The sequence below is a fragment of the Anabrus simplex genome, chromosome 1 (genome assembly GCF_040414725.1).
Source record: "Anabrus simplex isolate iqAnaSimp1 chromosome 1, ASM4041472v1, whole genome shotgun sequence".
NCBI lineage: Eukaryota > Metazoa > Arthropoda > Insecta > Orthoptera > Tettigoniidae > Anabrus > Anabrus simplex.
Genome location: NC_090265.1, coordinates 1764384881 through 1764512739, shown reverse-complemented (window position 1 = coordinate 1764512739; position 127859 = coordinate 1764384881). Strand labels below are relative to the sequence as shown.

Here is a 127859-nt window from a genome sequence, read left to right as displayed (position 1 = left end):
GATTTTCAAATACCTCGCGATCAATCATCTGCATAGATCTTGTAATTCTTCGCGTATTCATTTAAGATGCAGTCTGTAATTTCTTTTTCTTCTGACCTTCTTTCAACTATTCATGTTATTCATCATATTTATTTGTCCGTTGACGCATATTCATCCCATGCACTATCAGCTTCCTCGTCATTCCATATGACGTTGATTTCCTCTTCATTGACAATGGGATTATGACCTAAGCTATCTGCCAATATATTAGTTTTACCAGGACAATTTCGATTTGCAGGTTGAATTGCTGCGCATATAAAGCCCATCGTGATACTCTCTCACTCGATAACGTTGTCTTTAGTACGAATATTAATGTTTGTGGTCGGTTCTAGTGACTACTGGATACCCATATATCATTATTCTCCACTGCTGTAACGCCTAAATGATCGCTAATATTTCAAGTTCGGTAGTAGTATACTTAAGCTCATGAGATCGTCATTTCCTGCTTACAAACGCTAGATAAGTTCTATCATTCTCTACATGCTCATTCTCCTGATATAGAACAGCTCCAATTCCAACTGATGAAGCATCAGACTGGATTGCGAATGCGAGATCGATGTTTGGATATCCTAATTTAATATTGTTAGGCAGCAGCTTTTTCGCATTAGTGAAAAGCCTGGTAGTGGCAATCATTCCAACGCCATAGATTAACAGTATTTAGCAGATCTTGTAGAGGAGCTACCACCTCCGTATGCTTTGGAAAATGATTAGCAAAAAACTGTATCATACCCAGGAACTGCCGAACGTGCTTATTTTTTCTTGGCCTTGGGAAACTACATATAGGCTGCATTTTAATGGGATTGGGTCTTCTACCAGTTCCGTCAATTACATGCCCAACAAACAAAATCTCTGGTTGGCCGAATTTTGATTTAGATCGATTCATTTTGAAACCAGCTTAATCTAAATTGGCTAACACCTGCTCTAACTTAATCATATGCTCCTCAAAAGTGACTGTTGCTAGTACTATGTTGTCAACGTAAATTTTTACAAATTCCTTAAAGTTCCTATCCAGGGCTCGAATAAACGCGGCACTTGAGTTGCAAATTTCAAATGTAAGTCTCCCAAAACGTATGTTTAATTGTCAAGCAAGAAACAGGTGAATAGTTTGGATTTACTTTCTAAGATTATGTGGTAATATGAAGAAGTCAGATCCAATATCGTAAAAAGGTTTATGTTCTTGAATCTCCTGATGAACTCTTTTATCTCTGGTGCTTTATCATGTTCAGGGATTAGTTTAGCGTTCAACTGCCGTGCATCTAAACATACGCGGATTGAGCCGTTACTTTTCTTCACTGCCACCAACGGGCTAGTGTAGAACGAATGCGCCATTATGCCATTATCGATCATTTCTTGTATCACCTTCCTAGCCTCAGGCATAAACTTGTTCGGTATTGGGTATGGCTTTATTTTAAATGGTCTCCTATCTGTTACCAGCAGTTTGTATTCAAAATTCTTCACCGCTCCATGTTGATTTTTAAAAGTATTATCATACTTCTTCAACAGATTCTCAATCATTTCTTGTTGCTCAAGACTACATCCTATTCCCTTATCAACGGTACGTTCACCCATAGCATCTTCCGGATCGTATTTTCCAATTATCACTTCGGCACGCTACGCTACCTCATCTACCGAAATGTTCATTGTTTTGTGCAATTAGTTTTTTCCTTTATTTTCTACCTTCGCTGTGACATCTTTCGTCTCCTCGCGTCTGATTCTGGTTTCCTCCTCATTTAAGTCAATATCAATTATTTTCTCTGATGGAATCAGATCCAATAATTAAATTACATTGGATTTTATCCATTACCACAAATGGATGTTTTATCGTAATCTTTCCAATTTCAATAGGTAGGTACGTCTGTATCTTACATTTCGTGATTTTATCTGGGATTATGACTTTAATTTTCATATCGGCCACTGGAATTATGAGTTGTGGGCCTTTTCCTGCAATTCCGAAAATAGCACTTTAGAAACGATACTAATGCTTGCACCAGTGTGTAACATTGACAGTATAATAATCTCGTGTGACTTTTTCTAGCCGAGTGCAGCTCTTGTAAGGCAGACCCTCCGATGAGGGTGGGCGGCATCTGCCATGTGTAGGTAACTGCGTTTTAATGTGGTGGAGGATAGTGTTATGTGTGGTGTGTGAGTTGCAGGGATGTTGCGGACAGCACAAACTCCCAGCCCCGGGTCATTGGAATTAACCAATCAAGGTTAAAATCCCCGACCCGGCTGGGAATCGAACCCGGGAACCTCTGAACCGAACGCCAGTACGCTTACCATTCAGCCAACGAGTCGGACACAACGACAGTACTCGCGTGCCAAATATTGTTACCGAGATGATAGGTAATCCTCTCGTTAATTTCATTCCACCAGGTTGACAAACTTCACACAACAAATCGGTAAAACTTTACATCCCGCAGCCCAATGTTTATAACATTATAGGGAAGTGAAAATAATGTAAATCTTACTTGGAATTCCTTTTAGAGGAGAGATGTTTTCATTGACATGCCTAGGAACCCACCAGCCCGCCCCGAGAAGTATATTTACTTTTATAACCTAATAAAGAGCAGTAGCCGCCATCGTCCATGGCTCAAGTAGTTTCTTGCATTCTCATTGGTCATGGTGAACGGAATGTGACGTCATTGCCATCAATGCTGATAAATACATTGCGTTACCAACCCCGGCTGAATAAAAGCACAAACAAAAAACCATGTAAAATTACAATGCGGCTTTAACCGTCCGGACCAATGGTCTTGTCCAGGTCTTATCCTAACCGTCCGCACGGCAAGAACCAGTCCAGACCAAGCGTGTTTCCACATGAAACTAGAGGCGTAGGGCCGCTTCGCGGCTTCTTACCGTCCAGACCAATGGTCTTGTCCACGGCAAGAATCCTAACCGTCCAGACCAATCGTATTGTCGACGGCAAGAATCCTAACCGTCCAGACCAATCGTGTTTTCACATGAAACTAGGGGCCTAAGACCGCTTCGCGGCTTCTAACCGTCCAGACCAATGGTCTTGTCCACGGCAAGAATCCTAACTGTCCAGACCAATCGTCTTGTCCACGGCAAGAATCCTAACCGTCCAGACTAATCGTCTTGCCACCAGCTATCGAAGAACTTCACTCATTAGTTCCTCCGTACAGAGGTTGGCAGCTCTGAGCATAGCTTCACAACATCCTTTCCGAGAAGGCCGCGAGCGTGTAAACAAACGACAGTCGTTCCGCGCGCAGCTGAATGTAGCGAGTGCTGGGCTGCGAGAAGTTAAGCATTGATAACAAATCCTTGGGTTCAAATTCCCAGGACTATAGTCGTGAACCCTGGCAGGCACATCGACGACGAAACGATCTGCAATTTCGTTCTTTGGCGTTTTGTCGTATCACCATCGGCTACACCCTAGGCTGCGTTATAAACTTAGATTAGGCTGATATTAAAATAGTGTTTCCACATATTCCTTCCGTTTCCCCTTACATTAACGGCGGCTAGAATAATGAAAGTTGGTCTACGTATGGACAATGGACATGGCAAGCTTCCTATTGAATGTTATGATTCCATCCGTCTTATAAGCGTTTAATGTAGTGAAATAACATATGGAAAAGAAATAAATTTTGACACAAAATCGGAAAATTAAGTATAATCTAAGGTGGAAGGATTCGGGATACGATAAAAAGTCGTAAGACCAAAGTTGTTGATCTCTTCATTTTAAGACGCTTTAGTGTTATCCCATTTCTGATAGAAATTACCGTTTAGCTACGAAATATCTCGAAACGAAGGTCTGCACCGTCGTTAAATTTTCCTCAGAATATCGATATTTTTCGGGATTAAATGTGAAATACTTGGAAATATTTGAATTTCTCCGTCGGATTCAGACTAAGAGTATAACTGTGCCAAATTTTAATTTTCTATCGCACTGCAACATAGTGTCCGCCATTTTGTTTTGGTGGGCGGGCGGCGAAAATTATAAATTTGTACTTTTTGGAACTTTTCCTTAGCTTACATGCTAACAGCTATAACTTTGATAAATCCCAATTTTCTACCTCACATGGAAGTGGTCAATCTTTTATATCAGACGGTGAGTCAGCCATTTGGCTTTATATAACAGAGATATGGATTGGAGATGTGCACGTTTGTAAGTGCAGACCTTCATTTGGAAATTTACTGTGGCGGAACATTGCCTCGTATCGATAAACGAATTATGGGTTCAGACGACTTCTTTTAGTGGTCTACATTTTTAGTGATAAGACATTTTGTCGTATCTCGGCTATTTGTACCATAGATAGGTGTGAGCATTTCTATCACGTCACATTTTGTATGCTTCTCACAAGATGAAAAATTAATTTGCCAATTTAGCAGATATCAACAGTCTTGAAACTTAGCAGGTATATCGACCACGAAACGATGTGAAATTTGGTTCTTTGGCGTTTTGTCGTATCACCCTGGACTGTTTTAGAAGCTGAAATTTGAGTAGTGTTGCCACATATTCCTTCCGTTTTCTCATACATTCATGGCATCCAGAATAATGAAATTTGGTGGCAACGGGTCTGTTTAATTTCATGATTATACCCGTCTTATAAGCGTTTTAAGCTTTGAAATAATTTATAGAAAAGAAATAAAACTGACCGGAAATCGGAAAATGAATTGCGATCTAAGGTAGAATGATTCGAGATACGATATAAAGTCATAGGACCGAAGTTGTAGATCTATCCGCGTCGGGGGAATGGGGAGTTCATCCATGCAGGTACACGTGTCGTAAGATTTAGATTAGTTTTATTTACCTGTTTGTTTTTGTGTTTAAAAAATATATTTTCTCCAAGGCCTGCCCCAACTGGGAGAATTCTGTATGGATGAGGAGAAAATAAAGGTAATACTACTACTAAGAAGTTGTAGATACCTTCATTTTAAGACGCTTAAATGCTATCCCATTTATGATAGGAATAAATAGCCGTTTAGCCACAAAATATCTCGAAACGTTGGGCTGCACCGTCATTTAATTTTCGTCAGAATCTTGATATTTTTCTGAGGTTAGTGTGAAATATTCGGAAATATTTGAATTTTTCCGTCGGTTTCGGACTAAGAGCTATAACAGAGCCAAATTTTAATTTTCTATCGCACTGCAACATAGCGTCCGCCATTTTGTTTTGGGGGTTGGGGGTTAAATTAAAATTTTTTTACCTTATGGAATCCTTCTGTAGCTTACATGCTAATGATATAACTTTGCCAAATTTCAATTTTCTACCTCACCTGGAAGTGGTCAATAATTTATATAAGTTAAAGAGGCAACCGTACGGCTTTATATGAAGAGATATGTATTGGAGATGTGCACGTTTGTACGTACGAACCGTCATTTGGAAATTTACTGTGGCGAAAGTGCTCCTCATATCGACAAAACTGATTGCGGCGGACGACACTTTTAGTAGTCTATATTTTTGGTTCTAAGATATTTTGTCGTATCTCGGCTATTTATACCGTGGATAGAGGTGAATATGTCGATCCATGTCAAATTTCGTACGCTTCTCACAAGTTGGAAAAATTAATTTGCCAATTTAGCAGACAACTAAAGTCTTGAAACTTGGCAGGTTTATCTACCACGAAGCGATCTGCAATTTGCTTCTTTGGCGTTTCGTTATAACACCATCGGCTAAACCCTAGACAGCTTTAGATGCTTAGATTAGGCTAAAATTTGAAGTGTTTCCATATATTCCTTCCGTTTTCCCTTACATTGACGGCAGCAAGAATATTGAAGGTATTCGTATTGTACCCGATGCATTTACTGGACGTATTCCAAAATGGCGCCTACGGAAGGTAGAGACCAGCCAAGGCAAAGGAATGTGTAGCAGAGTATCGATATTTATGTATGTTAGAAGGCCATGACTGATTTAAATCTACCACTATGAAGGCAATGTACAACAGAGTAGAATCGACTGAATTGTTTTTTAAAAAATAAGAAGGATCGAACGGATTATTATAAAAACTTACTTAAAAATTGACTTCATAACGACAAGACGTGCTGAACATCGCTCTGAAGAATTAAGCAAGATTGATAGTTTCTAACGAGAATATTAAGTTGAGGCAACGGTAATATTGAAGGAAACAAAGTGCTAAACCCTGAAATACAGTAAGGTGGATATAAACCCCAGAAATTTGGAAAAGTTCGTTCGGATACTTATACGCTAATCGTCTTGAAGCAAAGGATTGACCGAGACGCAAAAGCTGGAGATTGAACTACAACAGGAGAAACTAATAGCAACGATATAGTAAATAAAGAGGCGATCATTGAAAAATTATACTTCACAAAGGAAAATAAGCTAACTTTGAATATACGATTAGACGAAGCAAATAATCGTCTACTGGCCTCAAGGAATAAGAAAATATTTCTACAGGGGAAGGCTAGCAAATATATATACATTTATCAACGATAAATACTAAAACTTATCAGAACCATGATGAATACATATGTTTCAGAATTGATGTATATAATCGACTGTATTCCTGAGGAAATGATGGCTTGCTAAATCGGCATAGACCAACCTGAAGAGAGATGTCGTCCTGGCAGTTAAAACCACCCGACCCGAGAGGAGGAGATCACTCAGCCTGAGCTACCAGAGATGAAGGATCCGTCCAGTTGTCGATCCATGGCCTGTGACCAGACCGTGGAGCAGTTGACGAAGAGCAACTAAGGCCCGAGATATTGAATGGCGAGCTAAGTAATAGTAATAAGTAGTATAATTTCTTATGTAGAGTATTACCAGTATATGCAATAGAACTGAATAGCCTAAGCGTGAAATAATTGAGTGTGCAATTAATATAAGGAAGTGCAGTGTGAAATATTTAAGATGGTATTAACATACATTAAGTCAGTGTGAACTTAAGACGATATATCGTGACATAATGGTTACGTATTTACTATATTACTATATTATGAACCAGAGGAATGAGAATACGATTTTAAAAGTGACATAGTGTAACAGATATTTGCAAAGAATCCCGGTTAGCTAAGAGGGTCCATGAATGATATAGTACCATCCGAACCCAGATTACGTCATAAAGGGACGCATGTTTTGAATTGTTTAATTTAAGTTACCATACTCTTTGCTGAATGATTATATTGGAAGAGTAGATACCGTATTTGGGGTTATGTGTTGAATTGTACGATAAATCGTGTTGTAAGAAATGAATTCTGCGCTAAAAGAATGTCACGTCTCGTTATATTTAGTGAATATTGGAGGTTAAACGCGTTAATTGTAGATGTTGAATAAGTTAAATATAGGTTGAAATGAAGGTTATAGATGAAATAATGGAAGTGTATATGGTGTTTTAAGTGAAATATTGCGCAGAATAATAAGAAATGAGACATATATGATATAAATAATGTGCGATATGAGCACAAGTAAAGCAACTACGGAAAGGAAATATGCCCCAGGGAAGAACTATAGCAAGGTATGGATAGTAAAATTATATATATTTAGATGAAGTTTGAGAGTGGTTTGACAGTAGTAACAACTGGTGATGGGTAGATTTATGCATGATTACGTCGTATTCTGAGTGAATGTTGATTGCATGGAAGACGAAACTAGTATGTAACCAGTATGATAATATAATATTGAGATATCGTAATGAAGGCACTTGCATATATATATATATATATATATATATACATGATAAATGCTTATTGGCTAGGTGCATATTGAGCTGGAATACGTTTCATAAGAAATTATCTAGCTAGAGTAGGGAAATAATATGAGATTTACATAGGATATCATCGATGTTTTTAATTTGAAATACTATAAGAGTGAAGCCGTATTTTAAATGGCAATCGGACCAAGAAACTTAGTACGTCATTCGATTTCTCATTTTCTTCACTTTATTCAGCACCAACGAACTCAGATAATTTTTAATTTGATTCAGGTCACTGATATTAGAATTCAGGACACTTTATTGAAATTCAGATCATTCCTACAATAATATGAATACCTACTGTAATGGTAACATTTTTGATGATGGTGAATAGTTAACACCGTAAGTGATAGAATTATTTATTGAAATACTGAACATTGACTGTGGTCAGAAGATTATGATATATTTGTGTACATAAACGACCAGACTTAAGTTTTGATAGGAAGATGAAACAGAATGTGAATTCATTTCAGGAATACTCAACCCAGAATGTTGTGATATGCAAACTTAGATTAGAAATAAACCAGAGCTGACTTAAAATAATTGATTCAGAAGTTAAAATATTTGTTTTATTAGGTTAATGACTGAAAGTTCACGAACTTATTTTGACATCTAACCATTCCTTTCGCGATTCTCAGTAATTTAATAAATATGTTTCTTGATTATGTTTTATATAATTGAATGAGTTCTCATTTGTAGTGATAGACTGTAGCTGTATTTAGTGAATAAGGTACCTGATAAGCGGATATGTATTAGGAAATGTTGATTGAAGTATACGTATGCGGAGTTCACAATTGAGCGTTGAATTACGGAATTTTGAACTGCGTAGGGTGTCACTATTTCTCTTTGGACGCACGTTAAACGAAATTATAGAAAAATTAACCAATTTTCTAAAAATATGGATACCCTGAGACGTTTATCTGACTAGTTGGGAAAATAACTGTGGTCACCCTGACCCGAAGGGTGCAGTATGGTCAATGGACGTGGCGAGGATTATTTTGAATTTAATGATTCTAACTGTGTTATAAGCGTTTCAAACAGTGAAATAGTATATGGAAAAGAAACAAATTTTGACCCAATATCTGAAATGAAGTTTAATCTAAGGTAGAAGGAGTCAAGATACGCCAAAAAGTCATAGGACCAAAGTTGTAGATCTTTTCATTTTAAGACACTTGAGTACTATCCGATTTCTGATAGGAGGTATTGTTCAGCCACAAAATATCTCGAAGCGAATGTCTGCACCGTCGTTATATTCTCCTCAGACTTTCGATATTTTTGTCTTCATTATCTGTTCACCATCCAGGGTTGGTTTTTCCCTCGGACTCAGCGAGGGATCCCACCTCTACCGCCTCAAGGGCGGAGATTCAGACTCTGGGTCGGGGGTACAACTGGGGAGGATGACCAGTAACTCGTCCAGGCGGACTCACCTGTTATGCTGAACAGCGCCTTGCGGGGGATGGGAAGATTGGAAGGGACAGACAATGAAGAGGGAAGAAAGCGGCCGTCGCCTTAAGTTATGTATCATCCCGGCATTTGCCTGGAGGAGAAGTGGGAAACCACGGAAAACCACTTTCAGGATGGCTGAGGTGGGAATCGAACCCACTTCTACTCAGTTGACCTCCAGAGGCTGAGTGGACACCGTTCCAGCCCTCGTACCGCTTTGAAATTTCGTGGCAGGGCCGGGAATCGAACCCGGACCTCCGGTGGTGGCAGCTAATCACACCAACTTCTACACCATAGAGGCGGACTTATTTTCCGGAGGTAAAATGTGAAATATTTTGAAATCTTTGAAGTACTTCTTCGGTTTGAGGCTAAGAGTTACAACTGTGCCAAATTTTAATTCTCTATCGCACTGCAACAAGCGTCCGCCATTTTGTTTTGGGGGCAGGGGGTAAAAGTTATTAATTTGTACTTTTTGGAACTTTTCTGTAGCTTACATTCTTATAGCTACAACTCCGCCAAGTTTCAAGTTTCTACCTCGTCTGGAAGAAGTCAGTCATTTATGTCAGTCAGTGAGTCGGCCGTACGGCTTTATATAATAGAGATAAATGGGGTGATCACCTTCTTCTTCAGTCTATAGTGCAGATCTACCAGTACAGCAAGCAGCAGAATTCATCAAGAAGGAATTTCGGTACAGATTTGAGCAAGACAACTACCTATAGCTAAATTCAACTCAAAACTCCAGCTACCAAATGGATCTCAACAGACCATGTGAGTGTTGGCCAGCCTTCATACCCTGATGATGCTAGGAATTTAGATGTAGCACCAATGAATGAAACCTACCAGGAGATGCCAAGAGTATCTGCTATTATCTACAGTATAATGATAGAACTTCTGCTTTAGAGTTTAGTTGAAAATCGGATTTGTGTGGAAAGTTCCAGCTCCCACTCTTAACTTCACTATGGTGCATGAAATTCAGCAATGCTCGAAAATAACTTTGCTACCATAGTATGAGAGTAGGAGGACTATAGCTAGGGTCAGTTCTCCCAGTAAATGATGTTGAGAAACTTAATCTTGGTAAGTTTCTTCATGCAGGAAAATTCCAGTTGACACATGTGAGGTAATCATGCCACTGGAAGATGAGCAATATTCTTGTTATTATAGTCCGCGAAACTTTCAGTGATACTTGGTTTTACGGGGGTGAGGGGTAAGGAGGGAGATACCCCGGTTCCGGTAATACTGCTAACTGAATGGAAATGAAATCTGAATTGAATCGATAGTATGATCGATCGATATGAATTTTCTATACCGTCGTTTCCGTGTAGGTGTTGTAGGTTGTTCCTGTGATGTAATTTTCCTCACTCATGTTAAAGCTTAACCTATATTTTGACTTTGCTGTGTAAATAACAACGGTATTTAAAGTGTTGCAATTATACCAGCAAATGTCTCACGGTTATGCATAATGTTTTCATAGTTTTTGTGTCAGAGGTTGCCAATAGGAACCACAGAGGCGGACCCGGGTATACTCTCAGGACGAAATTTTGTGAGAGACGATTTTTTATTGCTGGCATGTGAGGAGTCGCGCTGCGACGCCCGAGTGGGCGATTTCTGTTTACCCTCTATAGGCTAACAGAACGATGGGGTCGTCACTCCCAAAGTGATTTATTAATGACTGATAGATGCTATAAGTCCGCCTCTGTGGTGTAGTGGTTAGCGTGATTAGCTGCCACCCCCGGAGGTCCGGGTTCGATTCCCGGCTCTGTCACGAAAATTTGAAAAGTGGTATGTGAGCTGGAACGGGGTCCACTCAGCCTCGGGAGGTCAACTGAGTAGAGGTGGGTTCGATTACCTCCTCAGCCATCCTGGAAGTGGTTTTCCATGGTTTCCCACTTCTTCTCCAGGCTAATGCCGTGATGGTACCTAACTTAAAGCCACGGCCGCTGCCTTCCCTCTTCCTGGTCTATCCTTTCCAAACTACCCCACCCCCCACAAGGTTCCTATTCAGCATGGCATGTGAGGCCGCCTGGGCGAGGTACTGGTTATTCTCCCCAGTTGTATCCCCTGACTCAGAGTCTGGCGTTCCAAGACACTGCCCTTCAGGCGGTAGAGGTGGGATCCCTCCCTGAGTCCGAGGGAAAAACCGGCCCTGGAGTGTAAAGAGATGAAGGAGAAGAAGAAGTATTGTCGTTAACACTTGTCCTTTAAATACCTCTAATACTGGGACAGCAAGCAAACGAACGGCCCACATTGGGATTACTCGTATGTTCGCTGAGTTAGGCCGGGGAAGTAGGGGCCAATATCAGTGACTCCGAGGCGCAACGGTAGCGCGTCTGACTCCACATCAGGACGTTGCATGTTCAAATCACGTCGGAGTCAAATAATTTTATTACGTGTTCATTGTTGTATCATTTTCATCGGCATAGATATCTGCAAGTAGATACAAGTTAAAGGAGGGGAGAGAATTCTATGAGATCGCTATGGTCCTGTTCTACAGTCACAAATGAGGTATTCTTGCGAGTAGATGTTGGGTTCTTTCCTCTAAAGATCAAAATAAAAAATAAAAGTCTCTTTATTTGCAAATGAGGTGTCTACCTCGGTGGCAAATAGTACACTAAAATACATTATTGTCAAGCACTAAATTTTAAATTAACAAGAGAAGAAAATTTTTCTAGAATACAATAATGTACAATTTATGCTAACAATTTTTTCTATTAAACAAACAGATCATCCTTAATAAATTTATATTGTTTACAAATATCTACTATACTTACAATCATAGTCAACTCATATGCAGTGTGTGGAATTACTTCAAATAATACTATGCAGCTGGTATAAGATTAAAATTTACATTGGATTTATTTACTTTATTTTACCAAATTTGGAACCTAAGTAGCATAACGACCTGCTGCGTCTTAACCAGAGCCCCTTTTGCCACCACTTTTCAGAGCTCCTGAAGGGCCTTCACAGCTACCGTAGCGGTCCCAGGGCCCACGAAGTCCCCACTGTACTTCCCCCTTACAGCCAGTCCCCTACTTTGGCTGTCCTACCTCCATGGATCAGGAAATGGAATTAATTTTTTCACACACAAATTTTTATTTACAGTAGCCTGCACTGGTCGAATGCCCTCTAACATTTAATTTATTTTCCCTGTTGCTGTTTATTCTCTTCTTGAATATCTGTACAGATTTTGGAAAAGGATCAAACACTACCCCTGGTAAAATGTTCCACTCCTTCACGCCCTTTCCAATGAATGAAAATTTACCCCAATCGCTTCTGCTAAAATTCCTTCTAATTTTATACTTGTGATCAGTTCTGCCGATATAATTATTTTCCAACTGTAGCCTCTCACGGATTTCTCCCCATGCTTCTTCTCCCGTATAGGCTCTATATAATCCTACAAGTCTAGTTTTCTCCCTTCTCTTACTTAAAGATTCCCACCCAAGTTCCTCTAACATTTCCGATACACTACTTTTTCTCCTGAATTCCCCTGTTACAAATATTGCTGCTTTCCTCTGCACACTATTTCTTTTAGTAGGTATTCTTGGTGAGATTCCAAACACTGTTTGCATATTCCAATAATGGACGAACCATGCTAAAGTAACTTTTTTCTTTTAATTCTTTGTTGCACCCTTTAAGTACCTTCATTATGACATATAGGGATCTGTATGCTTTCCCAACAATGTCATCAACATGACCCTTCCAGTGCAAATTACCTTCAAATCTCACACCTAAGTATTTGCACTTGCCATCTCTTGGGATAACTACCTCATCCGAAGTATATTCAAATTCAGTTTTAAAGCTCCTGTTTGAAAATGTTGTAAGAGTTGGTTTGCCTCCACTAACCTTCATATTATTTTCTTCAACCCATTGTTGGATACTCTCAAGGTCCCTTTGTAATTCTGAACAATCTTCAATGTTATTTATTTCCTTATAAACAATTATATCATGTGCATACAATCTTAATTTTGATGTTATATTGTTCCCTAAATGATTTGTGTATATTAAGAAAAGTAACGGACCGATTACACTACCCTGTTCAATTCCCTTCCAAACTTTCTGTTCCTGTGATATATTATTTCCTACTTTGACTTTCTGAACCCTTGAATTTAGAAATTTAATTATCCAACATATAACCCGTTTCTCCAATCCTATTCCCTCCAATTCCTTTAATAATATTCCATGTTCCACTCTATCAAAGGCTTTGGAAAGATCTATGGCTATGCAATCTAACTGGCCTCCTGAATCCAACTGATCTGATATGACCTCCTGGAATCCCACCAGTTGTGCCACACAAGAAAATTTCTTTCTAAATCCATACTGGCTCCTCATGAACCAATTTTTATTATCACATATCCCTCTGATGTACTTTGCTATTAAACTCTCCAGTATTTTACAAACTATACTGGTCAGGCTGATTGGTCTGTAGTTCTCTGGTTTCCTTTTATCACCCCTTCCTTTATAAATTGGTATTATTATAGATTCCTTCCATTCTGTCGATATTACACTATTACTTTGACATAGTCAAAGAGAAATTTTAAATAAGGCACTATGTACCACCCCATTGTCTTTAACACCTCCCCAGTAATTTGATCACATCCTGCTGCTTTTCCTTGCTGAAGCAGTTGGATTTCTCTGAAAATATCTTCATTTGTGAATGTGAAGCTTCTTGTTTCCCTATGTGTCTCTCCCTCTTTATCTTCTGTTAATTTTTCCAACTCCTGACAATCTTCTACTGAATCTCCGAATTCCCAATTAAATAGATTTGCTTTCTCAGCATCTGTTAAATATTGCTCACCCCCTTCTCCTACCATTGTAGGAATTTGGATTCCTTTTCCTTTTTGATCCCTAATATATGAACACAGCTTTTTTCCATTTCCCTTTGTCGTTTTACCCTCTTGAAGTATGCCATTCATATATTTCTCTTTTGCTTCCTTTTTCACTCTATTCAGTTCCCTCATTAGCTTTTTTCTAGTTTCTCTATTCTCTCTACCCTCTTCAATTTTCCTGCTTACTATTCTACATTTTCTTTTTAATTTTCTTATTTCCCTTGTGTAATAAACAGGGTCTGAAGTCATTTTACCCTTCTTAACAGGTGCAAATCTCTTCTCTCTTTCCCAAACGATTCCTTTAAATTTATCCCAAAGTGTATCCACATTACTCCCTTCACTTATCCAACAACTGAATTGTGATTTAAGGTATGTCTCAAATTCATCAACATTAGTTTTTCTGTACAATTTCTTGTCTTGTGTGACCCTCTTACTAAGCCTCTTTAGTACCAGTCCTACATCCATTATTGCAGCCTTATGGTCACCTATTCTTTCAATTACCTCAGTTTTATCAACAATTTCCCATGGTTTAACCAAGAATACATCTAGCTAGTTATTGAGACGAGTCGGTTCTTGTACTACTTGTGTAAATCCTCCCTCCCAAATTAACATTTGCCAGTTTGTGTTCATGGGCTTCACTTGCAGCTCCATTCCATTTCAACTTCAGGCAAGTTTAGATCTCCCCCAATTATTACCATATCATTATTATTGTTTTTATGAGTATAATCTATTTTCTCAAATATTTCCATGTGTCTTTTCTCTCGTCCAGGCCTATATCTTCCTATAATTCCCACCTCCTTCATATTATCACAAACTAATGTTATCCCTAATATTTCATCCCTTTCATCGGTAAACCATTCATGTGAACAATAAGTTTCCTTCATCAGAATAAACATCCCACCCCCTCCCTTTTTATCTCCTCAGTCTCTACGATAGACTGTATACCCCTCTGGAAATACTTCTCTATTATCAACCCCTTCCCTCAACCACGATTCCATTCCTATCACCACATCAGTCTCATAAGATTCCATCAATGTACCGAGTTTTAATTGTTTATTTACTACACTCTGACAGTTTACCAAGAGCAATCTCAAATCCCATCCTCCCTAAAACTTGACTGTTGTAATTGGGTAACATTTGACTCATGAGTTGAGAACGTCCCTGGAACCCAGATCTTTGTACATAGATCTTGATTTAACGATCTGGGTTTTCTGGCAAGTTTCCCTGTATATGCCAGTTTAGTGGTATGGGTTTTCTTAAGTGCATATTAATTTGCAAATCTCTGTTGATGATTGTAGCAATTTGTCTACAGAGAGTTGCTTTTCCATTACCATTCAGATGTAACCCACGCCTGGTGAACATTTTGGCTGCCAATACCTAAAGTATCTACTACATATACATTTTTAAGACTCTTATATAATCTCTTGATTTTCATATTTACATCATGTACAGCTTTGTTCACACACGAGTCCTCTAAAAGGTCATACCTGGTTGGTACATTAACTACAATTACTTTTGAGTCAGGTAGTTAGGTAATCTTACCTCTGAGGGTCGTAATTAGTTCCTAACCTTCATTTGCAGCAATGCCATTTGTACCACTGAATATTACCACATAATTGTCCTTCTCTAACACAGGATCACAACTTGAAAGGACGTCTTCAGTTTTCGCACCTGGTTTTATTAGTCCTATGTAGCTGGATTATGTAGCTGATCCTTGATGCCTTCTGCCATACTCCACCCTTGACTGTCTGCGTAGAGATAAATTTTTGGCGATCTTGACTTTCAGTTGGTTTTCTTCTTCTGTAGGTTACCTCCATTTGATTTAAAATTATTCGGAAAACTTGATGTGTCTTCTTCTGGAACTTGTTGCAATGACTGAAATCTATTTTGGCACTGCAAAGAGTTTTTTTACCGGTTTTAAGTTGTACGTAGTTTCTCCTATATGTTTCACATTAGGCCTAAAATGGCTCCGCGTCACTTCCGTCCACGGTGATCTTTCTTCTCCAATGTCTTCTTTATCTTACAGTTTCTTTATTCTGTCCTTTAAGCTTTCATTTTCAAGTTTCAGTGCACATCGGTCTTCTTGTAGCACTCCTAACATCTTAAGCATAGATTCGTAAGTCACTCTTTCTTGTTGTTCTGCCTCACTATCAGTTTGTTTACACTCGGGACACAGCCACACACTTTCTTCAATATCAGTCCTATTTACAATATTTGCACAATGAAAATGGCACCATTCATCACACTTACGACACAGAATCCCATTTTAACTCCTATTCTGCATTTGCCACATTATTTACTGCATCTTACACCATTATCCACCACGGATATCACAGACTCACACACAGTAGTCGCCATCTTGTCACCCAAGATCTAGATGTATGGGGTAACAGATCTGCGACATAGTTAGAAAAACAACTTAGGCACATTTGGAGGATAATATATGTACTAGCGTATCTAGTGAGTATAGTGTTATATGGCGGATTGCAAAAGGAGATTTTGTTGCTCAGAACCTTCGGGGGAACAGTGTGTGTTCCCCTACGTTTACCCGTCTACTGTAATCATGTCAACAGTGTGTGCGAGATTCTGTTAACGCAATACATCTGGGAAATAAAGTAGAGGTTGTATTTCCAGTCCCATATTAATATGGAAGTGTAGAGTTTAGCTATTTAAGAAACAAAATTATACGTTTTCAAGAGGGGGATTCGAACCCACGCCCCCAGGGAGGACCAGAATTCTGGAGACCTGCTTCGAACAGGCAAGTTGTTCCCTTGAGTCTAGCGCCATCCTGACACGCTTAACCTCTGATGTTCGACGGGGTCTTCGAATCCAATCATGCCAAAAGATTCTTTCCTTTCCTGGTAGTGTAGTCGTAGTAATAATTGTATTTCTTGGTGAAAATACTCCACTTATAATCTTAACAGAACGTGCAATGAATACAAAGCGGAATTTTTACTCCTTAATTAACACGTGTAGCGTGATTAGCTGCCACCCCGGAGGCCCGGGTTCGATTCCCGGCTCTGCCACGAAATTTGAAAAGTGGTACGAGGGCTGGAACGGGGTCCACTCAGCCTCGGGAGGTCAACTGAGCAGAGGTGGGTTCGATTCCCACCTCAGCCATCCTGGAAGTGGTTTTCCGTGGTTTCCCACTTCTTCTCCAGGCGAATGCCGGGATGGTACCTAACTTAAGGCCACGGCCGCTTCCTTCCCTCTTCCTTGCCTATCCCTTCCAATCTTCCCATCCCTCCACAAGGCCCCTGTTCAGCATAGCAGGTGAGGCCGCCTGGGCGAGGTACTGGTCATACTCCCCAGTTGTATCCCCCGCCCAAGAGTCTGAAGCTCCAGGACACTGCCCTTGAGGCGGTAGAGGTGGGATCCCTCGCTAAGTCCGCGGGAAAAACCGAACCTGGAGGGTAAACAGATGATGATGATGATGATGAATTAACACGTGAATTTCTACAGTATAATTATACACAAATCGATTTGTGGTAGTGACCGTTCTGTGTTTGATGAAGACCTGAAATTTGGTTTTGATGTTGCATAATAACACGAAGTAAAGAAATTGTTCCACTCATGCATGTTCCGCCACACTGATTTGGATTTGTCATTCCCCGTAATAAGTCACTGATAATAAACACAGGTCTTTCGAGTTTTTTTCTATGATACAGAAGACAGTCTAATACACACAGTCGCGAAGCTTCTCCTGTTGACAACCGGAACGACGCCAGCGCTCGCAGCGGCCAACAAGCCAGTACTGTTCTCTGCCCAGCAGCTGATTGTACCTTTCAACGTAACTTGTAAATATTGCAGGGACTTGAACAACTATATTAATAGTAAATTTTACAAAACACGTTGATAGACTAGACAATTTTTGCTACAGTATGGAAAGCCTTGTTAAGGTTAGCCATTTTCAAAAACCTTTCATTGAACTGAACTTGGTTTAGATCTTAGCAACCCAAATGACTGAATTTCAGGTACTTTGTGCTTTTTCTATGGCACTGGAAACTTTCATTGCAAAATTTGACAATGTAAATATAATGTTAGTTTTACAAATACTTTCAATAACAGCGGCTTACAATCAATCAATCAATCAATCAATCAATCAATCAATCAATCAATCAATCAATCAATCAATCAATCAATCAATCAATCAATCAATCAATCAATCAATCAATCAATCAATCAATCAATCAATCAATCAATCAATCAATCAATCAATCAATCAATCAATCAATCAATCAATCAATCAATCAATCAATCAATCAATCAATCAATCAATACTGATCTGCATTTAGGGCAGTCGCCCAGGTGGAAGATTCCCTATCTGTTGCCTTCCTAGCTTTTTCCTAAATGATTTCAAAGAAATTGGAAATTTATTGAACATCTCCCTTGTACGTTATTCCAATCCCTAACCCCCTTTCCTATAAATGAATATTTGGCCCAATTTGTCCTCTTGAATTCCAACTTTATCTTCATATTGTGATCTTTCCTACTTTTATAGACGCCATTCAAACGTATTCGTCTACTAATGTCATTCCACGCCATCTCTCCGCTGACAGCTCGGAACATACCACTTAGTCGAGCAGCTCTTCTTCTTCTTCTTTCTCTCAATTCTTCCCAACCCAAAAATTGCAACATTTTTGTAACGCTACTCTTTTGTCGGAAATCACCCAGAACAAATCGAGCTGCTCTTCTTTGGATTTTTCCAATTCTTGAATCACGTAATCCTGGTGAGGGTCCCATACACTGGAACCATACTCTAGTTGGGGTCTTACCAGAGACTTATATGCCCTCTCCTTTACATCCTTACTACAACCCCTAAACACCCTCATAACCATGTGCAGAGATCTGTACCCTTTATTTACAATCCCATTTATGTGATTACCCCAATGAAGATCTTTCCTTATATTAACACCTAGATACTTACAATGATCCCCAAAAGGAACTTTCAACCCATCAACGCAGTATTTAAAACTGAGAGGACTTCTACTATTTGTGAAACTCACAACCTGACTTTTAACCCCGTTTATCAACATACCATTGCCAGCTGTCCATCTCACAACATTTTCGAGGTCACGATGCAGTTGTTCACAATCTTGTAACTTATTTATCACTCTATAGAGAATAACATCATCCGCAAAAAGCCTTACCTCCGATTCCACTCCTTTACTCATATCATTTATATATATATAAGAAAACATAAAGGTCTGATAATTACTACCTTGAGGAATTACCCTCTTAATTATTACAGGGTCAGATAAAGCTTCACGTACCCTAATTCTCTGAGATCTATTTTCTAGAAATATAGCAACCCATTCAGTCACTCTTTTGTCTAGTCCAATTGCACTCATTTTTGCCAGTAGTCTCCCATGATCCACCCTACCAAATGCTTTAGACAGGTCAATCGCGATAGTCCATTTGACCTCCAGAATCCAAGATATCTGCTATATCTTGCTGGAATCCTACAAGTTGAGCTTCAGTGGAATAACCTTTCCTAAAACCGAATTGCCTTCTATCGAACCAGTTATTAATTTCACAAACATGTCTAATATAATCAGAAAGAATGCCTTCCCAAAGCTTACATACAATGCATGTCAAACTTACTGGCCTGTAATTTTCAGCTTTATGTCTATCACCCTTTCCTTTATACACAGGGGCTACTTTAGCAACTCTCCATTCATCTGGTATAGCTCCTCCGATCAAACAATAATCATATAAGTACTTCAGATATGGTACTATATCCCAACCCATTGTCTTTAGTATACCCCCAGAAATCTGATCAATTCCAGCCGCTTTTCTAGTTTTCAACTTTTGTATCTTATTGTAAATGTCATTGTTATCATATGCAAATTTTATTACTTCTTTGGCCTTAGTCTCCTCCTCTATCTCGACATTATCCTTGCAACCAGCAATCTTTACATACTGCCGACTGAATACTTCTGCCTTTTGAAGACCCTCACATACACACTCCCCTTGTTCATTAATTAATCCTGGAATGTCCTTCTTGGAACCTGTTTCTGCTTTAAATTCCTATACATACCCTTCCATTTTTCACTAAAATTCGTATTACTGCCAATTATTCTTGCCATCATGTTATCCTTAGCTACCTTTTGTGCTAGATTCAATTTTCTAGTAAGTTCCTTCGATTTCTCCTTACTTCCACAGCCATTTCTAACTCTATTTCTTTCCAGTCTGCACCTCCTTATTGGTCTCTTTATTTCTCTATTATAATAAGGTGGGTCTTTATCATTCCTTACCACCCTTAATGGTACAAACCTTTTATCGCATTCCTCAACAATTTCTTTAAACCCATCCCAGAGTCTGTTTATATTTTTATTTACCGTTTTCCACCGATCATAATAACTTTTTAGAAACTGCCTCATGCCTGCTTTATCAGCCATATGGTACTGCCTAACAGTCCTAATTTTAAGACCTTCCTTTCTATCACATTTATTTTTAACTACCACAAAAACAGCTTCATGGTCACTAATACCATCTATTACTTCAGTTTCCCTATAGAGCTCATCTGGTTTTATCAGCACGACATCCAGGATATTTTTCCCTCTGGTTGGTTCCATCACTTTCTGAATCACCTGTCCATCCCATATTAACTTATTTGCCATTTGTTGGTCATGTTTCCTGTCGTTCGCATTTCCTTCCCAATTGACATCTGGCAAATTCAGATATTCCGCTACAATCACATTTCTTCCATGTCGTTTCCCACATAGCTGGCTATCCTATCAAATAATTCCGAATCCGCGTCAGTGCTACCCTTTCCCGATCTGTACACTCCAAATATATCAAGTTGCCTATTATCTTTAGAAATGAGCCTTACACCTAGCATTTCATGTCTCTCATCTTTAACTTTTTCGTTGATTACAAATTCTTCTTTCACCAGAATGAACACTCCCCCTCCTACCCTTCCTATCCTGTCTCTACGATACACACTCCAGTGCCGTGAGAAAATTTCTGCATCCATTATATCATTTCTCAGCCATGATTCAACTCCTATTACAATATCTGGTAAATATATATCTATTAAATTACTTAATTCTATTCCTTTCCTTACAATACTTCTACAGTTCAACACTAACAATTTTATGTCATCCCTACTTGATTTCCAGTTCCCCGTTCCCTTATCACCGCTCCCTAGGCCATCCCGTTTCTCTGAATGTACCTCCCTATTACCCTTCCCAACAAATTTCCTAACTTATACGTACCACTGCGGTTTAAATGAAGGCCATCCGAGCTCAGATCCCTATCTCCTACCCACCCATTAGGATCTAGAAATTTCACTCCCAGTTTCCCACATACCCACTCCATAGTCTCATTTAAATCCCCAATCACCCTCCAGTCAGTATCCCTTCTACACAGTATTCCACTAATAACAATCTCCGCTTTCTTAAACTTCACCCTGCTGCATTTACCAGATCCCATACATCTCCAACTATGTTGGTACTTATATCAGCTTGCCTTACATTGTTGGTACCAACGTGAAACACTACCACCTTCTCCTCCCTCTCTTCTACTTTCCTCAACATCTGACTCAACCTAATTCCTGGATAACACTCTACCCTGGTACCCTTTCCTCCACACACTTTCCCCACGTGTCTAACGATGGAATCCCCCATGACCAGAGCCTCAACCCTACCCACCTCATTTGATCCCCACCCTTTCTGGTCAGCCCTATCTTTCCTGATAGCTGCAGAAGCTACTTCCTCTTCCCTTTTCTCCTTCCCATGAACCTGTTCCACCTGTCTTTTCCTATCCTCTACTCTACATTTTCCTTTCCTGCCTTTTCCCTTCCTCCTACTTCCACACATCTCAGCAACAGTTCCCTGTCCCTCATCTTCCCTCTGTTGTTCTACCTGGAGCGACTCGTACCGATTTCGCACAGACACCTGTCCTGAATTCTGATCCTGAATAGAGCCCTTAGCCTGCAATCTCCTTCCCCTTAGAACATTAGACCACCTGTCTTCTACAACTCCTCCCTTTCCTTCCCCTCCCTCTTGTACACCTACTGTAACCTGTATATTTTTTGAGGGAGTCCTATCTTCCTTCCTGTCTTCTGTGCGAATCCTAATTATCTCCCTCAAGCTCTCCAACTCCTCCCTCATACCCCTCAATGCCTCGCCACACCCACAGTAAGTACACTCGCGCTCCTTAGCCATTCCTTACGGGGGAAAAATGAAATTAAAAATAAAATAACTTATTTGCAAAAAATAAATGAACGGAGGGATATATTGTCTGGGATAGTACACAACAATAACAATACCTTCACAGCATTCCTGTGGAAAATTAGGTATTTCCATTAGGGAATTAACGAACAGTGTACCATACAGAAGCTTGTGAGCATTCTCCTCAAACCTTCTCTAGAAACAAATATAACACATTGTTACTTATAGTCAGGCCAACAAAAGCGCTATTATGTCCATAATTTTTGAAATAAGAATAAATCTTAACGTTATCATTTAGACGATCTATCTTATCTTCTAGAAACTGTCTGCATGATTTAAAATTGTGAACTGAGAGGAACTGTTTTAACAAGTAACCAAACATATATCGCTCATTAAATACAACAACGCCATAACTAAAACACACCGTGTTTTGAGTTATGCATACCAGTGTAGATGTAATCACATGCACTTTTAACTGGCAGAACTTCATAATCTGAAGTTCAATGTCGCGGTCAGGGAGAGCAGTAGTGTTGTTATTTCCCCTTCTTGTTTTGGTCCTAGAGCGTGCAACAATAACGTACCATTTGAGTTGCGACCTTGGCCCTGGGCGGAAGGCATGCGCTTGTGGTTGTGCAAGAGTGACATATTTGGAGTTGTGACACCCTTGCCGTGATGAAGGTTAGTATATTACGTTATATAATTTCCCATGCATAAGGTATTATTTTCACTGAATGCAGTATGCACTGCAAATCAACCCAGGTTATGTGTGTATTATAAGGAAATATGACCAACTTGCTCCGAGAAATAGTTATTTTATTTGTACTATTTCACCTTGTGTCATTATTGCTACAAATCAAAGACATAATTTCGGGTAGAAATAAAGGTACTAAATGCTATTACCGAGCTCGATAGCTGCAGTCGCTTAAGTGCGGCCAGTATCCAATAATCGGGAGATAGTGGGTTCGAGCCCCGCTGTCGGTAGGCCTGAAGATGGTTTTCCGTGGTTTCCCATTTTCACACCAGGCAAATGCCGGGGCTGTACCTTAATTAAGGCCACGGCTGCTTCCTTCCTAGGCCTTTCCTATCCCATCGCCGCCATGAGACATATCTGTGTCGGTGCGACGTAAAACAAATAGCAAAAAAAAAAGCTATTATGTCGTTCTTGCTATGAAACGACATCCGATTATTTTCAGTTATACCATTATTGTTAGAATAAGTTTTAACCAGTGCTCAGCTAGGTCAATGTTATTCTTTATAATCTCCACTGAAGCACTCCTTTTTCCATCTCTGCAGACTATGACTTCTCGCGGTAAAGTGCTCGTTGAGCTAGCCCTCGCTGATATGCAATGTACTGAAACAAAGGAGGCAATTGCAATGGGATAGGATGGGGCAAAGCAGTGTTTAATGTATAAAGAGCCTGTCGTTCCGACGTACTCAGTAGAACCAAGTATACATTACTCTTAATATGCATAATATTCGTAGTTATAATGCAGTGTTCATATTTTGTAGAGTTATTAATTAGTAAACTTTTAAGGTAATTAGTAGTGTAGTTATTTCTTTCTCCGTTTTGATCCAGGAACTGCGAGTTGCCCGATTCCTGCATCTGAAGCTTCTGAAATTCTCTAGTTATGTATACCATCCCCAGTAGTCGAAAGTAGCACCGCAACGGTCCATCCATTTGAGTTCTAAGCAGAACTTCTTATTTTCTTAATATTAGGAAATACAATGTAATTACTTCACTCCCTGTTGGTTCATAACAAGGCTTATATAAATGATCAATAAGACAAGCTTATATAAATTGTCAATAAGATAAGAGGCTAGTTTCAATAACAACTAACCCTAACATATTACAGTATATTTCTTAACTGTGTCACAATGTATCCTTGAGCGCAACTCATGAGTAACTTGTTATTGTAATCTCCCAGTAAATATACAATGTACGTCACCTTTGTCATAACATATTTAGTAAGATGTTGACACGTAAATCCAGAGATGAATATACTATATAAAATAGCGCAATCAAGCTATAATTAAGTAGTCGCCAACCACGATTCGTTCACACAACATCTCTGGGCTTCACGTCTCTCCATCAGAGATATTGGACTCTAACATATCAACCGATATGTAGTTCAGACACTGTATTACTTGGACGGCTGTTAATAATATTAAAACTAACTAACATCATCTGGACTTCTCTTTATTTTGATTGAATGCCACGCAGCGCGATACTGAACTTTCGGAACCTTGATAGCTTCAGTATACGGAATAAAAATATAAATTCTGTTAAGCTACCAAAAACTTAACTCTCGTACCACATCTTCAACTTCCTGTATTTCGTCATCAAATACATCATCAAGTAGCACATCTTCTGAAGACTGCGATGACGTGTTTAATGACAAAACGAATTCTCGCAAGGATGATGGTGGACATGATAGTGAGGACAGTTCTAATACTACTATTTCTGGTGTGCCTGAAATATCTGGAAATCCCAGCTGAAATATCTCCCGTAACAAACACTACGTCCTCTTCCACTGGCATTGACAGTGGTTCAATAGCCAGCGTGCAGGTAACATCGACCACCATATTGGCGAGTCCTTCAAAGAAAGGTGTGAAACGGCAGTGAAATGTAGGGAACTGGAAGAGAAACCTTTTGAAGGAAGCAATAAATACTGGACAGCCATATGAAACCCACACACAACATAAAAACATACGATCCAAGAGGCAGATGAAGGCAGGGTGTAAGGAAAATTGCAAGCTTCAATCCTCATTTAAGTTCAGTAATGAGCGTCGACTGCAACTGTTTTCGGTCTACTGGTCATTAGGTGATGTTGATCTCCAGCGCCAATTCTATTTGCTTTACGTCGCACCGACATAGATATGTCTTATGGCGACGATGGGATAGGAAAGGCCTAGGAATGGGAAGGAAGCGGCCGTGGCCTTAATTACGGTACAGCCCCAGCATTTGCTTGATGTGAAAATGGGAAACCACGGAAAAACCTCTTCAGGGCTACCGACAGTGTGGTTCGAACCCACTATCCTCCTATTACTGGATAGCGACTGCAGCTATCTAGCTCGGTCAGCGGCAATTCATTGCCAGTTCAATGAAGCCTATTGTTCCTAGGCATCGCTATACTCGTGTTGGAGGCAACAGACTTCCATAGTAACATAAATATGCATTTTATTTTTGCCTGAAGAAGTTCGTGTTTGTAAAACATTTTTAATGGTATTAATGGTCGGCCAATCATAACAGTTCTGGAGAAAGGTAATAAGGTCCCGGAGACTCTACTTGTGGCAGATAAAAGAGGAAAACATGGCAAACAGGGAACACTGGATCCATGTATACATGGTGGTATCCAGCAGCATATTGAAGGTATACCTAAAATTGAAAGCCATTACACCCGGGCGAACACTTAACGGCAATTTATAGATGGAAGCAGGTCACATGCTGATATTCACAGAGATTATGTTGCCGTCTACGAAACAAAAAATGAACCTCGTGCAAACTATGCAGGATTTCGGCGTGGACGGTCTTGTACCGAGCAGATCTTCAACCTAAAAGCCATTCTCCAACTAAAACAAGTAAGGACTATGAACATCGCTGGTTTTCGTCGACTTTAAAAAAGCTAATGATTCCATCGACAGCCAGACACTCTTCTCCGTACTGCAAGAACGAGGTGTTGATTACAACACACGCACCCTCAACCAACAGACTCTTACGGATACAACATCTAAGGTGAAGTTCAGGGGAGAACTATGTCAGAGTTCAAGATAAAAACTGGAGTACGACAGGGTGATGGCCTCTCACACATTCTGTTTAATCTAGTGCTTGATAAAGTCATCAAGAACTGTGAATGTACACTGAGGAGTCTAGAAATCAAACCAAATGCCATTGGAGCCGGGACCCGAAAGATTGAGTTCAGATGCCTAGCATTCGCAGATGACATTGCAATCCTAACCAACAACTCTAATGGTGCTGTCATTGCTATTGAAACTCTGCACGAGATAGCGGTGAAGGCAGGATTACACATATCGTACGACAAAACTAAGTACTTTGAGACTCGGCATACCGGAAACCCCCCTTTGACGACCATACATGGAACGATTGGGAGAGTCAGTCGCTTCCGCTATCTTGGTGAATGGGTCCACCCCAATGGTAGAGACGGCACATCCATCCTAGAAAGGTGTAACAAACTCAATGCAGCGTACCAACTATCCCACAACCATTATAATAAGAGGTGCATTTAGAAAAATGCTAAGATCTGTCATTACAAAACTGTTGACAGACCACAGTTTTTGTACGCCTCAGTGACCCTTCTGATGAGCAAAAAAGGCACCATGGATGATCTAGAGAAAGCCGAAAGACGTATCCACAGGAAAATTCATGGACCGAGATTCCTCCCAGATGGAACCTACATACTTAAATCGAACTCTGAGCTGTATCGACAGTTAGAATGAGCCAATAACAGCATGCGACGTAGGAGGCATTAGTTCTACGGACACCTACAACGAATGGATAGCAACAGGCTTACCAAGAAGATCTTCTCTTTGGTTAAAAGCTACAAGACTGGAAGCTTGTGGCTTAATCAAGTAGAGAAAGACTTGGATTCGGCCGGGATTTCAGACATTGATATAGAAGATCGTTCAAAATTTTGTGCTATGGTACAGTCTTGGACCCCACCACCTAAAGTCCCTAGCAGTCGGAAGCCCCTTTCAAAGGAGAGAAAGGAGAAATTATCAGCAGGGCTCAAGAGATATTGGGAACAAAGAGGAGCATCGAGGAAGAACTAGTCATCAGCGCTCCTTAGTGGGCTTAAATGAATAATAATAAATAATGCAGTGCTTCATCGTGTGCTCACGCAAGAGTACAATTTATCTTCTTTTATGCCTCACAAGGATTTATGTGTAACATGCGTTGCCTACGAAAACTCTGATGATCACGAAAAAGGACACCTGGAAGCGAAGTATGATGAACATTCGGTTGAGAATAATTTCTCCAGTTCAGAAAATAAATATGTCAAAGACAGCAACGTCGACGGTATAGCAACAGTGTATGACCTTCAGTTGCCAAAGGGTGATGTTTCTACATTTTATTATAAATCAGAACTGAATGTCTTAAACTTTATTGTATATGAACTCAAGACAAATTCATGTGATTGCTATGTGTCTGATGAATCAAACGGTAATCGGGGAGTGAATGAATTAGGTTCATGCGTGTTAATGTACACTGACTGACAGAGCAAATGCAACACCAAGAAGGAGTGGTCAGAACTTTATGCCAATTGCAGGGTAGACTGACGTCACTGAGGTATGCTCATGATGTGAAATGCGCCGCTGTGCTGCGTACGTAGCGAACGATAAATGGGACACGGCGTTGGCGAATGGTCCACTTCGTACCGTGATTTCTCAGCCGACAGTCATTGTAGAACGTGTTGTCGTGTGCCACAGGACACGTGTATAGCTAAGAATGCCAGGCCGCCGTCAACGGAGGCTTTTCCAGCAGACAGACGACTTTACGAGGGGTATGGTGATCGGGCTGAGAAGGGCAGGTTGGTCGCTTCGTCAAATCGCAGCCGATACCCATAGGGATGTGTCCACGGTGCAGCGCCTGTGGCGAAGATGGTTGGCGCAGGGACATGTGGCACGTGCGAGGGGTCCAGGCGCAGCCCGAGTGACGTCAGCACGCGAGGATCGGCGCATCCGCCGCCAAGCGGTGGCAGCCCCGCACGCCACGTCAACCGCCATTCTTCAGCATGTGCAAGACACCCTGGCTGTTCCAATATCGACCAGAACAATTTCCCATCGATTGGTTGAAGGAGGCCTGCACTCCCGGCGTCCGCTCAGAAGACTACCATTGACTCCACAGCATAGACGTGCACGCCTGGCATGGTGCCGTGCTAGAGCGACTTGGATGAGGGAATGGCGGAACGTCGTGTTCTCCGATGAGTCACGCTTCTGTTCTGTCAGTGATAGTCACCGCAGACGAGTGTGGCGTCGGCGTGGAGAAAGGTCAAATCCGGCAGTAAATGTGGAGCGCCCTACCGCTAGACAACGCGGCATCATGGTTTGGAGCGCTATTGCGTATGATTCCACGTCACCTCTAGTGCGTATTCAAGGCACGTTAAATGCCCACCGCTACGTGCAGCATGTGCTGCGGCCGGTGGCACTCCCGTACCTTCAGGGGCTGCCCAGTGCTCTGTTTAAGCAGGATAATGCCCGCCCACACACTGCTCGCATCTTCCAACAGGCTCTACGAGGTGTACAGATGCTTCCGTGGCCAGCGTACTCTCCGGATCTCTCACCAATCGAACACATGTGGGATCTCTTTGGACGCCGTTTGCAAACTCTGCCCCAGCCTCGTACGGACGACCAACTGTGGCAAATGGTTGACAGAGAATGGAGAACCATCCCTCAGGACACCATCCGCACTCTTATTGACTCTGTACCTCGACGTGTTTCTGCGTGCATCGCCGCTCGCGGTGGTCCTACATCCTACTGAGTCGATGCCGTGCGCATTGTGTAACCTGCATATCGGTTTGAAATAAACATCAATTATTCATCCGTGCCGTCTCTGTTTTTCCCCAACTTTCATCCCTTTCGAACCACTCCTTCTTGGTGTTGCATTTGCTCTGTCAGTCAGTGTATTTAAAGCGGAAAGCTAACTCAACTGATGATACGATCACTTTGCCGGTCAGCAAAAAAATTATGTTGGGCCTGTATGTTTATGCTGTTTATTCTCTTTGAATAAATTTCATAACCCACAAATATCTCATAAAAGGACACACTCGGAATGAAGGAGAGTCGGCTCATTCTCGGATTGAGAGACAGATCAAACGCCAATTGAAGGGTGGACCTATATATACCACTGAACGGTTCATAGCTGCTATTCGAGCTGCAAAGAAACAGGGGGAACCTCTTCATGTGCACCAATTATGCCATGGAGATTTTTCTGTTGTAAAAAAGCATTGCTTCTATGGTCGGCCTTCTTTAATCTGACCGCAGTGAAACTGACAAAAGCACTGACATAATCTTCATTTCACTTCTGATGACCCTCAGCAGACGCCTATGTTTCGTTGTACTGCATGATACTATTTCAGTATGTTAAGAGACATGGACGTCGGTGACATAACTATCGCCAACATGATACCAATTTTGTAGAAATATAGCAAGCCATTCAGTGTGCTCAACTATTCTGAGTCTCGAATGGTTGCTAGCATTGTTGAGGGTCTTGCACCAAATTATCGATCTGTCACCACGACCCGCTACGTTCGCACAGTTGGAAGCTATCACTGTTTTTGCTAAAGGCATTAGGTATGCCGACCAGTTAGGCGTTGCGTGAGCTCCTCCTCCTATGAGCCAGTGGCGGCTCGTGGCTGTAAAGTATGGTGAAGAGCTATTACCCATTCGGTTTCGAGTGACAGGTTTAGGGACTTCTTTCCTTCTTTCTTAATCTGCTTACCCTCCAGGGTTGGTTTTTCGCTCGGACTCAGCGGGGGATTCCACCTCTACCGCGTCAAGGACAGTGTCCTGGGGGCTTCAGACTCTGGGTCGGGGGATACAACTGGGGAGAAGTGACCAGTACCTCGCCCAGGCGGCCTCACCTGCTATGCTGAACAGGGGCCTTGGTGGGGGATGGGAAGGTTGGAAGGGATAGACAAGGAAGAGGGATGGAAACGGCCGTGGCTTTAAGTTAGTTACATCCCGGCATTTGCCCGGAGAAGAAGTGGGAAACGACGGAAAACCACTTCGAGGATGGCTGAGGTGGGAATCGAACCCACCTCTACTCAGTTGATTTCCCGAGGCTGAATGGACCCCGTTTCAGCCCACGTACCACTTTTCAAATTTCGTGGCAGAGCCGGGAATCGAACCTGGACCTTCGGGGTGGCAGATAATCACACTAACCACTACACCACAGAGGAGGACAAGATTTAGGAACTACGTGTTGTTTTTTGTTGTTTTGTACCCGTACCTCGTACCTGTGACTGGCGGAGGGTCTAGCATTTGACCACGATTTGTTGAATTTAATGTTTCGTCATGACTACGAAAAGCTAGTTCTTGCTTACTTTAATAGAGCACTGCATCACTTACCAACTTTTCACTGAACTGTACAATTACAATGCACAGTCTGGCATTTTCCTTCAGGACATCAGAGATCGTATTTTGGTTTGTTTCCAATGTCTTGAAATCTAGCTGCCGTATTTTATGTTCTGCAGAGTCTGAGTGCTTATGTAAAGAACGTGTTATATTCAAAAGGGCTGAAAATCCTTCTTTATTCCAAACGTTATTTTTTGATAAAAGGCAAGCAGGCCCAACAAAACAACTTCTGTAGAGCTGGAGAGGAGCACAACCATGGAAATTCATTAAACCACGAACGTTTGAAACTAAGATTGTAAGATTTTCACTTCTTTTATAGCACAAATTTACAGTGATTCAGTAGGGTGATCAAAACGTAGAACTTCATTCTGATCTTCGTTTCTCCAACGTGAAAGTGGTGTATTATAAACATAAAATGCACACTATGTCATAAATAGGTTACATATTTAAATAAAACAGCACAGCACTACGAATAAACCACGATGCGTAAGTACTCGTACTTCACACAGGAGGACGCCGGGAAGACGAAACATTCTGCTCTTCCGACAACTTCACTAGCACATTCCGCTATGTGGAAAGTACGCGGGTGACGTCACGGTTATCATGGCAACCGCCAAGGCCAAGTGCTAGGAGGGAGCACTTGGGAGGTAGAGGCAGCTGTGGAATCTCTCGTCTTCACACAGTCTCACGCGCCATACTGTGGTCGACAGCCGGCGCTTTCGTGAGTTCCCCTCGTTCTCATCAGGTGATGAGGTGCTCCAAACGCCGTACAATAACACATTTTCTTTCCGTAAAACAAACAGATGTCATAAAAAATAAATTTAATTCATTATGGTAAAAATAAGTGGTGAGGTGGCACTTCACCTACTTCACCTGAAAAGCCACCCCTGCTATGAGCATGTCTTCTCAGGTCACTAGTACCGTTTTTACTTCTTCCAAGCCACGCAATTCGCGTGCATGCTATAGTTGTGGTTCTACTGATCATTTCCAAAGGAATTGTTCTAAGATTGAGCCCTTAGGCAATTTAAATCCTAATGAGAGTAGAATTTCTCCCTCCACTAATTCTTGCAGATTCTGTGGGTCAAATAGACACCTTTCTAGACAGTGACCTCGCAATTCTTCCTGTTCTGGGCGTTCTAGTAATGGCAATTCCAGATGACTAACCACCGATTCTTGTGCCAAACCTTGTAGTGTTCCTTCATGTTTCGTCTGTTATCGCTGTCAATTAGATGATGATTTACCCGATCCTGTAATTGATTATAAGGCTCAGTCTGACCCTTGTATCAATTTTCCAAAATCTTGTGGTATTTCTGCTATTCCTCCGTGTAAATTACCTTACATATGCACAGAAGTGAACAATGAACCTGTTTGTGCTTTAGTCGATTCTGAAAGTAGCCTCACCTTGATGAGTGAAAATTTGTATAACTCTGTAAAATCTGTTTGTAAGTTCCCTGCCTTAAAACATGTGTCTTTAAACTGCTATACGGCTAATTCTAATACCTTGAATTTGATTGGAAGTCTGAATCTCAAAATTAGAATACGTAATTTCACATGGAAAATGCCTGTGTTAGTGGCGAAAGATTTACCTTGTCCTTTCATTCTGGGTGCAAATTTTATTGCCAAAACTGGTATGGTTTTGGATCTTCAATACAATGAATTCCATTAGGATCTTTAAATTGTGTAACCGTTCTACTATCCTTCCTTATCATGTCAGTGCTGTCTCTGAGGACACAAGTGAACCAAAAGCTTTCGACTTTAATCATTTGCCTGATGACCAGGCCAACCAGCTTAGGAATCTTTGTGATAAATTTCCTGATGTGTTCACAGACAAGTTAGGTGTGACCAATGTTTTCGAATATAAAATTGAAGTAACTGACAATGTACCTGTTCGTTCTCCTCCGTATCGGTTGTCGCCTCCTAAGATGAAAGCTCTTAAGGCTATCATCGACCAAATGCTTGCTGATGGTGTAATACGTCCTACTAAATCTGCGTACTCTTCTCCCATATTCCCAGTCCCTAAACCACAGGGTGGTTTTCGGCCTGTAATAGACTATAGGATGTTAAATAAGAGAGTTGTGCTTCAATGCGTTCCTCTTCCTGACTTACACTCTTGTTTCTCTTGGTTTGCTAATGCCAAAATTTTTACCACTTTTGATTTGAATCAGGCGTATTATCAGATACCTCTTGCTGAGGAATCCAAGCATCTCACGGCTTTTGCCACTGACTGGAACCTCTATTAATTTGAGCGCGTACCGTTCGGGCTGGCGATGGGAGCCGCTATTCTCACTCGGCTGCTGGATAACGTGTTGTCAGACATTAAATTCAAATTTGTTTACAATTATCTGGATGATCTAGTAATATTTAGCGAAACTTTTGAAGAACACCTTGTCATCTCAATGAAGTCCTTGAAAGACTCCGTTAAGCAGGACTAACCCTTAAGGCTAGCAAAGTTACTTTCGCACAGCCTCAGATGTCCTTCCTAGGCCATATCGTGTCCGAGAAAGGCGTTTCTGTTGACCAATCTCGTACTGCAGCTATCCAAAATTTTCCAACTCCTAAAGATGTCAAAGCTGTCCTAGGTTCGTTGGCATGGTTAATTTCTTCCGTAAATTCATCCCCAATTTCGCTGAAAGAGTCGCCCCATTAAATGCATTGAGGAAAAAACCTGCCAAATTTGAGTGGGGCGATGCTCAACTTGAAGCCTTCTATGATCTGAAATCTGCTTTATGTAACGCTCCTGTGCTGGCGATGCCAGATTTTTCTAAACGTTTCATTCTCCAAACCGATGCCTCATCTACAGGTATATCGGGTGTTCTCCTTCAGGAATTTGAAGATGGACGTCGTCTTATCTCTTATGCTCCCCGTAGTCTACATCCTGCTTAACGCAACTATTCTATATATGAATTGGAAGCCTTAGCTGTTGTTCTCTATTTGGAGAAATTTAGAATGTATCTTGAACATCTACCTTTTGATCTTGAAACGGACAATCAGGCGTTGAGTTGGGTACTGGCCAAGCCAAGAAGAACAGGTCGTCTTGCGCGTTTGGCAGTACGCATCTCAGCTTTTCAATTTGAAGCTCGTCACATTCGTTGAACTCAAAATGTTGTTGCTGACAGTCTCAGTAGGATGTTCTACCCTGGCAGTTCTGATCCTCAATCAGAGCCCGCTGATCCCTCTCCTGAACAAGTTTAGGCCTTTGGTAATGTGGTTTTGACTAATTCCCCTGTCCTTTTCAAAGATATTTCTAAACATCAGGAAGACGATCCTGAGTTGAAGGGTATTATTGACAAGATTAAGTCTGGTGAACATGTCAAACCATATGTCATCAAAAATGGTGTTCTGTGTTGCCCTACTCGTGGTCGCAGAGACCCCAAAATTGTTGTGCAGCTAATTTAGTTCCTGCTCTGTTCAAATATTTTCATGAATTCCCTGTTGGCGGACAGCTTGGTGTATTAAAAACCAGAGAGAGAATTCGTAAGCATTTCATTTGAAAATCTATGGATGGTGAAATCCACACCATGGTCAAATCTTGTAAAACCTGTAACATTAGCAAACCTGCTCCTAATACCCGCCTTGGTCTGTTGTCATCTGACCAAGTTTCTCGCCCGATGGAAAGACTATTTATAGACTATATCGGACCAATCCCGCAATCACGGACCGGCCATCGTTTCATACTTGTGTGTGTTGATGCGTTCTCGCGTTTTACATTGCTGTTTCCTACTCGCATGGCTAATGCTAGTACGACTATTTCTTGCTTAAAACAGATCTTTGCTTCATTTGGACCCTGTCAATTTTTGGTGAGTGATAATGCTAGAGCTTTTACATCTGTGCAATTCCGTAATTTCTGTTTTGACCTATCCATTCCTCATGTGACTGAAAATGAAAACCTACAACCTGTTTTCCAGTCATTGACCGGGTCGGGGTGGAATGAATGAAGCAGACATAGGCTATTAGTACGATGGGGTCGCCACTCCCAAAGTGATTTATTAATGAATGATAGATGCTATGAAATGAGAATGGAGAGTGTTGCTGGAATGAAAGATGACAGGGAAAACCGGAGTACCCGGAGAAAAACCTGTCCCGCCTCCGCTTTGTCCAGCACAAATCTCACATGGAGTGACCGGGATTTGAACCACGGTATCCAGCGGTGAGAGGCCGACGCGCTGCCGTCTGAGCCACGGAGGCTCTTCTCATGTGACTACCACGCCTTATTATCCCAAGCCTAATTATGCGGAAAGAGTCAATCGAAACCTAAGATCTGCTCTTATTGCATACCATTCTTTTGACCACTCCCAGTGGGATTCTTCACTTAACTGGCTATCATTTGCTTTCAATACTGCTGTTCATGAAAGTCACAAGCAAACTCCAGCTTCATTGATGCTAGCGTTCACTCCTAAGTCTTCACTTTCTAATCTGTGGTCCATTAACGATCTTCTGCCTGATGTCGCTAACTCAGAAACGATCCGTGCTGCTTGGCACCGTGCGCGTAAAAATTTGTAGGTTTATTACGCTAAAGTTCAACGCAACTATAATCACGGGCGAAGACCGCACAATCTATCTGTTGGTAACCAGGTCTATGTAAAGACTCATCCCATTAGCAGTGCGGCGGACCATGTAATTAGTAAGTTATCCCCCGGATTTCGAGGTCCCTGCACGATTTTGTAATTTTTAACCCCTGTGTCATTGTTGGTCAGTGATCCTGAAAGAAAGAGGATCAGCCGTGTGCATTTATCTCAGATAAAGATTCCCTAGTTATGAGATAATACTTTACAAACTATGTTTGTTTTGGGGTAGTTATAAGGAATTAGTGGTAAGCAAATTTTCGTTAATTGCTGCGCAGCATTTTTCGGATTCTGTAGTTAATAATGTAGTTAAGCGTTACCTTAGTTGTAATGGGAAGGGTCATTTATGATCATGTTAGGTGTATTTTAGTATGTATTTGGTGGTAGAATTAAGATCTTCATAGCTAGGGATTGTAGAACAATTTTTGGAATCAGGGTAAACTCTGGTAGAGTTTTTGAATTTTTTAAAAACACTTTTTTTAAATTTTATCTTAAAGTTTTCCATAGTGCTTGCCGAAAAGGGGGGCTAATATAGTCACAAACCTGTGGGGGAACCTCCCAAATGAAGGTCGTGGAGACACCAGTTGGGTGCCTCCAAGCTCTTGTCCACCTAGGGTGGCACTGGATTTAAAATTCTTTGTCTGGTGCGGAAAAATTTGTGTTGCAGTGGGTGGAGGGGGATGCTATCCCCATTTCTTCTGACGTACCGTATGTCCTGGGCTCTGCCGTCTTGCTGCGCAAACCGGTGACCTGATATTCTGGTGAACTACAGTTCCTGCCTAACAAATTCAGCCTGACAACTGGACGTGCCCAGTTAAAGGGGCATCTTCTGCATTATGGTAACCACCGTCCCATGCCAAAGGTCCTCGTGACCACATATTTACCAGACATACACTAACGTGTCCATTGGTGGCATATAATCACATCTATTCTTGGACATTTCAATCAACAGCGCTGTAACCTGATATTTTAATCAAATCAAATCAAAATCTCTTTATTTGCAAATGAGGTGTCTACCTCGGTGGCAAATGGTACACTAAAATACATTATTGTCAAGCACTAAATTTTAAATTAACAGGAGACGAAGAAAATTTTCCTAGAATACAATATTATACAATTTACGCTAAAAATTTTTTTTATTAAACACACACATCATCCTTAATAAATTTATATTGTTTACAAAATTCTACTTATAATATCTTACAAACATAGTCAACTCATATACAGTACGGTGTGTGAAATTACTTCTAATAATACTATACAACTGGTATAAGATTAAAATTAACATTGAATTTATTTACATATTTATATTTTACCCATTTTGGAACCTAAGTAGCATAACGACCTGCTGCGTCTTAACCAGAGCCCCTTTTGCCACCACTTTTCAGAGTTCCTGAAGGGCCTTCACAGCTACCGTAGCGGTCCCAGGGCCCTCAAAGTCCCCACTGTACTTCACCGCTACAGGCAGTCCCCTACTTGGGCTGTCCAAACTCCTTAGACTAGGGGATGGAATTAATTTAATCACACACATATTTTATTTACAATATCCTGCACTGGTCGAATGCCCTCTAACATTTAATTTATTATCTCTGTTGTTGTTTATTCTCTTCTTGAATATCTGTACAGATTTTGGAAAAGGATCAAACACTACCCCTGGTAAACTGTTCCACTCCTTCACGCCCTTCCCAATGAAAGAAAATTTACCCCAATCGCTTCTGCTAAAATTCCTTCTAATTTTGTACTTGTGGTCAGTTCTACCAATATAATTATTTTCCAACTGAAGCCTCTCACGGATATCTCTCCATGCTTCTTCTCCTGTATAGGCGCTATATAATCCTAAAAGTCTAGTTTCCTCCCTTCTCTTACTTAAAGTTTCCCACCCAAGTTCCTTTAACATTTCTGATACACTACTTTTTCTCCTGAAATCCCCTGTTACAAACCTTGCTGCTTTCCTCTGCACACCATCTAGTTCTTTTATTAGGTATTCTTGGTGAGGATCCCAAACACTGTTTGCATATTCCAATAATGGAGGAACCATACTCAAGTAACTTTTTTCTTTTAATTCTCTGTTGCATCCTTTAAGTAGCCTCATTATGACATGTAACGATCTGTATGCTTTCCCAACAATGTCATCAACATGACCCTTCCAGTGCAAATTACTTTCAAATCTCACACCTAAGTATTTGCACTTGCCATCTTTTGGGATAACTACCTCATCCAAAGTATATTCAAATTCAGTTTTAAAGCTCCTGTTTGTAAATGTTGTAACAGTCTATTAATGACGCCAGTCGTGCTAGACTGTGCTCAGTTACCCAGTTTTAACCGTAATGTGGAGGCTGAAGACATCGGCCGAGTCATCAGTCACATAAGCAGCAAGAACTCGTGGTCCTAGAGTGTAAATAAAGGAACAAACTCAAGAACTGAATCCAGAAGATGTCTTTCTTCTTTTGTGTCCAGATTTTTTTATTTCCAGGGAACGTTTAAGTCTTCTTTAAAAAAGAAAATAATTCAGTGTTGGTGTTTGACGGACATGAGAGGAACAGTAAATTTTTTTTATCTCTAGTGTATATTTTATGTGCGTTCTCTTTCAGTGAACATTATTTTATGTGCTTTCTCTTTCAGTGACTTTTTAAGTAGTTAGTTGTTTTTAAAAATCATGCAGAATTTGGACTGCTAAACAAAGTAAATCTAATTTTTTTGAGCTGTGCTCCAAATTAAAGGGGGAGTGCATGTAGTTATTACTTGGACTTGGAAGACGGCGAGGAATTGTATATGTTTATGGTTAATTTGGTATGTAATGTATTTATTCATTCATTTTTGTCTCTCCTCGGTATGTGAATTTGGAATTGTTTGATTTTCGTATGGCTTCAAGATTGTTTCTTTATCGTGGGAAAAGTGAAGTAAAATGTAATATTTTGGGACATACTGTAGTGTACACGCGCCAGATCGGCAGGGGATATTTCCGGTTTCATCATGTTGCATCAATTTCGTAACTTCTCGATGCTTCTCAGTGTTCTTTATCAGTACTAATTTCTGGGCCCTAACTGAAGAAAATAAACGTAAATGTGATTGGTAAGTGAAGGAAAAGATCGGACGCTCATTGGTTGTTGTAAGGTTTCCTAATTTCCGGAGAGAAGCGTTTCGCTAGAGCCTTGCTCTTCCTAGGCGTCTTTTCTGTTTGACCAGTGAAGGGAAAGGATGCCTTCTACAAGGTAACGGGTCTTCTTGGCCCCTCCACCAGGTAAGCACTTAATTGTTTTCTTTTTTCAGGTATTTATTTATAAATGTAGTGTTTCATTTAATTTCTCTCGTCGGAGCTTACCCGTGTTTTCCTTCAGCTTCCAAATTTTATTAAAATGACAGCCTTTTCGGTAAGTCGCGTCACATTTGTAAAGAGACAGTGCCCATTTTGTTGTTTTCGTAAATTGTGTGTTCAACGCCTTTCGATGTAATTATAATATATTAATTTCCCCTTGGGGCTGTCTCTCAGTTCTGCGTCATCCTAGATGTATTCACTTTAAGCACAGGCACCTACCTCAGAAGTGTTTTTGAGGAGGCTGCCTAATAAAGGTGCGCTGCACTAGGATAATTATCTTAAATGTTGTACATACATACATACATACATACATACATACATACATTATCATTATAGAGTGTTATGCCTTTCAGCGTTCAGTCTGCAAGCCTCTGAGAATTTACTAAACGTCGCCACAACCCTCGATTTGCAACTAGTGTTGTAGCCTCATTTAGTTCTATACCTCTTATCTTTAAATCGTTAGAAACAGAGTCTAACCATCGTCGTCTTCGTCTCCCTCTACTTCTCTACCCTCCATAACAGAGTCCATTATTCTCCTAGGTAACCTATCCTCCTCCATTCGCCTCACATGACCCCACCACCGAAGCCGGTTTATGCGTACAGCTTCATCCATCGAGTTTATTCCTAAATTAGCCTTTATCTCCTCATTCCGAGTTCCCTCCTGCCATTGTTCCCACCTGTTTGTACCAGCAATCATTCTTGCTACTTTCATGTCTGTTACTTCTAACTTATGAATAAGATATCCTGAGTCCACCCAGCTTTCGCTCCCATAAAGCAAAGTTGGTCTGAAAACAGACCGATGTAAAGATAGTTTCGTCTGGGAGCTGACTTCCTTCTTACAGAATACTGCTGATCGCAACTGCGAGCCCACTGCATTAGCTTTACTACACCTTGATTCAATCTCACTTACTATATTACCATCCTGGGAAAACACACAACCTAAATACTTGAAATTATCGCCCTGTTCTAGCTTTGTATCACCAATCTGACATTCAATTCTGTTGGATTTCTTACCTACTGACATCAATTTAGTCTTCGAGAGGCTAATTTTCATACCATACTCATTGCACCTATTTTCAAGTTCCAAGATGTTAGACTGCAGGCTTTCGGCACAGTCTGCCATTAAGACCAAGTCGTCAGCATAGGCCAGGCTGCTTACTACATTTCCACCTAACTGAATCCCTCCCTGCCATTTTATACCTTTCAGCATATGATCCATGTAAACTACAAACAGCAAAGGTGAAAGATTACAGCCTTGTCTAACTCCTGTAAGTACCCTGAACCAAGAACTCATTCTACCATCAATTCTCACTGAAGCCCAATTGTCAACATAAATGCCTTTGATTGATTTTAATAATCTACATTTAATTCCATAGTCCCCCAGTATAGCGAACATCTTTTCCCTCGGTACCCTGTCATATGCTTTCTCTAGATCTACGAAACATAAACACAACTGCCTATTCCTCTCGTAGCATTTTTCAATTACCTGGCGCATACTGAAAATCTGATCCTGACAGCCTCTCTGTGGTCTGAAACCACACTGGTTTTCATCCAACTTCCTCTCAACGACTGATCGCACCCTCCCTTCCAAGATGCCTGTGAATACTTTGCCTGGTATACTAATCAATGAGATACCTCGATAGTTGTTGCAATCCTTCCTGTTCCCTTGCTTATAGATAGGTGCAATTACTGCTTTTGTCCAATCTGAAGGTACCTTACCAACACTCCACGCTAATTTGACTACTCTATGAAGCCATTTCATCCCTACCTTCCCACTATACTTCACCATTTCAGGTCTAATTTCATCTATTCCTGCTGCTTTATGATAATGGAGTTTATTTACTATCCTTTCCACTTCCTCAAGCATAATTTCACCAACATCATTTTCCTCCTCCCCATGAGCTTGACTGTTTGCAACACCACCATGATGATTTCCTTTTACATTGAAAAGATGTTCAAAATATTCCCTCCACCTCTCCAGTGATTCCCTGGGATCTGTTATGAGTTCACTTGAATTACTCAAAACACAGTTCATTTCCTTTTTCCCTCCCTTCCTAAGATTCTTTATTACTGTCCAGAAAGGTTTCCCTGCTGCTTGACCTAGCCTTTCCAGGTTATTACCAAAATCTTCCCATGACTTCTTTTTGGATTCAACAACTATTTGTTTCGCTCTGTTTCTTTCATCTACGTACAAATCCCTGTCTGCCTCAGCCCTTGTTTGGAGCCATTTCTGATAAGCCTTCTTTTTACGTTTACAGGCTGCTCTCACTTCATCATTCCACCAAGATGTTCGCCTTTTCCCATCTTTACACACAGTTGTTCCTAGGCATTCCCTTGCTGTTTCTACTACAGCATCCCTGTATGCCACCCATTCACTTTCTATATCCTGAACCTGCTTACTGTCTACTGTTAGAAACTTCTCACTAATCATATCCATGTACTTCTGTCTAATTTCCTCGTCCTGTAGATTTTCTACCCTTATTCGTTTGCAGACAGATTTCACTTTCTCTACCCTAGGCCTAGAGATACTTAGTTCACTACAGATCAGATAATGGTCTGTATCATCGAAAAATCCCCGAAAAACTCGTACATTCCTAAAAGATTTCCTGAATTCAAAGTCTGTTAAGATATAGTCTATTATGGATCTGGTACCCCTAGCCTCCCATGTGTAGCGGTGAATAGCCTTATGCTTGAAGAATGTATTCGTAACAGCTAAACCCATACTAGCACAGAAGTCCAGCAAACGCTTCCCATTCCCATTAGCTTCCACATCTTCCCCACATTTACCAATCACCCTTTCGTATCCTTCAGTTCTATTCCCAACTCTCGCATTGAAATCGCCCATTAGCACTATTCTATCCTTGCTGTTGACCCTGACCACGATGTCACTCAATGCTTCATAAAACTTGTCAACTTCATCCTCATCTGCACCCTCACATGGTGAATACACGGACACAATTCTTGTCCTAATTCCTCCCACTGACAAATCTACCCACATCATTCGCTCACTTACGTGCCTAACAGAAACTATGTTGCGTGCAATGGTATTCCTGATAAAGAGCCCTACCCCAGACTCTGCCCTTCCCTTTCTAACACCCGTCAAGTACACTTTATAATCTGCTATCTCTTCCTCCTTATCTCCCCTTACCCGAATATCACTTACTCCTAGCACATCCAGATGCATCCTCTTTGCTGACTCAGCAAGTTCTACCTTCTTTCTTCCATAAGCCCCATTAATATTGATAGCTCCCCATCGAATTCCATTTCGTTCGCCAAGTTGTTTCCAAGGAGTCCCTCGCCTGTCGAATGGGAGTGGGACTCCATTACTCCCATAGGTCCGAGGCTTGCTTAAAGTGTTCTGAGCTCGGTAAATTCATGAAGCAGGATGCTGCCCTACTTGCACATAGTCCAAGTGAGGATCTCTCCTCTAACGGGTTATGGACCACCGGTGAATTGTGTAGTCCTAGCCGCCTGAGCACAAGGCGGGCCACGACTCAGAATATGTCCGAGATGCCCACTCCCATTCCATAGCAACTGGTATCCCGACTCTCAGGACCACTTACTAGGCCACTCAGCCGTTGCCCATGGTTCACGAACTAGGACGTGACTACAGTAACCCACAAACATGAACCATTTAAATGTTGTATTTTCCTTATTTTCTATTTCTAACGGTATTATGTTACCTAAATTGTATTCCTTCTGACAGTTCTCTGTAATTTAAACGTTACGCCATGTGTGAAATGTTCCGACCTAAAGTTGTATGAAGTAGAATCACTGAATTGGAGCCTTCTGGCTAATCATTGTAATTATTGTTTGGTTTATTTCCGTTTTTAAAAGGTGTAATTCTGTGGATCATTTGAGCTTTCATTTCAATTTAATTTTAAGTAAACTGTATATTAATTTTGAATCTTCACTGACTTCGCTTCTTCAGCAATGCCAATGCCTTCCACCGCCTGGATATGGTTCCCAGCCACCTTCCACACTAACCTTTCTTAGCCGTCATGTTTGTTATGATTTTAATTTCGTGCAATTTATTATCATTTCTCCTTGCGTCAAAATGTGTTTCTGAGTAAAGATGTGTTCGCGCAGTGGTAGCAAATATTATTAACATTATTGTTATTATAAACTATTACTTGTAACCTTACTTGTTCGGAGATTACAAAAACGACTAAAAGGGTAGAGAACTACACTTGGGTTGTATACAATCCAACCGACTTGAAATCAACCTGCTGGTTTCCATTATACCGGGCGATTTGTCCGTGCGGTTAGGGGCGCGCAGCTGTGAGCGTGCATCCGGGAGATAGTGGTTCGAACCCCACTGTCGGCAGCCCTGAAAATGGTTTTCCGTGGTTGCCCTTTTTCACACCAAGCAAATCCTGGGGCTGTACCTTAATTAAGGCCACGGCTGCTTTCTTCCACTCATAGACCTTTCCTATCCCATCGTCGCCATAAGACCTATATGTGTCGGTGCGACGTAAAGCAACTAGAAAAAAGTCTCTATTATAATACACGCACACGTAAGTGTATCATCAGTGCACACTAGTATCTTATAAACAAGCATACGGTCAACCAATCTCCGGTAAAATTTTAAACCGAGATAATATCCGTTATCCGAGATAATGTTGTTGGTGAATACAAACTTAACTGTTATCTCTGTTTACGTAGCATTGAACTAAGATAAAATCTTTTGCTCTCGTTCGTGAATACAAGCCTTAAAGCAGAGAACACACGAATAGTGCTATAATAAAGTTTGAACCACGGTTATTTTTCTATGAATACAGGACTTATGTATTCAACATAATTGCCCCCTCTTTTTGTCTTTTCTTCTTTTCCTTCTTGTATCAATTCCCCGTTCATTGTGATCTGGAGGCCCACCGGAACTCGGGGCCCTCGCGACTGCGGTTGCGACTTGGGCGATTCCATAAATCCGCCCCTGCCTACTCGTCTCCCGCACCTTTATTCTGATGTGATTTAATATAACTGTTATTTCATTCCTGATCGAAATGAAGGTTTTTTGAGAAAAAAGTTGCACCGTCTCGTGCGTCAAGGATTTAATTTGAAATAATTTTGTGTGCTTACTTCTAGCCGCAACACATATTCTAAGGCAGCCCCTCCGATGAGGGTGGGCGGCATCTGCTATGTGTAGGTAACTGCGTGTTATTTTGGTGGAGGATAGTGTTGTGTGTGGTGTGTGAGTTGCAGTGATGTTGGAGACAGAACAAACACCCAGTCCCCGAGCCAAGGGATCCAGCCGGGAATCGAACGCGGGATCCTCTGGATCAAAAACCAGCACGCTAACCATTTAACCATGGAGCCGGGCAAGGAAATGGTGAAGGCAACAAGGGCGCCCATACCCGGGGTGTAGGGGGGGGGGGGGGGACACGGCCAGCCCTAGCTCTCAGGGAAAGGAAAAAATCTAATGTAGTCAGGTGTGTTTCTTTCAAGAAAATGATTTAAAAGTCGGTATTACGTAGAAGTGGTACGGGATACCGTAGGCGGTATTATACCGTGCAGTACAAGTCGCCATTCATCTTCCAAAATATTAAAATTACTACATACCCCAAGGTCTAGGAACCCCTCCCCCCCCCCCACTACAAACTATCATATCGGCGCCCTTGGCAAGGCAATTGAGTTATTCGACACGTATAGTAATTCTGAAACCAATCGCGAAAATATGAAATGCACAAATGCAGATATGTGTCATAAAAGAGTATACCGGTACACTAAGGAAATAGTTGTCTTCGGGTAAAACCGAGTGAAGATCTCCAGGAATGTCAGACAGTTGCGTTCTTATCGCTGCAGCTCACAGCACGAAAGATAACATAAAACCTGTGGGGCTCCGCGAGCAAACTTCGGCCGACCGACAAAGGATAGTTGGCGCTGTGCGATTGGTTTTCATATCCCCACCCACCGCAGCCCACCATTCGGAGAGCCAGCAAATTATGCTGAGTCATTGTGAGCCGCGGTAGGTTATACGAGGGGCAGCGGAAATATAATTCGGTTAGTTCAGTTAAGTTTTACGTGTGTCACATTCATTTGTTTTGCTTAAGGTGAGTTTATACTTGACAAATTATGTTGCTCATTGGCATTTTATAATAATCTAGTTCACAATATCACGACTTAAGCTCCATTGATGAAGAATTCAAAACTGAAAATTAATGACAGTACCGTACTTTGGGAAGGTGGTGACAATCGAATTACATCCAAAGGAAGACGATGTATTCGCCAACTTTAAGTGCTGTATAAGTTTGTCAGGAGAAGATACCGAAACGTTGATAGTTGAGAGGATTACCAAAAGAACAGGCCGCCCACACCCATTTATTCTACTGCCGGTACAACTATTTTTACAAAAGCTGGACGTTTTCATTTCCTTGTTAGTTGTAATGTTGGCTCATACTGTAAATCGTTTCTTTGTATTCTTCGAATCCCGGGCAATGCATGTGAGATTTTTGAAATGAAAAATCATGTTCTTGTGGTTGGCGTTCAACCAGGGGCGTAACGAATGTGGCACGGGCCCCCTCAAATGAAATGTAAAACCTGTGAATAACTAATATAAATTCGGGCCCCCTCAAATAAAATGTAAAACCTATGAATAACTAATATAAATTCGGGCCTCCTCAAATAAAATGTAAATCCTATGAATAACATATAAATTCGTGCCCCCTTAAATAAAATGTAAAATCTATGAATAACTAAAAGAAATCTGGGCCCCCTCAAATAAAATGTAAATCCTATGAATAACTAATATAAATTCGGGCCCCTCAAATAAAATGTAAAACCTATGAGTAACTAATATAAATTCGGGCTCCCTCAAATAAAATGTAAAACCTATGAATAACTAATAACTTCTATTTTTCATTTCCCTCCCTGAAGGGGAGGTGCGGGCCACCCTGAAGGTAACGCCTTCACTCTGGCCAGGAGTTTCGGCAGGTTGGAGAAGGAGTGATGGTATGGGGAGGAGGGTAGTTTGATGTATGGAGTTAGGAGGTGTGTGCGGACGGTATTTAATTATCGGGGATGTGTGCAAGGATTAAAAATAATGGGAAAGGAAGGTGGGTAAAGGAAGGGATTTTTTTTGTTGTGGGGGAGGGTATATAAATTTTATTTTAATTTTTTTTTTTGAGGGGGTGGGCGTATATATTTTTTTGTTTTCTTGTACATTAATATTTAAATACGGTTTACAGTTGGACAGTACTTGAGATATTAACAGAAATTAATGAGTTTTATCTTTACAGTCATGTATGAAGTTCCAAAGTTTAACACAGTGCTGATTAGAAATTTTCCGTTGATTCCTTCGCCATGATGATCTCTTCTGAAGATAGAGGGGCCAATAAGTGAAGAGTAACATTAATTTCGTGATGCACTCACAAGACGACATTTACCAGGATGTACGTGTATTCAGTGATTAAAAATATTGGGGAGGATGCGATGCTAGGATGTGGCTGCAGGAGCTGAGGGGCTGGGGATGTGTTCAGACAAGGGTTTCTAACGGAGTAAAGTGGAAGTGCGAATTTTGGCCGGAATAGGTGGCAAGAAAATGAAGATTAAATGTTTGGTTTGCTGCGGCTTGTAAGTGAGTGAGGACTAAGGGACGGTTGTAGGGATGGATATTTAGTACTGAAATGGTGACAAAACGAATTAGATCCTGTACTGTAGGTATTTGGAAAAGGGAACGGCTAGGTGACGTAGATGGATCAATGGTTCTGATAGGGGCCATGAGTTCTGGTTGATTTCGAGGTGGTGCAGGGCGGCGACGGCAGCGGCGAGAATACACTGGGTGATTACCTCTACAGGTATGGCATTGCGGGGGTTGATGCGTGTTGGGGTACCTGGGTGTAGAGTGATCTTGATTGCAATGTCCACATTTAGGAGTCTTGGCGATACACTGAATAGTGGTATGATTATTGTAGATGAGACAGCGCTCACACCGGATGGCTTGTGATGGTGGGGCACGAGATGGTTCCACTTTATGGTGGTGCCTATGTATAGAGACCCCGCTGGCCAAAATACGGTCGACATCTTCGGGCGATGGCAGAAGAATTCTCACCATATAGGTGGGACCCGTGAAGTTCTTGATTCTGAATGCCTTCTTGACTGGGATGCCTTCCGCGTGAAGTTCGGAGATTATTGTTTCTTCCGTAATTGAGGGGTCAACACCTCGTATTACACAGTTGAGAAGGTGGTAGCGTGGTGGGGTCGGGGGAGTTTTGATGGGTTGAGGAGAGAGGAGTTGAAAAGGGGTACTTGATCCAAGTTGCTGAGCTCCTATTGCAGTGGTGAGAATAACTAATGTAAATTTAATCACAACAGGTAAAGATACTTTAATGTCAAATTATATGATTACGGTATTCGTTATTGTGAAATTATTAAAAATATCGTTTAGTAGGTTTTATTTGACTGCCTCCTTTCTAGCCGCTGAACTGCCAACTATACACCATTTTCAATTACTCTTCTACGTACAAATTATAAAACAAACTATTTCGACTGATTCTACAAAACCGGGCAAAGCTGTAGAGGCTACCGCAATGTTAGTAACACGAGGCGCCACTAGGTGGCGCCCGCGAGTTGACTGTCATTTGTGTAATACTTAGTTTATCCACTAGTAGCGCTGAGGGGGAGCGACAATGCTGCCAACTGTTTCTTCTTGAAATCTTTGTTCCCTTTGCTGTTGGTGTTTATCATTTTTTTTTTTTTGCGATAGCTGTATCTTGTTCGTTGGCAATGGCTGTATGTGGTGGTTGTGACATTAAGGTGAACAAGTTTTCAAGCGATTTTAAGGAGAACCAGGCTAATTTCATTATGTTCCTTGAAGGACATAATTTAATTACTACGACCGGGAATTACGTTAAGTGCGGTCACAGTGTCAAATTGTGTACTGTTAAAGGCAAAATAATTGTTTTTAGGTGCCGTCGTCGCGTTCAAGGCGGGAAGGAGTGCGTGTGGTATGAATGTGGGAGAAATAACACATTCTTCGGTGACTCCAGACTTACCATACCATAATATCTTGGATTCTGGAGGTCAAATGGACTGTATCGCGATTGACATGTCTAAAGCATTTGATAGGGTGGATCATGGGAGACAACTGGCAAAAATGAGTGCAATTGGACTAGACAAAAGAGTGACTGAATGGGTTGCTATATTTCTAGAAAATAGATCTCAGAGAGTTAGAGTAGGTGAAGCTTTGTCTGACCCTGTAATAGTTGAGAGGGGAGTTCCTCAGGGCAGTGTAATCGGACCTTTATGTTTTCTTATATACACTGACTGACAGAGCAAATGCAACACCAAGAAGGAGTGGTTCGAAAGGGATGAAAGTTGGGGAAAAAAACAGAGACGGCACGGACGAATAATTGATGTTTATTTCAAACCGATATGCAGGTTACACAATGCGCACGGCATCGACTCAGTAGGATGTAGGACCACCGCGAGCGGCGATGCACGCAGAAACACGTCGAGGTACAGAGTCAATAAGAGTGCGGATGGTGTCCTGAGGGAAGGTTCTCCATTCTCTGTCAACCATTTGCCACAGTTGGTCGTCCGTACGAGGCTGGGACAGAGTTTGCAAACGGCGTCCAATGAGATCCCACACGTGTTCGATTGGTGAGAGATCCGGAGAGTACGCTGGCAACGGAAGCATCTGTACACCTCGTAGAGCCTGTTGGGAGATGCGAGCAGTGTGTGGGCGGGCATTATCCTGCTGAAACAGAGCATTGGGCAGCCCCTGAAGGTACGGGAGTGCCACCGGCCGCAGCACATGCTGCACGTAGTGGTGGGCATTTAACGTGCCTTGAATACGCACTAGAGGTGGCGTGGAATCATACGCAATAGCGCCCCAAACCATGATGCCGCGTTGTCTAGCGGTAGGGCGCTCCACAGTTACTGCCGGATTTGACCTTTCTCCACGCCGACGCCACACTCGTCTGCGGTGACTATCACTGACAGAACAGAAGCGTGACTCATCGGAGAACACGACGTTCCGCCATTCCCTCATCCAAGTCGCTCTAGCCCGGCACCATGCCAGGCGTGCACGTCTATGCTGTGGAGTCAATGGTAGTCTTCTGAGCGGACGCCGGGAGTGCAGGCCTCCTTCAACCAATCGACGGGAAATTGTTCTGGTCGATATTGGAACAGCCAGGGTGTCTTGCACATGTTGAAGAATGGCGGTTGACGTGGCGTGCGGGGCTGCCACCGCTTGGCGGCGGATGCGCCGATCCTCGCGTGCTGACGTCACTCGGGCTGCGCCTGGACCCCTCGTACGTGCCACATGTCCCTGCGCCAACCATCTTCGCCACAGGCGCTGCACCGTGGACACATCCCTATGGGTATTGGCTGCGATTGGACGAAGCGACCAACCTGCCCTTCTCAGCCCGATCACCATACCCCTCGTTAAGTCGTCTGTCTGCTGGAAATGCCTCCGTTGACGGCGGCCTGGCATTCTTAGCTATACACGTGTCCTGTGGCACACGACAACACGTTCTACAATGACTGTCGGCTGAGAAATCACGGTACGAAGTGGGCCATTCGCCAACGCCGTGTCCCATTTATCGTTCGCTACGTGCGCAGCACAGCGGCGCATTTCACATCATGAGCATACCTCAGTGACGTCAGTCTACCCTGCAATTGGCATAAAGTTCTGACCACTCCTTCTTGGTGTTGCATTTGCTCTGTCAGTCAGTGTACATAAATGATATGAGTAAAGGAGTGGAATCGGAGGTAAGGCTTTTTGCGGATGATGTTATTCTCTATAGAGTGATAAATAAGTTACAAGATTGTGAGCAACTGCAACGTGACCTCGAAAATGTTGTGAGATGGACAGCAGGCAATGGTATGTTGATAAACGGGGCTAAAAGTCAGGTTGTGAGTTTCACAAATAGCAAAAGTTCTCTCAGTTTTAATTACTGCGTTGTGGGGTGAAAGTTCCTTTTGGGGATCATTGTAAGTATCTAGGTGTTAATATAAGGAAAGATCTTCACTGGGGTAATCACATAAATGGGGTTGTAAATAAAGGGTACCGATCTCTGCACATGGTTATGACGGCGTTTAGGGGTTGTAGTAAGGATGTAAAGGAGAGTGCATATAAGTCTCTGGTAAGACCCCAACTAGAGTATGGTTCCAGTGTATGGGACCCTCACCAGGATTACCTGATTCAAGAACTGGAAAAAATCCAAAGAAAAGCAGCTCGATTTGTTCTGGGTGATTTCCGACAAAAGAGTAGCGTTACAAAAATGTTGCAATGTTTGGTTTGGGAAGAATTGAGGGAAAGAAGAAGAGCTGCTCGACTAAGTGGTATGTTCCGAGCTGTCAGCAGAGAGATGGCGTGGAATGACATTAGTAGACGGATAGGTTTGAATGGCGTTTATAAAAGTAGGAAAGATCACAATATGAAGATAAAGTTGGAATTCAAGAGGACGAACTGGGGCAAATATTCATTTATAGGAAGGGGAGTTAGGGATTGGAATAACTTACTAAGGGAGATGTTCAATAAATTTCCAATTTCTTTGAAATTATTTCGGAAAAGGCTAGGAAAGCAACAGATAGGGAATCTGCCACCTGGGCGACTGCCCTAAATGCAGATCAGTATTGATTGATTGATTGACATATCACTATATTCTGTCCTTTGGTGCAATCTGCCCAAGCCTATCACTCCTTTCATCAAGCAAGAATTACGTTTTGCTTCCAGGACTATAGGTGTAGTTTTTGTCGCGAGGTGCGCATTGCTTGGGCACACACCAATAAACAGAACATTAGTGGTCCCGGCGTTTTCATCGAAATCTACGAAAGTAAGTTCGGGAAATCCAAACACCACAGAAGACGACATACTGAGGGAGTACCGCATAAGCAATGGACTACGGCGTCTGAAACAGTATTTTTGGTTATAAAAGTAAGATTACTTCTAGGGATGGGCGGGTTGGTTCCTGGCAAGCATATTGAACACATTTCTCTTCCACAATCATATTATGTAATAATCCTTGCAGAGTAGCCTCTACATTTCTACCCCAAACCGCCCTGACTATTTCCGTGCAGAGTGACGTTAACCCCATGGCACTACAGCCCTTGAAGGGCCTTGATTACCAAGCGACCGCTGATCAGCCCGAAGGCCTGCAAATTACGAGGTGTCGTGTGGTCAGCACTACGAATCCTCTCGGCCGTTATTCTTGGCTTTCTAGACCGGGGTCGCTATCGTACCGTGAGAGAGCTTCTGAAATCTAATCACGTAGGCTGAGTGGACATCGAACCGGCCCTCAAGTCCCGGTAAAAATCTCTGACCTGGCCGGGAATCGAACTCGGTGCTTCCGGGTAAGAGGCAAGCACGCTACCCCTACACCACAGGGCCGGCGGAGTGACATTAGGCTACATTTATTTATTTACTAGCTGATGTACCCGTGCTTCGCTACGGAATTCTAGTGTACATGTTGTGAGCAAGATTGTATTAAATTGCATAGCTCTTAACGTTACCCTAGAAACGCGACGGGGAAGTCACCAAACATCTTTTCTCATATGAATGAATGAATGAATACACTTCTCTCCCAGTCACGGATGACCACGGATGATCATTTCGGAAAAGGCTAGGAAAGCAACAGATAGGGAATCTGCCACCTGGGCGACTGCCCTAAATGCAGATCAGTATTGATTGATTGATTGATTGACCACCAACTGGGGAGAGCGTATTCGTTCATTGTAATCTAAAACATTACATGTAGTTAAATTTGAACGTATTCCAAGCCAACAAACCAATAACCGAATACTGGAATACTATGAAGAACCATTGTGTTACGTACCAGCTGTATCAGAAAATGTATGAACCAGAGGAATGGCATGCTAAAGAAGAAACTTTTCTAACTCCCCGGCTATTTCTCGCCAATATTCAGTCAGACTATTATACTCGGTACGCAGCAGTAATCCCATCTATCGGAGGGCATAAGAGACAAATAACATCACAACAAACAGTGGTCAATGTAATGTTATTGTTGATCAATGTTATGCGCTTTGGGTTGGGAAGACTTGAGAGAAAGAAGAAGAGCTGCTCGACTAAGTGGTATGCTCCGAGCTGTCAGCGGAGAGATGGCGTGGAATGACATTAGTAGACGAATAAGTTTGAATGGCGTTTATAAAAGTAGGAAAGATCACAATATGAAGATAAAGTTGGAATTCAAGAGGACAAACTCTGGCAAATATTCATTTATAGGAAGGGGAGTTAGGGATTGGAATAACTTACCAAGGGAGATGTTCAATAAATTTCCAATTTCTTTGAAATCATTTCGGAAAAGGCTAGGAAAGCAACAGATAGGGAATCTGCCACCTGGGCGACTGCCCTAAATGCAGATCAGTATTGATTGATTTTGATATTGTAGCCCTTCACATTTAGTTTTCTTCCGAATCTGGAATACTACTCGTCATAATCGGTACGGTAAATCTGAATAAAATATAAATGATCGGAAATTGTATTTTCTGTAAATTTTGTTATGTAGGACTCGTACTTTTCGACAGGACCCAAAAGATAGGTATTTAAAAATTAAATTTTATGCGCCGTCCCCTAAACTACAATTTCATCCAATTGTTTATAGCTTAGACTGTAGTTTCTTATTCCCCAACTCTATATACCGATTTGCATTAAATTCTGTTAACCCATTTTCTCGTGGCTCGGCGTTGATATGGACTTGGCAACAAAAATACAAATTCATAAATATCTGTGTTATCATAGCCGGTGCGGTAAAAATGTACAAGACATAAATGGTCGGAAATTTAATTCTATATAACTTTGATTACGTAGTATTTATCAATACAACCACTAATAATATAAATATTTGAGAATTAAATTTTAGGTCTTCCCCTAAACTACCATTTCATTCAGCGTGAATAAAAATGTTTATAGCCTAGATTATAGTGGCTCATTCTCTGACTTTGTATACCAGTTTTCAATGTGATAAGACCACTAATGACGTAAATTTTAAGAATTAAATTTTAGGCCTTCCGCTAAACTACCATTTCTATCAGCGTGAATAAAATTATTTATAGCTTAGATTGTAGTGACTCATTCCCCGACTTTGCACACCGATTTTCATTAAATTCTCTTTGGCCATTTTCTAGTGATGCGTGTACAGACAGACAGACAGACAGACAGACAGACAGACAGACAGACAGACAGACAGACAGACAGACAGACAGACAGACAGACAGACAGACATTACGGAAAAGTAAAAAGTGCATTTCCTTGTTACTGTGGACACGACGGATACAGAAATACAATCCTTTTCAAATTCTGAGCAATGTACAGAAAAAACTCTTAATTTATATATGTATGTTTAGTCCTCAGCCCGAAGGCTGGTTGGATCCTCAACAGCTGCGCCATCAGCTGTCATAAATGGCCTAGGCATCACTGAGGAGGTGTACTAGGGAAATGAGGAGTGAGGTAGTTTCCCGTTGCTTTCCTCACCGAGCCAGAAGTTGCTATTACATATCAGTCTGCCAAGCCCACTGAAATGCATGCACCAACTGACCCTATGAGCAACATTTTCACACCATTCATAGCAGGGACTGGCTGCATGAGGAGTGGCATTACTTTTTTTTTTTTTTTTTGCTAGGGGCTTTACGTCGCACCGACACAGATAGGTCTTATGGCGACGATGGGAGAGGAAAGGCCTAGGAGTTGGAAGGAAGCGGCCGTGGCCTTAATTAAGGTACAGCCCCAGCATTTGCCTGGTGTGAAAATGGGAAACCACGGAAAACCATCTTCAGGGCTGCCGATAGTGGGATTCGAACCTACTATCTCCCGGATGCAAGCTCACAGCCGCGCGCCTCTACGCGCACGGTCAACTCGCCCGGTAGTGGCATTACTAGCATCGCTCATGCCTCAGTCACTTTCATCTTGTCAAAGCCAAGGATGAGACTGAGACAGATCAAAGAAAGTAACAATATTGCTCTAGCCCATACCAGAAGACATAGTGCACTGTAGACACTAAGTCCTGCCAGCAAAGGCATATTTTATATATAGAGATTTATTTATTTTTGCGAGCAGTCTGCGAGGCCCTTTAAAGGCTCGGGCCCGCCTGCAGTACAGGTCCTAATATTACGCCCCTGCATTCAACGTGATCAACACTATCAACAGTCACATAAAAACTATAAGCATCATTTCTTTTCGTGCTAATGGATGGAGACAAATGTTATAGTTCATCTTCCTTTCTTCATTCTTATAATTGTGTGTGGTCACTGGCTCAAATGGCTCTGTTTCTAGCATTGGCCTTACCGAGGATCAAGAGCCGAACGTACTTTTTTTTTAATTTTTAAAATTATATATTGGCTTTAGAGAGCGAACGTTCTCCTCGTCATCCTGGGATGTTCTTATTGAACATCACACCCAAGGTCGTCGCAATTAGAGCCCGGACACTGAGGTTGGGAGGACAACAACTCGACAACTGTGCCATCGCACCTTACAGATCAATAATAATTGTTTTATGTTTTAACCCTCAAACTGCGTCGTGACATTTCCGGTGTATAAACTCCGTCGTGGGGTCATTAATGGTGCCGGGTATATAGCCTACAGGCTGTTGTTTGGAATTTCTTGATTACACCATTATTAGGTTATTTTACTATGATGTATTACTTACATAATTTGCACATAAAGACGTGCCTTCAAACAGTGACAGCATTTATAAACGATTGTTTACAACCATTACATCACCAAGTCAAATTCAAACATAGTAGGACATTTAAGAGTTTTATGTGAAGAAAATCAGCATAAATTAAATGAAGTATATTTCACGGAAGAGGCAAAGCTTATAGCAACTAGAAACTTAAGAATTTCGTTCATGTTTCTCATACAGTCGTATTTCACGACACTTCAGTTAGCACTACAAATTTCCATCTCTACATTCTTGCCAAATCACCATTTATACCTGTTTCAGCCATATACAGCTGATGACTCACCACATAGTGACCGGAAAGTTTCTGGTGAATTTGGTGTACTCTTCTCATTTGAGTCAAACTCTTCCTCAGACGCAGAATCATGTATAGAATTAAAATGAGGATCGTCATTGTGCCGTGTAAAAACTGTTATTCTCCACGGCCTATCTTCTCTTCATCATCGTCCTATTGTATGTGCTTGCAAGCTGTGTTATGTATTGTGTATATCTTCGATGTATCTACATGTATTTTACTTTCCTATGCTTTGCCCCTCTTAAGGAATAAATGTGTTGCCTCCCGTCCCGCATGTCCTCAGAGAAACGCAGATTTTATCTCGCTCTGAAGTGTCTTACCTGCTTTGCGAGGTCTCTCTCTCTCTGTCACTCTCGCTTCGCGCCCCTCTGCTCCTCCCCCCTCCTCCAGAGAGGAGTTGCGGTCCACGTGGTCGCCTTGCCTGGCCGTCGGGTCATTCTCCTGTTAGCACTGGTGCAGTGCGTTACTCTCTGGGCTCGCCTTGTGGCCCGTCGAACCCGGCACGCTAGCGCGGAGGTAAGACAGAGAGGGACCTTGATATAGTACAGTACCCTTAAAATGTTCAACTTGGAAAGGTGCCTGAGGTAAATGATGAAAATTATGAATGTGTAATGGCAGGAGCCTTGAACTTTCAATCTTATCCTAACTTAAGGTATCGAGTCGACGTGTTCGATTCAGTTAAAAGAAAGTGTTTTCATGGCTGAAATGTTTTCCCCTTCTGGGAAAGACTCTTGGTAACTAATTATGTACCTCACTTGCCCCCAGATATTCGATAATGGGGTTAGATTAGGGTTGTTTTTCTAGGGCATTGTAATTCGCTACGCATTTTCTATACGCCTTAAGGCATCGCTTCTTGTTAAGGCACCGAAAGGCCATGTTTTACTTATTCTCAATATTACTGTTAAGTTTATGAATTTTTGATGGTGTTTTCTCATATTCAGAAAGTCTCTCTTATACCTTATTCCTGTTCGATGCCCGGCTTATGTTCGGGAAGTTAGCACGAGAAACCCTTCACAAAAGTGTCTGAACATGTACCTGATAGTGAGAGCTGGTTCCCTCACTCTTATTCTGTTGTAATTTAGAAAGTACATACGGGTATAATTTTCTTAATTGTAAATTGTAGGTATTTGGTATTTTTAAAAGAGTTAAAGCTTTCAGCATTGTATTTAAAGAAGCCTGGCGAGTTGTCATTGTTAATTAAAGTTTGGTATTTTCACTTAATACGACCTTTTATCCAGCCCCCTTGGGCCGCCGCTTTTCCCCGCCCGTACCCACTGCTCAGTCATCATCGTGATTACTTAGGTCACTATCATCAGCACCTCGTCGAGCACAATATTGAATTCTTTTTCAATAATTTCAGAAAAATTATGGTGTAGAACTGAAACATGAGTTTCTGTGACAGACGCCATCACATAACCTACCCACAGACTCCTTCATTCATTCACAAAAGTTATAACAATGAACGAACACGCATGCCAACATTTACGACATAAACTGCGTCGTGGGGTTGAATGTTGCACCGCTAACGATTATCAAACTGTTACAAAACGAACTAAACTGAGCAGAACCTTGCCAGCCTGGCAGCAGTTTAACGACACAAAAGCGGGAAGGTACAGCGACTACCAACAATAGCATACGAAAATATTACCTGTTATAAGAGCAAGTTAGTTCAGCGTTATCATAAATGACCCCACGAGGCAGTTTGAGGGTTAGTGATATTTTCTTGATGATTATGATTATATTTATATTATTATATTTTGATTATATTTATATTATTATATTTTCTTCTTTTACTACCTTATAGGACCTGAAATCCTTTTCATTCCAGATTGTCATACCTGTGATAAGTCTCTAAAAATTAACTAAGTGCCCTTTCCAAAATACCTTTATTTGAAGTTAGCATTATCATTCGTCTGAGTTAGAATCATATGAATAAATCTTTATCTTGTTTTATTCACTCAAATCCTTACTATCATCATTTCTTGTCTCGATTATCGTCTACCCTACTTAACTTAACTTCCTCCATTTGCGTCACACGATGATTGTAGAAGCAGATTAGGGGAAGTTCTTCTTAAAATGGTCGTGATCTGGATTACATAGGTGGAGTACTGTGGTACCGAGTTGTCGAAATAGTTGCCATCTTTTAGGCGTCTGACCACTGATGTAATTTAATACTCCTACAAGTAAGGCACAAAGCAGAACATTATTAGCATCATGTTTTAGTAATTATGGGGCAGCACCACGCACGACACCACACCTCTCTACAAGTGGGCATCGCTTTCTCTAAAGCATTATTTTGTTCGGCCGGGTGGCCTTCACCTATATCTGCTAGTCAGCCGACCTCAATTAGCAAATCAGTTGACGCCTCGTTGGCAGTCGACTTCCCCACCAACATGGCCTTTTGCATCATTCCCGGCGTGGATCTTGCAACGATTCACTGTCAGATCTATGCAGTGGTGCCAACCCCTCCATACATTGAAGACCAGCTTTCTGCCAACCCAACCCTTGTTCCAACTGTCCATGAGCCTCCATTTCAGACGATGCTTCTGCCCTCAACTCTCACCATCCAGACAACAACGCAATTACCACCACAACACCGTCCGTTTTTCTCCCTTCCTCACTTCCCATCACCACTGTTACCACTTGTCATCCCTCCCCTGTTATGTCGTCCTCTCCCTGTATTTCTGCGCCCCCTGCCTTTCAGCAAGTACCTGCTAACCAGCCGGCCTCGTCTGTCGCAGTTTCGCCACCGCCATCTCCGCCAGCTAACGCCGCACAGCAGTCATCATCGACCCAGCCGCCTTCACCGTCCACCTCTGCCTTGTACAGCTGTGTGCTCCATGGAGTCCCTCCAGACTTCTCCGACAGGGACGTCCTCCAAGAACTCCGTGCAGCCGGCGTTCCCGTCCGACGAGCCATTCGGATCCGGAACGCCTTCTGCCCAACTTTTTTGGTACGCCTCCAGCTGACTACATCCGAAGCAGTTGAACAGCTCATCGCCACCGGTGCCCGTGTCCACGACCATTTTTATCGCGTAGAGCCCTCTCATTCCCCGCCTTCACCTGGTCGCCAGCCCTCAAATCGTCCATCTCGTCGCCCCCGGCCAACCCCTCCTCCCATTTTTCCACCTCCACCAGTATGCCCACCCCTGCCTCCCAACGGCTTCCTCCCTTCTCCCCTTCCAACATTTGACCTCCTCCGTCTTCTCACCTCTTCTCTTAACCATCTAACCGCTTCCCTCCATCTTCTTACTTTGCACACCTACCCCGGCACTTCCTTCTAAACTCCACTTCCTCAATTGCATTTCACTTCTTCCGTCACGAATATCCTGTATCTTGATTACACATGCATTTGTAATCACATCTTTGTATATGCCATTTGTAAATCTGTCAATAAAGCTCTAGATAACCCACACATCCTTAACCTCATCTCCTTAACTTATTCATTCATACTCAGGCATATACACAATTATCCTCCCATCTCCTATATATTCACAATCTTTACCCACCTCCTTCTTCCGTCACAACTCCCCAACCCGCCCGCATCTCTTGGCCAGAGAGAGGGCGTTACCCTCTAGATGGCCCGCCCCACCCCTTCAGGGTGAGGAATGAAGGCATTGTTAGTTAGTTAGTTAATTATGGGGTCGGTAGATGCAGAGTGGGTTTCGACCCTTAAGAAGCCACGGCTTGTGCGTGGTCCAAGAACTCTGCACTATGACGCGAGAGGTGGCTACGGCTCGACCGTGGCCTACGACTCTGCATTCGGGAGACGGGACAGGGGTACAGAGCTGGACTTCACGTCTGGCCCACCCGTCGACTGACCTGAGAATGGTTTTCTGTGGCTTTCCATTCCATTGCACTAAGACGAATGCCGGGACAGTTCGTAGTGTAGGCCACGGCCACCCACCTCCTCACCTTTTCCGCACATCTCCTTCACCGAAACAAATCTCCCTGCCTGAGAGACGGCCTCACCGTCTAAGAGGCCCGTTTCCCCCTTCAGGGGAGGAATGAACACATTTGTTGTAGTAGTAGTAGTAATTATGAAACCAACTAGAGAAGGTATCACACCAGAAGAAAGACATCATAAGTGACTGAGCTTTGGTTTTATCTTTATTCTTACAATTCTTTACGTCGCGTCGACACAGTTAGGTCTTATGGTGACGATGGGGTAGGAAAGGCCTAGGAGGGGAAGGAAGCGGCCGTGGCCTTAATTAAGGTACAGCCCCAGCATTGCTCTGGTGTGAAAATTTGGAAACCACGTAAAAACCATCTTCAGGGCTGCCGACAGTGGGGTTCGAACTCACTATCTCCCGGATGCAAGCTCACAGCTGCGCTCCTCTAACCGCACGGCCAACTCACCCGGTTTTGTTTTATCAAAGGTAGACGTAAATCAACATTGTATTGCGATGTCAATAATTCAAACGATTGTGGAGGGAAATAGTGATCTTGATGGGCGATGCATGAATGAATTATCTTTCTGAAAAAGTTGGACTTTGATATTCAGCGTTGTGTAAACATTAAATGAAAACAAATAATTGTCGATAATTATCGTAATACCTATTATTCCTGAAGATAAATATGCGTACTTTGCAAGATTTTGATTTATAAAATAAAAAGCAAAGCAAAGTCATCTCCGCACAGGCCATGAAGGCCCTTGGAGCGGTGGAAGGTAAAGGCTTCCACTATCCGTAACCTCGGCACATGATGGGGTAGAGTGGTTAGCTCTACGCCCGGCCGCCTTTGCCCCCAGGAATTAACCTGGTACTCATTTTTGGTGTAGGCTGAGTGAACCTCAGGGCCATATGCACCTCCGGAAGTGGAAGTCTCATTTCTTAAATTTTACGACTTCCTGACGGGGATTCGAACCCACGTCCTTCCGGGCGAGCCGAGCACGCCTTTACCGCCTCGGCCAGGCAGCCCCTGATTTATAAAATGTACATTTTAAATGCTTCTTCTTCTACTTTATCTGTTTACCCTCCAGGGTCGGTTTTTCCCTCGGACTCAGCGAGGGATCACACCTCTACCGACTCCAGGGCAGTGTTCAGAGCTTCAGAGTATGGGTCGTGGGATACAACTGGGGAGGATGACCAGTACCTCGCCCAGGTGGCTTCACCTGCTACGCTGAACAGGGGCCTTGCGGGGGGATGGGAAGATTAGAAGGGATAGACAAGGAAGAGGGAAGGAAGCGGCCGTGGCCTTAAGTACCATCCCGGCATTTGTCTGGAGGAGAAGTGGGTAACCACGGAAAACCACTTCCAGGATGGGTGAGGCGGGAATCGAACCCAGCTCAACTCAGTTTGGTCTCCCGAGGCTGAGTGGACCCCGTTCTAGCCCTCGTACCACTTTCCAAATTTCGTGGCAGAGCCGGGAATCGAACCTGGGCCTCCGGGGGTGGCAGCTAATCACACTCATCACTACACCACAGAGGCGGACGGTCTCGGAACTGAATGAAAATCCACAGCCTATTTCCAGTCGTTTGACAGGGTCAGGAATGAAATGAATGAAGCCCCAATCTAGTGGCGAGGATAGAAATTGTGCCGGCTGCCGAAGCCTGTCGCACTCCTCTGGGACAATGATTAATGAATGACAGATGAAATGAAATGATATTGGAGAGTGTTGCTGGAATGAAAGATGACAAGGAAAACCGGAGTACCGGGAGAAAAATCACTCCCGCTATCGCTTTGTCCAGCACAAATCTCACATGGAGTGACCGGGATTTGAACCACGAAACCCAGAGGTGAGAGGCCGGCGCGCTGCCGCCTGAGCCACGGAGGCTCGGTCTCGCAACCACCTAGTCCAGTTCTCGTGAGTGGGCGTACCGGATTCTTCTGAGTCCGGACAGGCGGCGTATAGTATCTCTACTATTTAAGAGAAGGGAATTTCTGCCGGAGAATCTTTACTGTGTTCTCCCGGTAAAAAGCAATCAAAATCCGAAAAGTATAAATTACATTGTGATGATTTCGACAGATTTTCAAAAGTTCAAAACGCAAAACAACATACTGTATATCGCTTCGATGAGGCGTTAAGGCTACCTCCGTACATGAGTGAACTTAACGCAACCGAGTTAGCTTGGGCAAAAGTCAAGAGAACTGTAAGGGAACATAGTTAGGAACTTGACTTTGATAAGCCACAGCAAGTGACGAGAGATGCGACACCAGCTGATTGGGAAGGATTTGAACGGCATGTCATGAAAAAGGCAAAAATAGTCCATTGGAAGATCAAATGGATAACATTGTTATAAAATTAGGTGGTGTGGACTCAAGCGAAGACGAAGGGGATAGTGAAAGTATCCTCTGATTCTGAACTAACAGTGATAGTGATTAAAATTATTTTCAGGCCATACGTCATTTTTACCCTAGCAGTCAGCGAGGGATCCCACCTCTACCGCCTGAAGGGCAGTGCCCTGGGGCGTGAGGTGGTGGTGGTGATTATTGTTTTAAGAGGAAGTACAACTAGGCAACCATCCTCTATATAACACTAATAAGAAGGAAAAATTGAAGGGATCCGACAATTCGAAAAATGAAGGTATCGGCCAAAGGAAGACAAGGGCCACGAAGGGCGGGAAAATGAAAGACTCCCTAGCCCTCGCAAACCTAATAGGGTCGGGGTCGGAAAAGAACAAGAGTTGACCAAGGGAGGTCGGATAGGATAGGTGAAAGTGAGGAGCCTGGCACAAGTAAGTGGAAGCAATGCCAGGACCCAGCTAAGGGCCCCGTGGTTGCCAACCCACGCTCCAAAGTTCAGAGCCCCTGAGGCCCATTTCAGTCGCCTCTTACAACAGGCAGGGGATACCGTGGGTGTTATTCTACCGCCCCCACCCACAGGGGCACCTGGTGCGTGAGCGGGGTTACCTGGGGGGATTGAAAGAGGGAAGGTAAAAACCACTTCGAGGATGGCTGAGGTAGGAAATGAACCTCTTTTACTCATCTGACCTCCCGAGGGTGAGTACATGGAGTGACCGCTTTTCAACTTTAGTGGTAGAGTCTGGAATCGAACCCGAGACAATTGTCTCGTAGATGCACTCCGATTTCGTCGGGCGGTTAAGGCCAAATATCGGTCCTGCTGTGGGTGGTTTCCCTTGGTCGACCTACGACTAACTCCTGTGTCTCGAAATCGTCTCCAAAGCCTGGAAATGACACTTTGTGGCACATTCAAGGATACGGTGACTTTGGTCTGGTCTGGCCTGCTTCCAGGAGGCCGAGTATTCTACCCTGCGAAACGGGGTCCAAATGGCCTCGTTGTGCCACTATGTTTTCACGTTCACCACGAGGCTACACTCCGCACACTATAACAGGGCAAACACGACTGAGGGAATATGGGGCGCAGGCACTGGCTGTGTTTACCTTGCGTTTACGTCGCTAGTCAAAGAAGTGAACACTCCTTGCCTATACAGAGCGAACACGTAAGGCTGATAGGGGCATATGTCGTGCGATTTGCGGTCTATTTCCTGTTGTCCTGATTAGTCGTAACTTATGCTTAACTTTTAGACACTAGTGCATATCCCAAAACGCAAAATTACGACACTACAACGCAGTTGTCAAACCAGAAGCCCTTAATGTATCAGAAAATCTGATAATTGGTGGCAGATCACAAATAAAAACATCGAAAAACAAGAGAGGAAATTCGCAGGAAAATTCTAGGACTTAAATGCGAAAATGCTATTTGTATGAAAAGGAAGTCACAGGAAATCTATCAACTAACAGACAAAATCACAGACACCATCAGAAAAAAGAAGATTAAAATTCTATGGTCACCTCACCAGGATGGGTAACAATAGGCTAACAAAGAAAATACTAAATCTTGCATTATCTCTAAAAAGTCACAACTGGCCTGCAGAAATGAATAAAGATCTTCGGAAATTGCTATAAATGAAGAAATTTTGCAAGATAGAAAAAAATTCAGAAATCTCATAAACAAACAAATTTGCTGATCAACCTAAAAGACAAGCTACAGGTTGGACGGAAGAACGCAAAAAGAAGCATAGCGAAATGATAAAGAGATTTTGGGAAGACAAGAAGAAACTTTATGCTAATTAATTTCGCACACGCTCATTAGTTGGGCATAACGAATCTAAATAATAATAATAATAATAATAATAATAATAATAATAATAATAATAATAATAATAATAAAGATCTATGGCCTCAGTTACCTGGTGCAGATCTTTCGACTTGGTACCATTTAGCCGACCATCCTCGATAACTGTCATTTTAGTGAAAAAATCATTGACCTAGCTTCAGTTTTCGAACTATAGTCATAATATAGAAAGATGTGTTATGACAGTTCTTAGAGGGAGGTCCATTTACTGCCTGCCCGGGTGGGGCGAAGGGAGTAGGGTATGGTTGCTATGGAAACGTGGGCGGACCTACTGTTGTTGCCATGGAGATAATCCTGCTGGCCAGCTCTTGTTTTTTGAAGTTGCCAAACCTCTCATTCTGAGTTACGTAGAACAGAACACAGCGGTCTGAATGAACGAACGATCAAGACAGGCGTAAGCGAAGGGAAGGTGAAAGGAATGCAAGAATTTGGCAACACCGTGCAACGGAACGTGCAATAGTCTTCCCTCCAGCTCTACCTGTCAAAATGCTTCTTTTAATATTACGCATATAGCGACGCAATATTTTAGGAGAACAGTCCCTCATCTTCAAGTCAAACTGACAGGCGCTGTATTTCCGGTGATCACATTCCTCATCCTAGCAATTAGCTGAGCGGCGTACAGCAGGGCCGCCTCTTTTCGACACAAGAAACCTGGTGACATTGTCGTAACTACAAAGACGAACACAGGAGTTGCTGTCAGTTGTGTACACTGTTCTATTCACACACACACACACACACACACACACACACACACACACACACACACACACACACACACACACACACACACACACACACACACACACACACACACACACACACACACACACACACACACACACACACACACACACACACACACACACACACACACACACACACACACACACACACACACACACACACACACACACACACACACACACACACACACACACACACACACACACACACACACACACACACACACACACACACACACACACACACACACACACACACACACACACACACACACACACACACACACACACACACACACACACACTCTCTCTCTCTCTCTCTCTCTCTCTCTCTCTCTCTCTCTCTCTCTCTCTAATGAACTACTATCTTGAACAAAACACTGCTACGAAGAAGAAGAAGAATCAGAAGACTGCCACATTAGCATGCCAACCAACCACTAACAAGCTGCCTCTGTGGATAAGTGGTAGAGTGCGGGACTCCAGATCCCAAGATAGCGGGTTCAAACCCGGCAGAGGTAGTCGGATTTTTGAAGGGCGGAAAGAAAGTTCATTCGACATTCCATGTCGTACGATGTCGGCATGTAAAAGATCTCTGATAACACATTTGGTGTTTACCCGACAAAATTAATTAAATCTCAGCCACAGGCACCCAATAGAGCTCCGGTTTACTCGGTCTGCCATCTAGTAGGCCTAGAGTAAAACAGAACGTCGAAATTGACGAGCAAACAGCCAGATGGCGTCAAATTGAAATGTCTGCACAGGGTAACTGAGAACATAAGATTATTATTACTATAACTACCAACGCAATAATATCACAACATCATTTCATACACTGAGTTCGACTAATGACTCCTCACTAACAACTCTCTCTAACAACTCTACACCGTCTCCCAAGACTGCTTCTTTGTATACATTGCCTGGCCAGGTTTCTAGAATAGTATGACCCAACATGTTATTCTCGAATCTTCTCGACTCTCCAATAACCTATGTACAAATGGATCGAACATTCTACAAACCACTAGTGACAAAGATGCGTTGCTCTGGACTATTACCCTGTGTTTTACAGTACTACGTTGGATTTATACATCATATTTATACACTATTAATTACGTGTTCTTACATCAAATAAAGTCATATTAATAATACATACAGAAGATGTGTCGTGACATAACCCCACAATATGTTTTGTTGCACAACACAGATCGTACAATACATAAATAATAAACGATAATAAACGATACGACCACGATTTATACCCAAAAATGTCCGTACATAACTACGTAAATAATAATAATAATAATAATAATAATAATAATAATAATAATAATAATAATAATAATAATAATAATAATAATTGTTACGGAGATATCCGTGGTAGTTAGAGGTGAAAGAATATGCGGGCTGGAATAGGTCTCAACTACCAAATTAAAGTTAATTTAAAACTTTAACAAAGGTTATATTTTCTTTTCAAAATCAACAAATAACAACAACAGAGTAACAGGTACCAAGTAGCAGGAAAACAAGTTAAGAATTTACATTTGCTGGGGTTCGAGCCCCGGGTGAATAATTAATGAGCTCCAAGCTCCATTTTACCAATATGTAACCAGATTACCTGGGGCAGAATTCCCCTGAAATCAAAGAGCACTAGCTCTCACCTAACACATTCCGGCCTTCTAGAGGCACTCAAAACCTAATTCGAAACGAGCGAACCGGCTCTCAGTTACTCACGCATATTTAAGGCATCCTCGACTTTTACAATCACTTGCCTGCAGGCACAACTTAAAAATTTACACAGGGGTATCATGTACCCAACCTACTGGGCCTACTCAGAAAAGGAACAGGTTAATTACATGGCCCAAAATACCAAATTGACTGGAGGCGTAGCTTGCACTCCTAATACACTTTTAAAACCTACTTGGCACTAGGCAGCTTACACAAGGGCTAATCCCATACTAAGGAGGTGCCTCGTATAAGAAAAGTTTATTACATTCAGAAAAGAAGAAAATCGGTTATGAAAACGTAGTCACCTCAAAACAATATGAGTGGGAGCTCGAGAGGGATAGGCACTCTCTATCCCAATTTGTACCGTAGTTAAAGAGACGGAATTTTTACCAAATGTCTTTTACATTTTAAAGGTAGGTTACATGAGAAAAGTTACGAACCTGCCCCGTGGGTTAAACTGCTGACCTAGCAAGAAATAAGGTTATTAAACGGCCATTACCTTGTTGATGAAGTGCTGCCCGAAGAAAGAGGCGCTTCCCGCCCCTGCTACATATTCACACACTAAGCAAGATGTCGATGGAGTGGCGACGAGCCATGAAGCTCAGCAGTTTTATACCCACAAGGAAGCTTCGAGACCTTTCATGAAATAAAAGCGCCACACCCCTTCCATTTATTGGCTAACATCAAAAGTTACACACAACATGAACAAGAAACCTAGGATTGGGGGAAAATTAATTTAGAAAATTCGGGATTGGCTGAATTCAAAACTGGCGGAAACAGAGATCAATATTGCCAACCCAAAAACTGAAAGAAAGAAATTTAACAAAGAACAAACTTATGGATACAAGGTTTCTTCAAAAAAACAGTTCCTTCACTTCGCACCAGAGTGCGCAATCGTAGTATTTTCTCTGTAGAGACATCTAGAAGAGAATGTCCACACTTCTTGATACAGGGCAAAACAAACACAATTCGAAATAGACACAGTTCAGAACACTTCAAAATTACAAAATTTACAGGGGTGACATCTTCCGAGAAACCTTTGAGTTAATTCAGTTTGTTAAAGTTCAGACTTTCTCCTGTAGAGGAGTTTCAACTGGCGCAATATTTGAATTAGCTGCGTGGAGGTGTACCGCCCGGTACAGACCTCCCCCCCCCCCCAAAAAAAAAAAAGTCATTCCAAGAGGTGACACAGAAGAAAACCAAAAATTTGTTTTATACAAAGTCCAAGTTTTTTTTTGCTGACGAATTGAAGAATTTAGAAGAGAAAAATATAACTTCTCAGTAGTTGGAGGTCTCAGAAGTTGTTTGATATAGGTGGGTGCGACTAGATTAAGTGCAGTTGTAAACCATTTGTAGTCGATTTTGATGGAAGGTCTCTATGTTTGTAGTAGTCGAATTAAGACAAACACTTTAATTCTTGAAAGGAAAAATTAAAGTCCACCAAATGTTGATTTGAAGGAGTATTTAATTGCCGATTACTTTTGACGGCAAGACCTGCCGCCGCTGCCTTTGTCCAGAGGAGGCCGCTCGGACCCCTCAAGTACCCTGAGATACCGCTCTCCCGCACTATGAGAGGGGTAGTCCTGCTGCACGCCGCAGATGCGACGTTTGTTTACAGTCCACAAGTAGCTTGCGGGTGGTGCTCCGTACATCAGCCTTAGCCGGAAGGAGGGCTCCGGCGCGCCGTACACAGGTTGACCTCGCTGGAGTGGAGTGGGCCCGTACCCCACCTCAGTGGCGGTACGGCGCCGCACGGCTGCGGGGGCACTGAAACAGTAAGATCTCGGCGGCAGAATTGTGTTGGACATTAATATTTTTAGGGTACAGTCTTTGTGGTGAGGCTGAGGGGCCAGCGGCGTGGAAACTTTTATTTCAGTACTTTTATTTTAATGCCACTGGTGTGGTTTAGCAGGAGACGGGAGCTTGATAATGGCCATACGGAGGGGACAGCAGAGTAACTTCAGGGGAGGTTTCACAAAATTTATACAGAGCAGATAACAAAAAAAAAAAAAAACCGAAATGTAACACTATAAGGGGCAGAAGGCCTAGGATTTAGAGAAAAATATAACATTTTGGGGCTCTTACAAGATGTTAAAAATCCAAGGAGCAAGTAAATTACACAGGTTTCACCTGGGACAGGTGAACACTAAAGATTCTCTCGGTGGCTGGGTTGCTCACTAACAATGTCACCGGCGTTAAAAAATCCAAGACGGTACACGGCCCATGAAATCTGGGGGCAAGCTTGCCCGCGGGAACAAAATTCTTGACCATAACTTGGTCTCCTACCTTTAAATTGGTGGGCCTCCGTCCACGATCATATCTTTCCCTAACCTTTTCATGAGAAATTTTAAGATTGGCCTTGGCCTTCTTCCAAAGGTCTCTAATATTATCTGGATCTATTGTCTCGGGTAGAATATCACTAAGAGACCAAAGGTTAGAGAGCGGCGTGTTGGGAACAAACTTGAACATCAAAGAAGCTGGAGTAAACTTATGAGATTCATGAACCGCCGAATTCAAAGCAAAAGCTAACCAATGCAGGGACGTGTCCCACCTAGAATGATCTTCATGATGATTGGCAATAAGAGCCGACCTCAAGTTACGATTGACCCGTTCAGCTAGAGATGGTTGAGGGTAGAAAGCAGAAGTAGTCACATGAGAGATGGACAAATCAAAACAGAATTTACGAAAGAGATTGGACGTGAAAGCTTTAGCATTATCTGAAACAATATATTGACACGGACCAAAAGAAGCGAAGATGGAATATAAACAAGAAATGGTGGACTGAGCGGTAGCCAACTTAGTCGGAAATAACCAAGAAAATCTAGTGAAGCCATCTACACACACAAGGATGAATTTACTGGCATTCCCCTTTGACTGGGGAAAGGGTCCGACGTAGTCGATATAGAGTCGTTCCATGGGGCGCGACGCTTGATGAGAAGACAAAAGCCCTTGCTTAGTGGACATGGTGGGTTTACTAAGCCAACAAGATTTGCAAGATTTTACCAATTCACGGATTTCTCCGTCCATACCCTTCCAGATGAACATTTCACGAATCTTTTCTCGAGTTTTGAAGATGCCTGAATGCCCCCCCAATGGGGTCTCATGGTAGTACTTGAAGATCATTGGTACAAGAACAGCTGGAACTACAACTTTCATCTTTTGATCATGCCTCGATGGGCAACATAAAACACCATTCCTCAGTACATAAGGGACGACATGTTCCCCAGAAGAAAGGGTTTCCATTATCGAAGCCAGCGTCGGATCTTCACGTTGGTATTTTTCAATATCCCTAAAGAGCATGGGAGCATCAGTAAGAATGGCATTGACCTCAGGTAGTATGGACTCGGGAGGCGAAGAACTATCAACCAGTTCAAGGGTCTCTACATCCTTGGAAAACATACGGCTTAGTCCGTCTGCCACAACATTTTCAGTACCCCTAATATGCCTAACGTCAAATTGGAAGGCAGAAATTCGGATGGCCCACCGGGCTATCCGACCAGTACGACGCGGCCTACCTAAGACCCAACTTAAGGCTTGGTTGTCTGTCTCCAAGCCGAACTTGACATGTTCCAGATAGAGGCGGAACTTTTCCAGAGCAAACAAAACTGTTAAACCTTCAAGTTCGTAGATGGAATACTTGGATTCTTGGGCCGATAATGTCCTAGAGGCATAGGCGATGGGTCGCCTCCCTAGTTCAGTCTCTTGAAGAAGGACTGCAGCTACCGCCGACGACGACGCGTCGGTTTGGACGATAAATTTCTTAGAGAAATCGGGCATAGCGAGGACAGGGGCATTACAAAGGGCTAATTTGAGATCTTCAAAAGCGGCTTGTTGAGAAGGTCCCTACTCAAATTTGACGCCTTTCCTACGAAGAAGGTTCAAGGGCGCCGCTCTATTAGCAAAGTTGGGAATAAATTTCCTGAAAAAGTTCACCATGCCTATGAACCTGGCGATACTTTTGACGTCCTTGGGAGGTTTGAAATCACGGATGGCCTGTGTTCTAGAATGATCGACTGCGACCCCATCGGGCGACACAATATGCCCTAGGAATGACATGGACGGTTTAGCGAAGGCAACCTTGGACAACTTCACCGTTAACCCTGCCTTACGAAGGCGACTCAGGACCTCTTTCAGATGATCAAGGTGTTCTTCAAAGGTCTCAGAAAATACGACATAATCCAGATAATGATACAAGTACTCGAATTTGATGTCGGAGAAGACCCTGTCTAGCAGTCTCGTAAGCACGGCTGCCCCCGTGGGGAGCACGAAAGGCACGCGGTTGTACTCATACAAGTTCCAATCCGTGGCGAACGCTGTCAGGTGTTTAGATTCCTCTGCTAGCGGTATCTGATTATAAGACTGATTAAGGTCTAAGATGGTGAAGAACTTAGCTTTACGAAACCATGAAAACAAGAATGAAGGTCTGGAAGGGGCACACCACCTTCCGATTGAGAGCCCTATAATCAATCACAGGCCTGAAGCCCCGTTGGGGTTTCGGAACTAGAAAACTCGGCGAAGAGTATGCCGACTTAGAGGGGCGAATAATACCATCTTTTAGCATCTGATGTATGATTTCTTTCAATGCCTTCATTTTAGGTGGAGATAGCCTATAAGGTGGAAAACGGACTGGAATCGAATCCATAACCTCAATCTTGTATTCAATAAGGTCAGTAACACCAAGAGTATCAGAGAAAACCTCTGGAAACAACTGACACAACTTACGAATACTATCAGCCTGCTCCTCAGGTAGATGTCTAAGATCTAACAACATCTCATCCTGGGTAGGCGAAATAGATGAACATGACACAGAACTAGATTAAAAAAAGGGATTTTGGAATTACTATCAAATGTGAAAGTGCACGACTTGCTCTGAAGGTCGAGCACTAGACCGGTGTGAGACATGAAATCAGCTCCCAATATAATGGGGCAAGACAAGTGCTTGGCCACAAACAGTTTGAATTTCCAAGTAAATTTAGATATACGAATTTTGGCATACAAAAACCTAAAATATCTAATGGGGATGAGTTTGCCGAAACATAATGAACCGAAGTCGAACAAAAATCAGGAAGTTTACACACAGTTTTCAATTTGGAGTACAATTCAGCCGAAATAATCGAACAAACACTGCCAGAATCTAGTAGAGCTGTTACAGGTTCATTATTGAATTCAATTTTGAGGAAGGGAACAGGTGCGGGTGAATCGGCCGCAATCCTAAGACATTCTCTGGGACATTCAAATGGGAATGTAGAATAGTTCTGAATTTTTCCTGCATTTTCGTCAGATTTAACTTGTGCTGAGCCTTGAAAGGATGAATCTACCGACTCAGCCGGAGCCACTAGTCACTTTTGATTGTAGGTGGAAGTTGCACACGAAGTTGAGCAGGAGGGAGTGCTGTTAGCATTAGGGCAGTTCTTGGCAATATGGGAAAAAGCGCCGCATTTAAAACAGCCTTGGGATGACCCTGCTCCATTCCTGGTCCCATTGGGTTTAACCAAGGGGCACTTATTCCGAAGATGGTCAGGCGACCCGCAAGCGTAACATTTACGGGCAGTGACTGGTCGGCGAGGTGGAGGCCGAGGATTGCTAAAAGAAGGAGGGGGCTCCCTCGCCACACGTAGTGTGTCGGCATATCTAACTCCTTCGGCTGAGACAGCCATAGCCTCTAACTTGGCAAAAGTTTGCGGGCGCGACGCAAAACACAAGTATGATCGGTATGATGGAGAAATACCTTCCACAATAGCCTGTACAATTTGATCTTGAGGGAAATGTAAAGCAAATACCTTAGTGTAGAATTTGATGTCTTGTATGAAGTCTGCCAGGTTTTCATCAAGTCGCTGCACTCTATAATATTACTTCTGAATTAGAGATGACCTAGCTCGAGCCGGAATAAAATTAGCTAACAGATGGGCGTGGAAGTCTCCTATGGATGACTGTTCAGCAATTGCCCTAACTATATTGTCTGATAGAACCCCAGTTGCATAGGGATAAATGATCTGCAAAATTTGACACGGAGAAAGAGAAAAAACAAGGGCATGATCCTGAAACTCAACTAAAAACCTTAAGAATGAAATAACGTCACTGGTAGAGTTAACAGAAAACTTAGAAATACCCCTGAGCAACATTGCTAATGGATGAGGCAAACTGCTGAACCCTGGTGACATAGTAGGTAGAGGCCTAAGTGGCGAAGAAGCTAATTCAGAACGTGCATTATTCAAAGAGGTACTGCGTTCAGACTCATTGTCTAATGGGGAAGAGGTTTGTTGCAGTCTTACTGATTTCCTATTTTCTTCTCCTTTAGAAGACTCTTCCTCGCTAACTACGTTTACCGTAGCGGGTTGATCAGTTTTGGGAGGTACAGCCCCAGTTAACAATAGGCTAACCATACTGGACAAATCGGAGAGCTTTTCGAGGTTGGCACTAGCCTCCTTCCCTTTAGTATCATTCAATTTAAGAGACAACAGATCACTAACCCTATTCGAAAAATGGTACAATCTAGCTTGTACACGTTTAAGTTGATTAGGTGATGGATCACCCCCTTCAAAAAAACTAACTACCGATGCTAGCTCAGTAGCATTATCAGTGATCGTGGAGAGAGCATCATCAATCTCTTTTTCTCCCAAAGTCGGGATGGTAATAGGCAAATCAAGGGAATCTTTTAGCTTATTGGTGTCTATCCCAACCGTGCCTCCAGATTGAACATTCCTAATCGTTAATTCATAGATCAACTCCTCCTTGCACAAATAGCCGGGATGGAGAACATCGCGAGGGCCGGGCATGATGGCAGAACTTTACAAATTTAGAAAAAATAAAAAAAACAGCGACTGAGAAAATTGCTGGAGTTCAAACAAAAGGCAATATTTAGCCGTTAAAAGGGGCTAAATTGAGACCCATTCAACCACGCTCTGCTACCACTTGTTTCGGAGATATCCGTGGTAGTTAGAGGTGAAAGAAGGTGCGGGCTGGAATAGGTCTCAACTACCAAATTAAAGTTAATTTAAAACTTTAACAAAGGTTATATTTTCTTTTCAAAATCAACAAATAACAACAACAGAGTAACAGGTACCAAGTAGCAGGAAAACAAGTTAAGAATTTACATTTGCTGGGGTTCGAGCCCCGGGTGAATAATTAATGAGCTCCAAGCTCCATTTTACCAATATGTAACCAGATTACCTGGGGCAGAATTCCCCTGAAATCAAAGAGCACTAGCTCTCACCTAACACATTCCGGCCTTCTAGAGGCACTCAAAACCTAATTCGAAACGAGCGAACCGGCTCTCAGTTACTCACGCATATTTAAGGCATCCTCGACTTTTACAATCACTTGCCTGCAGGCACAACTTAAAAATTTACACAGGGGTATCATGTACCCAACCTACTGGGCCTACTCAGAAAAGGAACAGGTTAATTACATGGCCCAAAATACCAAATTGACTGGAGGCGTAGCTTGCACTCCTAATACACTTTTAAAACCTACTTGGCACTAGGCAGCTTACACAAGGGCTAATCCCATACTAAGGAGGTGCCTCGTATAAGAAAAGTTTATTACATTCAGAAAAGAAGAAAATCGGTTATGAAAACGTAGTCACCTCAAAACAATATGAGTGGGAGCTCGAGAGGGATAGGCACTCTCTATCCCAATTTGTACCGTAGTTAAAGAGACGGAATTTTTACCAAATGTCTTTTACATTTTAAAGGTAGGTTACATGAGAAAAGTTACGAACCTGCCCCGTGGGTTAAACTGCTGACCTAGCAAGAAATAAGGTTATTAAACGGCCATTACCTTGTTGATGAAGTGCTGCCCGAAGAAAGAGGCGCTTCCCGCCCCTGCTACATATTCACACACTAAGCAAGATGTCGATGGAGTGGCGACGAGCCATGAAGCTCAGCAGTTTTATACCCACAAGGAAGCTTCGAGACCTTTCATGAAATAAAAGCGCCACACCCCTTCCATTTATTGGCTAACATCAAAAGTTACACACAACATGAACAAGAAAACTAGGATTGGAGGAAAATTAATTTAGAAAATTCGGGATTGGCTGAATTCAAAACTGGCGGAAACAGAGATCAATATTGCCAACCCAAAAACTGAAAAAAAGAAATTTAACAAAGAACAAACTTATGGATACAAGGTTTCTTCAAAAAAACAGTTCCTTCACTTCGCACCAGAGTGCGCAATCGTAGTATTTTCTCTGTAGAGACATCTAGAAGAGAATGTCCACACTTCTTGATACAGGGCAAAACAAACACAATTCGAAATAGACACAGTTCAGAACACTTCAAAATTACAAAATTTACAGGGGTGACATCTTCCAAGAAACCGTTGAGTTAATTCAGTTTGTTAAGTTCAGACTTTCTTCAACTGGCGCAATATTTGAATTAGCTGCGTGGAGGTGTATTGCCCGGTACAATAATAATAATAATAATAATAATAATAATAATAATAATAACACTTACTAATTGAGCTCATTATGTGTAGTATTTACCCATCGTTTGAGAGAATTGTTTCCAAGTTATACTAGTCCATTACAGTTGCATCAACATTCACCTGATAATCGTCTGTCACAATTTGAATGACAGTTCACTTCAACGCCACACTGCAACAACACTCCCAACTGGATTCCCGTCAAATGCGCTCTACACATCGACACAGTTCCATCTGAACGCTCCCATATCCTATGTGCGGATGCCCAATCTCCTGGACTACGCTGCCAATACTTTAATTACAACCCTCGTAATTAAACCTCCACACAGAATATTCACCCCATTGTAAACCAGGAATTAACCATTTAACATCCACTTGATTACCATGGAATTATCATTATTGTAAAATTAAAATTAATGCCTTTTAGATACATTGTTTTAAATCCCATATGCTTATTTTTGCAGTTCACCATTAACATGACTCTCGACTTCTACTATGTTGCGGTAGGTGCTCCCTGCAGATCAGTCTTGCTTTGTGCCAAAGCTATTGGAGTTGATCTGAAGCTGACAGAACTCACGGCTGGCGATAATCTTAAACCAGAATTTATTAAGGTAAGTGTATACGTCAATGAATTGGTTAATCTTGATATTAAATTCTTCCGATTAATAATAAGCCCCACCAGGGGCATTATACGAAGAGTACCTTATACGTGTACACATACATTTGTTAAATTGATAAGAGGTGCAACGCTAATTTTCTGGTAAACGCATACCGTAATTCAAATATTTTTTAGAAATTATTTATTCAAAATATTCTATTATCTGGTACCAATTATTATTATTATTATTATTATTATTATTATTATTATTATTATTATTATTATTATTATTATTATTATTATTTTCAGATAAATCCTCAGCATTGTGTGCCGACAATGGTGGACAATGGATTTGCTCTCTGGGAGAGGTGAGCTCTGTTTATACATGACTAGCTTATATACCCGTGCTTCGCTACGGATTTCTACATTGTATACAGTATTCTAGGTTAGGTAGTGTACACGTTGTGCGCAAGATTGTATTAAATTGCATAGCTCTTAACGTTACCCTAAAAACGCGACAGGGAAGTTACCAAACGTCTTTTCTCATAAGAAGACTGGGTTAAGGAATTTTCATTGTAAAGGTAGGCCCCTTGTTTACCACCAGTCATAGTCAGGTTGGGGAGTTTTCATTTTAATGGCAGACACTCACGCTCCACCTGCCTTTTTACATCCTCAGAAAGACTGTCTTAGTAGTTCTCCCAACTGAAATAAACACAGGTCATTACAATGACGTCAGTAAGAATGGTGCGATTAAAAGCAATGCTTTCATATGAAATACTCAATCAAATGAAAAAGCGCACATTTTCTCACTTTTAACGAACAGCACTACGCTGCCGATCTAACAGTTCAAAGTTCCAGGAGCGGGAATGACCAACCCGCAGACAGCCGTGATCCGTGAACACACTTCGTCTTATTTTCGGCCGGGTGGGGGTGTCGAATAGTGGAGACTCCCAGGGAAAAAACTATGCCCTTTTACTCTTCTGTTTAATAGGAGTAGGCCCGATGAGTCGGAAAATCTCAGTTCACTACATAGGCGGCGGAAAAATCTGTCTGACTTGGAGACAAATTTTTCCTCCAAGCCAGAGGAATTTGGCTAATTTGGAACAAAATGAATGTAAAATTTAATAAAAGTGGACAGGAAGAAGATTTTCTTAAGAAACGGCCCTTTACAGGCTTGAATTTTGAGTTATTTCGTGAATTGTGGTGCTATAATTTGGATTAGTACTAAATTGCAATTCTAAACCAGGTCCTACTACTACTTCTAAGAGAGCGTCTGCCTTAAGTGTGCACACTACTCATTCAAAACAGCGTGTCAGAGTAGGGATCGAATATCTGGAATACTATGATGAAACAGTCTGTTACGTACCGGCAGTATCGGAAAATGTATGAACCAGAGGAATGGCATGCTAGAGAAGAAAGTTTTCTAACTCCCCAGCTATTTTCCGCCAATATTCAATCAGGCTGTTATATTCGGTAAGCAGCAGTAACCCCATCTATCGGAGATGAGCGGCAGCATAAGGAACAAAGAACATCACAACAAACAATGCTCAATGTAATGTTATTGTTGATCAATGTTATGCGCTTTCAGTATTGTAGGGCTTCACATTTATTTTTCTTCCGACTCTGAAATATCAGTCTTATCATAGTCGGTGCGGTAAAACAGAATAAAACATAAATGGTCGGAAATTGTATTCTCTACAACTTTTGTTATACTGTATAGTACTTTTCGATAGGACCAATAACATGGGTATTTAAAAATTAAATTTTAAGCGCCTTCCCCCAAACTACAATTTCATCCAGGGTGAATAAAATTGTTTATAACTTAGTCTGTAGTTTCCTTTTTTTTTTTTTTTTTTGCTAGTTGCTTTACGTCGCACCGACACAAATAGGTCTTATGGCGACGATGGGACAGGGAAGGGCTAGGAATGAGAAGGAAGCGGCCGTGGCCTTAATTAAGGAACAGCCCCGGCATTTGCCTGGTGTGAAAATGGGAAACCGCGGAAAACCATTTTCAGGGCTGCCGACAGTGGGGTTCGAACCTACTATCTCCCGAATACTGGATACTGGCCGCACTTAAGCGACTGCAGCTATCGAGCTCGGTGGTCTGTAGTTTCTTATTCCCCGACTCTATATACTGATTTTCATTAAATTCTGCTAACCAATTTTCTTGTGGCTCGGCGCTGATGTGGACTTGGCAACAAAAATACAAATTCATGTATATCTGTGTTATCGAAGCCGGTACGGTAACAGTTTATGACATAAATAATTAGAAATTTAATTCTATGTAACTTTCGTTATGCAATATTTATCGATAGGACCACTAATAATATACATATTTGAGAATTAAATTTTAGGACTTCCCTTAAACTACCATTTCACTCAGCGTGAGTAAAATGATTTATAGCCTAGATTGTAGTGGCTCATCCCCCGACTTTACATACCGATTTTCATTAAATTCTCTTCAGCCGTGATGCGTGGACAGACAGACAGACAGACAGACAGACAGACAGACAGACAGACAGACAGACAGACAGACATTACAGAAAAGTAAAAAGTACATTTCCTTGTTACTATGGACATGAGCGATACAGAAATACCATTATTTTCAAATTCTGAGAAATGTACAGGCAAAACTCTTATTTTATATATAGATAGATATAACGTTGTTTGTTAGAAAAATAGAGAAAGTGCTCAACCATATGATCCCTACATTCTCAACAAGGCACACATAAACGTGCAAGATTTTGAAGTCCCTGTATTTCAGATTCCATGTAAAACAATTGATCCAGTTACATAAAATAACAAGCTATAAGTACTTTAACACGACAGCTTAGGCTTTCTGAAATGGTATCGTGAGGATAAGAGAAGTTTCCCAGGGTTGTAGGCTATAGTCCAATTGGACGTAAAGCTCCTTATCTTTCACTATATACTGTGGCTGGCATTTTAAAGGATCTGGATTGGAGTTGTGCACTGCTCGATCCCAGAATGTTGCTATTCCAAGGGAGTCACACTAGTGAGTCTGCCACGATGGCAAGCAGATGCCGACTGGACGTTCTCTCCCCTATTTCGGCCCTGTTGCTGGTTCTTCCAATTTATTTAATTGTCCGCCGTCCGCCAGTCCGTTCAGCCGTCCGTCCGTCCGTCCGTCCGTCCGATTCTGCATTTATGGCTGTAGTAAATACCCCCCTTATGTTTATCACCCTTTCTTTTGTACACTGATTTCATTCATTAGATATCACTCGTTCATGCAAATAGTAATCAACTAAGTATTTCAGGTATGACATTATATCTCAACCCATTGCCTTTAATATATCCCCAGAAATCTTAACAATCCAAGCTGTTTTCCTAGTTTTCAACTTCTGTATCTTTTTGTAAATGTCTTTATTTTCATAGGTAAATTTTAGTAATTCGCCAGTATTAGTCGCCTCATCTATGTGAACATTATCCTTATATTCATCTACATTAACATACCGCTGACTGAATACCTCTGCCTTCTGTAAGTCCTTGTGATTTATTGTTGCATTGTGCTTCGAAGAGCCAAACCACAATGAGATTGAAGCATGACACGTTAGAGAAAACAATACATTGTCATTGCTACATCTACTGTAATTGTGATATTCATTGCAGTATTGCACCACACAGTGCGCAGGGGTCAAAGGCAAACATTGCAGTGGATACTGCACCTGTATCCAGACTCATTCAAATTGCAACTGATGATACTTGTTGAGAATGGCAAAAGCAGTGCAGGCTCACGAACTGCAGAATTTCTCAGAATCAAGTAACATTACCTGTCTACTGTATGTGATGTATGTGCACACATATGTTATTAGTAAATCAAGGCTTCAGTCAGTATCACTGGCTATATGAAAAATCAACCATCTGCATTCCTGTATTCTGATGATACAACCCCATTCAAATAGGTCTAAATGGTCATTTTTGACTCAAGTAGGATTCTGTGGCATATTTGTCTAGCTTGTGACATTCTAGCTGTTCTACGGTCACTATATTACATGTTACTATGATATTTATGTGGATTCTCCTTAGTCCACATTTCACCATTGGTACTCTAAATGGATTTGATTTGATTGCAAACTAGCTGATGTACCCGTGCTTCGCTACGGAATTCTACATTGTAAACTGAACTCTATGTTAAGTAGAGTACATGTTGTGAGTAAGATTCTATTCAATTGCATAGCTCCTAACGTTACCCCAGAAATGCGACAGGGAGGTCACCATTCGTCTTTTCTCACGTGAAGAATGGATTAAGGAATTTTCATTGTAAAGGCAGGCCCTCTTGTCCAGTATCAGTCAAAATCAAGTTGGGGAGTTTTCATTATGATGGCAAGCTCAATGACAGGCTCACTTGCCTACTGCCAATCACAATCGAGTTGGACAGTTTTCATTTTAATGGCAGATACTCACTCTCCACCTCCCTTATTACATCTTCAGAAGGACTGTCTTTGTGTTTTCCCAACTGAAATCAACATAGGCAATTAAAATGAAGTCAGTAGGAATGTTGCGATTAAAAGCAATGCTATCATAGGAAACACTCGATCAAATGAAAACTGGCACATTTTCTCACTTTTTTTGCGAACAGTACTACGCTGCCGATCTAACAGTCCAAAACTCCAGAGCTGTAATGAGCAAGCCTCAAACAGCTGTGAACACTTCTCTGCCATTATTCTGTTAAGTGTGCACACTGCACATTCCAATCAGCGACTCAGAATAGGGACCGAATCGCTGAAATACTATGATGAACCAGTATGCTACGTACCAGTAGTATCAGAAAATTTATGAACCAGAGGGATGTCATGCTAAAGAAGAAAGTTATCTAACTTCCCAGCTACTTCCCGCCAATATTCAGGCAGGCTGTTATACTCGGTATGCATCAGTGATCCCATCTATCGGAGATGAGCGGCAGCAGAAGAGACAAAGCACATCACAACAAACAATGGTCAATGTAATGTTACTGTTGATCAATTTTATGGTATTTTGATGTTGTAGGCTTTCACATTTAGTTTTGTTTTCACTCTGTGATATATGGGCATCTAATGTAATGGAAGTCCTCCTTCCTTTCGTGACCCCTTCTTGTCTTATTTTCCAAGTGATCGTTCCTTTACGATATTTTCTCATTTTTATAATCATCTTCAGAGTGTTCCTTGTCAATATGGACTGACCATGTATTTTTACACCTTAAGATAATCATGACAAAAACCATCGCCAGTTAACATGATTGAACAATATTTCGTTAAATTCTGTTCACCCATTTTCTCGTGGCTCGGCGTTCCTATGTACTTACGAACAAATATCCAAAATCATTAATATCTCTGTTATCATAGTCGGTACAGTAAAAGTATAAGACATAAATGATCGGAAATTTAATTCTAAATAACTTCAGTTATGTGGTATTTATCGATAGGACCACTAATAACGTAAATATTTGAGAATTACATTTTAGGCCTCCCTCTAAACTACTATTTCACTGAGCTTGAATAAAAAATTTATAGCCTAGAGTGTAGTTGCTCATCCCGCGACTTAATATACAGTACTTATTTTCATTAAATTTCCTTCAGCCATTCAGACAGATGTAGGTGACCGAAATTTTAAAAGTGCATTTCTTTGTTACTGTGGACACGACCAATACAGAAATACCATTTTTTTTTTTAAATTTGAGCAATGACTTCTTATGGTTGCAGCAATTTCCATACCTATTTGTGTATGTATGTACTAGATGATTGTTCATGTCTTACTAGTCATCATTTTACTATGGTTTGCAATGTTGGTATATAATTATTTTACACATTAATTTATATCGTAATTTACGATATGTTATCAGCCGAGCCATACTGAGTTACCTGGTCCAGCAGTATGGAAAAGATGAATCTCTCTACCCCAAAGATGTTAAGAAGAGAGCCCAAGTAGACCAAAGATTGTATTTTGATATGGGAACACTCTACCAAAGATTTGCTGACTATTATGTAAGTATACTATTTAGATTCCTTATCTTTAATTTCCCTTCTTTCAAGAGTCTGAGATATACAGTAATTTTTGAACAACTTTGCTGTTTATATATTTGTGTCACTGTTCTGGGTCTCTTCGTATCATTACCCAATTGTACTGGAAGCAAACCGCAGAGGTCGAAATAGAAGGAACTACTATTGAGGACATAGCTATACGAAGAGGTGTCCGCCAGGGATGTGTCTTGTCCCCACTCCTTTTGAACATCTACTCTGAAGCTGTGTTCAGAGAGGCTATGGAAGATGTTAATCTAGGTATCAACATCAACGGCTATGTCATTAATAACATCCGATTTGTTGATGACACGATTGTTTTAGCCAGCAACCCTAGCGATCTTCAAATCATTATAAACAACATCGTGAGGACCAGTGAAACTTACGGTTTATCCTTGAATATTAACAAGACCAAGCTGATTGTATTTTCGAAAACAGTCCTCCCTTTACATCAATAACAACATCGTCCAACAAGTATCTTCCATCAAATATCATGGGACTCTAGTGAACCAGCATTGTGATTCAAAATGTGAAACCTTATCCAGGATTGGACAAGCAAAAAAGATGTTCAATACCATGAGGACCTTATTCACCAGCCGTAAACTCAACCTCCAGCTCAGAGTTCGAATGCTACGTTGTTATGTCTTTCCTCTACTTCTGTATGGTTTCGAGGGGTGGACGCTCAGCCCTTTATTGGAGAAACGGATTGAATCTTTTGAAATTACTTATACAGAAGAATACTCCGAATATCTTGGGCAGAAAAGAAGACAAATGAAGAAGTTCTCAACATCTTGAACAAGAAGAATGAGCTTCTCATAACCATCAAGGAGCGTAAGCTCAGCTACCTCGGGCACATCATGAGAGTTGAACGATATGAACTTCTCCGACTGATCATTCAAGGGGACACTGATGGGAAAAGATCTGTGGGAAGACGGAGACATTCCTGGCTGAAAGAATTGCGGCGGTGGTATGGACATACGTCGATAGAAATCTTCCGTGCTGCCGTTTCGCATGTAATCATAATCAACTAGATGGCCAATCTTCGGAGGGAGACGGCGTCATAAGAAGAAGAAATTCTGCATCTCAGCCAACTTTACTAGAGCTTAAGTGTGGCTTCGAGAACACCACATCAGATCAGCTGTGAAGGCTATACTAGGCCGTGCTAGAACCTTACCTAGCATACACATCATACACTGTATACTAGAATTTTAAAAACAATCGGACAGTATTATAAAATAGGTACGTTATCTGAATTAAAGGAAAGTGTGATGATGATAAAATTAGCAGTACTTTTCTGACTGACAAAGAAGGGAACCTACACTCGATGTTACAAACTAAGAGCTATCTATGGCTCTGAATTCACTTCACCATTTTGATGCAAAACCCATACTAAGTGACCTGTAATAAAAAGATGTAATTAAATCTCCTTGAACAGAACTTCTTAGCTTAACCGAATACTACATTGCGGTCTTTGAATTTGTAATGCATCTAGCTATATTACCCGGCTTTGCTCAGACACTTTTTTGACTTTGTAATTTTAGAATTTGTATTAACTGTTTGATTACCCGGAGTCCTTGGGTTTCGATTCCCTGCCAGGTCAGGGATTTTCACCTGGGTTTGAGGGCTAGTTCGAGGTCCATTCAGCCTACATGATTAGAACTGAGGAGCTATCTGACGGTGAGATAGCGGCGCCGGTCTAGAAAGCCATGAATAACGGCCGAATGGATTCATCGTGATGACCACACGACACCTCGTAATCTGCAAGCCTTCAGGCTGAGCAGCGGTCGCTTGGTAGGCCAAGGTTTTTGAAGACTATAGTGCTACGGAGTAGATTTCCTTTTTGTGACGTTGACTGATTGTTTATTAACTCTTTTGTAAATTTAGAATTATTGTTATATTTTTAACTTTGAGTTTCAGTTTGAGATTATAATTTTGTGTTAAACTATTTCCTCGTGGCTGCCTAGCTTGTTACGAAAGTAGCTTACAGTATCTATAGAAAAATAGATTGTAACTGTGTGTATGCCTCGCGCTGTAGAAATGATGTACACGATTCCAACTGTCACTGGGATTGGTACCAATCATGCTAGGGACCCCGAAAAATGTGGATTAAATAAAAATATCGGCCATTTTGGGCATATTATTGTTCACCCCTTCTCAACTCCCATGCCGGACTGAGTGGTTCAGACATTTGAAGCGCTCGCCTTCTGACCTCAACTCGGCATATTTGATCCCCAGTCCGGTAATGTTTGAAGGTGTTCAAACGCTGGTTAATAGAGCAAACGGCTGAAAAGCCTTACATCTAATCTGTTTTTGACAAGCTCTATTGGTGAAAAATATTTAATTCCCTCCATGGGAACTAGAATTTTCAATTCGGAATAGCCAGGCGGGCAATAATTCCATTGTGGAGTTTTATCTCCCGTATGCAGTTATCAGACTGTGCCTCTTATAACGGGCTGCTGATAAGTTCACCTGCATACACCCCGGCGTCAGTGGGTAGGGTCTGACACATCCCACTGTGATGAGTCTAGTGTCAGACCTAAGACGAAACGCTGGTTAATAGAGCAAACGTCTGAAAAGCCTTACATCTAATCTGTGTTCAAATATGTCAGCCTCATGTCTGTAGATGTAGTGGCACGTAAAAGAACTCTTGCGGAACTAAATTCCAGCACCTCGGCGTCTCTGAAAACGGTAGTTAATGGACCGTAAAGCCAATAACATTGTTATTCTCAACCCTCATGCTGATGGATGCTGAACATGGACTTAAACGGCATCCACAGTGTCACAATTCATCTCAGCGATGGATTCAACACTGATATCCGTCGTTTTCGCTTATTTTTACATATCAACCCCCCCCCCCCCGTTGGGGTGCTAATGGTGTCTTACCCCAACAGTATTTTTTGCAGATAGTAAGTCGTGTGTATCAAGTTTGGTTAAGAACTATGCTAGAACATACACACATCCATAATACCAATATAATTGGTCCGTTATTGGACATAATAACTTTTCCAGCTAACTCATTCCTGTTGCCAATATTTTACTCCAGTGTGCCAAATTTTGGCTCATCAGTTGGTAACTAGTACATATACCAAGACGCATGACTAGTTGTTGTTGAAGAAGTTTTCATTCCCCTCCGGAAGGGCAGGGAGGGCCCCCTAGAGCGTTACGCGCTTTCTCGGGCCGGGAGATGCGTAGAAAGAGTAAGGTGTGATGAAGGAGAAAGATGGGTAAAACGACGTAGCAAAGTCATGTGAAAGGAATAGTGGGGTCTCTTGGCTAGGGAGATGCGAAGATAAGTGGTTGTAGAGACGGAGGGGAGGATAGACGGGAGTGCCAAAGTGGAAGGATGGGTTGAGGAGTTGTAGCGCTGCGGCGATGTGACTGAGGGAAGTTGTGAGGAGTCTATACAGATCTGGATGTGGAGATGGGTAGATGAAGGAGCGAGTTGCGGTACGTAGTGACGACGTTGATAGGGAGGATGAGCTGGCCGAGTGCGATGATGTGTAGCGACGGAGGGATGTCTGGAGAAAGGTCGAGGATGGGAGAGTGAGAGAGTTCCACTGGATAATGGCGTCGATAGATGTGAGCTCCACTGGCGATGAGGCGATGGACTGCGTCTTCTGTCGGTAGATGGAGACGTACTAAGGTAGTCGGTCCAGAAGAGTTCAGTATGCGGAACACCCGCCGTGCTGGGTCTCCTGTTACATGAAGTTCGTGGAGGACTTCTTGTTCGGTGATGGTTGTGGAAACTCCGCGAAGAATGCAGCTAAACATTGCGGGTTGAGACGGTGGTGGGGGTGGTGGTGGGGGTTGTAGTGACAAAGTTGACGGTGCGACGGATGCGGTAGTTGATGCAGGCGTTTCGGTGATTCGCTGGTGATGGAAGTAGCGAGATGGGATACGTAGAAGGCTAGGGCGTTCAGAGATGAGTTGCATAGGAACAGATGAAGACATTACTGGGGAGGGATGGGAGTAGGTTAAAGATGTGAGAGGGAGGCATTGAAGGGTGAAGGTGGAGGTCGTGGTAGTCGTTGTGGTGGTGGTAGTGGACATGGCACACGTCCAATGCGAAGTTCGGCCACTTGCTTTGTGAGGTCGGCGGAAAGCTGATTATAGTTGACGAGCAACCCGGCCGAGCAAAATTAGTAGGAGAAGCTGCTATTGGATATGTCCAATAGCGAGGTCGATCGCATTGCTAGTGCATACCTTGCAGCCCACTGCGTAGGCTACTTAGATCCACCGGCAGTGCCAATGCACTAGGAGACACTTTGTCTCTTTTGCTAGTTACCAACTAATGAGCCCAAATTGGCACACTGGGTCGAAATGCTGGCAACAAAAATGAGTTGTATGTATGTATGTATGTTGGGTATTCAGCCCAAAGGCTGGTTTGATCCTCTGCAGCTTCGCCAACAGCAGTCATAAATAGCCTAGGCGTCACTGAAGAGGCGTACTAGGGAAATGAGGAGTGAGGTAGTTTCCCGTTGCTTTCCTCACCGAGCCAGCCGCTCCTATTACATATCATTCTGCCAAGCCCACTGAAATGCATGCACCAACTGACCTTATGACCGATATTTTCACACCGTTCATAACAGGGACTGGCTGCATAAGCAATGGTATTACTAGCATCACTCATACCTCAGTCACTAGCTGGAGAATTTATAATATCCAGTAATGGACCAATTATATCTATACTGATATAATAAAGAGAGAGTGCGAATTTCGTGAGGTTGTTTATATCTGGAGGGTAATCATCTCAGACACTACTGGACCGATTCTAAACATTCTTTAACTAATATAATGATACATTATCCCTGAGTGCTATATTCTATATTTTATTTTCAATGCAATTCGAAGGGGGGGGGGGCAACGGGGGGAGGTATAAGAATAAGAGGCTAATATAGGCGAAATATCGAATTTGTTGCACAAGGACGAGACAAAGCTCATTTTAAGCCTCTCGACGCAAAAAAAACCAACTCGGTGACCCCTATGGGCCCGAAAAAAATGTTTTAAGGATCTAAAACCAACCGTTATGGAGATATTGGCACCACACCACCGCTGCTCTAGGAATAGGATAAAGAAATGAACTGCCGTAACCATGACAACGTCAGCTCCAGGATTTAACAGCAGCAGAGATTATGCGTGTACATTCGGGCCTAGCTGCCAACCAAAACTGGTACACACAATCCCTGAGCATATCTACAGTATATCTCAAAAACTTTACATGTTACAGACGTGAAGTTGTTTTTATAATCTCTTTTAAAAGTAAACATGTATTATTTCGTTTTCGAAAAAAAAAAAACCACTTAAATATGGTGGGGGTTAAAAGGACTGAAGGTGGTATTATTTAGTTTATTTTCCGGGTTGAACCGTGTTGTTTTCTGTACATTACGTACAAAGGGCACTAGGAAAGTTTTGCAATTCGCAAAAACGGTTGGCTGGACACCCCTGTTATGGTGAGGGATGAAAAGAGGGATGAAAATCGGTCTAGAAGACAGCAAGGCGCGACCTTCACACCAGTTGTTGATGCTTACTTGTTGTTTAAAGGGGCCTAACATCGAAGGTCATCGGCCCCACACCAGTTGTTACCAAGCAGGGAGATTGAAAGCAAGTTAAGATGTCATTGTGTTCTAAAGGTGAATATCGCGCAATTATCCGCTACAAATTTGCTCGTGGATTAACTGTTGACCAGTGCCTGGAGGAAATGACTCCTGTGCGGGGGAGAGACTGTCCACATTGGACAACAATTTTCCGCTGGTACAAAGAGTTTCGGAGGGGAAATTTTGGGGTTGAAGACGATCCTCGTTCTGGGCGACCGTCTGAATCAATGACTGAGGAAAACATTGAAGGTGTGACGAAAATGTTTCAGGAAGAGCGATAGTGAATTATGTGTGTACTAAGTTTGGTTGAGAGCTATGCTGGAAGATACATTCATCCATAATCTTGGTCATTTTTGGACATTTTCTTCTCACCCACTATGCTGATGGGAGCTGGACTTGGACTTAAACGACATCCAGAGTGTCACTATTCATCTCAGTGACCCCAAAACCTATGAACTGTGCATTTAAATTGGGCGTTTTCTATTATTTTTATATTTCATCCCTGACCACCCCCTGCCCCCAGGGCTACTAGTGGTGTCTTATCACTACAGTATTTTTCTTCAGATAGTGAGTCATATGTGTACTAAGATTGGTTGAGAACTATGCTGTAACATACATCCATAATCTCGGCCATTTTTCGATATCTTCTTCTCACCCTCCATGCTGATGGGGGCTGAACTTTGACTTAAACGGCATCCATAGTGTCACTGTTCATCTCAGAGACCCCGGAAACTATGGTTTCAACACTATTTTTAATTATTTTTATATGCTACCCCCTTCCCACTCCCACCCCTATGGGTGCTAGGGGTGGCTTACCCCCACAGTATTTGTCACGAGATAGTAAGTCATACGTATACAAAGTTTGGTTGCAATTGCGTCAGTGGTTTAGGAGGAGATGTGGAAAGGCACTTCACAAAACGTGGCGGCGTGTTCCCATCCTCCTACATACAGTACAGCATTTCTTACTGGTCTACCATGATACAGAGCAAGTCGCTGATGCATAGCGACAATCTGACCATCAAGGTCGATCCAAATCTTGGAGCAGCTTTGTAATTAAATTAACTGCATACAATTACCCATCATAAAAAACTAGCTATCATTAATTCATTTATTTATTTCAGTTAATTCCAACGAGCCTGCAGGCTCATACATAGGAATTGTACAGGACATTGCATACTGGCGGGCACTTACATAACAAAATATCGTTTGTGTATATTAGTGGTTGAGCATATAAACGCTTACAATATATGAACTATGTTCATCATCAATATGAGGATTGAAAATGAAAATCCACAGCCTGTTTCCAGTCATGCGACCGGGTCAGGAATGGAATGAATGAAGCCCCATCTAGCGGCGAGGACGGGAATCTTGCCGGCTGCCAAAGCCTCCCGCACTCCTCTGGGGCAATGATTAATGAATGACAGATGGAATGATAGTGGAGAATGTTGATGGAATGAAAAATGACAGGGAAAACCGGATTGCCCGGAGAAAAACCTGTACCGCCTCCGCTTTGTCCAGCACAAATCGCACATGCAGTGACCGGGATTTGAACCACGGAACCCAGCGGTGAGAGGCCGGTGTGATGCAACCTGAGCCACGGAGGCTAATATGATGATTACAGAGAAATATTTCTGACTGTATTTACAGAGTATTTATATTTGCATAACATAAGAGTTGCAGAGGTACAAGAATAGATCCGGACATTTTGCAAGATTGTTTGGGAGAATGACCTCAGTGACAACTGATATTTTGAATTAAGCAGCACTGGAGCTTTACCACAAATAACGCTTGACTCTTTATTTGAATGTTGCCAATGTTGGTGCTGTTTTTACCTCCACAGGGATGTTATTAAATACTTGGATTGCAGAGAACGTCATGCTGTTTATACCATATTCATAGGCAAATTCGTTGTCAGAATTCAGGGTATATGTAGAGTTATGGTGTACTGATTTATGTTTTATTTTATACATGAGTATGGCTGCACTGAATTCTGTATTCATGCATAGGGGTGGTATTTTAGCACTTGGGTATAGATATTTGATTGGCGTTAGGTAGGGAGGTTTGAGAATATTTCTAACAGCTCTATTCTGCACTACCATTAGCTCATTCAAGTCAAACTTCTTAGACGCGTCCAGATAACATTCAGATATTGTAGGTGACTATGAACTAAAGACTAGTAGATCTGTTTTAGAAGATGCTGTGTGATAAGGTAACTAAGTTTCTTCAAACCACTTCCTAAACTCTCTCAGGACTAATAAGAACAAATTACAAAATTTTCAGCAAAATCGATCCAGTGGTTTTTGAGTACATTGAAGATGTTTTCTTGTTAGCGGCTGTACGTCGCACCGACACAGATAGGTCTTATGGCGACGATGGGAAAGGAAAGGCCTAGGAGTTGGAAAGAAGCGGCCGTGGCCTTACTTAAGGTACAGCCCCAAAATTTGCCTGGTGTAAAAATGTGAAACCACGGAAAACCATCTTCAGGGCTGCCGACAGTGGGGTTCGAACCCACTATCTCCCGGATGCAAGCTCACAGCCGCGCATTGAAGATTAGCAAACAAATAATTTTTATATTTTTCATAGATTATTTTGCTCATAGAAAGAAGCAAAGAAAAGTCCATACAGGCCATGATGTCCCTTGGAGGAGTAGGAGGTAAAGATTTCTACCACCTGTAACCTCAGCATAAAGTGGGATGGAATGGTTAGCTCTATGCCCAACCGCCTTTGTTCCTAGGAATTTTCTCCCAGGCAAAGGAAGGAACCCACACTCCACGTTAAAGACTAATACTGTAGCTGTGAAGGCAGATCAAATATGAACGGGAATTTGAATGTACTGCTGCTGTTTTTAGTAAAAATTCTGAGATGGGGCTTTGCCAGGATGTTGGTGGGGGTGTCTAGAGAAGGGGCTTGTGCGCACGAACGACGGTGGAGAGCTGGGCTGCTTCAGTACGCCATGAGTGATCAAGAGGTGCATACCTCTGGTGCGCAACGCGTCATTATCAAATTTCTCACAACAAAAGGGCACCAAAACTTCCGAAATTTTGAGACGGCTCCGCGCACAGTTTGGGGAAGAAACACTTCCACAGACTCGAGTGTATGAGAGAGCTAAAACATTTGTGGCAGGAAGAGAAGCTGTGGAAAATGAACCTCATGAAAGGAGACTGCGGACAAGCATCACTGCAAACAACATTGTTGCCATTCGTGATATTATTGGTGAAGATCGGCGAATAAAAATTCAGCAGATTGTTTTAGCCGTAGGAATAAGTTACAGAAGTGTTCAAACCATCATCCGAGATGAACTCTATTTCAGAAAATTGTCTGCCAGGTGGGTTCCTCGTCTCGTCAACAAGGAACAAAAAACTTGACGCTGGGAAGTTTGCCAGAGACTCCTGCGTCGCTACAAACAGGAAGGAGAGGATTTCTTGCATCACATTGAGACTTGTGATGAAACTTGGGTGTTTCATCACATCCCAGAGTTAAAGCAAGCAAGCATGGACTGTCGGCAAGAGACGAAGCAGGTCCGGTCAAGGCCAAAACACGTCCATCGGCTGGAAAAGTGCTTGCAAAAGATTTCTGGGACTCTGCGGGCGTTTTGCTGGTGGATTTTCTTCACGAACAAACGACAATTAATGCAACTTATTAGTGTCGCATTTTGGATGAAGCAAAAGCTGGGCCGATGAACTTCGATGTTAGGCCCCTTTAAACAACAAGCGAAGCAAAAGTTGCGTATTGCAACAAGCAACGACGGCAACCGATCTGAAACGTCATTCTTCTCCATGACAATGCAAGGCATCATACCGCCGCTTTAACGCAGGAAAAACTGGAGGAAATTCACTGGACACCTCTGAAACACCACCCGTACAGTTCAGATTTATCGCCCTGCAACTACCATTTATTTGGACCACTGAAACAAGACGTAGGAGGACAGCGATTCGATGATGATGATGCAAGTATAGAAGAGTTCGTGAACAAGTGGCTCCGCACTCGTCCCTCTTCAATCAGTCACTACTGATCTGCATTTAGGGCAGTCGCCCAGGTGGCAGATTTCCCATCTGGTCTTTTCCTAGCCTTTCTTAAATGATTTCAAAGAAATTGGAAATTTGTTGAACATCTTCTTTGGTAAGTTATTCCAATCCCTAACTCCCTTTCCTATAAATGAATATTTGCCCCAGTCTGTCCTCATGAATTCCAACTTTATCCTCATATTGTGATCTTTCCTACTTTTAAAGACGCCACTGAAACGTATTCGTCTACTAATGTCATTCCACGCCATCTCTCCGCTGACAGCTCGGAACATACCAGTTAGTCGAGCAGCTCGTCTTCTTTCTCTCAATTCTTCCCAGCCAAAACTTTGCAACATTTTTGTAACGCTACTCTTTTGTCGGAAATCACCCAGAACAAATTGAGCTGCGTTTCTTTGGATTTTTTCCAGTCCTTGAATCAAGTAATCTTCGTGAGGGTCCCATATACTGGGACCATACTCTAGTTGGGGTCTTACCAGAGACTTATATGCCCTCTCCTTTACATCCTTACCACAACCCCTAAACACCCTCATAACCATGTGGAGAGATCTGTGCCCTTTATTTACAATCCCATTTATGTGATTACCCCAATGAAGATCTTCCTTACATTAACACCTAGATACACTGACTGACAGAGCAAATGCAACACCAAGGAGGAGTGGTTCGAAAGGGATGAAAGTTGGGAAAAAAACAGAGTCGGCACGGACGAATAATTGATGTTTATTTCAAACCGATATGCAGGTTACACAATGCGCACGGCATCGACTCAGTAGGATGTAGGACCACCGCGAGCGGCGATGCACGCAGAAACACGTCGAGGTACAGAGTCAATAAGACTGCGGATGGTGTCCTGAGGGATGGTTCTCCATTCTCTGTCAACCATTTGCCACAGTTGGTCGTCCGTACGAGGCTGGGGCAGAGTTTGCAAACGGCGTCCAGTGAGATCCCACACGTGTTCGATTGGTGAGAGATCCGGAGTACGCTGGCCACGGAAGCATCTGTACACCTCGTAGAGCCTGTTGGGAGATGCGAGCAGTGAGTGGGCGGGCATTATCCTGCTAAAACAGAGCATTGGGCAGCCCCTGAAGGTACGGGAGTGCCACCGGCCGCAGCACATGCTGCACCTAGCGGTGGGCATTTAACGTGCCTTGAATACGCACTAGAGGTGACGTGGAATCATACGCAATAGCGCCCCAAACCATCAAACCATGATGCCGCGTTGTCTAGCGGTAGGGCGCTCCACAGTTACTGCCGGATTTGACCTTTCTCCACGCCGACGCCACACTCGTCTGCGGTGACTATCACTGACAGAACAGAAGCGTGACTCATCGGAGAACACGACGTTCCGCCATTTCCTCATCCAAGTCGCTCTAGCCCGGCACCATGCCAGGCGTGCACGTCTATGCTGTGGAGTCAATGGTAGTCTTCTGAGCGGACGCCGGGAGTGCAGGCCTCCTTCAACCAATCGACGGGAAATTGTTCTGGTCGATATTGGAACAGCCAGGGTGTCTTGCACATGCTGAAGGCTGAAGAATGGCGGTTGACGTGGCGTGCGGGGCTGCCACCGCTTGGCGGCGGATGCGCCGATCCTCGCGTGCTGACGTCACTCGGGCTGCGCCTGGACCCCTCGCACGTGCCACATATCCCTGCGCCAACCATCTTCGCCACAGGCGCTGCACCGTGGACACATCCCTATGGGTATCGGCTGCGATTTGACGAAGCGACCAACCTGCCCTTCTCAGCCCGATCACCATACCCCTCGTAAAGTCGTCTGTCTGCTGGAAATGCCTCCGTTGACGGCGGCCTGGCATTCTTAGCTATACACGTGTCCTGTGGCACACGACAACACGTTCTACAATGACTGTCGGCTGAGAAATCACGGTACGAAGTGGGCCATTCGCCAACGCCGTGTCCCATTTATCGTTCGCTACGTGCGCAGCACAGCGGCGCATTTCACATCATGAGCATACCTTTGTGACGTCAGTCTACCCTGCAATTGGCATAAAGTTCTGACCACTCCTTCTTGGTGTTGCGTTTGCTCTGTCAGTCAGTGTACTTAAAATGATCCCCCAAAGGTACTATCACCGCATCAACGCAGTAATTAAAACGAGGGGACGTTTCGTATTTGTGAAACTCACAATCTGACTTTTAACCCCGTTTATCAACATACCATTTCCTACTGTCCATCTCACAACTTTATCGAGGTCATGTTGCAGTTGCTCACAATCTTGTAACTTATTTATTACTCTATACAGAAGTACATCATCTGCAAAAAGCCTTATCTCTGATTCCACTTCCCTACTCATATCATGTATATATATCAGAAAACATAAAGGTCCAAAAGTACTGCCTTGAGTAATTCCCCTCTTAATTATTACAGAGTCAGTAAAGCTTCGCCTACGCTAATTATCTGAGATCTATTTTCTAGAAATATAGCAACCCATTCAGTCACTCTTTTGTCTAGTCCAATTGCACGCATTTTTGACAGTAGTCTCCCATGATCTACCCTATCAAATACTTTAGACAGGTCAATCGCGATACAGGCCATTTGTCCTCCTGAATCCAAGATATCTGCTATATCTTGCTGGAATCCTACAAGTTGAGCTTCAGTGGAATAACCTTTCCCAAAACCGAACTGTCTTCTATCGAACCAGTTATTAATTTCGCAAACATGTCTAATATAATCAGAAAGAATGCCTTCCCAAAGCTTACATGCAACTCATGTCAAACTTACTGGCCTGTAATTTTCAGCTTTTTGTCTACCACCCTTTCCTTTATACACAGGGGCTAATATAGCAACTCTCCATTCATTTGGTATAGCTCCTTCAACCAAACAATAATCAAATTAGTACTTCAGATATAGTACTATATCCCAACACATTGTCTTTAGTATACCCCCAGAAATCTTATCAATTCCAGCCGCTTTTCTAGTTTTCAACTTTTGTATCTTATTGTAAATCTCATTGTTATCATACGTAAATTTTAATACTTCTTTAGCATTAGTCACCTTCTCTATCTGGACATTATCCTTGTAACCAACAATCTTTGCATACTGCTGACTGAATACTTCTGCGTTTTGAAGATCCTCACATACACACTCCCCTTGTTCATTAATGATTTCTGCAGTGTTCTTCTTGGAACCTGTTTCTGCCTTAAAGTACCTATACATATCCTTCCATTTTAGACTAAAATTTGTATGACTGCCAATTATACTTGTCATTATGTTATCCTTAGCTGCCTTCTTTGCTAGATTCAGTTTCTTAGTAAGTTCCTTCAATATTTCCTTACTTCCACAGCCATTTCTAACTCTATTTCTTTCCAATATGCACCTCCTCCTTAGTCTCTTTATTTCTCTATTATAATAAGGTGGGTCTTTACCATTCCTTACCACCTTTAAAGTACAAACCTGTTTTCTTCTTTCTGTCAGGACGGCATCAGAAACTTACCAATCTGATGGAGAAAATGTGTATCAAATGCAGGACACTATGTAACAAAGTGATCTCTATATGTGTATTCTTTTTGCTTGATGCAATAAATTTAAAAAAATAACTGCCGTTTATATTTGATCCACCCTCATATGATACTGAGATTAAATATACACATTTGATATAAGGGATTATTTTAAAGTGATATTATAAATGATTTTCTAGTATCCTGTGATGTTTGCTGGTGCTGATTTTGATCCTGCCAAATTGAAGAAACTAGAAGAAGCCTATGAATTTCTGGATACATTTCTTGAGAACCAGGAATGGGTAGCTGGCAATAACCTCACCATTGCTGATTTTGCTGTTGTTTCTTCTGTGTCAACTGCTGATGTAAGTTCAATTGTAGATGTGCACTTACCTAATTTAGTGAATTTTCTGATGAAAGTTTCTTTTTTTTGCTACAATTTCTTGATTTAACACACAGTCTGTATCAGCACACTTTGTCAAAATCATTTCATCCAGAAATGGCTTTCGGAGCTGTATTCCATGTTCAGTGGACCTAGTAAAAATTCAAATGTTGAAAAAATACTAACATTCGCGTAAGTGTGCTGACAAGAAATTTAAAATGTTCAGGACATTTGTGCTTGTTGTGAGAGGAATGACTGAACAGCTGCTCTTCAAGTGTGCTGATAGACTGTTTTAGTTCAATGATGACCAGATGAATGGAGAGTTGCTATAGTAGCCCCTGTGTATAAAGGAAAGGGTGATAGACATAAAGCTGAAAATTACAGGCCAGTAAGTTTGACATGCATTGTATGTAAGCTTTGGGAAGGCATTCTTTCTGATTATATTAGACATGTTTGTGAAATTAATAACTGGTTCGATAGAAGGCAATTCGGTTTTAGGAAAGATTATTCCACTGAAGCTCAACTTGTAGGATTCCAGCAAGATATAGCAGATATTTTGGATTCTGGAGGACAAATGGACTGTATCGCGATTGACCTGTCTAAAGCATTTGATAGGGTGGATCATGGGAGACTACTGGCAAAAATGAGTGCAATTGGACTAGACAAAAGAGTGACTGAATGGGTTGCTATATTTCTAGGAAATAGATCTCAGAGAGTTAGAGTAGGTGAAGCTTTGTCTGACCCTGTAATAGTTGAGAGGGGAGTTCCTCAGGGCAGTGTTATCGGACCTTTATGTTTTCTTATATATATAAATGATATGAGTAAAGGAGTGGAATCGGAGGTAAGGCTTTTTGCGGATGATGTTATTCTCTATAGAGTGATAAATAAGTTACAAGATTGTGAGCAACTGCAACGTGACCTCGAAAATATTGTGAGATGGACAGCAGGCAATGGTATGTTGATAAACGGGGTTAAAAGTCAGGTTGTGAGTTCCAAAAATAGGAAAAGTCCTCTCAGTTTTAATTACTGCGTTGATAGGGTGAAAGTTCCTTTTGGGGATCATTGTAAGTATCTAGGTGTTAATATAAGGAAAGATCTTCATTGGGGTAATCACATAAATGGGATTGTAAATAAAGGGTACCGAACTCTGCACATGGTTATGAGGGTGTTTAGGGGTTGTAGTAAGGATGTAAAGGAGAGGGCATATGAGTCTCTGGTAAGACCCCAACTAGAGTATGGTTCCAGTGTATGGGACCCTCACCAGGATTACCTGATTCAAGAACTGGAAAAAATCCAAAGAAAAGCAGCTCGATTTGTTCTGAGTGATTTCCGACAAAAGAGTAGCGTTACAAAAAAAGTTGCAATGTTTGGGTTGGGAAGAATTGAGAGAAAGAAGAAGAGCTGCTCGACTAAGTGGTATGTTCCGAGCTGTCAAGGGAGAGATGGCGTGGAATGACATTAGTAGACGAATAAGTTTGAATGGCGTTTATAAAAGTAGGAAAGATCACAATATGAAGATAAAGTTGGAATTCAAGAGGACAAACTGGGGCAAATATTCGTTTATAGGAAAGGGAGTTAGGGATTGGAATAACTTACCAAGGGAGATGTTCAATAAATTTCCAATTTCTTTGAAATCATTTCGGAAAAGGCTAGGAAAGCAACAGATAGGGAATCTGCCACCTGGGCGACTGCCCTAAATGCAGATCAGTATTGATTGATTGATTGATTGATTATGGCTCTTCTTTATTGCTTTCTATAGGATGCATTTGCCTGCTGCCGTTTCTTGATGGATACAGTACTTTTGTATCCATCTCTTGGCACAGGCCAGAGTAAAGTGTAGCTTTCACCGAAGTCCCAGTCTCATCCATGGCTGTGACAATATGGAAGCTGCTGGGGTATGGGTGGTGCTGAGTATTGACATTCACAGCACGACTAGTGCATCTGAGTGTTATGAAAGGTGTTGCTAATAGGATTAGTCGTGCTGCAATAGCACTTTCTGGCCCAGTGAGGAAAGCAATGGCAAACTACCTCACTCCTCGTCTTGCCTAGTACGGCTCATTTTGGTGCTGCCATTGGTTTTTGCGTTTTCCTTATAACCGCATAACCTTTGGTGGTGCTATTTGAGGATCCAACCAGCCTCTGGGCTGATGACCTAACAGACAGATAGGATGCATTAGTACTATTTTAGGATCGAACAGTACAGAATAACCCTTTGTTTTGAACCAAGAAATATATCTATGTCCTGGAGGCAAAGGGTATTGTGTCGCTAATAAGGAACTTAACACGAGAGCTAAGAGAATATTCTTTCTTTGCTTGTTTCACTTGCATATTTTAAAATGAAAAGCTTTGTAAACTTCTTTTACTTAATATTGCAAATATTTTACAACTTTTCAACAACCACTTCTCAAATTTTGACTTAGTGAATCTTTTACTTCAAAAACTAGAAAACAAAACCAAAAAAGCACTATGTCGTTATTTGGTAACGTAACATTATAAAATCATAAATAAGACAATAATTGTTACTTGAAACCCAATTTATAACATTTTATAGAACTGAAATGCATTTCTAAGTATAACGGTGTGCAATTTGATAACAATTGTTGCTGCTGTTGTTGAGAACGGCAAAGCTGTAGAGCAGGCCCTCTCAGGGTGCATGCGCGTGGTGCATGCACTGTGCACGGTGCAAAAGACGACTTCGCTTGGTAGACCAGAGTGCAGACCCCCCACTCCTCTCTCCCTACACCTGTCTCCCCGTTCGGCCTGTCTCCGCGTTCCTCACCTTCACTGCTGTTTCTCCCCCACTGCGAAATGTTTATGTGTGGTGAGCGGAGACGCTCAGTTGTATGGGACAAGGTAACCAGTGTTATTAAAAAGATTTAAAAAGTGAATTAGAAATACACATACATGTTTGAGAGGAATGTAAATATAATTTTTAAAAAATGCAGAACCCGTAACCAAAATGAAAATGCTACAGTACTGGAACAAACCTCATTTGTGGATATAGAATGCTCTTCTTCAAGATGTTTCAACTTCCTTAATTCTTTCTCTCTGACGTCTCCTATGATTTCACAATCATTTTCCGAATGTAGTCTGTTGTAGTGTCTTTCAATAGACGATTTTCTTACGCACGTAAGTATCGTCCCACAAAAATAAAAAAAAAATAAAAAAAATACGAAAGTTCCCAGTTCGATTGAAATGGACTTTCGGAAGTCTTTGCTTTCTTCGAAACAGGTTGCTCCATTGTTATGTTGTTGTCGTGCGCTTATCTATTTCACTGATAAACACGTCGTCTACCACCAAACGCTTCGTCGCTCTCAGCACACTACACCATCTGAGTCAAGCCGAGTTGAGGCGAAGCGTACCGATGCACAGTGCACAGAGCCTATGCCCCTCGCTCTGCACGCGTGAGAGTTTGGGCGTTTGAGAGGCCCTGCTGTAGAGTCTACTCCACAATGTTAGTAACACGAGGCACCAATATGTGGCGCTCGAAGTGACTGTCCTTTGTTTAGTACTTGGGTTTCCACTAGTAGCGCTGAGGTAAGTAGAGGTGAGTAGAATAGCAATGTTGCCAACTGTAAGTTGGTTTGATATGGCTATACTTTTCTCCTTGCCCTGCGGACAATATGCACCGCGGCGATAGAAAAGAGCCTCTCGAAGGGAGTGTGTCACTGTTCTCATGGCAGAGATTGGCTTGGATGTCCAAAAATACGTTAACGCTAATAAATGACCTTTATTTCCTGCCGTAAACCTCGAGATTAAAGGAGGAATTGAGAAAGTGTAAGGTTACCGTCCGACGCCATGACACTTTCAAACTCGGTGGGACTCTTTAGTCCTTTTCCTTTTGCGGTGTTTGGTAACGCAGGCCAATGCCTGTGATCCTTGGCAGAAGCAATGGATAATGGCGGCTTGACCACTACTTTAGTTTATAAAAGTAAATATACTTCTAGGGGGGTGGGTTGGACCTTGGCAGGCGTAATGAACACACATCTCTCCTCCAGAATCACTTGTAGGTAAGAATAGCAGCATTGAAACTAACATATTATGTAATAATCCTTGCGGAGTAGACTGTACATTTCTACTTTGAGAACTACACTTTTGTTTTATTCCTGACAGAGAAGAGCTTTATACAAAAAAACGGAAACAGAAATGTTCTTCACAATGAAAAGCATTGAGAAAGTGAACAATGAAATAAACAATCAAAGAACTTTAAATGATTAAAGAATGAATATAAATCATATATCATACTCCACCCACTCACGCCTCAGTCCCAACCAGCATTTTTTCACAAGTGGTGTTAAGGTTCATCTCTGGAATATGAAGAATTATCAACAACAAGAAATACATTTTAAAAAATCAAATATCTATTCTAATAAGGCACCCAGGTAATACTTATACGGGGCGAACGGGGCATGCAAAAATTGAGAGGGGTATGCGTTCTCTCGCATTAAATCGGGTGGGAGGGGGAGGGAGAACTGAGAAGGGAGGCTTCACAATAGGACAATAGGACTGGGTAGATAACTTAATGGGCAGGACCAACTACATATATATATATATATACATCTTCATTATAAACTGTTATGCCGCCACAATAATCTATTTATTACTAGTTCTGTGGTCTCGTTTAGTTCTATACCTCTTATCTTTAAATCATTAGAAACTGAGTCTAACCGTCGACATCTTGTTCTCCCGCTACTTCTCTTACCCTCCATAACAGAGTCAATTATTCTGCTAGGTAACTATCCTCCTCCATTCGCCTCACATGACCTCACCAAAGAGCCGGTTTATGCATACAGCTTTATTCATCGAGTTCATTCCTAACTATCTCCTTATTCCGAGTACCCTCCTGCCATTTTTCTCACCTGATTGTACCAGTAATCATTCTCACTACTTTCACGTCTGTTACTTCTAACTTGTAAATAAGCTTTCTCTCCTGTAAAGCAAAGTTGGTCTGAAAACAGCCCGATATAATGATAGTTTTGTCCTCGTTCCTCCCATTCTTTTCACATGCCCATACCATCGCGGTCTTGATCATTCTACTCTCTCTCGCTCATAATACACCTAGTCTTTCTTATATTACTGCATTTTTTATTTGGTCCTGTCTTGTCTTGGCCAGCATACTTCTTAGGAATTCCATCTCACATGCCTGGATTTTACTTTCCTCTGCTTTGGTCGTTACCCACGGTTTAGCACCATACATCAAGATTTGTTGAAAGTAGTTCTTGTACATGATTTCTTTGCATTGTATTGGCACTTTCTTACTCCATAACAGTCCTCTCACACTCTGGTAAAACCCTCCAGCTAACTGCACTCTTCTGCCATACTTCCATCTTCCCATATCACACTCCCAGAGTACTACAATGATCTTGCTACCTCTAGTGGTTCAACCTGAACTGGTAACCTCCTCTTCCATTCCTCAAACATCTTGGTCTCCACAATAGGACAATATTCCCCATTCTTCAATCACTTCATTCCGTATGCATTCCTCACAAGTAATGATAATAATAACAGAATCAAAGGCTATATAGCACCGAGCCTGCATTTCAAGAAAATGGGCGGAACTCTTGTCCTGAACAATAAAGATAACTGTGAGATCCTTGCAAAGTACTTTGAAGACATCCTTAACTGTGAATCGCCACAGGAAAAATTGGAGATTGAGAAGGACACAATCCAGAACCCAGATTCCGAACCACCAGACGAGGAAGAAGTAAGGGAAGTAATAAACTCCCTAAAGAACAACAAAGCATCTGGTGAAGATGGAGTAATAGCAGAACTGTGGAAGATAGCCAATGACGCCTTTATCACTGAAGAGACAGAACTGTTCCGGAATATTTGGAGAGATAAAAAAATACCAAAAGAATGGCTAGTGGCATTAATACACCCGCTACATGAAAAGGGACCGAGAACAGACGTCAACAACTACCGAGGAATATCACTTCTATCTGTCACGTATAAGATTTTTTCTAAACTCCTATTGAACAGACTGACACCGCAAATTGACCACAAGTTGGGAGAGTATCTGGGTAACTTCAGGAGAGGACGCTCCTGTCAGGATCATATCTTGAGTCTAAAAATGATAATCAAATATTACAATGCGCGACCAAAGAACATCTTCATCTCTTTCGTTGACTTTCAAAAAGCATACGATTCAATAGATAGAGACACATTGATGGAAATTTTGAGAGAATATAGCATCGATCAAAAAACACTCAACTTACTTAGGTTAACACTAACAAACACCGTATCCAAAGTGAAATTTCGAGAAGAGATCAGCAAACCCTTCCAGATATAAACAGGTCTGAGACAGGGTGACAGCTTATCCCCAACACTCTTCAACGTGGTTCTAGATAAGGTCATGAAAACACTGTGGAAACATAATGACTCAGGTGCTATAATAGGTAGTAAAAATAAACATATCAAACCCAAGTGTTTGACCTTTGCTGATGATTTGGCACTCTTTGCTGAGACAGAACAGGAAGCAATAACACAGATAAATGAACTACAGGAGATAGCCGAGAAAACAGTTTAAAAATCTCCTTCACACAAACAGAGATGATGAGCACGGACAGGAATTATGTGAAGAGAACAACGATGAAATATGGCGAAGTGAAGGTCAGAAAGCAGTTTAAATTTCTGGGAGAGATTATCAGCAGCAACGGGATGGATAAAGAGGCCATGAAAAATAGGAGACTTAAGTTGGAAAGGCTAAACGCTGCCACCAAAGACTTTCACAATGAAAATAATCTTTCCATTAATGCCAAGCAAAGACATTATGACGCTGTGGTAAAACCAGTGATTCTGTATGGGGTGCAAACAGCAACACTAACGAACCAGGAAAAACTACTAAAGATTGAAAGGAGAATATTAAGGAGGATTTGCGGCCCAAGGGTGGTAGAGGGAAACTACAGATTACGATCAAATAAGGAGATCTACAAAAGAACAGAAGACCTGGAAACAACAATAAGGAAAAGACGGCTGCGATTTTATGGACACATGGTCATAATGGACCCAGCAAGGTTAAATAAACACATTCTTAATAAAGTATACTCCTTAAAGAGCCAGGGGTATATGCCAAGCAGATGAAGGAAGAACTCAAGAGGTTAGGAATTGCAGAAGAGGAATGTCGTGATAGAGACCGATTCAGGAAAAGACTTTCTAACATAAAAGTTATTGTTGAAGAAAAGAAAGATCGCAGAGGGGGAAGATGGACTGAAGAGAGAAGAGCGCAACATTCTGAAAGAATGAAGGCACTGTGGAGAAAGAGGAAGGAAGAAGGGATGATAAGAAGGAAGAGAAGTGGTATTGGCGTGGTCCTAAGTTTGGCCGGTTCGCAAGAAAGAAAGAAAGAAAGAAAGAAAGAAAGAAAGAAAGAAAGAAAGAAAGAAAGAAAGAAAGAAAGAAAGAAATAATAACAGCAGCAGCACAGTGTCATCACTAAATACCGGTAACCATGCTTTCAGTGTATCTGCCCCAGTCCTCTTTTCGATTTCTTTGAGTATTTCATCCAAAATGAAACTGAATAGAAGAGGTGATAGCACACTCCCTTTCCTGTTTTAACTTTGAATTCTTCTGTTTCTCCTTCTTTAGTCCAAACTTTACAGGTGCATTTGCAGTCTTGATCAATTTATGTGCGCCATTTCTTCTTCTGCAAGGCCAACCAAATCCTATCTCTGGGAATACAATCATATGCTTTCTTCAAGTCGATGAAGGTTAGAATTTGATTTTTGTTTTATTCCCTGTATTTTTTCCACAATGTAACACATTGCAAATGTTAGGTCCACTCCTAAATCCCTGTTGTTCCTCTCTGAGTTGAGGTTCCACCAGTAACGTTAATCTGTTATCTAGAATTCTATCAAACACTTTCATTAACATGTGGAGTCAGGATAATTCCTCTGTAGTTTCCACAATCTTTCCTGTTTCCTTTCTTAAATATAGGGACAATAATTCCCCTTTCCTACTATTCCTGAATTTTCTTCTTTCTCCAGCTCATTTAAAGACCGTACTTAACCAGTATATTCTTAAATTCCCAGTAGCTTGAATAATTCCTATACTTACTTCATCCATTCCTGGGGATTTCCCATTTATCAACTTCTTTAGTGCTCTTCCCCTTTCCACCACAGTATTTCTTCTGCTTTCTTATTACTGCTAAACCTTCTATTGAACTCTTCAGCTGTTCCCACAAATGCGTCTTTAAAATCTTTTCATTCTTCTTATCGTGTTCACAAAGACGCACACACGAAATGCTGTCAACTGTGTACACTGTGTTTATGTACAAATTAAACACACACGCACATTAATGAACCGCCATTTTGAACAAAACACTGCTACAAAGAAGAAGAATAAGACTGCTAGTTTAGCATGTCAACCGACTACCATGAGTTCACATGACTAACAACTTTCACTAGCAACTCTCACTAACAAACTCAACTCCAACTCCCAAAACTGCTTCTTTATATACATTGCCTGGCCAGACATCTAGAAAAGTATGACATGACATGTTATCTGGAAGTTTCTTGAGTCTCCCATAACCTATTTACAAATGGATCGAATGTTCTGTAGGTCTCTAGTGACAAGATGCGATGTTCTGGATTACTACCCTGTGTTCCACAATATTACCTTGGATTTATACATCATATTTACAGGTAATAATACATTATATATTATTAATTACATGTTATTACATTAAATAAACCCATATTAATATACACACAGAAGTCGTGTCGTGGCATAACTTCACATGTTTTGTTACGACCCCGATTTATACCAATTTATGTCCGTACGTAACTACGGTACGTAAATAATAATAATAATAATAATAATAATAATAATAATAATAATAATAATAATAATAATAATAATAATGATAATAATAATAATCGAGCTCAATATTTTCATTATTTACCCATGGATTACACTTACATTACACTTGCATCATTCTTCTATGCCTCTTATTTCTGATTTTGGGATCTTGGCTTTTAACTTTTGCAACTGAGTCTGTTAATTCTCATCCTCTTTCAATTTCCATGCCTTAATTCTTTTTTCTCTAACCTCCTTTATTACTGACATTTTTGTGTTTCTTAACTTTGCAACTATTACCCTGTGGTCTCTATCCAATGCCTTTCCTGGCACTATGGGGACATCTAGTAGTTCCTTCCTTTTTCTTTTCTCTATCAGAATGTAATTTACAAGTGACTCCATCCGTATTTCTCCCCAGCCATATCTTATTATTTTTCTTGAGTTACTTTTCTGCATGGTATGGATGAAGTCTTGGGTAAGGAGTACAAGATGAAAATAAATAAGTCCAAAACAAAAGTAATGGAGTGCAGTCGAACGAAGGCAGGTGATGTAGGAAATATTAGATTAGGAAATAAAGTCTTAAAGGAAGTAGATGAATATTGTTACTTAGGTAGTAAAATAACTAACGATGGCAGAAGTAAGGACATAAAATGCAGACTAGCACAAGCAAGGAAGAGTTTTCTTAAGAAAAGAAATTTGCTCACTTCAAACTTTGATATCGGAATTAGAAAGATGTTTTTGAAGACTTTCGTGTGGAGCGTGGCATTGTAGGGAAGTGAAACATGGACGATAACTAGCTCAGAAATAAAGAGAATAGAAGCTTTTGAAATGTGGTGTTACAGAAGAATGCTGAAGGTGAGATGGATAGATCGAATCACGAATTAAGAGATACTGAATCGAATTGGTGAGAGGAGATTGATTTGGCTAAATTTGACGAGAAGAAGAGACAGAATGATAGAACACATCTTAAAACACCCAGGACTTGTTCAGTTGGTTTTTGAAGGAAGTGTAGGTGGTAAGAATGGTAGGGGTAGACCAAGGTATGAATATGACAAGCAGATTAGAGTAGACGTAGGATGCAATAGTTACGTAGAAATGAAAAGGTTAGCACAGGATAGGGTGGCATGGAGAGCTGCATAAAACCAGTCTATGGACTGATGACTCAAACAACAACAACAACAACAACAACAACAACAACAACGTATGTTTCCAACTATCATCTCGTTTCTCTCACAAACGTCCAATAATTTCTCACCTTCGCTGTTTTAACTTTCATTCCATAGGACCCATTTTTAAGTTTATTTTTTACAATTGGCCTTACGTTGCACTGACACAGACAGATGTTATCACAATGATGGGCTAGTGGTGGGAAGGAAGTGGCCATGGCCTCGATTAAGGTACAGCCCCAACCAGTTCTCCTACTCCATCATAATCTCTCCTTATCACTTCCAATTCTTCTACATCCATTTCTTCTCAGCCTCTGAAGAACTTGTTTCTGCCTCCCAGCATCATCACAAGGGCCTTAAACTACTGTAAACTGGGGTGAATCTGATCAAAAAACGGGAATAAAAAAATATATTTAAAAATCCTTTTGCTACAGTTAGATCACAAAGTAAATTTGAAATGTTTGCTGTTTTACTTTTACTTTGATGATGTTATATCCACAAACTTACTTATATTTTGTTCAAAATTTCACTTATTTAAATTTAATTGTTGGTCGGTTTAACCTGTTTTGTATGTAAGAACAGAACTATTTATCACATTTTATTACAGTCTTAATATGTAAAAACAGCACAATACACTTAATTCTAAGAGTAGTAGTGATGACGATGGTGCTTGTTGTTTAAAAGGCCTAACATCTACACTACCGGTCTAAAGTTTTCGATCACCTATGTAAAAGACTAGATACTTTATTTCAATGTACAAACATATCGTAAAAACTAAATGGACCAACAAAATATATATTTTCTCTCTCTATCATTAAGTAGAATACAATATGGTTTATATTTTAGCCTCTTCAAAGTATCCACCCTTTCCTCTCCGAACAGCTGCACAAACTCTTGGCATTCTGGAAATAAGATTTTGTAGTGTTTGTGTAGATATTGCAGTCCAACAGCTCTGTAAATTATTCCATAGCTCTTCGACATTAGTTGACCTCAGTTTTCGGACCTCCCTGTCAAGTTCATCCCATAACAGTTCAGTGGGATTTAAGTCTGGTGATTGGTTTGGCCAAGTCATATTTTTCAGTTCCCCACATTTCTCTTTTCTATTGACATACCCTCTACACAATTTAAAGAATGTTTGGGGTCATTGTCCTGCTGCAGAACAAACCCACGACCAATAAGCCTCTTGCCAGATGGAACTGCATTGTTGATCAGTATCCTGTGATATTCTTCCTTCATTAATGTTCCATTAATTCGCACTAGATCACCGACTTTATCACCCACAAAACATCCGTACACCATAACCGACCCTCCACCATGCTTCACCATAGGTGTCACACACTGACTCTTCATACGTTCTCCACGAAATCGATGAACAAACATTCGACGATGGTTCCCGAATACTTCAAACTTCGATTCATCCGTGAATAACACATTGGACAATTGCTGCACGCTCCAGTTTTTATGTTGCTGTGCCCATTGCATTCTTTTCACCTTATTTTGTGTCCGTAATAAAGGTTTTTTGGCCAATATACACCCCTTTAAACCTCGTTCACGAAGACGGCGTTGCACTATTGAGACAGAGATTGGAGCAGATCGCCTATTATTGACTTCCATTATTGACTGTTCAACAATTCAATACAAGTAGATGATGGCATTACCAAATCTATTATTTTGGAACAAACACCCGGGGTATTACAGGGAGACCCGTTAAGTCCATTATTATTCATCATTGCGACAGCAGACATAGTAGATTTGGTAAACCAGGAAAGCGTCAAACTATTAATGTACGCTGATGATATGGTCTTAACATCAACGTCAGAGAAGGAACTCCAGGAATCATTCAACCAAATAGTAGGCTGGATAAATAAAAATGAGCTCAAACTGAATGTAGAAAAAACAGTTTCCATGACGTTTGGAAGAGGTGTGCCTCATGGAATCTTCTATTATGAAGACCAAGAACTTAAGTCCGTAACGCATTTTAAATACTTGGGTGTAATTTTTCAAACCCAAGGTAATGTTTTCACCCTCCATCTCATGGACCGTCTAAATGCATCTATGAAAGCAATATCTGACATTAAGCATCTGAGAAACTTGTCTTTAGAAACGGCTATAAAACTCTTTTATCTAAAAATCAGCCCTATAGCAACATACGGCTTGGAAAACATTTGGGAACATTTGAGTATGAAACAGTTAGATAAAATCGAGAAGTTGAAGGCAATCTACTTGAAACGGGCTCTGTGCCTCTCCAAATATTCTCCTTCCCGGCTCGTGTATGAGCTAACCAGAGAGGGATTCTATGTGGAAGAGCTAAGGTTACAGTTGTTACTTCCAGCAACAACACCCTATATACATCTGCTTCGAGACCTACGATCGAAGAAGGCTGACATCTGGGAATATTTCTACTCTACCGATGCCATGCTAAATCGCGAGTGGGTTCAAGATGGATATGAACTGCGACACATGCTGACAAGGTTCTCCGTTCATGGGTTCCATTATAAACTGTGTAATATAAAACGTTATCATGAACCAGGTTTGAACTGTGTATGTTTAAGATGTGGTGCACACTGTACTAGGTACCATGTTTTAAATTGTAAACAGCGATCAGAATCACTGGTGAAATTTTGCAACGAAGATTAATGTTTTATATAGTAATTCTTTGCACTTTGTGCGCGTTAAATAAATAATTATTATTATTGACTTCCTCGCGAATTTCACGTGCCGTACGAGTCCTGTTACGTTTACTCTGTGCACATATGAACTGATCTTCCCTGTATGATGTTACACGGGGTCTTCCAGATCGCGAAACACTTGCATTGAACCGCTGCAATGCATACACCACTGGAGATTGGGCTACGCCAACTTTTGTTGCTATTGTCCAACTAGAATACCCTTCGTGATGCGGAGCTACAATTACAGCACGTTTTTCAGTTCAGTCTGCTGCTTCCGTCCCATGTGGACGTAATGCACCTGATCAGATACACAAACACACTGCTAGCTGCACACAGTGTACTGAGAACTAATGTGAACTGCTTGCTACAGAGACAGCTTAAGGAATGAGGCCTATTCAAGTGGACACGTCTTGGGTAAAGACACGTCAGTGTTGTTGTGGTTACTCATCAGCGACCCTCCATGTGGAGAACCGGTCAAATACACAACGGAGTCATTCTGTCTTTACATGTTTATGCTTGCTTTATCATCAATCAAAATGTGTGTGTTTAAATTAATTCCATCTCCTGGTCTAAGGAGTTTGAACAGCCCAAGTAGGGGACTGCCTGTAGGGGTGAAGTACAGTGGGGACTTCGAGGGCCCTGGGACCGCTACGGTAGCTGTGAAGGCCATTCAGGAACTCTGAAAAGTGGTGGCAAAAGGGGCTCTGGTTAAGACGCAGCAGGTCGTTATGCTGCTTAGGTTCCAAAATGGGTAAAATATAAATATGTAAATAAATTCAATATTAATTTTAATCTTATACCAGTTGTATATTATTATTAGAAGTAATTTCACATACCGTACTGTATATGAGTTGACAATGTTTGTAAGATATTATAAGTAGAATTTTGTAAACAATATAAATTTATTAAGGATGATGTGTGTGTTTAATAGAAAAAATTATTAGCGTAAATTGTATAATATTGTATTCTAGGAAAATTTTCTTCGTCTCCTGTTAATTTAAAATTTAGTGCTTGACATTAATGTATTTTAGTGTACCATTTGCCACCGAGGCAGACACCTCATTTGCAAATAAAGAGATTTTGATTGATTTGATCAGAACAGAGCTATGATAGATTATTTAAAACTAGATCTCTGTTTTAACCACAAATCCATAGTTGTGATAGGTGATCGAAAACATTTGACCGGTAGTGTAGGTCATCGGCCCTAATGGTACGAAATGTAATGACAATTTCAAAGTTCAAAATCAATCAATCAATCAATCAATCAATCAATCAATCAATCAATCAATCAATCAATCCTGATCTGTATTTAGGGCAGTCGCCTAGGTGGCAGATTCCCTATCTGTTGTTCTCCTAGCCTTTTCTTAAATGATTGCAAAGAAATTGGAGATTTATTGAACATCTCCCTTGGTAGGTTATTTCAATCCCTTAACTCTCCTTCCTATAAACGAATATTTGCCCCAATTTGTCCTCTTCAATTCCGACTTTATCTTCATATTGTGATCATACCTGCTTTTAAAGACACCACTCAAACTTATTCGTCTACTGATTTTCTCCCACGCTATCTCTCCACTGACAGCTCGGAACATACCACTTAGTCGAGCAGCTCATCTCCTTTCTCCCAATTCTTCCCAGCCCAAACTTTGCAACAATTCTGTAACGCTATTCTTTTGTCGGAAATCACCCAGAACAAATCGAGCTGCTTTTATTTGGAATTATTCCAGTTCCTGAATCAAGTAATCCTGGTGAGGGTCCCATACACTGGAACCATACTCTAGTTATGGTCTCACCAGAGACAATAATATGCTCTCTACATCCTTACATCCTAAATACCCTCATAACCATGTGTAGAGATCTGTGCCCTTTATTTACAATCATATTTATGTGATTACCCCAATGAAGATATTTCCTTATATTCATACCTAGGTACTTACAATGATCCCTAGAGGGAACTTTCACCCCACCAACGCAGTAATTAAAACTGAGAGAACTTTTCCTATTTCTGAAACTCACAACCTGACTTTTATCCCCGTTTATCATCATACCATTGCCTGCAGTTCATCTCACAACATTTTCGAGGTCATTTTGTAGTTGCTCACAATCTTGTAACTTATTTATTACCCTGTACAGAATAACATCATCTGCAAAAAGCCTTATCTCTGATTCCACTTCTTTACACATATCGTTGATATATATAAGAAAACATAAATGTCCAATAATACCGCCTTGAGGAATTCCTCTCTTAATTATTACAGGGATAGATAAAGCTTCACCTAGTGTAATTCTCTGAGTTCTGTTTTCTAGAAACCTAGCCACCCATTCAGTCACTCTTTTGTCAAGTCCAATTGCACTCATTTTTGCCAGTAGTCTCCCATGATCTATCCTATCAAATGTCTTAGACAGGTCAATCGCGATACAGTCCATTTGACCTCCAGAATCCACGATATCTGCTATATCTTGCTGGAATCATACAAGTTGGGCTTCAGTGGAATAACCTTTCCTAAACCCAAACTGCTTTCTATCAAACCAGTTATTAATTTTGCAAACATGTCTTATATAATCAGAAAGAATGCCTTCCCAAAGCTTACATGCAATGGATGTCAAACTTACTGGCTTGTAATTTTCAGCCTTATGTCTATCACCCTTTCCTTTATATAGAGGGGCTACTATAGCAACTCTCCATTCATTTGGTAAAGTTCCCTCATGCAAACAATAATCAAACAAGTACTTTAGATATGGTACTATATCCCAACCCATTGTCTTTAGTATATTCCCCGAAACCTTATAAATTCCAGATGCTTTTCTGGTTTTCAACTTTTGTATCTTACTGTAAATGTCATTGCTATCATAGGTAAATTTTATTACTTCTTTAGTATTAGTCACCTCCTCTATTTGGACATTATCCTTGTAACCAACAATCTTTACAATCATCCACTGACCAGAATAAAAAATGTAATGAAGAATGAATGGATGGATATGAATTTAAAACAATCAGTGAGTGGATCCGACCCAGAAACTGTCATAAACAATAGTATTACTAACAAAGGGACTGCTTCTAAAGCACAACCCGGAATCGAGGATGCTTGTTGTCTAAAGGGGTCCAAAATCCAGGTCAATGGCCTCTCATAATGGTACTTATCGCTAGTAAAGTAGAACCATGGTACTTGTCATGTTGCAGTACTAATCAAAAGTAGCGTAGACTCATGGTGTTCCACACATTATGGTACTACTCACAAGTATTGTACGTCGCACAGGTAACGCAGACCTATGGTGTTTCTCACATAATGGTGCCACTCATGGGCAACGTAAACCCATGGTGTTCCTCACTAGGTGTACTAATCACGGGCGCCGGTATTCCCGTGGTGTTCCTCATATAGTGGGTACTAATCTCAGGCAAGGCAGACCCACGGTGTCGCTCATATAGTGTGTACTAATCACAGGCAACGCCCAGACCCGTGGTGTTTCCCACATGATGGTACTAATCACGGGTACTGGAAACCCACAGTGAACCCCTCTCTGCTGCTATTAATCACAAACCTATTGTGTACCTAACATAGTGGCAGTACTCGCAAGTAAAGGCGACCCATGGTGTTCCCCGCATGATGGTACTAATAATAATAATTTCTTGTGGCTATTTCTAGCCGGGTGCAGGCCTTGTAACGCAGAACCTCCGTTGAGGGTGGGCGGCATCTGCCATTTGTAGGCAACTGCGTGTTTTTGTGGTGGAGGATAGTGTTATGTGTGGTGTGTAAGTTGCAGGGGTGTTGGGGACAGCACAAACACCCAGCCCCCGAGCCATTGGAATTAACCAATTAAGGTTAAAGTCCCCGACCCGGCCGGGAATCGAACCCGGGACCCTCTGAACCGAAGGCCAGTACGCTGATCATTCAGCCAACGAGTCGGACGATGGTACTAATCAAAAGTAGTTTCATGGTTCTAATACTATCATCCCTTGGTCGCCCCTTTTAGTTACGACAGGCAGGTGTATCCTTCGTCTGTGTACCCCACCCACAGGGGGTATAGAGAGAAAAAGACAAAAAGAAGGGATCCGTCACTTCGATAAATGAAGTAACGGACGAAGAAATGCAAGGGCCACCAAGGGAGTGAAAATGAGAGACTCCCCAAGCCCAATTGCGCCCATACCCGGGTGCAATGTGGGGCCGCCCCCCCCCCCTAGCTCTCGGGGAAAGTCAAAAATCTAGTCTAGTCAGGTGTTTTCCTTTCAAGAAAATGATTCAAAACTCAGTATTACGTAGAAGCGGTAGTACCGTTCCCCACCAACAGGCAGGGCACACCGTGGGTTATTCTACCACAGAATACAAGTCGCCATTTATCTTCCAAAATATTAAAAATACTACGTACCCCCAGGTCTGCCCCCCCCCCCCTACATGGGCGCTGATGCCAGGCCTCGAATACTCTAATACCGTCGGGGTCGGAAAAGAACAAGAGTTGGCCAAGGGAGGTCAGACAAGATAGATGCAAGTGAGGAGCCTCGCACAAGTAAGTGGAAACAATGCTAGGACTCAGCTAAGGGTCCTGTGGTCGCCAACCACAGTAAAATTACTACCAAAGAGGATTAGATATTCTATTTGCACCACTGAAGATGACACATATGAAATTACATTTTTGTGAAAATATATTCTTCATAGTAATGTTTAATTAGTCTTTCTGGAAAATGGGCATGCACCTAAGGCAGGAAAAGTATAAGTTTTAAAGATTGTGCCAGGACGTTGATTCTTAAATTGGTCTCAGAACCTTCTTACAAACTTATGTGATCAGATTCACCCTGCAAAATTGTAATATACACTCATGTTCACAAAAAAAGAAAAAAAAATGTACAAAACGAAAAACAGAACACCTTGAAAGACTAGAGATAGGAAGTTCATATTCACAGGACATGTTCATTAGTATGTTCTACAGAAACGATTACCTTTTCAGTCACCTAGGTTCAGCATGTGTTCTGTTACCTAGTAGGCACTCGGTCCTCCATGGACACTGACAACTTGTTCCATGAGTGATGGCATCTCGCGTATAAGGCGCGAATGGCGTCTTGGAGTATAGCCACCCATGCTGCATTCACTTGGTTCCACAGGTCATCTTTGGTGGTTGGCAATGGGTCACAACGCCACACCCGTCGTTTCACCATATCCCACACATTTTCGATTGGCGACAAGTCCGGTGATCGGGCGGGCCAGGGCAACAGTCTGACATCCTGTGACAACAAGAAGGCACGTGTTCGTGCAGCAACATGTGGTCCTGCTGAAATATGGCGTCTGGGGCGTTATGCAGAAAGAGTATGGCTACGGGTCGCAGGATGTCATTCACGTAGTTTAAACTGGTCACAGTGTTCTGGGCACGCACCAACTGCGATTTATGGTTGTACCCAATATCACCCAACACTATACGACCTTGAGTTGGCGCTGTATGTCTTGTGCGAATGCAGTCATTGTGATGCCTTTCCTCCTGTCTGCGGCGAACCAAAATGCGGCCATCATTTTCAAACAAACAGAACGTGGTTTCGTCCGAAAACACTATCTGTGGGCATTCCTGTCCTCAGTGACGTCGTTCCATACACCATTGCAGTATAGCATGTTTATGCACATTAGTCAAAGGTTGCCGGAGAAGTGGACGACGCGCCGGTAACCCAGATCGTAATAAACAACGATGGACTGTCACTCCTGATAGTGTACGATGTGTTACACTGTTCCGCTGTTGGGCAAGAGTCAAGGAGGGCGCAGATCTGTCCTGCAGTGCTATTCGGATGAGGTGTTGTCCTTTTCGGGGGGTGGTCTTGGTGGTGTGACCAGACCCATCTCGTCATGTTGTATGGTTCTGTGAACCATTCTGTACACACCCTTGCTCTGCCGAAGCACTTCGTCCCACAGAAGCAGCAGTTTCCCGGATGGATGTATCACGTTCTCTCATGCCAATAATGCGTCCTCTTTCAAACGCACTCATTTGACGGTACGGTTCTTGCATATGTCTGCGAGGCATTCTTCACATCTGCTCAAGTCAGACTGATCCATTATCTTCAGTTTATAGCGACAACGAGAACCGCAGCCACATTTTACCAGTTGGTGGTGGTGCGCCAAGATACACTCAAGAAAATGGAAATTGCAACACCATGAAGGCATTGGTCGTTTGTGTTGATTTTTAGGATATGGAACGATGTATAGGTATAGGTATAGGTATGTAAACGATCAAAGTTTCAAACGCACTGGATTGTTGCTACATGTCTCCCCAAGTGATTGGTCGCGGAGGAATCAACTCCAGTATACGGACTCTGGTGTAGCGTAGTTGACTTGCAGTCTGTGCAGTGAAGCGTTCCCAGTAAAACATGCCTCGACGACAGAGAAGAGCACGCTATCAACAACTGTCGCCGTTTGAGAGGGCTCGGATAATTGGGCTGGGTGAGGCTGGATTATCGCTAAGGACTGTCGCTGCACGTGTTGGCCGACAGGCATCTACGGTACAACGTGTATGGCAGCAGTGGTCAAATGAGGGTACCCACACTCGTAAACCTGGCACAGGCTCAGCGCGACAGACAACTGTGAGAGAGGATCGCAGCATCATTCGGATGGCCCAGATAGAACCCCATGCAACAGCAGCGCCAATTCGAGCAGCTGTGGCACCCCACGTTACACCACAAACAGTTGGTAATCGCCTGCGTGCAGCTGGCTTACGAGCCCGTGTCCCTGCAGAAGGTGTTCCAATGACCCCACAACAGCGACGTGTAAGGCTGGCCTGGTGTCGAGAAAGATCGACGTGGGTGGACGAATGGCATAGGGTCGTCTTTGGTGATGAATCGCGCTTCTGTCTTGCCCGCAGTGATCGCCGGAATCGTGTGCACCGACGTACCGGGGAGAGGGGCCGCCCAGATCTTATTGTAGAGAGGCACACAGGGCTAACACCAAGCATCACGGTCTGGGGAGCTATTGGCTTTAATGTGAAATCACAATTAGTGCTTGTTGAGGGCACTATGACTGCTCGACAGTACCACTCAACCCAGTGGTTGTCCCTATGATGGCGAACATTGCTAATGGGATGTTTCAGCAGGACAATTCCCGGGTTCACACTGCACGCATCTCCAGAGAAGCTCTCCACGACATCACAACCTTAGAATGGCCCGCCAGATCCCCGGACCTCAGTTCTATTGAGCACGTGTGGGACATGATGGATCGACAACTGGCCAACCTTCCTCAGCCACCCACAACTCTGGAACAACTGACCCGTGCAGTGCAGCAAGCATGGGCCACAATTCCTCAGGAAGCGATCCAGGGCCTTATTGACTCCATGCCTCGACGAATTCATCAACGTATTGCAGCTCGTGGTTGGCACATCCTGTATTGATTGTCGTCCAAACTTGCGTTCAGAGAGACCTGAAGGTGTACTAATCGAATCACAATCAAACAGTCGTCCTGCATGTTGAATTGCAGCAATGTAGCAACACTCCTTCTGGGTGTTGCAATTTCCATTTTCTTCAGTGTATCGATGTGGAATTTGAATCTGATTTTTTTTGCTAGGGGCTTTACGTCGCACCGACACAGATAGGTCTTACGGCGACGATGGGATAGGAAAGGCCTAGGAGTTGGAAGGAAGCGGCCGTCGCCTTAAATAATTATGGTACAGCCCCAGCATTCGCCTGGTGTGAAAATGTGAAACAACGGAAAACCATCTTCAGGGCTGCCGATAGTGGGATTCGAACCTACTATCTCCCGGATGCAAGCTCACAGCCGCGCGCCTCTACGCGCACGGCCAACTCGCCCAGTCTTTGAACCTGAGGCCGACAGTTTAAATGCTAATCATTTCTTCAGAGCGTACTAATGCACATGTCTTGTGAATATGAACTTGCTATCTGTAGTCTTTCAAGGTGTTCTGGTTTTTATAACATGAGTGTAATTAGATATGGATAGTGTCAGAACAGGATTAACTATGGACATGCAAATGAAGAGCAGCAATTATGATATTTGTATGAAAGTAAAAAATACATAAGTTAACAATTCAGCAACCGACATACTTGTTGGAAACTGACGTTAACTGAAGTTACTTCACAAGTGCAGCACACATGAAAAATATCTGCTGACAATGCCAATTGTTGGTACTGCCCTGGTCATCCGTATGTTCCACCTATCTCCGGAGAGATAGATGGTTTGTGACATGCCGATACCGGTGCGCTATTCCGCGCTCCTCTGTCGGACTGTTGTGTGAGTTGTTGTCTGTTATGTGAGTTAATTTAATGTGTTTTTTGGCAGTTTGTTGTTTTTAACAGTTATGTGTGCTAGTGGTCACCCATCCAGTGGGTGACCACGCCCGATGTTGCTTTGTCAGTTTGAGTGTGCTGTATGTTTTATTGTGTTTTGTTTGAGGTTGTAATTGTTGTAGTCGTGTGTATTGTGTGTGTGTGGTCGTGTGTGTGTGAGTGTGACTAGGACTCGCTGCAATTCAGTGTCAGGATGACACAGCGGTACGAGTGTGTCGGCTGTGGTAGCTCTGGGGTATCCCAGGGCTAGCCACGCCCTGTTGCGTTTGGAAGTTTGCAGTGGGTGTTTACCGACATCGTAAAGCAGTGACCCACGCATAACTAGCTGACGCCACGTTATTGCGTGGGTGTGCGGTGTTAAATTTAGAAAATAAACAGCATAAGAAATACGGCAGTTGGTTGTAGTGCACCCGCCTCGGGTTCCGAGTGTTCCAGTGTTTTTTGAGCTTCAAGGAGTGAGGTGTTTAAGCAGTTAGGAAGTGAGGGGCATGTTCTTGTTGTCTGGGCGGGGATGGGATGCTTGGAGACTTAGTCTATTATGAGTTGCTTGCTTGGCATGGGGGTTAGGGGGTTCTGGTTATGGGTCGTTAGGAGGTTCAGCAGTAATAGATTCAGTATGGTGGTGGTGTCTTGGCTGATTAGGTTACTGGGTTGAAGGATGTTGGGTCCGGGGTTCGAATGGGGTAGGGTATTGATGGCTGTGTGTGCTGTAGGTTTAGTGGTTGAGTGTAAGTGTTTGGCGTGTTTATAGTGTTCCTTCACTGCCTTCTTGATGAAGGGGCAACCAGGGAATGAGGCGGCATGACTGCCTTGGCAGTTTGCACACCTCGGCTGGTCCCGCGGTACCGTGCAGTCAGTGTGACGGTGTGAGCCGCCACATCTGTTGCAGCGGGTAGCTGCAGAGCAAGAAGCTGCTGAGTGATGGAGTAGAAGGCAGTTGAAGTATTGTGTAACAAGGGAGGGGCGGGTTGGGTCATGGGTTCGAGTCACTGTTTTGGTGGGTGTATGTGTTGGCTGTCTGGCAGGCCTAGGGGCGGGTTTTTTACGTCCGCGCCTGGTCTGCGTGTATTTGTTTGCTGTGTCCGTGCCCGGTTGTGAGACTAATGAGATCTCAGTCCCGGGCTCGGTTGCTGGTGGGGGGGAAGGGGGGAGGTGAGAGGTGCATCAACTATAGTGTCATCTGTTTGTGTTTCTGTGTGCTGGATGTCAGGTTCTGTTTGTGCAGATGTTTCCATGTGTGTGGTGAATTGTGAGCAGACTCTGTATTGGATGTTCACAGTTCTTAGGTGTGCAAAGATTGCGTTATGACTTAGTTCTCTGTCAAGAGAGAAAATGATAATACATCCATTACAGAGCTCTTGTGCCATCTGTACATGTTGAATGACGGGTTTTATGGCTGTGTATGTGTTTTTACGGTGATGATACAACCGTTTTGGTGAGATGTCCATGTATGGGTCGTATGGGAGCGGGAAGATGAAGGGATAGGAGCTGGAATAGCGTTCCTTGGTTCTGATTACTAGTGGTTGGTTGAAGTTGGGGGGATCCATGGTTTGCAGTGGGAAGGTCGGTGTCTCGGCTACTCAGTCCACCGAGGTGGTCCCGACAGGGCTGGGTTAGGGCTGGGGGAGACTTAGGTGTTTGTTATAAAACACTGGAACGGTCAAACTCAAATAAGAGGACCGGCGCGCTGTTAGGTGCTCGCTCAGTGGGCACGGTCGGAACAAGTGTAGTTTTTCCGTGTCGCAACGGGACGAGTTCCGAACCAGTGACCACACTGAGGGCTCTGACAAATTGCTCAATACTGGGTGGCTTGGTTCTGCCTATTCTTGACTGGCAGTTGGTGATTGTTGGTTCGAACAGGCTGTATGGCAGGTGGCCTGTTCTCAGTGAGCTAGGGGGCTCTCTGGTAGCTGGGCTTCGTTGCTTGGCTGGTGCTGGATACCGTAGTTATCGCAGTAACCAGTAGTAGGCTAGCTTTCAGGGTGCTAGTCTCTCTGGAGCTTGGTGCTGGGAGCGTCTGCACAGTGCGAGCGCTGGACGTTGTTGGTACTGTGCACTACAATTCACCGTTATTGCAGTCCAGTTTGTCTAGAACTTAAAACAGTTATTAACGATGAGTAGGAAAGGGCTAGGAGTGGGGAGGGAGTGGCCATGACCTTAATTAAGGTACAGCCCCAGCATTTGCCTGGCGTGAAAATGGGAAACCATGGAAATTATACGACCTAACCAGTTCTTCTACTCCATCATGATCTCTCCTTATCAATCCGAATTCTGTTGTTATGGTGCCACGCCAACATTTCCTATTATTGAAAAAATGTAGATGATCGGATCACATCACCTGATTGGAATTACCTGATTTTATGGCATAGTTTTTCAGTTAACTTGAAGTATGTACCAAAACATATACTGAGTTGGTAGAATTAGTAGAGTTAATATATTACTGGGAAGCATAAAAATTGATTTTAAAATAGTCTACATATGGTACTAGCAATTGATGTTGATGATGATCTGGGGAATTAACATTTAAATCCTCAGTCCCTGTAAGTGAAGTCCCTCCTCACGGGGGGTAGGATGTTGCCCTGCTTTTGGGGGTAATTGCCTTTATTTTTACTCCAAGTCCAGTAATGGCAGTTGCATATGCTAATACTAATAGTATCAGACTTGATAATATAGCTCTAGTGCTATTAACATTAAGCAAATAGGACCATCAAAACAAACTGCTACAGTTTATATTATACTTTATTTTTCCCTAATTGTGTGAGCCAACGATTTGAGCTATATTCAATCCTGAACTGTCTCTTCTGTAAGGGGTCCAAGGTTTAATTTATGGCCAGGTCACGGTTTTAATTGCATCCAGTTAATTCTCCTGGCTCAAGGACTGAGAGTTTGCGTTTGTTCCAACCCACTCCTCTTCATATACCTATATGCAATAGTGAATAGATCTCTGTACACAGGATTGACATCACAAAAGGTACTTGGTCGTAAATCAGGGCAAAGTCCCTATGTGTAACACAGTTCATACCAGCAACTCCACCAGGATGGGGGGGGGGGGGTGAGAGAGTAGTAGAAGAAGAGTATTCTGTATTGAAAATCTTTCTCACTGTTTTCACGTTAATTTGTAATTGCTTGCTTTTGACATGCTGATCATTTCAGTTCCCTTTTCTTTTCAGATTTTGGGATTCGACATCAGCAGATATCCTAATGTGTCCAAGTATTTTGCAAGAGCTAAGGCAACAATGAAAGGCTACGATGAGATTAACCATGCAGGATGCTTGGAGTTTAAGAAGTTGTTTGAAAATCGTACTTCAAAGAAGTGAACTGTTCTGTGTTGTTTCCATGTATTAAAAAAGATTTTGATAACAGTAGAACCCCTTTTTAACAAATCTCAGGGGAATATGATACTTCTTCCTTAAAAAGGGGTTTTCCTTAAAAGGGTGCTCAAAGAAAATAGGCTATATATCACAAGAAATAATAGTACAATTATGTCTTTAACCAATGTAATGTCCAGAAACAATAAATGAACATATTAATACTAAAAACTCAAATTAATACAAGAATATCAGAAAACATTTACAAAACAGCAGACGTAACAAATTCCTTAGTGAACCATTGGGAGCACAACCTGCAGCAAGGAAAAGAGAAATAGGTATTACTGACTGTTTTACTTTTTATTTCTAAAAGATATATATTTTTAAATTTATTTATTCAAGATCAGCAACAGCATAACGCCGATTTACAAAGATCCGAGCTATGCACAATATATATTAATCGAAAATGAATGATATATAAATATTTACAAAGGACACAAATCTGCTGTGACCTTACACATATTTCTAATTCAGGTTTCAAGTTGTTAATGTTATGCCTTGGCTGGTGTCATGCGGAGATGCAAGAAGCTCTACTCAAGGGACGTGCAGGTTCGACGAGTCTGGTCACAGTGTCGCACCGTTTAGACTTTCGAGATCTGACTGACGTACGAGAGCGCATATTCAATAATTACTTAAAACTATACCATACTATGATACTAAACTTAGCCTATGATTGAGAATTCGGAGAATGGTTTTTTCCTTGGAAGGTATTCCGTTTAATGAATATCATCTCACGAAACATAATTACAAATTAATTAAAACAGCAACATAAATGAATGTCTAGTCGAAATTGAATATAATTAATAACTGTAAGTGTCCAAATTCCCTAACCTTTTTTTGGTTATAATAAGTCACAATAGCAAACTTTCATAGAATAATTAAAATTAAAATTAAACCTTAAATTCCAACAAATAAAAAGAAACCAACATACGAGTTGCTGAAGGCTTAATTTACGTTAGAAATCCATTATCCACATCATTTATTTTCTAGTTAATAAAATAAAATTAGATAAATCTTATTCTTTGGTACTCGTATTCGTTGACCCCAAAAATTCATGTCTTTCATTATTCCGTTATCTTTAAAAACCATCACCTAATTCAGTAAAATCTAAAAAACAACTTGGGTGCTCCAATGACGTGCTCACAACGTTGTCGCTTATGCCAACATGCGATCGAGTAATAGGATAACGTTATGATCCCCTTTTAATTACTAAGGTTGCGTAGTAAATTGGAAATTAGCCTCCTTTGAAATTCTGCAACAGATGCATCTAGACAACAAGTTACTGAAAATAAGGCCATCACTAATAATACTAATTCAAAACTTCCGATGACTCTGCAACCTCTGGTATTCTCCATGAAAAATCCCGAAAATCTACATTCAATGCTAATTACCAACTCAGTGATCTACCAAAACACTATCATTTAGAAGGAAATTAAGCTACACACTACTCAAAATAAAATCTAATCATCTCATCTGCGACATGATTCTTATCTACATGGTGTTATTTATTATCGACGATTCTATTTCACCCCTTCACATCTGCGCGTAGTTCGCTTACATTAAAACTTAGGTTATCGCATTTTTGACGACTATCACACAAATAACTTCAGTATTCTTCGAAAACATCATCACAAAATTACATCGATGCCTAAGTACTCGTCACTCATTACCACCATTAAATTCATACGCATGACGAACACAAATCCTTACCTCAATTACATATCACCGGGACTTTTCGAAGACTGCATCGTATCATTCAATGCATGGCCCCTATATATTATTGTCATCAAACAGTCATATTAATTATTCACTTTATTTCGACCATCCTATTCTAAACCTCTCTCATTCCACATGCGCGTCATACTCAATAAATTCTCAATTAATTTCCCAAATACTCAAGTACATTATTTCTCGAACACTACCTCATCCTTACATACCCATAAAATGAATATCAATACGATAATACTATCATTTTACTCGCGAAAGCTACGCATATGACGTGAAATATGATCTTAAATGACTCCAATTTACACACATGTTAATCATGTTATGGTCACCTTCAAATAAAACATATCTATGCACTAAATCAGACACTCGGGTTCACTTACGACGACATTATCTTAATAAAATGCAGCGACCGTGTCTAAAAAATCCCCTGCGTAATACCAATTGTTAAGCGCTTGGATTCAAAATATAGCACACGACATATTATAATTTCTCCTGGATTATTCATGATGAAAATAACAACATTCCCTGTCCATTATGAAATAATTATCGACGACCATACGGTATTATTCAAGTTGTTTACCTATACATGTCATATTCTGACACCATAAATTAATTCTACACTACTTTAAGCAACTACATAGCAGAATAGACGAAATACATTTATTTTTGGTACCGCACTTATCGAAATGATGGCTTCAGGAAGATGACATCTCACATCTCTCGGGTCTTAATTTTATCATTTGGCATCCATCGCAACACTCTGCAGGTCCCTCAGGACCACTTCCGGAGTTTAACTCATCATTATCTGGTAGTTATGCATCATATAACAATCTTTCATGTGTGGCGACATCGTAGTACCTGAAACTTGTGATATGAAATTAGCACAATGTCCAACACATCAATAACACTTGACAATATACTGAGTTAACACTCGCCTTATTACTTGAGGAAATAAGATATATCTTTATCCCTTTACAATAAATAATCCATACTATTCGTACTACATTTATACAGTTAAAATCAGCTTTCGATCTGCCTTCTTCCTAGCCGTATGCGATGCTTCTGATGTCATGTAAAATATTTTTATTACTATCAACATTGTTCTCTCCAAACAAAATCCAATTCTAGAATACAATAAAAAAGTCGGTTTGTATTTAATAGATCTTCCGAATTCTGTAGCCAGTAATCTCCCTTCCAGATTATTTTGATTTTTAACGCATAACCTCTTTGATACAGAACGCTCCTGTAATCATTATCACTAATCTTGGCAAAGAAACATATTTAACAATCCGTCGCCTTCATAGCTCGACGTACCAATCGACTATCTCATAATGGGTCTCGATTCCCGAATTATATCGTAATAGATAGACAATGTATGACCACCATATGTGAACTGAACTTGGCCCTTTTAATCCAGAAATTCGATGGCCTCCACTACACACCTTCGTTTTTGAGATTTCATGCCATCTATTGATATGTATTCATCTTCCGCTGAAGAAATTACAATATTTATTCAGTATTATCTCATCGTACTAAAACATTCCATTACCGAACGTAACCTAATAAATACCACGGGGTTCCGAGCTTGTGAATTACCGGTACATTCAATTCGTTATCTGTTACCTATTCAACTGAGCGAGTTTTTCATTTACTGATGTACCTGGATGGATGACAACTGGACGTATCCTCACGTACGATTTCATTAATTTTACATTACCACAAACTTCCAATGTTCTCTTTAACTCTGATCCAGCAGCCATTGGAAGGTTATATTTCCCCCTTATTCAAAATGAAATTTCGTATAACAGGAGAAATTTTATATGTGTGCATAACTCAACCATACCATTTTCTTCTTATTAATTAAATCAATTTCTATAATATCTCACACTGGATTTTCAAATAACTCGCCATCAATCATCTGCTTAGGTCTTGTAATTCTTCGCATATTCATTTAAGATACAGTCTGTAATTTCTTGTTCTTCCGAACTTCTATGAACTATTCATGCTATTCATCACATTTATTCGTCCGTTGACGCATATTCAACCCAGACACTATCATTTTCCTCATCATTCCATATGACATTGATTTCCTCCTCATTGACAATGGGAACGTGATATCGTTTCAGATTGGATGCAATAAAGATGGAAACATTACTTGAATCTAACCTCTGTGCTTTATATGCGTTTTTATCAAATACTTCGATGATCTTGAATAGTCTAATATAAAGACGAGCGAACTTAGAGTAGAATCTCGCAGTAGGATTTGATATTGCCGGTTTCCTTACAAGAACTAAAGCTCTAACTTCCTAAGGTTTTCGCAATCTTTTATGCCTTATCTTATTAAGGCATCTCTCTGCTTGCTTCTTCATGCATGCTTGGGCTTGCTGTACGTTTTCTTCAGCTTCAGGTCTCTTTTCAACTGGCCTACCGATGATGTCATCCCATGGACGCTTCGGATATTCGTTCATGTGAACGACACTAGGAATATTACCGATGGATTCGAGCCATGTAAAGTTCATGCATTCAGCGACAGTCGTTAAGAATGAGATCGAGGTCCAATGACGCGCTTGACAGAAAATTCGGCAGTAATTCGATATTTCTTTCATGACCTTCTCAGCTGCGTAGTATTCTGAGTGTCGTATAGAACTAAACCGAAGCTGGATGTCCAGTCTCCTCAATGCCTCCGAAAATTCAACTGACGTAGATTGCGTCCCATGATCTGTCAATATGAACTTCGGTTAACCCATTTTCGGTATTAATTCTCTCCCTAAACTCCTAATTTTTTTGCTAGGGGCTTTACGTCGCTCCGACACAGATAGGTCTTATGGCGACGATAAACTCCTAATAATCGCCTTGGAATATGCCTTCCTAATAGTCTGAAGTGAAAAAAGCTTCGACATAACGTCAAGGACGACTAACACGAAACGGATTCCACGTCTGCCAACAGGTAATCCTCCATACAGATCCATTGCGAATACTTCTTTTGGCTGACTTGGTATGACAGGTATCGGTGGTTGATATAGCGAGATAGAATTGTACTTTACCCTCTGACACGTGTTGAAAGTCTTGACGATTTTACTCATGGTCCTTCGGAATCTGACCTACGTGAATGTTTCTCCATTTGTGGCAACTAACTTGCCTAATCCACCATGAGCAATTATTCGATGAATATACCAGATAAGTCCTCCTCTGCGAACCATGTGACCTTGCCGCGGTGGGGAGGCTTGCGTGTCCCAATGATGCAGATAGCCGAGCCGCAGGTGCAACCATATCGGATGGGTATCTGTTGAGAGACCAGACTAACGAATGGTTCATCGAAAGGGGGGTAGAAGTCTTTCGGTAGATGCAAGGGCGGCAGTCTAGGTGATTGACTGATACAGCCTTGTAATAATACTCAACATGGCTTAGCTGTGTTGATACTGCTACACGGCTGCAAACAACGGGAAACTACAGCCGTAACTACCCCTCTCTGTATGAATGATGTACGGATGATGGCTTCCTCCCGGCTAAAATTTTCCGGAGGTAAACTAGTCACCCATTCGGATCTCCGGGTGGGGACTACATGAGAGGGGGCGATCATCAGGAAGACGGATACTGACATTCTGCGAGTCGGAGCGTGGAATATTAGAAGTTTGAATCGTTGTGGTAGGTTAGAGAATCTGAAAAGGGAGATGGATAGACTAAAGTTAGATGTAGTTGGTATAAGTTAAGTACGTTAGCAAGAAGAACAAGATTTTTGGTCAGGTGATTACCGAATTATCAACACAAAATCAAACAGGGGAAATGCAGGAGTTGGTTTAATAATGAATAAGAAAATAGGGAAGCGGATAAGCTACTACGACCAGCATAGTGAAAGAATTATTGTCGTCAAGATAGACACCAAACCAATGCCCACCAAAATAGTGCAGGTCTATATGCGTACTAGTTCAGCGGATGATGAAGAAATCGAAAGAATATATGAGGCGATAGAAGATTTAATACAATATGCAAAAGGTGACGAGTATCTAATTGTGATGGGAGACTGGAATGCAGTGGTAGGCCAAGGAAGAGAAGGTAGTACAGTAGGAGAATTTGGATTGGGACAAAGGAACGAAAGAGGAAGTCGGCTGGTTGAATTCTGCACTGATCATAAGTTAGTCCTTGCCAATACGTGGTTCAAACACCACAAACGACGGCTGTATACGTGGACTAGACCAGGAGACACTGGAAGGTATCAAATAGACTTTATTATTATTAGGCAGAGATTCAGAAACCAGCTGTTGGATTGCAAACTTTTCCAGGAGCAGACGTGGAATCTGACCACAACTTGTTGATCATGAAATGCCATCTGAAGTTGAAGAAATTGAAGAAAGGAAAGAATGCAAAGAGATGGAATCTAGACAAGTTGAAAGAAAAGAGTGTGAAGGACTGTTTCATGGAATATGTTACACAAGGACTAAATGAAAAGGCTGAAGGAAACACTATAGAGGAAGAGTGGAGAGTCATGATAAATGAAGTCAGTGGGGCTGCTGAAGAAATTTTAGGAAGGAAGAAAAGATCAACTAAGAATCAGTGGATAACTCAGGAGATACTAGACCTGATTGATGAACGACGAAAATACAAGAATGCTAGAAATGAAGAGGGCAGAAAAGAATACAGGCGATTAAAGAATCAAGTGGATAGAAAGTGCAAGGTAGGGAAGGAAGAATGGCTGAATGAGAAGTGCAAGGATGTCGAAGGCTGTGTGGTCCTGGGAAAGGCAGATGCTGCATACAGGAAAATCAAGGAAACCTTTGGAGAAAGGAAATCTAGGTGTATGAATATTAAGAGCTCAGATGGAAAGCCACTTCTAGGGAAGGAAGACAAAGCAGAAAGATGGCAGGAGCAAATCCGACAGTGGTATCAAGGTAAAGATGTAGATAATTTGGTTCTGGAACATGAAGAAGCTATTGATGCTGATGAAGTGGGAGACCCAATTTTGAGGTCAGAGTTTGACAGAGCTGTGAGTGACCTAAATATGAACAAAGCATCTGGAATTGATGACATTCCCTCTGAATTACTGACTGCCTTAGGGGAAACCGCCATGGCAAGGTTATTTCATTTAGTGTGCAAGATGTATGAGACAGGAGAAGTCCCATCCGATTTTCGGCAGAATGTTGTTATACCTATTCCTGAGAAAACCGGTGCTGACAGGTATGAAAACTACCGCACCATTAGTTTAGTGTCTCATGCCTGCAAAATTTTACCTCGTATTATTTACAGAAGAATGGGAAAGCAAGTTGAAGCTGAGTTGGGAGAAGATCAATTAGGCTTCAGAAGAAATGTAGGAACACGTGAAGCAATCCTGACTTTACGTCTGATCTTAGAGGATCGAATCAAGAAGGAGAAGCCCACGTACATGGCATTCGTAGATCTAAAAATGGTATTCGATAATGTTGATTGGACAAAGCTATTTATGATTCTGAAGATGATAGGGATCAGGTACCGAGAACGAAGAATTATCTACAATCTGTATAAAAATTAGTCTGCAGGGATAAGAATCGTGGGCTTTGAAAAAGAAGCAGCAATCCAGAAAGGAGTGAGGCAAGGCTGCAGTTTCTCCCCTCTCCTTTTCAATGTTTACGTAGAACAGGCAAGATAGGAAATCAAAGAGAAATTTGGAAAGGGAATCACAGTCCAAGGAGAGGAAATCAAAACCTTGAGATTTGCCGATGATATTGTTATTTTATCTGAGACTGCAGAAGATATCGAGAAGTTGCTGAATGGTATGGATGAAGTCTTGAGTAAGGAGTACAAGATGAAAATAAGTAAGTCCAAAACAAAAGTAATGGAGTGCAGTCGAACGAAGGCACTTGATGTAGGAAATATTAGATTACGAAGTGAAGTCTTAAAGGAAGTAGATGAATATTGTTTCTTGAGTAGTAAAATAACTAACGATGGCAGCAGTAAGGAGGACATAAATTCAGACTAGCGCAAGCAAGGAAGAGCTTTCTTAAGTAAAGAAATTTGCTCACTTCAAACATTGATATAGGAATTAGAAAATGTTTTTGAAAACTTTCGTGGGGAGCGTGGCATTGTATGGAAGTGAAACATGGACGATAACTAGCTCAGAAAGAAAGATAATAGAAGCTTTTGAAATGTGGTGTTGCAGAAGAATGCTGAAGGTGAGATGGATAGATCGAATCACGAATGAAGGGATACTGAATCGAATTGGTGAGAGGAGATCGATTTGGATAAATTGGACGAGAAGAAGAGATAGAATGATAGGACACATCCTAAGACACCCAGGATTTGTACAGTTGGTTTTGAAGGAAGTGCAGGTGGTAAGAATGGTAGGGGTAGACCAAGATATGAATATGACAAGCAGATTAGAGCAGATGTGAAATGCAATAGTTAGGTAGAAATGAAAAGGTTAGCACAGGATAGCGTGGCATGGAGAACTGCATCAAACGAGTCTATGGACTGATGACTCAACACCAACACCAGATAAGTCCGCATCTCAGCTTGTATGGTACCACTACTCTTAGTTTTCTTTTATCTTTATCTACAAACTTTTATAGGATATCATTTTCAAATACGTAGTCACCTATAGATACGTTCACCACCTGATTTACAAGGTCACTATTTGCTAATCTTCTCTGACAATGTTCGATGATTTTCCTTAAGGATCGATTTTCAAACTGTAGTTCCGGCAAACGTTTCAAGTTTTACAGGCACTCTTCATATTCCTGCATCATCTCTATTACGTTGATTTCTCGAACTTCTTCCGTTGGATTCCGACTTAAGCCTTCTTCCAAAATGTTACTTTTCCTGGACAAAACTCGATTTGCAGGTTGAATTGCTGCGCATAGAGGACCCATCGTGATACTATTTCACTAGATAGCCTTGCTTTTAGTACGAATATTAATGCTATATGGTCGGTTCTAATGACCACTGGATACCCATATATCATTATCTCCCACTTCTGTAACGCGTAAATGATCGCTATCATTTCAAGTTCGGTAGTAGTATACTTGAGCTCATAGGGTCGTAATTTCCTCGTCACAAACGCTAGATAAGTTCTATCATTTTGTACATGCTCATTATCCTTATATAGAACAGCTCCAATTCCAATTGATGAAGCATCAGACTGGATTACGAATTTTGAGATCGAAGTTTGGATATCCTAATTTAATATTGTTAGGCAGCAGCTTTTTCGGATTAGTGAAAGCCTGGTCGTGGTAATCACTCCAACGCCATCGATTATTAGTCTTTAGCAGACTTTGTAGAGGAGCTACCACGTCCGTATACTTTGGACAATGATTAGCAAAAAACTGTGTCATCCCCTGGAACTGTCGAACGTGCTTAATTCTTCTTGGCTTTGGGAAACTACATATAGCCTGAATATTAATGGGACTCGGTCTTATACTAGTTCCGTCAATTACATGCCCAACAAGCAAAGTCTCTAGTTGGCAGAATTTTGATTTAGATCGATTAATTTTGAAACCAGCTTCATCTACATTGGCTAAAAGATTCTCTAACTTAATCATATGCTCTTCAAAAGTGACTGTTGCTAGCACTATGTCGTCAACATACATTGTTACAAATTCCTTAAGTTTCGGCCTCAAGTTCCTATACAGGGCTCGAATAAGCGGGGCGCTTGAGTTGCAAATTCCAAATGGAAGTCTCTCAAAAACATATGTTTGATTGTCAAACAAGAATCCAGTAAAGAGTTTGGATTTACTTTCTAAGATTATGTGATAATATGAGGAAGTTAGGTCCAATAACGTAAAAAATTAATGTTCTTGTATCTCCTGATGATCTCGTTTAACACTGGTGCTTCATCATATTCAGGGATTAGTTTAGCGTTCAACTGCCGTGCACCTAAACATACGTGGATTGAGCCTTTACTTTTCTTCACTACCACCAACGGTCTAATATAGGGAGAAGGCGCCTTTGAAATTATGCCATTATCGATCATTTCTTGTATCACCTGCCCAGCCTCAGCCATAAACTGCTTCGGTATTGGGTATGGCTTTAATATAAATGGTCTCCAATTTTTTACCAGTAGTTTGTATTCAAAATACTTCACCGCTCTAGGAAAATTTTTAAAAGCATTATCCTACTTCTTCAACAGATTCTCAATCATTTTTTGTTGCTCAAGACTACCCCCTATTCCTTCATCGACGGTACGTTCTCTCATAGCATCTTCCGGATCGTATTTTCCAATTATCACTTCGGTACGGTACCTCATCTACAGAAATGTTCATTGTTTTTTGCAATTCGTATTACCTATATTTTCTACCCTCGCTGTGACATCTTTCGTCTCCTCGCCGTTGCGTCTGATTCGAATTTCCTCCTCATTTAAGTCAATATCAATATTACTTTCTCTGATGAAATCAGATCCATTAATTAAATTACATTGGATTTTATCTATCACCACAAATTGATGTTTTAGCGTAATCTCTCCAATTTCAATAGGTAGGAACGTCTGTATCTTATATTTCGTGATTTTATCTGGGATTATGCCTTTAATTTTCATATCGGCCACTGGAATTATGGGTTGTGGGCCTTTTCCTGCAATTCCGAAAATAGTACTTTAGAAACGATACTAATGCTTGTACCAGTGTCTAACAACGATAGTACTTGCGTGCCAAATAGGTAATCCTTTCGTTAATTTCATTCCGCCAGGTTGACAAACTCCACACAACAAATCCTCGGGTTCAAATTCCCAGGACTATAGTCGTGAAACGTGGCCGGCGCATCGACGACGAAACGATCTGCAATTTGGTTCTTTGGCGTTTTGTCATATCACCATTGGCTACA

At 41.7% G+C, this 127859-nt stretch overlaps 1 protein-coding gene across 3 annotated transcripts; it reads left to right on the top strand.

The window, feature by feature from the left end:
* Positions 1-22712: 22712 nt before the first annotated feature.
* On the top strand, positions 22713-117518 carry LOC136858755 (glutathione S-transferase 1-1). Of its 3 annotated transcripts, none has more exons than XM_067138525.2 (6): positions 22713-22831; positions 73499-73645; positions 73942-74000; positions 79469-79610; positions 92910-93074; positions 117150-117518. In XM_067138525.2, exons 1-6 carry the CDS (start codon positions 22826-22828, stop codon positions 117294-117296), a joined length of 666 nt encoding a protein of 221 aa, XP_066994626.2. In that variant the 5' UTR covers positions 22713-22825; the 3' UTR covers positions 117297-117518. The 3 variants fall into 3 exon arrangements, with proteins under 3 accessions (XP_066994626.2, XP_066994625.2, XP_066994627.2); XM_067138524.2 differs by lacking the exon at positions 22713-22831 and adding an exon at positions 44082-44172; XM_067138526.2 differs by lacking the exon at positions 22713-22831 and adding an exon at positions 44099-44122.
* Positions 117519-127859: the final 10341 nt, after the last annotated feature.

Coding starts and splice junctions, on each gene's coding strand:
- LOC136858755 (XM_067138525.2), top strand. Junction 73,646..73,941: donor TTAAACCAGAATTTATTAAG/GTAAGTGTATAC, acceptor TATTATTTTCAG/ATAAATCCTCAGCATTGTGT. Junction 79,611..92,909: donor AAAGATTTGCTGACTATTAT/GTAAGTATACTA, acceptor ATGATTTTCTAG/TATCCTGTGATGTTTGCTGG.